Here is a 144,179-nt window from a genome sequence, read left to right on the forward strand (position 1 = left end):
GCTCCCTAAGCAGCACCAGAGGCCTCAATTTTCCTGACCAGCTCAAAGATAAACGGAGAGAATAACTCCCACTGCTCAAGCATGGGCTGCTCACACTATCGTAGAGAAACCGGGTAAATAGTGCAGAGGCCGGGTGGTCGAGGCCAAGTTCAGCAGCCATAAATCACACAGACAGGAGGTATCCTTGATATGAGGACAACAGCATTTTACCTTGGGGATATTGCTCCAAAAACCCATTTGCCAGTCTGATAATAAGAAAAAACAGCAAATTCCAATAGAGAGCAACTTGCAATATACCTGACCAGCATCAGCATTCTCAGAACGCTCATGAGCAAGGAGTCTGAGAAAATGGCACAGCCAAGAGGAGAAGAAGAAGACACGATGACTAAACGTACTGTAGACTCCCGGAACAGAAAAAGAAATTAAGCCTTGATTCTAACTTGGCAGTATCTTGAGCTCTTCAGAAGCGACAGAATCTCTGACATTTATTGTCTAGTTTTAAAACACTGTCACAGATGGGGTAATCAAGCATCTACTTGGCAAGTTTTCTTCTTCCTAGCATATAGCCATGACCATAAATGTGTAACTTAATGAAATCTTTAAAAGGAGCCAGAAAAAGCTTGGCCAGAGACATTGGTAAAGATTTCTTAAAAGAGGGGTGTCACTTGAGCCAAGTCAGCCCCTGCAGATGCAGAGGGCAGGGGATGTATGTGGGCTGGGGTGGTTTATATAGGAAGAAAGGGTGGAAATAAGGCCACAGGGGAAAGCGGGGTGCCAAACCACGGAAAGCCTTTTGTGCTGTACCAAGTCTTTTGATTTATCCTGCAGACAACATGGAATAAATGAAGATTTTTTTTTTTTTTTTTGAGACAGAGTCTTGCTCTGTCACCCAGGCTGGAGCGCAGTGGTGCCATCTCAGCTCACTGCAAGCTCCACCTTCTGGGTTCACACCATTCTCCTGCCTCCTCCTGAGTAGCTGGGACTACAGGCACCTGCCACCACGCCCGGCTAATTGCTTGTATTTTTAGTAGAGACAGGGTTTCACCGTGTTAGCCAGGATGGTCTTTATCTCCCGACCTCATGATCCACCCACCTCGGCCTCCCAAAGTGCTGGGATCACAGGTGTGAGCCACTGTGCCCGGCCAAATGAAGATTTTTAAACAGGGCAAGGATATGATTAGAGTTGGGGTTTAGAAAAGTTACTCTGAAGGCTTAAGAGTTTGGATTGAAAGATGAAGAGACAGGACGTAGGCAAATGCTTGCGAAAGCACAGATTTCAGTTTTGGAGGTGCTGAGATCTAGGTGTCTGTCTCAGGCTATGGACTGTGGGAGCTGTAGACTTAGGTGTCAGTGGTACTCAAAGTTGCAAGGTTAAAGATGGTACTTAAAACTCTAATTAGGTAGCAAGAGATCAAGGCCAGAAGAAATGCATACACAAAGGCCTACAGAAATTCACCATTAAGAGGGAAAGTGGGGAGTGGAGTTAAGAGTGAGACAGATGGAGTGTCACTTAAGCCCTCACTCCAGATATGGGAACAATGTGAACCAGCAGAGAAGAAAAAGCTTTACAGTTGGAGGAAACACCGTAAGTGTGTGCTGGAGGCAGGAACTGGGGCGGGGCGGTGGCGTGATGTGTGTGTGTGTTCTGAGGAGGCTGCTGGAGCAAGGACCACGGAGCCATCTGGAAAATCCAATTAGGAGTCTGACCACAGAGGCCTCAGTTTGAACTTAACTTGCTAGAAAACTAGGAGACAACTTTGTTTCTTTCAGTCAAAAAAAATTTTTTCCCTCGTAACCATATTAGAAAAGAAAAAGGCCAGGCATGGTGGTTCACCTCTGTAATCCCAGTGCCTTGGGAGGCTGAGGCGGGTGGATCACCTGAGGCCAGCAGTTCGAGACCAGCCTGGCCCACATGGCGAAACTATCTCTACTAAAAATACAAAAATTAGCCAGACCTAGTGGTGGGCACCTGTAGTTTCAGCTACTCGGGAGGCTGAGGTAGGAGAATTGCTCGAACCAGGGAGGCAGAGGTTGCAGTGAGCCAAGATTGTGCCACTGCACTCCAGCCTGGGCGACAGACTGAGACTCTGTCAAAAAAAAAAAAAAAAAAAAAAAAAAGGAAAAAGGAAAAAGGAAAAGAAACTGTGGGGTGAGAATAAGGTGGGTTTGTGATTCTGACTCGGTATATTATAAGGACAGCGGAGCCAGCAACAAAAATACAGATCACAGACTAAGTTAACAGCTGCTGTTCAAGAAAAGAGACAACGTCATTATTACAGAAAGGATGAATTTTATTTCCATCCTGAATGATTCACAACATTATTTAAACATCTGAAAAATCCTGAAATAATTTAAACTGAAGGCACAGAACAAACCAAAGTATTTAACTGTCAGAACTAAAAATGAGAAAATCCAAATAGTTCTGTAGTAACAATAAATTATGAACAAGTTTCCATCACCAAATATCACTCTGACCAAAAATGACTGTCTTTTGTCATAAAAGCTACAGCTTAAGCTGATTCCAAGATTTCTATGATAAAAATGAGAGTGAAAAAATTTCTTCTTTCAAAAGATGCATTATGCCACCAGGTTCAATGTAAGTATTTTGTATATAACAAAGTAGCAGTCAAGATATTTGTTGATGGATGGCTACTCCCCAAGGAATGACACATTCTTACAAACTTTAAAAAAATAGCAAAGTTGGTTACAAAATTCTATTTGGGGAGCAGGGAAAAAACTTGTTCCATGTCAATTAGAATATCAAAGCATTTCAATATCAAATTGCTTCCAAAGCCAATCATCACACAACAGTAATATACTGTACGGGCCATTCCACCGCATCTTGTTGTATGTTGATCGTACAGTGTAGTTAAGGGGTCGAACAAGTCAGTAGCAATGACTGCTGCTGTATCTCCTTTATTCCAAATAGATATGTTTTTTAAAAATCATTATAAAACGAACTGAAATAATCTGTGACATGCTACAGATACAATAAACCCCAGCAATGCAATTGCTAAGTTTGAAAATAAAGTGGTCATGCTTCATAATATATTGTACTGTAGTATTCTGAAATACATTCTCTGATTATCAATACCATTTATTACAGAGGTCACTTGTAAATTAGCTCAGATTCTGAACTAGGTTTCTAAATGAAACTTTTTTCAAGTATGTATAATATTAATAAGGTAAAGATATTTTTATCTTATTCACTTATTTATGTGTTCTTCAGAGGATAAGTGTGTTGAATAAAGGACAAAAAATGGGCTAGTCATAATTTTCAAAAACATTTCAAAAAATATGAAATAGTCTAGTGACCGAGAGCAGACTGAAAGATACATCTAAAACCTACATTTCCAATAAAACAGAACTTTGCTGTCTCCTACTTGAAACAACTAAGCTCGTAAGAAATAATGGGAAAAATAATTGTTTCTAAAATACACAAGAAATACTCCTACCCGAATAAAACAAAAAGGTCTCCCTTTCTCTTACTTAGCTGTGATATATATGTATTTAATAATATGGTTTTATCTTTATCGTTTTGTTTAATTGCATAAATCACAAAAACATTTCTAGCCAAGATTACTGCTAAGAATAACACAACTCTAGAAATAATTTTTTTTAGCAAAAACTACTTCAAAATTTCCCTACATAGCAAAAGATTCCTTTGGAAATAGATTTTTAATGCTTTTGGGCTGTTCAAGTAAGTGCAGCTTTACCATCTCTAACATTAAGTTATAATTATCATCCAAATTCCTTTGTAACTGGATAACATTATCTTTTATTCTCTACTATTCTAATAATAGTGTATTATTTAAGAAATCTCTTTAGTGTTGTCAGACTTATTTCTTCATCTTCTATAAGTATTGAGAGATAACAGTAGAAATAAACAAGAAAATCACTTTATAAACAGTATGAAGTTTTGAAATGTTGGCACCAATAAAAAATGGGGAACGGCCGGGTGCGGTGGCTCATGCCTGTAATCCCAGCACTTTGGGAGGCTGAGGCGGGCAGATCACAAGGTCAGGAGATCAAGACCATCCTGGCTAACACGGTGAAACCCCGTCTCTACTAAAAGTACAAAAAATTAGCTGGGCGTAGTGACGCATGCCTGTAGTACCAGCGACTCAGGAGGCTGAGGCGGGAGAATGGCATGAACCCAGGAGGTGGAGGTTTCAGTGAGCTGAGATCACACCACTGTACTCCAGCCTGGGCGACAGAGCGAGACTCCGTCTCAAAAAAAAAAAAAAAGGGGAACAGTTATCATCAAAATTTAAAGTATACTCATTCATGGTATTGGTTATGACACTGGCAGTACATGCTGTTGTTACTGGCTTCGCTGACGTCAGGTCTGAGGGATATGGGACTCATTCTATGATTCAGTTGCTGAAAACACAGACCCACCAGAAGGTCTCTACTCCAGCCGGGGCACAGTTTGGGTAAGCTTTGCTCATTACCTTAGGTAACATTTTAACAACTAAGTTTGAATTCTGAAAATATAAACTCACAAAGGTTAGTGGAAGACTGTTTCCAAGCTAAAAGAAATGTAACTAACTTAGGAAACCATTTAAATAAACATAAATGGACAATCTTGGTGGGTTTTGGCCCTGTGTATGCCAGCGGTGTCAGCAGCTCCTAAACCACAAACACAATGAAACCAAAGGGTTTTCTTTCAAAAACCTAAAAAAGGAAGATGCGAGATTTGAAACCAATTTCCAAAATCTATACAAGGCTGCCAGGCCAACAAATAACGGTCAGAGTGACTTTGTTCCTCTGCTCCTTCAGCATGGGAACTAGTGCAGAGTGGCTCATGCCCACGGTCGACAGCCCGTTTACAGCCACGATCATGTCGCCACACCTGGACAAAGAGAGACAGATACAGAATGTTACTATTTTCATGGTATTAAAAATATCCCAATTGAGATTTATTTAGCATGAAAAATGCGGCTTCACTTACCACTTAACTGTCAATGATTAGGGTGTATAATCTACTTTGTCTGGGACAGCTGTTAAGCCTGTGCTGGCTTTCCCTTGCCAATCAAGGAAACCCCAGGGCCAACGACTCCATAACCAGTCGGTGAATGTCAAGGACAAGCAGAGTAATTTTCACACTAATTTAAGCAAAATATAGAGTAAATATGCTCTCTTTAAAAAAATACCAAGTCATGCATTTGAAGGGGGTTGCTTATTATTTTGACTGCTATGTCTCTATTCATTCTTAGAGCTCATACATCTGACGGTTGAAGTTGGAAATAAGACCCATACTTCCTCTTCTTTCAGCTGTTGACACTCACTGTACTCTAAGCAGAATTATCATGGATGATGAATTGGAGGACCTTTCTAGCCTTATAATTACCATAATTATCCTTATGGTTTTTGGTCTTCTATTTATACCATAAATATGCTATTTTACTGTTGACTACTTCAATTTCTTTTTGGAAGTAGGAAGAATACAAATTATAATTAACAGAGGCCCAGACTGGTTAATCACTTAGCTAAGTGATTAATTCATTTTTCCCTACGCTTTCCTCCTAAAATTATTTTCTTTTCATCTTTATCAATATAGGCTGACCTGGAGCATACCACTCCCAATCACCTTTCCACACATTATTTAGATGTCACTTACTCCTTGCAAACAGTGTACATTTTCCATCTGTATAGCATTCTATATAGAATGTCAACATTTACTTTTTAAGAAATGGCTCTTCCTTCATAAACCAGCTATTAAGAATTTACAATCAACCACCTCCTCTCTGCTGGTGATGATCTCTTGCCATGACACCTTCTCTTTTCTTCTCCCAGTGCCCAAGCTTTGATAAGACGCTGTACACTGAGCGAGGACTTTTGCTCAGTGGTAGAGGCTGGCAGAGGGGTTAAAGTCCAGGGATCTATAGCCAGATAGTCCTGGGTCTGAATGCCAGCCAACCACTTTCAGCTACTTCATTGTGGGCAAGTTTCTTAACCTTTCCAAGCCTCAGTTATCTTGTTTGTTTTAAAACAGGAATAAAGAAACTTACCTCATAGGATTGTTAAGATTACATAATGCATGCACAGCACTTAGCACTGCGCCAGGCATCCTGTAAGCTATTGTACATCCATTCATCAAATATTTATGGAGATCTTACTTTATGCAAGGTATTGTTATGACTGCTAGGGATATAACAATAAATGCAACAAGATCCCTCCCTTATGGAGCTTGCATAAACGATCTCAGGTAGAGAGGAGTGCTGTGGAGAAAAATAAAGCAGAGTCATCTAATGACAGGACTGGACCTGAGTAGGCTGTGTGGGAAACTTACTCAGTGCTCAGTGTCACATCACAACATGATGAATGAAATATGTCCGATGAAATAACTCAGGTTCAGTTTCTGTCATCAGATTAATGAAACATAGCTATAAGTGACAAGATAGTAAAGGTAACACTTCAGTCTCGATCGGGATTGGCAAATTTTTTTTCTGTAAGGGGTCAGATGGTAAATATTTTAGGCTTCAAGACCCACACAGTCTCGGTCACGACGACATCAACTCTGCTGGTGTAGTGTGGGAGCCAGAGAGTACATAAACCAGCAAGTGTAGCTGCACTGCAATGAAACTTTATTTTCAAAAACAGGCTGGATTTGGTGCTGACCCCTGACCCCGGTCTAGATCATGTCCGGTGTCATCAACATGAATCACATCATTAATTAGAACAAGACTCACTTTAATCTTCCATCATAATAAGCAGGAGTTCCCAAGACAATAGTTTTAATGAAAAAAGGCTGATTGGTGTGGTTCTCTTCGTATCCACCAACGATACTAAAGCCCCAACTTCCCAAGTAGCTTCTTCGTAAAACTATATCGTGGCAGCTATGAAGTGTACTATAAACAAACACAAAAATAAAGAAAACATTAACATGGAGGCTTTTATAGCCGCTTATTTTTGTTATAACCCCACACCATGCTATATTTACCACTCTTGGAAAAAAGAAAAAGGGCTATTAATAGATTATTTTGACAATCCATTTTCTAGCATAGACACAGTCCTAGGTAGACTTGAATTTCTCCAACTTTTTTCAGTCTTCCCAAGTGAAGACATACACACACACACACACACACACACACACACACACACACACAAGTAGAGAACTTGGTTACAAATTACACCTCAGTAACCTGTACAAAAAGGTTAGGTACCTATATCTGCTCACTGCATTGTCAACAAAGTCCCCAATTCTACTAATCACTTTCATCTACAAGAGGACTTACAACGTGGGACAAAAGAGGTCTGGTACTGCCAAGCCCAGCACGCGAATGAAAGAAGAAAAAGACTAGGAGCGCAGCTTCCAAAAAGAAGGCAGAAAATTCCTTCTCTTTTCTGAAGGTCCTGCAGCTTTTAGTCTACATGAGGAGTTGTTATTTTCTCCTTTACTTAGGATGTTTTCATTTTAAGGGAGACTCTTACTTGCCAAAATAGAGAAATCAATCTGGAAAACACTAACAAAAAATCTTTTTCTTTTTTTTTTCTGTCATAGACAAGCTGGGTTCAGTGTCATGTGCCTGTAGTCCCAGCTACTGGGAGGCTGAGACAGGAAGATGGCTTGAGCCCAGGATGGCTCCAAGATGGAGCCATCAAACCAAGATGGTTGAGGCTGCAGTGAGCTATGATCATGCCAGCTTGGGTGACAGAGCAAGACCTCATCTTTTAAAAAAGAAGAAAATATACACACAGCTATACACACACATGCATATATAAATGTATCACAGACACTGAGAAACTATAGTTAGAATGCTACTGCCAGATTGGAGGATGTGTCCAGAGAGGGAGGAAAAAAAATATACTTATGTTTCCATAGCTCTATGGATTTGGGAAGAAACAGTGAGTAAAATCTTAAAAACAAAACAAACAAACAAAAAAAACCACACCTAAAGGCTACAGAAAAAAAAAAAATCTCTTTATAATAAATAAGTATCTTTCATCTTTAGGTGGAACCGGATCTAAATGCATGAAAGGCAAGGTTTCCTGTTTTTAATCCGTAATAAAATAATAAATATATACAATACAAATAAAATAGTTTTAAAGATCCTGTTTTATTATTTCTTAATAAAGCCAATTCTATAAAGCAATGTTTACCATGCCAGACCTTCTCATCTTATCTAGTTTCTTAGCTCACTGATAAGAAAGGCTTCTGGGATGGAACAAGGTCCCATGCACTGGCCTGGATTTAAAGGGACAGTGTTGGTTATTTTCCTAATGCTGCCATCTTCTGACACAAATAGCTTTCTTGTATACACCAAGAAATTGCAGTGGAAGAAACCTCCCTTTTCAAGAAAAGCAGAGTAGAGCTGCTACACTATCTGGTGTGAAACTTGCATATAGGGGCCACCTGTACCCACCGAGGAGGACACATGGCTGTTGAATATAGCTTTGCATTCAACAGAAACCTCCACACATACATTGAATAGTAGCCTTTTATCGACAGGTATTCTTTCAACACCGGTGGGCTCAAAAATAGATTTTACTATACTGTTATTTCTCATCTAAAATCTTAGCTATTATGCCTGGCACACCAGAAAATGCTCTGAACAAAGAGGTCAATGTGCCAATCCCCAAACTAGACTGGGGTAACAGATAAGGAAAATTAAAAGAAGCACTAGGGACCAAGTTTCTCCAGGACGCTGCTGCTCTCTGCCTGCTCCATCATTAGAGGTGCACACGAGTTCTGAGGTCTGCAACGTGCTGCCCGGCCACTGCATGAGTGGACCACTTCTCACCCACTATGCACAAAGAGCCTTGAAGCGCTATCTAAATGCTAGTTGTTATGAACGTATCCGAGTCAGGTGGCTCAGAAAATAGCAAATTCTTATTGTTTAATTTTATTTTAAAGAATCAATAATTTTCATACTTCGTCAAGAGTCGAAATGCTTCATAGCTTTAGTATTCTTACGTGCAGTAAGAATCTAAATGGATTAGGCAACAACAACAAATAATGATAGGAACACACATTCTTCCTATCTCAAATGTCAAACAACAAAAACTGCGGAAAGGAATGCACCCTGGGATGCCACTGGAGGTTCTACGTGCTTCTGTGACCCCAGCACTGACCAACCACAGCATATCTTGGCTGGTCACACTGATAAAAAAACAAAAGTGAAACAGCCATTCTTGAACACTAATGGTTTGGCTTAATAGACTCTTGCATCCAATAAAAATTGAGTTTAAATACTGCCTTTTTTAGGGAGAGTTAAAAAAAATTAAAAAGGTATTAAGAAAGGCTTCTGGGATGGGGGAAGGCCCCAAGATTGGCCTGGTTTTTCTGATGAAAAATGCATGAAGTCTCAGCACATAGCAGAATGAGTGCTGGTAAATGACAGCTTTTCTAAGCAAGAGGCTGGGTTATCCAATCTCATGGCTAGCCCACTGAGGAGCCTTAACAGGAATAGACACAACTGCTTTCTTTGTGTACCTTTTAAAATGTAATACCCTAAGAAAAATTATCCTTTTCTTTTGTAGTTTGATTTGATGTTGCTACTTTTATTGAATTAAAGCTTTTTTTAATTCCAACGGGTAAATTTATCATGCTACACACTGATAAGGGTTGCAAGTATGATTATGATTTCCATAAAACAAGAAAGTGCTCAGTACCTTGGAAGCCCAAGCCACATGACCCATGATGGGGACCAACTGGCATCATACTCATTTTCGCTGAAAGTACTTGGCTGCTCCTCCGTGTTCTGAGTCGCCTCCTCAACAATCTGGACCTCAAGTGCTTTAAGGGCAACAGCAGGGGATGCGGCACTGGCTTTCAGCATTGCAACTGCCTCACTGTGACTTAAATTGGTCAAATCAATGCCGTTGATATTCAGCAACACATCACCTATTCAGATGAAGAAACAAGAAAAATGGGCTGAGCCACTGAGTATTCACCTACAGTTCTTTTTGTTTATAAACTAAGCAACAAAAGTTTGTTCCCACAACTCTGATGAGATAAGGTATAATAATAAATGGCATTTATTATTTCTTTGTAATTTTTATAATGAGAAGAAACCCAATACACAGAAAAACATTTCATAATTTTAAAATAATGTCATAATACATGGGAAAAAGTGTGGCCTGAGGCACCTTGACATGACTGGAAGTTCGAATCATCAGTTTGAGTTTAGTTGTGTACAGGCCCTGGGCAGGTTCATTTCTCTTAGAGTTTCAGAGATTTCTACAATTCTGTTCAATCAAAAATCATTTGATCCTTTGCCCTTAGAAATAAATGTTTAATGTATTCCGCTTTATATTTACACAGTTCTATACATAAGGACAGCCCTGTATAGTTCATTCAGGGCAAATATCAGAATATGTACAGAGAAGCTATCCCTGGGCCCACACAAAGAAATGAAACTTGTGGTTTGAATGTCTTCCCTGTTTGAGGAAGAAAAGAACTGTTGCTCTGCTAAGTAATATAATAAAAAACGGCAATGAGGATTATATCAAAGGTTAGGAAAGATTAGTTTTGTAGGAAGCAGACATTTGTGCTACAAAGTCTACAGAAATTTCTCTCTTCCAATTTATCATCAGCTTTTCAGATTATTAAAGCAAATCATTAAAAGAACAAAAAGGAAATAAAATTACCCAATACTACAACTGGACAAATAACCTTTATTTAATAGCAGCTTGAGAAAATAATTCACATACTATTCAATTCGCCCATTTAAATAATATAATTTTAAGGTCTTAGTATATTCACAGTTGTGCAAGCATCACTACAGTAATTTTGAGAACATTTTAATCACTCCCTCTATACCCATCATTCCCCTTCCCCAACCCTAAGCAACTACTAATTTACTTTCTGTCTCTATAGATTTGCCTCTTCTGAACATTTCATGTAAAGGGACTCATATATGGTCTTTTATATCTAGCTTCTTTTACTTGAATAATATTTTCAGGGTTCACCCATGTAATTTGTGCCAGTACTTCAGTCCTTTTCATGGCCAAATCATATTTTGTTGTATGGGCAGACCACATTCCATTGATCCATTCATCAGCTGATGGACATTCGAGTTTCCACTTTTTGGCTACTGTGAATAATGCTGCTATGAACACTGGTATACAGGTTTTCATATGAACAGCTGTTTTCATGTCTCTAGAAGTAGAATTGTTGGTCATATGGTTAACTATATGAGGAATCAGTTTAACTCTTTGAGGAGCTACCAAACTGTTTTCCAAAAACAGTTGTACCACTTTATATTCCCACCAGCAATTAATGAGGGTTTCCATTGCTCCACATCCTTGCCAGTGTTTATTATTCGTTGTCTTTTTTATTATTGTCATCCTACTGGTTGTAAAGTAGTATCTCACTGTGGTTTTGATTTGCGTTTGAGACAGGGTCTCACTCTGATGCCAGGCTGGAGTACAGTGGCATGATCTCATCCCACTGTAGCCTTGACCTCTGGAGCTCAGGTGATCTTCCCACCTCAACTCCTGAGTAAACTGGGATTACTACAGGTTCACACCACCACAGCTGGCTAATTTTTGTATTTTTTGTAGAGACAAGGCTGTGCCATATTGCCCAGACTGTTCTCAAACTCTTGGGCTCAAGCGATCCACCTGCCTTGGCCTCCCAAAGTCGTGGGATTACAGGTGTGAGCCACCACACCCAGCCTGAGCATCTTTTCATGGGAATACTGGCCATTTATTTATCTTCTTGGAGAAATGTCTATTCAGATTCTTTCCTCATTTTTATGTTGTGTTTTCTGTCTTTTTAAGTAGAGTTGTAAGAATATATATTCTAGACACAAGCCATTTGTCATATATATAATTTGCAAATGTTTTTCCCATTCTGTGGGTTATTTTTTCATTTGCTTGGTTGTAGTGTTTGCAGCACTAAAGTTTGCAGTTTTAAAGTCCAGTCTGTCAAACTACTGCCTAATCCAAGGTCATGAGGATTTACATTTGTGTTTTCTTCTAAGAGTTTCAGCTCTTATATTTAGATCTTGAATCCATTATGATTTAATTTGTGTTTATGGTGTGAGGTAAGGGTTCAACTTCATTCCTGGAAAAATAAGTTTTCAGAGTCACTTTTCTTACCTTATATACAAACTAAGTCAATGGAGACTGCTATTTTTACCATGGTAATAGAGGCTAGCTGCAACCCCTATCTATACAAATTATATAGCATTGATAGGGAATATGAAATGGCAAATGCATTTATCCCCAAAATTAATTTTGTCTTCTGCTTCACCTCCTCTCTGAGTCCTCTTCTACAGACACTTTATTAAAAGAAACATTTATTTTTCAGTGAGATGGCCCTTTGGAGTATCTAAGTCTGTTTTAATGTTAGAGGATCTTTTCCTAAGATAAAATAATCTAACAGTCTGAGTAACTGTTAGCAAATTCTGGTACTGTCGTCAAGGTTCAGCAACTTTCCTTTATATAAGGCATTTTTCTAATCTCATAGAATGACTTTATGCTTCCATATGCAAGGGACAGTTTAAAGGATTTTAAAAAGTCATGTTTAATAGATACTTTGTAGATGCTCTTTATTTTTTTAAATGTGCATTTAATTCAGAAATAAGATGTGGTAACATTTTTAAAGATCCCATCTTACCTCTCTTTATTCTGCCATCTCGTGCAAGGCAGCCATGGGGCGGCACACTGGTCACAAAGATGGGCAGCTCACCACTCTTACTTCCCCTGCCCCCAGCAACGGTCATGCCAAGGGACTCATGTGGTTCCTTCTTTACAGTAATGTGTTTTTCTTGGCATGTAACACACTGAGTAAGATCCTAAAACACACAAGAAAAAAATCATTGGATAATGAATAAAATATAGTTGAAGTGAAGTTATTACTTCAAACTAAGGTAATAACATACATGGCATTTATACAGTAATTATTTTTTATTCCTTAATTGCAAATGAAAGTAATATACAGTTCTTAATAAGTCTACTGTGGATCAATGTCAAATTTTGGACTATGTTATTTTCATATGACTGTTTATGTACCTGAAAAAACTCAGGACTGCTGAAATCTGGCAGTCAAAGTAAAATAAGCACATCATTTGTATAATTTGTTTGAGCTTCATCTTTGATCAGCTGCACTAAAGTAAATGATGCTTTTGAGTTTTAAGATTCTGAAGACAAATCAATTAATTTTACTTCCATCTTTCTCCCATTTCTTTGAAAGACAAGTTGACAGAGTAGCACGAAAGTACAGATTTTGGCAACTGCCAGAAAAAGGCCATCGACCTATCTCCTGATTCTCACTGACTAGGACTATGAGTGCTCAAATCATGAAGAAGTTGCAAATCTACCTCCAAAATCTTCATGAAAAGCTAAAGGGATACAAAATGACTGAATTTTTGAAAAAGTTAATGACAGGGAAATAAATTCCCAACAAATTAATATTCTTCCATTTTTACTGACATTTGTTACTACTGTTTATTATTGAGATGCTCCTGGAAGAAAAAGAATTTAAAACATCACTTTTCTTTTGAATTAGAACTCAGTAAAAAATAAGATGTACATACGCAATATTAAAATAATAATTAACATTTGGGCTTAGCCTGTGAAAAGCTAATGCCTTTACATGCATTATTTCCTTTAAACTTCACAAAAGTCCTGAAATTATATATTATTATTGACCCCATTTGACAAAAGATGAAACAAACTTAGGGAGGTCATGTAACTTGTCCTGAATCATGTTAATATAGGCAACCGTCCTGGGATTCAAAACTTACGTGTGTTAAAAGTATGTACGATATATATTAATATAAATAGTATTTTGTATATGTCTATATAGTGTGATAGACTACATGTACATATTGTATATATGCACCCACACAAGAACTATCCCATTAAGTGTACAGTGCAAGATAATGTCTCAGAAGGTTTTAACACTTATTAACTGTTAAGAGAATGTTGTAATTAACACCGTTAATATAAAAAATAAAAAATACAAATTATATTTACAGAATTATAACATTTCCTTAAGTCACATTAGTTTAGAGAATTGACATGTATTTAACTGTTAATAACGGCGTTTATCAAATCTCTAAATCAGGGCCTGGAATTCTAGGCCTATCTACCCTTCTCCAGATGTGAAATTATACTCTTGAAATTTTACCAAAGGAGCTATCTGTAATAGCAGCACAGTATTCCCAGAAAATGTTATGACCAAGGAGAAAATTTGTAAACATTTTAAGGCAGTCTCCTATCCAAAGGTATGACATTTTTGTCAGCAGCCTTCAAAATTAGACAAACACAACTTTATTCTGAAGACAACTCAGGTAAACTCAACCTTGAGTATATTTATTTAAGCAGGTTCAGTTCTTACATATTTAAGCAGTTAAGTGTGGGTGTTTTATTACTCTAAGTGTCTGAAATGTATGCAATTTTTACCCAGGAACCAAACCAAACTTCAAAGATTATACTCAGTATGCTTCAAGGAACTTCCTAAAACTACATGAATGTTTATCAAAACAGCTACTGGGAAGCTTTGTAGTAGACTAACATATATACTATATTTTTTTCAGAATGCTTATAATTGTCTGAAAAGATTGTTCTGGTGAATTTGCATGTTTTCTCCCTAGGAGACTTTTACTATGCTGTATCAGGATTTGACATAACAAGCAGAGCATGTTAGTAGTAAATAGCTAAATAAACACATTCCATTTCAAGTGGTTTTTCTAACCAGCCAGGTTTGCAGAGTGCCTAGAACAGATTAAGTTCAGCATCACTATTTAGAACATCGTCATATAAAATTAAAGAGAATCAGAATTAGCCTAGTTATAACAGAAAAATACATGTGCCCAAAACAAACTGAATTAAGGACAGTTTGCTATATGAATACTGGAATTATTAATTACAGTTTTTCAAACTCTCTTAAAACTGTAATATTGTTATATATACCCATATCTCAAATTATAAAATTCAATAACATAAAAGATTCAATTACCAACTTGTACCTCATATTATAGTTTTATATGTACACAAAACTTATAAAACAAGGACTAGGTATATGAAACAATGCCTATTCAAAAATTCCTATTTAAAACAATTACTCCATTTCCACAGTCATTATTTAAAGGCAAATTACAGGTTTCCTTCATACATTTTGAGTTTTGCTCAGAAATGAGAATGAAGTCTGTGATTATAATTTCTTTTAAGTATTAACTAAACCAAAGACCAGTGACAAGTCTGTATAGAACTTAAGCTCAGAAAACCATATAAACCTGGCCGGATGCGGTGGCTCAAGCCTGTAATCCCAGCACTTTGGGAGGCTGAGACGGGTAGATCACAAGGTCAGGAGATCGAGACCATCCTGGCTAACATGGTGAAACCCGTCTCTACTAAAAAATACAAAAAACTAGCCGGGCGTGGTGGCGGGCGCCTGTAGTCCCAGCTACTTGGAGGCTGAGCCAGGAGAATGGCGTAAACCCGGGAGGCAGACCTTGCAGTGAGGTGAGATCCGGCCACTGCACTCCAGCCTGGGTGACAGAGCGAGACTCCGTCTCAAAAAAAAAAAAAAAAAAAAAAAGAAAACCATATAAACCTGATGGGCCAAAAATACTGTCTTTAAGCTATGCTTTCTTAGGGTACCAGAGACGGACTCCAAAGCTAATTACTCACTCAAATGTTGTACTTTCAGGTGACAATAAAAAAGTTTTTGCTTAGTAAAGCAATTTAATTTTACTTAAGGAGAATTACTCTGGTAGCTCACATTTAGCTTTTATTTTCACATAATTGGGTAAGCATCATTCGCATCATTGTTTTAAAACTCCTGGCCCACTGGAAGTTAAGAGTTCAAATGAAGGATCAAATGAAGTAAATTATACCAAGAATGCTAAAGTACCATCCTTTTAGATTTCTGGATTGAAAGTGAGGTAGCATCAAAATTCTCAGCTGACGTAGAATACATTATAAAACCAGGGAAATACTGATTCTGAAGAAACAGTAACAAAGCTTAACATATGGGAATTTTAAAAGATTTAGGGTAATATTCCTCTAAGCTTTAACATAAAAAGAAATATGCTATATATGTACCTATCAAATATGTAAATATGCTATATATGTACCTATCAAAATTCATGATTCATATGTTTAATCTTCACGTATCTAATTCTGGTTCTGTAGGCAACAGGCTCAATTACCAAGTATACATTTATCAATCTTGTCTTCATTATGTTTTTTCAATAACTAACTCTTACATTTAAATAAGCAACCCAAGATAAATTCCACTTTCAAGTAGGATTAAACAAGTAGAAGATTTCATGCTTCTCGTTTATCACCTGGCAAAGGAAACTTCCCCTCCAAGCAACTATCTCTAGTTCTAAGGAACAACGCAGTCACTCTCCAAGGTAGCAAAACATATACATTTCACATTCCAAACAACTATATTTTTCAACAGAATAACAACCCTCATTTGAATCTTTTTTTAAAAAACTACTTTATTGAGGTATGACTGACACACAAAAAACCTTCATTGAAATCTTGCCAGCTTGTAACGATGATCCTTTGATGGTGGCATAAAAAAAAAATCCTCACCTTATGTGAGCTTGGTCTGCTGTAATACGGTGGTGGTGTGTGGTGCTGGCTGCTGCTGCTATGATTTCCTGCTTCTCTAATGGTGTTACCAGCCTGGGGCTTCCCTGGTCTAGCAATTGTTAAATTCACTCTCTCCCCACTGGCCTGGAGAAAACACAAATACATTACCACAAGTGACTAATGATGTTTGTAATTTTAAAGATTACACACAGTATAACTTTCAATGCACTTCTCAATCACGGTACCAGGGGATCATCTGGGCAGTGACTGCAAGCACCTGGTGGCAAGAGGAATGAGTTCGTTTCATTAGCTAATATCTTAAAACTGCTGCAGTTGAAGCGCATACACACAAAATTCTTGGGCATGCCCTCTGCAACCCCACCTCCAAAATGACCAAGGCAAAGTGGTCACACTGCCTGGGTTCTTATCTCCCCATGACTGGTAACTTTTCTTGTAATACTTCTTTGCATCTTCAAGGTTGGCCTTGATATTGCAAGACAGAGCAAAGGAAAGAAAATAAAAGGAAGAACTGCTTCGAAACTTGATTAAAGTCCATTGTGACTTCTGAAATAAATTTCTATGGTGGCTACTTCCGAAATAATAATGAAATTCTGCACAGCTTTGTTTCTGCCTCTATAGGTCTGAGTCAAAAATAGGACATCAGCATCAACATTCTTGAAAAGAATGACTACAGAAATCCTGCATAACAAGACTTTGTATGTATGTGTGTGTATATATATAGCATATGTGTGTGAATGTGACACACACATCTCAAGTGTTAAATTATTTTAGAGGTTCATGACTATCGTTTTAAATTTAGAGGCTTGTTAGCTATCATATTTTGAACATACGTTTACATTGGTTACATTTTTACAAGTTATTTAATGCTTCCTTTTAAAGTAAAAGTCTAATTTATTTGATGCTGACTCTTCGTCATGACCACAATGCCATTTTACTGTAATTCCTACAGGAAAATATGATAGCCTGCTTTAAAGAAATTGTGGTACAAAGTGGAGACCTCTCCCGTGATTCTAGTCAATAATGTTAAAAAATCACTTTATTTTCAATTCTTACATTAGAAAATAAGTGAGAAACAAGTTTAATGCCTTACTAAAATCATTTACTATTGGTCTCCTTTTAAGACATGGAGTATATGTTATTTTTTAAAATCCAAAAACAATAAGGCTTTTACTTATTTTCAAAAGGAAACAAATTGAGCAACTTCAGTTTTCCATTATTTGGAGAAAATTATAGCACAAAATACGATGAAACTATAACATCCAAATATAAAATATGATCATAGACAATTTAAAATATATTTTCTACCTGTGTATCTGTATTTTTTTCACATTTTGGTTAGAAATTTAGTTAGAATCATCCAAATGAATGAACTAGATTAGATAATTTAAACGTTGCCTGAAATACATATAGTCTATCTATTATTTTCTGTCTTATTGATCCGGCCTCTCACTTGACTCTTTCACTCAAACAAATGCTACAACTCTATTAGCTTTCTTCTTCCTCCTCGTCCTTTCTCCCCTCCCTCCCACCAATCTCCGCTCTTTCAAGATGAGCTGGGTTTTAGTGGTGCAGCTGCTGGCTGATATCCACAGACATAGGTCCTAATGTTGCCTTTAATCTGAGGAAATTTTAAGGCATCCAATTTCTTTAAGCCTCAAGTCTATGAAATTACACCAATATCAGAATCTCCTCTCAATACAATAAAGAGGGTTGAGACCAGGGTTTTCTTTTTTTTTTTTTTTTTTTGAGACGGAGTCTCGCTCTGTCACCCAGGCTGGAGTGCAGTGGCCCGATCTCGGCTCACTGCAAGCTCCGCCTCCCGGGTTTACGCCATTCTCCTGCCTCAGCCTCCTGAGTAGCTGGGACTACAGGCGCCGCCACCGCGCCCGGCTAATTTTTTGTATTTTTAGTAGAGATGGGGTTTCACCGTGGTCTCGATCTCCTGACCTTGTGATCCGCCCGCCTCGGCCTCCCAAAGTGCTGGGATTACAGGCGTGAGCCACCGCGCCCGGCCGAGACCAGGGTTTTCTTATAGTCTTAAATTTTCATTGTTATTTCCGTGTTGTAAACACATTTTTCAATGACTATCGGCCTAGCCTACTTCCTGATGCTCAAGGACATAATTCCTGGTTTCCTTTACAGTGTTTTGTTTTGCTGACTTTAAGGAAAACTTCTCTTTGTTGCATCCTTATCACTGGAGAAGTTGCTCATACCATTAAATGCTATGGCATGTTGCAGAACGTGTAGATCTTGCCTGGAGGACTTTCCAACTTACCTGTCTTCATGCTTTTGTGAAAAACATGTTCCTCCTCTAATCATGACTATCCTTACTTACGTCCCAAAGATGCTATGAGGACAAATTTTATCATGTATTTTAAACACCGTGAATTCCTTAAAAACAACAACAAAGCACTACCGAGATAAGAGTTATTCTTCCCCTATTTATGTAGATCCTGACAGGGAGTTAAGAGACCAGGTAAGTCAGATCCTTGGTAATCACAGCTCTTTTAAGCCTCCCTTTCCTCACTTCTAAAAGGTGGACACTACCATCTGCTACATCTGGCTTAATAATAGAACCCAGGACCCAAATGAGAAATGAGTATGAAACAGTAGAGCCTACGCTCTGTAAATAATCATCCCCAAAGTTCACAGGGATACAGTTTTTAGAAAAGACTATCTCCAATGAAGCTATACTAGTGTGGATTTTAAAGAATTCAGGTAGCCATACCTGATTTTCTAACGAAATATAAAATGTCCCCTGAATTCTGATGTTATTGGCCAATGAAAACAAATACTGCTATACGATCATTTCGGCCAAGCCTTTGGAATGAAGGCCCAGAGGGTTTACCTGAATAATCTGGGCAGCAAGCTCCGGAGTTCCATGCTTCAGGTCGTGCCCATTGATGGCCAGCACTCGGTCATTGCTGCAGAGCCTGCCGTCCTGCGCAGCCAACCCCCCTTCCAGCAGGTCAAGAATAAAAACCCCTGGCTCATCTGTCCTTCGCACCAATTTAATGCCAAGCTGTTCACCAGAGTCCCGTTTGTGAAGAACCACTTGGAAAATCTCTTCTCGCGGAGAGTTACTATCAGAATGGTTGTGTGCTCGGTTGCCAAAGCGCCTCTCTCGAAGCACAGTAAGATGCAGTGTGTTGCACGGCTGGGAAAGGACAGCTCTGGCATAGTTATGGGACACGTTGCTGATATTGTAGTTGTTGACCTAGAAAAAAAGAATTGTGACAAAACTGTGACAACCTTTCATTTTTCCAATTTGTAGGAACGTTTATGTAACATTTCCAAGGGACACTAAGTATTGTGAGAGTGCTAAGTATGGTGAGAATGCTATACAATCATTATTTACAAAGAAAACCACATTAAAGACATTTAAAAATAGAGTTTCTAATATTAACTTACATTGATTAGCATCAAGGAGACAAGAGTAGCTAGGATCACGGGCTTTAATGACAGTCTTGAATTAGAGTCCTAGGTACTATCATTTAGTAACTGATAACCTTAGGCAAATTATAGAACTTGTCTAGATGAGTCTTCTCATCTGTAAAATATGTTTTACTTCATGGGATCAGTATGAGAATGAACAGATCAACATGCAGCAAGTGCTAATGAAATAAATACTAATTCTAGTGGAACACAAATTTAAGTTTTACTAGATTACAAATTTGCTTTTACCAAATTAAATACACTTAAGCTAGAGAAAATAAATTGTTATTTTAAGGAAAGTAGCACATTCCAGGTATACAACCTTATTTTAGATAAGTGACTTTTACTTGAAAGAAAACCAGGTTAATTGTAATTTCACTCTAATTCCTCAGCACACAAGTATTAGGCTGGTGCAAAAGTCATTACAGCTTTTACCATTAAAAGTAAAATAGAATGTATATCTAATGCATTATTCAATACTCATATAACATTTATGTATCCACCTTTATAACCTTGAAAAAAGTATAGTGACTGATCCTTGGATATGTAACAGCACTTAGAAAATACACCTAACTTCAATTATTTCTTTAGTTACAAGAGATGAGCATGATTCTTAGCATTTATCACAATTAGAGTTCTTCTCTGAATAGATCTGAGATGAAACCAACATCCTCTGACCATCTGTTATATGACAGGCTCTGAGTTAGGTGCTTATGATCACCTAAAATTCTTAAATCTTTTTCACACAAATCCACATTAGGCAAGACTCCCCTCTTCCTATTTACTTAGGATTGATAGTTGTAAATACTACTATTTTGAATTTTGTTGATTTTGACCTATTAACATCTTTCAGAATTCAATCACCAAATGCACAGATGTCACACACAAACTTGCTTTCTCCCAAGTCTGCAACATCTATGAATTTGGTAGTCATCCAAGTCCTTGGTAAAAGTATTGAATAATACAAGGTCAAATGGAACTTCTGAAGTTCTATTATATTTAGAAAGCAGCTTCTAAAAATCCAGGCAGACATAGATACATTAGCTAAACCACCATTTCCAGCTATTTAGCTAAAAAGCTACCCTACCTGTAGGTTCACATTTTTCTATCTTACATTCAGACATATCACACATATCACAAATGACTTTACAAAATGTCTGACTAAAATCCAGCCATGTGTAAACCATGCAGCCTCATCACATCTTTGTGAAGCAGGCTGGGGAATATTCTACAACTGGAAAAATATTTTTCCTCCAGGAATGCATGGTTGCCGGTGAAATTCAGATAAAGCAAATAAAATATTGTTTCTAGATTTCGTAAAAATAACATCAACCCAGCAAACTATCTCATTTTTGAGCTAAATGTGTTTTTTTAATCGATACAATCAACAGCTGTAATTATTTTCCTTCAGAACTGAAAATGCCTACATTACTGATGACTTCATTAAACTGAAAATACTTATTCTTAATAATGTTCTAAGTTATATTACTTTTATTAATAATAATGATATTGAGGTAATTTATAATAGCAGTATTTTTTTTCTTCAAAACTGCTCAAAGAGGCTGCATATGAAACTCTAAGAGTAGCAAAAGGCTCTGAGGGCATATGGTTCTTCTTTTCAAAGAGGCTATTTAATAATGTTTGTGTATATAAATAAATATATATAAATATGGGAAAACCACCAAAGCCATACACACTGCTTATGTATATGGTCTGCAAAAATGAAAATGCAAGCTAGCTCTCTAGTCTGCAAATGAACCATCTTACTGCCTCTTCAAAATTTTCAAACTGGCTCACTGTGTTATATTTATTCAGCTTATACAAAGTTGGAGGTAACCAAAGAGGCCTCCTTCCAAGTGTTTACTTTTGAATAACCATAACTAGTCCACATGTGGGAAAGGGGAGTGGCTTTATGTATTGGCTCCAACACACCAGTTAAAAGCCAATCAGAAGTCAGGGCCTATAACAGGAGAGACCCTTTGTGAATGCATTAATCAGGTTATGTGCTCAGACCTTTCTTATCAATTTGAATCATTGAACTAGATGTAAGATTGCCATTAGTGGAGTTATTAGTATACAGGTTACCGTAAACAGTAATAATGCAGTGGAATTTCTACAATGTAGACTTTATAACTCTGAATTAATTCCCAAAAACATGGTTGATAATTTCAGATAATTATAATCTTTTGAGGTCTAAAGATTCAGTTGTGTTAATGAACCATTCTCTAAAATAGAAACGAGCCCACTGATGAAATGTATTAGTAAAAAAACTTAAACGAATCTCAGTTATATTCAAAGAAATATAAATAAAAACATTTGTTTTTACTTTGAAAATTAAAAAAGAGAATGAAAAATGTATAAATATGGTAACAATACTGGGCTAGTAGCAAAACACAAAAATAAGTGTACATTTACATTTCAGCTAAAAAGGCCAGAAGAGGGAGAGTCAAAGAGCACTCAGTGGGCTGCAGAAAAGGACTATCTGCCTTTCCTGGTCCTGACCGCCAAAGTGTCAAGACGTCTGGGAGGACGAATCTGGGAAATGAGTTATAAGAGTCCCTCTCTGCAAAATCAAGTCAGGAGCTAGGACGTAAATAATACAAGGGGTCCTACAAGTTGTGCCAGCCTGTGCAGCTAGAGTACTAATATCACAAAATGCAGCTAGGATAACTAAATAGCTAGCTATGACTGGATCAGGAATCTGATTTTATATAAGCTGGATTAGTTATATTCCTGTATTCCTCTATTATGTCTAAGTATTTGGTAAAAAAAAAAAAAAACAAAAAAAAACACTGTTTGAAAGTTCAGTCTGTCTCAGCCACGCTAGGGGTAACGAAGGAAGGGTTTTGGGCTTGATATTAATTATTTTCAGGAATAATACACCATGAAAAGCAGCATACAAGTGGGAGTGGAAACCAAACCCAAGAATCCCTAGTAGGGTCAGTCCTGGCTGCCTTTGTAGCCTCCCCCAGACCCAAGTCTAGAGATTTCTTTTCAAGAACTAAAAATCCTAACCAAGTTTTCATTCTAATAAAGGAGATGGCTATTCCCAACAGCATGTTCTATTCAAATTCACTCTTTTATTGACTCAGCAAGTATTTTCTGAGCACTTATTACAAGCTATGAGAAATCTGTATCATAATCTGTACCATTAGGGTGGTTGCAATTACCTTAGATCATGCCTACATACATAAAATGTTCAAACAATTCACTGTAACTGAGCACGTGCCAAGTGATGAAGAGTAAAGTGATGAATGTCAATAATAACTAAGGTAGGAGGAATCAGTATGGGGGAGAATGACTGAACAAAAAGCTTTAAGGATGAAGGTGAACAAACTGGCGCATGAGATGAAGACAGGCTGCGATGTGGGAATAAGGTGTTTGCAGGAAAGGAAGAAGACTGCTATGTCTGGCTCTTCCACTGGATTGTATGTTCCATGAGGACAGGTCAGTATTTTGCTCTGAAATGTACCACCAGCAACTAGTACAGTGCCTAGAACGCTGTGAGAAATGAATGAGCTGGTGTGCCTGAAATGAAGAGTTGAGATTAAGAAGACGGGTTGTAGAAGAGACCACGGAGGACCCTGACTATTAATCAGTCTGGACTTGACCTTCTAGTTGAATCTTTGCAAGGCAAGCAGGGTTACTGATGTATTCACTTGGCAGTGATTGTTTCAAATTTAAGGGAGAAGAGTTGGGAGGCAGAAGTATATGATAGGGTATTCTACTAAATTAGATATGAAGTAGAGAAGTCCTAGACTCAAGAAGTGGCAGCAAAATGGAAGTAGCGGGTAGATATCAACAGGTCATGGTGAAGGACTGAACCACAAACCCAAGGAGAGAGAGGAATCCCTGTGCTTAGGTTGACAGGAGACATTTTTTCTTGTTCATGAATATTTCTTCTCTCTCCTAGAAGTTATCCATTTTTAAGCTTCAATTATTATCACCTTTGTATGATGAAAATAGTCCAGGCCAGTATTAACATCAACTCTGGTGTCGTAGAACTCTTACCATCCTCCTCCCCTCATCTCAACTTGCCCTCTAATAAAATATCTTGTCCCACGCTAGTTATTTTTGGAGAATACCTGTTTCTTCTTAAAGATCATCTTCTGAAAGGGCAACCAGTAAGGGGGGCGAAGGAGATTACTGAAAATGCAGAGTTATAATGTTTGCTGAGGAGAGTGCATTAGGGAGTTGATAGGAGATGACTGTAAGATTTCTGAATTCTATCTTATAATCTGTAGTATAAATTATGAGTGCTGCACGGTTCCTTCTTTTCTAGATTTTAGTAACCTGTAGAGAAAAGGATAAATCCAACAATGAAGGTAATGAGTGGGAAAACTGGGTGTAAAATAAAACCAATGAGATGATAATTTCAACACGGATGAAGGTGACCCTTGAACAGCCGTTCAAGAAGTCCAAGCAGGGAGAGGCTAGCCAGCCCAAGGAACAGTCCAGCTAGTTCAGCGAGCCTGAGATCATGTGCCAAGCCACATCGCATGCAGGACTGAAAATTAAGATAGGAAGAAAAAAATGCTGTGTATATGGGAAAACAACACAAATTACAGATAAATTCTGATGTTTTGCATATAGAAACAGTAAAACTAACCTATATATAATTTAGGTTCCAAAACACCACAATTTTCTAAGGTTTAAGTGTTAAGAATAGAACAAAAAGGCACAAGTTAACAGAATAATTAAAACTGATACCTGAAGAATCTGGTCTCCAGCAAGAAGTCTCCCGTCTCTGGCAATGACCCCATCCCGATAGACCTCCTGGATGACAATGTTAATCAGTGGTGTTTCGTTGCCACCCACAATGCTGATTCCTAACTGAATGTAAGGATTGGACCGATGAATTTCAATCGTAGTGATTTCTCCTTCTGGTAAACTAAGTGGCTGTTGTGTGGCTGCCAAGTTAAAAATGAGACAGACAAAAACAGATGTTTAAAAAAAAAAAAACCCAACAATTTATATTCTGATTATCTTCAGGTAAATATGTCATATTAATACATGATTAACAGCTAAGCAGTATCATGGGATAAGAAACAAAATGACAAAATATCTGTTGTTAAGATTATCTAAAAATTTTCTCTACTAAAAGTGATCGGTAAATAATAAATAGCTACTATATATCAGATCACTAGGGACAACACAGTGATTTGATTAAGAAATATGAAAAGAAAGTCATCCAGTCCTCACTGATGAGTGAAAGTTTGGACCACGAAACAACTGTACATAATGCAAGGCAGTACAAAGGAAACACTAGCTCTGTGGCGTAGAAACAGCACAGGTGTTGAGAGAGTAGCCACATCAAGCGCCTAAGAAGCGGTGGGTCTTGAACGGATACGTAGGAAATGAAGAAGGCGCATAGTTGCAGCAGGAAAAATTCAAATTTTTAGTAGAGCTTGGAAAAAGAAAATCATTGTTAAAAGGAAATATCAAGGGCCCACTACCATGATATGCCCAAGACCCATGACTACAGGCCTTCTGTTAATTTCCTAGTGGGTTATAGAGCAGTGGCTGGTACCAGAGGTGTATAATGGTGAGAAGCATGGTCTTGGAGTCAAATACAAACCCAGTCATTTACTGGTTGTATAAACTTGACCAATTCATCTCTCAAGCCTCAGTTTTCTTGTTAAAAAAAAAAAAAAAACAAAACCCAAACTTAAAATGTTACAAGCATCTAAATAGCTAATACATATAAAATGTTTAGCACAGCACCTGACACAGAAAAGCATCTGTGTTGTTCTTGATGTTGACTTATGACAAGCAGCAAACAAGTTTCTGAACACAGACACACAGACGGTAATAACCATGTGAATGACTAGGGAGTTCACAGACTGCAACAGAAAAGGGATGGGTTAGAATCATCTGCCTCTGGGGTAAGATTTGTGATTTGTTTCTAAAATGCAAACTGTTAGAATCGTACAATGAAAAGGGTGAATGACGTATATAAATTATATCTCAATAAAGTTTCTTTTTTTTTCTTCCTGTTTGTTTTATTTTTATTTTTAAAATTTTTCTTTAAAGAAGAAAAAAGTACACGTTGGGCAAGCAGTGGGAAGAGAGGAAACAGAGATGAAATACACAAGGAGTTGCCGCACACGTACTGTCAGCTCCGGCGCTCTCCTCAAAGGCAGGGTTGTCGAGGCCAGGCTCCTCACTCCACGCGGGAAGAGACGCTGACGTCAAGTGCCGCTCCACAGGCCCTGCGCCTGTCCCCACACAGTCTGTTTCTGGAGATGAGGTACCTGCAGGATCTAGTAGAGTGGGCCCATTTTCATTCTCAATCTCTGCCTGAGTTCTACTAGTTTTCCTTTTCTCCAGGGCAACTCTCCGATGAGAAGCTCCAGGACATCTAGAAAAAGAATATCAGATGGTTTCCAGATGATTTTGAAAACAAACAAACAAACAAACAAAATAGGGAGGGAGACTAATAGCTCGTACCACAACAAAACAGTGGCCACAGCTTCTACACAAACAGAACCAGAGGCTCGAAGTACCTACAGGCAGTACATAGTTCTGATCCTAAACTCCACTCACACTAAGTTCTTACTGCTCCATAGAGCAGATAATCAAGAACAGAAGGTATTAGCATGAACAATGGTTTGGTATGTATCTCAAAGAATACGTCAGTAAAAAATTGTATGCAGGTATATACTTGTCACCAGAAAACACCCTCATAGTCATCTCGGTACTGCAAGAATTATTCTGCAATTCTGATTATATAAGCCCTTTACAGGTTAAATGGTTTAACCACAGCAGTGAAATCAGCAGTCTTCTCCCACAAGTGGTTGCATCCTGACTTAGACCTTGATTGTGCCACCGTGCTTCTACACTCTTCACAGACACAAGACACGCTCATTAATTAGTGGGTAGTGAGACATGTGAAGCTTTACAACTTACAGGAAGGCACAGGAAAGACCCATATAATTTATTTTATGATAGACATGGAAAGAAAAATATGTCTCCTAGTTTGTGAAATTAGAATTTCAATAGAATTATTGATATGCTACATAAACTGAAGAATATATTCCAAGTACTTGGGAAACTTACATAAACACCCAGAAATCACAACTGTTAACCTCTTTGTTTCTGCTTATTTAAGCAAACAAAAGGAGCAGATGGACGCTTAATTTTTAAACTTACAATCAAGGAAATATTTAAATAAAGGCTCTATATAACAAATATTAAAAATGATGTCAAGGGGCCAGTGTCTTTCCATTGGACACCTTGACTGGACAGTGCCTAATACCGCCTAGTTTGAAGGAGGGGAGGAGGACAACAAGATTAGTGAAGGAAAGTTGGACACATGTAGAGTCGAGGCCTACCACGACTACAGATGCCACCTGCTTTGGCTGTAAATAGCTGCAGTAACGCTTGGTAGGATGGGTGATCACAGACCTTACGCAGAGGGTTGCAGACCTTCACTCAACAACATTTTTAAAAATCCAAAATTTCTAACACAATAAAGTACAGAATTAAATTCAGTTAAAACTAAAAGCTATTGCTTAACTATAAAAGTAATACATTTTCACTTCTGAACTAAAGATTTCTTTTAAATCCCAGATTTCAAGTTATTGAAAGGGATTCACTATGAAATGTCTTTATTCACCTTTCTCTCATTTCTTGTTTGTTCTATGCCTTGTTAAGAAGGGGGACAAATGGTTTGCTCCTTGTGTTGCCGTATAGCACTCCAGGGAATGCTCTTGCAAGGGCCTGACAAGTATTTTTGAAAATTAGATTATGAAAAAAATTACTTTTGTCAAGTAAGCAAGCAGGTTTAATTCGAAATATATATATATATATATATATATATATATATATATATATATATATTTTTTTTTTTTTTTGAGACGGAGTCTCGCTCTGTCGCCCAGGCTGGAGTGCAGTGGCCTGATCTCAGCTCACTGCAAGCTCCGCCTCCCGGGTTCACGCCATTCTCTTGCCTCAGCCTCCCGAGTAGCTGGGACTACAGGCGCCCGCCACCTCGCCCGGCTAGTTTTTTGTAGTTTTAGTAGAGACGGGGTTTCACTGTGTTCACCAGGATGGTCTCGATCTCCTGACCTCGTGATCCACCCGTCTCGGCCTCCCAAAGTGCTGGGATTACAGGCTTGAGCCACCGCGCCCGGCCCTCGAAATATATTTTTAAAATATTTTATTCAAAGAAAAGTTGAGGCAAAAGTTGGACCATAAAAATAATATGGCTGAAAAGACAGATAAAGATTTAATTGACAAAATCACATCATCCACAGATATCTACACAAGACTAGCTTGTCTTCAATGGAAAAAATGAACCAGGAACAGGAACTGAAGAGGAAATACAAACAGATTATGTAGACCTGGGAATCAGTCTAGGTAACAACTCTACACCTTCGCGAACGAAATAATTATAAGGCCTATCTTATAGTTATTAAACACAAAAATAACTTTTAAAAGGAAAAGCTAAAGTTGTTAGAGAAAGTAACAGGTATACTTACATTCCCAGTGAGACAGCAAACTGCTAACAGGAACTAAAGAAAAATATTTAAAATGATATCATGTAAAAATACGGAAAAATTGTGTCACTCAGCATTAGAAGAGGAAGGCTATAGATAGCACCTTTGGGAAAACCCATATTTAAATGAGATGGACCGGCTGAGTAGATAAGATTGAACAACTAGAGAGAAGGAGATTATGAGACAAAGAGTGGAAACTTAACCAGGGAGATAAGTGTGTCAACAATAACAAAAAGTGACCAATAGTGCAAATGGCCACAGAAATGGCAAATAAAATAAGGACCAAAAAGTGTTGGTTGACTTGGCAATTAGAAGATAACCTTGGAAAGAACACTTTCACTGATAAGGGCAAAAGCCCAGATTATACGACATACATTTCTTTTAACATAATTTATGCATTCTACAAAAAACTGCAACAGGGCTTAAAGGAAAAAAAGAGTTGGGATAGACACTCCAAACCTATGTATCGGGGAATGGGAAATGGCTGCTAATGGGTATTGGGTTTCTTTTAGGCATGCTGAAAATGTTCTAAAAATTGGATTGTGATGATGGTCACATAATTCTGTGAATACACTAAATAGCACTGAATTGCACACTTTAGATAAAATGAATTTATTTAAAGTGGGCAATTTATAATGAATTTATAAAATAGGTGAATTTTATGATATGTGAAATACATCTCAACACAGCTACATTAAAAAAAAAAAACTATTAGGGAATGAGTAGATCAGAGCAGGCTTGGACAGAAAAAAGCTCATGGCTACAGACAACTCAGAGCCATCATCCCTCAAGCTGCAAGTACTTGGAACTAAAAGAGAAACGAAAACCTCAACATTTGTGGCGTGCCTAATTTGTGCCAATCACTTATGTAACAACCTTTATATACATTATTTCATTAAATCCTCACAATTACTCTGTTATCCTCATTTAACAAATGGGAAACTTGAGACTTAACCAACTAAGCCAACCTCACACAGCTATTAAACTGCAGAGCCATAATCCAAACTCAGATCTGATTTCAAAGGCTTCTAGCTTCTGTTCTTTCCAGTGTATCATACTAAATTCATTCATATGGTATTCTTTTTCTAGGCCTTGGGAAAATATAAATTGAATTTCTTCCAAAAACTTGTACCTAGAAACACAATCACAGAACGTTGGGGCTAGAAGGGTCTTAGTGATCACCAAAAAACAGAAATCACAAAAACAAAAACCTATCCATCTTTGGAAATGGAGCATTTAAGAACACAAACTGAAATTGCATTGGGGGAGGTGACTTGGTTTATTCAGGCAGGTGACTCAGTGTAGCAGGAGACTAGTACAGAGGATATCAAAAATAAATAAAAACAACAGAACAGCATGCGACATCTAATTAGACTGAGGTGGGCACATGCTGAGAGCATACAGAGGGAAGCGGGGCTCTGAGACACTGGGCTGCTGAGGCAGTGCGACCTGCCATGGGCTGAGGGCTGCACCTCCTGAGGGAGGGATCTGGACATGTAGGTGTGGTTTTTAATTTTCTTAAAATAAAATCAAAATGCTCTTGCAGCAGCCAAGGCCCAAATAGGGATTTTTCCTTTCCTGCTGAAGGTTATTCTTCTATTCCCACTATTCTGGCTCTCCTCATAAAGGAAAAATTACATATGGACTAATTTGATGGATGCTACAGTGACATCATTCCCTGATAACAACTGCATATGAGCTAGTTCACACTAGGAAACACATGGTGTAACAACACACTCCATTATTGTCAGTAGTATTAGCATTCGTAGTGGCGGGGGTGGTAGTGCAGCAGGAACAAAATAAAACAATGCATACTAACCACTGTACAATGCCAGGTATTTAATGACACTGGAAGAATGTGAGCACCTCAGAATCAAGAAAAAATGATAAAAATAGCTAGGGAATAAACAAAAACTCAAGTCATGTCAGTGAAAATGGTGAATTAAGAATAAGAATATCTGAAGTCTCTCCTCCATAAAAGCAGTAAGAACACTGGAAGAAATGGTCAGAAGCAACCATTTCTGAACTCTGGAAATTAGCCAAAGAATTATAGCAGTCAGGAGAACATTTGTTCAAGAAAAATGGCTGACTCTCAGTACAAAGAGAGAGCTTTGTGGCATTTGAGTTTACCCTATTCCCATCCTCACCTCCCCAGAATATTGGAAAAGCAACAGCCCACATCACAGTGGAAATCAGGAGGCTGGCTGACACTGGAAGAGCCTTCAAAGACTGCAGAGCCTTCAAAGCCCCATTCCCAGATATCTGTTATTAACTGACCTGTCTATGCTTCCCCTATTGTGTACTTGTCTTTTTTCTTCTATTTTTTTTTTTTCCCCTATACTTGCTTCCTGCATGACTGTGTGTCTGTCTTGACTTGACTTGACTCAGAGCTCACCCAGGGCAAACTTCCTTTTCACTGGGGGCATTTGTTTAGCATTTGTTTAAAAAAAAAAAAAAATCAGAGGTAACTGCTGAAGATTGTGCTTGCCTGAAGACAAATAAAAGGCTAACCAGAATGTTTAAAAGGAAGAGTCAGGGAATGAAACATCCAGAGGTTCAGCTATGTTCAGGACTGTGTGTGTAGGCTAAGGTGGAGCTGTCAGTGGCCTGAGTGTTGAGGGTGTTGCGTGTCCCACCATGCACACAGAACCCCTATGAAAGATGGGGAGATTTTTTTTTTTTTTTAATCTCAGGCATTTAAAGAATTATTGGTCCAGTCATTAGCCGTCCAGTACACAAAATGGGCAGCGATTTTACAGAATTAGTTCATAAGAGTCACGTAGCAAACAAACAAACAACAACAACAACAAGTTCTTAGGAAGAAGAAGAATCTAGTAATCTGAGTTGCCACATTATATTATTTTAAATGTTCACTGTTCAATACAAAATTAAGAAACACGCAAAAAAACAAGTACAGCCCATTCACAGGGAAAAAAAAAAAAAAAAAAAAAAAGCAGCCAACAGAAACTGTCCCTAAGGAAGCCCAGGCATTAGCTTTATCAGACTGTAACTTACATCAGCTGTTTTAGATATGTTCAAAGAAGTAAAGGAAACCATACCTAAAGAACTAAAGAAAAATATGAGAATGATGCCTTATCAAAAAGAAAATATCAATAAAGAAACATTAAGTCATAATAAAGAACCAAATAGAAATTCTGGAGTTAAAAAGATTAATGAAAAAGAATGCATGGCCGGGTGCTTTAATCCCAGCACTTTGGGAGGCCAAGGCGGGTGGATCACTTGGGGTCAGGAGTTCAAGACCAGTCTGACTAATGTGATGAAACCCTATCTCTACTAAAAATACAAAATTAGCCAGGTGTGGTGGCACACGCCTGTAATCTCAGCTACTTGGGAGGCTGAGGTAGGATAATCGCTTGAACACGGGAGGCAGAAGTGGCAGTGAGCTGAGATTGCACCATTGCACTCCGGCCTGTGTGACAAGAGCAAAATTCTGTCCAAAAAAACAAAAAACAAAAACAAAACAAAACAAAAAAAAGGCCGGGCGCGGTGGCTCAAGCCTGTAATCCCAGCACTTTGGGAGGCCGAGACTGGTGGATCATGAGGTCAGGAGATCGAGACCATCCTGGCTAACACAGTGAAACCCCGTCTCTACTAAAAAATACAAAAAACTAGCTGGGCGAGGTGGCGGGCGCCTGTAGTCCCAGCTACACGGGAGGCTGAGGCAGGAGAATGGTGTAAACCCGGGAGGCGGAGCTTGCAGTGAGCTGAGATCCGGCCACTGCACTCCGGCCCAGGCGACAGAGCGAGACTCCATCTCAAAAAAAAAAAAAAAAAAAAAACAACCAACCAAACCTCCCCCACCCCCCCCAAAAAAAGAAAAAAGAATTCACTAGAAGTTCAACAGCAGAAATGAATCAGAAGAAAGAACTGGCAAACTTGCAGATAGGTTAATTGAGATTATCCAGTTTGAGGAACAGGAAAGAAGAAAAAAAAAAAACAAAACAGAACCTCATGGTCTTGTGGGACACTATTAAGAGAATAAACATATACATAATGAGAGTTCCAAAAGGAGAGAGAGCGAAAGGAGCAGAAAGAATATTTGAAGAAATAACGGCCAAAATCTTCCCAAATTTGATGAAAAACATTTATCTACACATCCAAGAAGCTTAATAAACTCCAAGTAGGAAAACTAGAAGATATACACACTTTGACACCTCCTAATAAAACTGTTGAAAGTCAAAGATTAGGAATCTCGAGAACAGTAAGAGAGGAACAGCTCATCACAAGGAAAAGATCCTCAATAGTATCTGCTGATTTCTCTTCAGAAACCATGGAGACTAGAAGGCAGTGGGATGACAGACTCAAAGTTCTGAGGGAAGGGGAGACAGAGAGGGAGAGGAGACTCTCAACCAAGAAGTCTCTATCCGGCAGACTTCAAAAATAAAAGAGAAATTAAGACATTCCTAGGTAAAAACAAAATGTTTGTTGGGAGCATGCTTAACCTGCAAGAAACACTAAAAGAAGTCCATCAGCTGAGGTGAAAGGACACTAAACAGTAACTCGAGTTCATGTGAAAAATGAAGAGCGTCAGTACGGTATTATTTTATTTGGTTTATAATTCTTTTACTCCTATCTGATTTAAAAGAAAAACATATAAAGCAATAATTCTGTGTTGATGGGCATGTAATGTGTTAAGATATAACTTGTGTAACAATAATAGCACACAGGAGGGGAGGGAGTATGAAAGTTTTTGTATACTACTTGTGATGGTTAATTTTATGTGTCAACTGAGTGGGCCATGGGGTATCCAGATTAAACATTGTTTCTGGGTGTGTCTGTGAGGCTGCTTCTAGCTGAGAATAGCATGTGAATCGGTGGACTCGGAAAAGTGTAAGGTAGATTGCCCTCCCCAGTGTGGTTGCGTCATTCAATCCTTTGAGTGCCCGAAGAAAACAGAAGGTGGAGGAAGGAGAAATTCCTTCCTTATTTTCCTGCCTTCCTGCTTGAGTTGTGACATCTCATCTCCTGCCCTCAGACTGGGATCACTGGCTCTCCTGGTTCTAGACCTTCTGACTGAGAAGGTCTGAATCATGCTACTGACTTCCCTGGGTTGCCAGCTTGCAGACAGCAGAATGTGTAATTTTTCAGACTCCATAATCACGTCAGCCAATTTCTCATATATTGGTTCTGTTTCCTTAGAGATCCCTAATTCGTTAGTGAAAATGAAGCTGGTATTCATTTGAACTAGACTGTTAACTGTAAGCCCCAGCATAACCACTAAGAAAATAATTTTAATTAAAAGAAATGATAGGGGAATTAAAATAGCATATTAAAAATATTTAACACAAATGGAAGAAATGGAGGAAAAAAGAAATAAGACATATAGAAACAAACAGCAAAATGGCAAGTGTAAAGTCTACCTTATCAGTAATTACATTAAATTACATGAATTAAGCATCCCAATAAAAAGTCAGTGACTAGCAGAATGGGCTATAAGAAACATAATCCAACTGTCTACAATAGACACACTTCAGATTCCAAGACATAAATAAACCAAAAGACAGAAAAACGTAACAAGATACGACAATTATAAACAGAAACGTACCAAACAACGGCCCCAAAATACATAAGTAAAAAATGACAAAACAGAGAAACAGACAAATCAACAATAAAGCTTTTGATACTTGACTTTCAATACTAGTAGAACAACTAGACATGGAACCAGAAAATAGACACTTTAACACTATAAACCAGTTAGACCCAATAGAGATATGAAGCACTCCATCCATTAACAGCAGAATACACATTATTCCCAAGTACACACAGGACATTTTCCAAGACAGACCATGTGCTAGGCCATTTTTAAAAAGGCATCAAGGCTGGGCATGGTGGCTCACACCTGTAATCCTAGCTCTTTGGGAGGCCTAGGTGGAGGATCATGTGAGCTCAGGAGTTTGAGACAAGACTGGTGTAATATGGCAGGACCCCATCTCTACTAAAAATACAAAAAAAAAAAAAAATTAGTTGGGTGTGGTGGAGTGTGCCTGTAGTCCCAGCTACTCAGGAGGCTGAGGCGCAAGAGTCACTTGAACCCAGGAAGTGTAGGTTGCAGTGAGCCAAGATTGCACGGCTTCACTCTAGCCTGGGTGACAGAGTGAGATGATGTCTCAAAACAAAACAAAAAAAGGGCCTCAATAAAATTTAAAGGATTGAACAATACACATTATGATTTCCCATTGCAATTAATTCAAAATGGATCAAAAACTGAATTATAAGAGAGAAAACTAGAAAACTCTTAGAAGAAAACATACAGGTAAATTTTTGTGACCTTGAATTGGGCAATGTTTTCTTAGCTATGACACCAAAAGCATAAGCAAACAACAATGAACTTCATAAAAATTAGTTATTTGTTCTTTAAAGGATGTAGGAAAGTGCAAAGACAACTGACAGAATGGGAGAAAATATATGTAAATCATATATCTGATAAAGGCCTAGTATCCAGAACACACAGAAAATTCTTACAACTTAGCAAAAAAGACAAATAATCCAATGTAAAAATGAACGAATGATGTTGAGCATGTCATGTGCTTATTGGCCATTTGAATATCTTTGCAGAAACATCTATTCAAATCCTTTGCCCATTTAAAATTGGATTTATCTTTTCATTTCTAAGAGTTCTTTATATATTCTGGATACCAGACCCTTACCATATACATGACTTGTAAATACATATTATCTGCTTTTTCACACTATACATGAAAAAACAATACCGATAAGAATGTGCTAAACACAAACTTCCCTCCAAGTTAAACTGTGAATTTAAAAGGGCAATCATGCCTCAGCCTACCCTGATCCCTTTTTTTTCTATTTTCCTAGACCACCATCTAAAGCGGGAGTGTCCAATCTTTTGGCTTCCCTGGAAGAATTGTCTTGGTCCACACATAAAATACATTAACACTAAAGATAGCTGATGAGCTTAAAAAAGAAAAAAATAAAAAATCCCAAAAGCCTTCCTGGGCTGCATGTGGCATGGGTTGAACAAACTTGAACTTAAGGTTTCATAATCATCTCATGAACAAGAAAAGGTCTCAGCAAGGAAAGAAGGTTCTTTAAAGGTTTTCTATTGTAAACTTTTTATAATGGCATTAAATTGTAATTTTTAAGAGGAAAAGAAAAGTAATTCTGAACCTTGCCATAAACTAGGGCACAAACACACAATTTAGAAACAACAACAACAATTAGCACTTACAATTACCAGAGCCTTAAATGTTAAATTGTTAAGGGTGGGTTGGAGATGAGTGGTAGAGGGTAGGAGGAATGCTATATAGCTGATGTTGCTTGGCAGAATTTCAAAGAAACGATTAAAATGTTACATATTTAGTACAACATGTGGAATATTTTTCAAAGGCTTTATTTCTGTTCAGATTTCACTCATATGTAATCAGTTAAAAATAGTAATTTTATTTAAAAATATTCATCTTTCATAAATATTTTATCCGTAGGAGAAAAATGTTTGCTCTTCTTAAATCAAAACACATTTGTTAAGAGCAGAATTTCATTCAAATAGGAAGGTGAACTTAAATGTGAAATTATCAAATTTATGCAAACTACTGCTAATGTTCTATTTCTACCAATAATTAAGAGATTCCTGTAAACCCTAAAAGCTCAAGAGCAAAGGCACATGACAGCCATGCAACTTTTATACAATGACTCATTGTTGCTGATGCTAAAATTCTACGAATTTCAATGAAACTTACAGACTTATGAATTTCTAACAAGTGAGATTTGTATACCGAGAAGCCACAAATAGTCATAGTAATCATATTCTGCGCCTCATAACATCATTCTTTTTGCCAGTTTATGTTGGTTTTAGAGTATGGCTGCAAATTTTTTTGACTTCCCATCACAAGGTGAAACCTACGTCCTCTTTCCTTAGATATGGGTGGGTTCACGACTGCTTCCAACAGAGAAGGCATGCCAGGCAACTTCAAGGCTAGATCATATGAGGCCATGCAGCCTACTAGACACTGAACCACTATGTAAGAATTTTAAATACCCTGAGGCTGCCATGCTGGAAGGGCTACCTGTAGCCTCTCCAGCTGACAAGTCTCACACACCGAGTCGTTCCCATCAAGGTGCCAGAAATGTGAATGAAGAAACCATCTTGGAAGTAGACTCTCCAGTTACAACTGTGGCAGTCCCTGGCTTTTGGCTCTTTCCCAGCTGTGGCACACACAGAGAGAGCAGAGACAAGCCATCCCTGTTGCATCCTGTCTGCATCGTGACTCACATAATCAACAAATGCTTGTTGTTTTATGTTAGTACGTCTGGGGTGGTTAGTTTCTCAGCAATGAATAACTGCAACATAGATCAACAATTTAATTGGACTAACATGAGATGACTGTCAACTTTGGGCAAATAAACTGAAAGACTAAAGACATGGTTCTGTTTCTAAAGAAATCTACAACCCAGCATTAGATTCTAAATTGCAGAGACTACCCAACACCTAGAAAAGCATCTGGCACACGGCAGATTATCAATATTTGCTGAATAAACAAATGAACTACATTATTTAGGGTTGCATGTTGTATAATATACATTTCTACCTTAATTTCAATATTCTTATTCAAGAGAATAGAGAAAGGTCAGGCTGTTCATCACTATCTGTTCAAATGGCATATAAAAATCATATTACATTTTATAATTTTTTTACATTTATATACTCAATAATCACTCTTAGCTGTCTGTATCAGGCAAACCACCACCTTTTCCAATCATCCATCTTTTCATTGTATCTTTCATATTACAGGCCTAAGATACTTTGGAAATGATAAAATTGGTAACTTCGATATTAAAAGCACACCTGGAAAATGAAACCTTCAACTGGAATAACTGCTTAGCCTTTACCAACATGTAAATGAAAGGGCAGTCGGCAATTCCCAAGGTTTTTAACATTCGCGTTACAAATGGTTTGATAAGAAACACTAGCAATACTTCCATTGCAAATGAAATTCTTGAATGCATGTTAATTAAAGGAATATTCCTAAAAATCTGTGAAACTGTTATCTTTCAGCTCTCAAAGTCGTAAGTAACTGAACTGACACTTCATTCAGTTCCTCTAACGTCTCATAACTGATGTTTATAAAAGTTAGAAAAGAAGCCTATACCCTGAAAAGAACAGTTCTACTGAAAGAAGCAGCCTGAAATATTCTTCAGCCGTAACTAGTCCTGACTCAGACTAGTATATTCAAAAGACCAGTATCAGTTTCCAGGAGGCCTCTGCCATCATGTTCAGATTCTATGCTTGCTGGTTACAGAAGATATAAAAAAATGTAACGCTACATTATTACACGCATTTTCTTTTTTTCTTTTTTTTGAGACGGAGTCTCGCTCTGTCTCCCGAGCTGGAGTGAGTGGCTGGATCTCAGCTCACTGCAAGCTCCGCCTCCCGGGTTCACGCCATTCTCCTGCCTCAGCCTCCCGAGTAGCTGGGACTACAGGCGCCGCCACCTCGCCCGGCTAGTTTTTTGTATTTTTTAGTAGAGACGGGTTTCACCATGTTCGCCAGGATGGTCTCGATCTGACCTCGTGATCCGCCCGTCTCGGCCTCCCAAAGTGCTGGGATTACAGGCTTGAGCCACCGCGCCCGGCCATTACACGCATTTTCAAAAGTCTGTCTATCCTACTCTATGTTACCTCCTAGTTCTAGACAGCAAATTTAGATTTAAGCACTCTATAAATCTAAATGTTTCTAACATTTTAATAACATCTCGGTTTTTTCCATTGTTTCTCATGTCTTAATTAAATATGATGTTTAGAAATAAATAACAATTTGTTGATACAGAATGAATGTATTTCATGTGCACATGAATGAAACCTTTTATTAGAATAGTAAACAAGAACGGTAAAGCTTGAGTCTAACTACAGCATTAGCTAACTCTAAATTTTTATGACTCAGTCTCCTTATTCATAAAATGAGGGGGATTAGATAATCTCCTTCAAGTCTATGATTTTATGTGTGAGTGTAATAGCAAGACATTCTATATCAGACTTACACTCTTACATCTAAGTCTAGTATGATGTAGTATGCATTGTTTTTCACAGTACTCGAGATTACTGCAGATTTATACTGTACACCTGGCTTAACTTGAAATTTAGAAATCAGTATTTATTTCTGCCATTTTATGTGATTCTACACAAATGACTTATACTGTAACTCTTCCTAAGTTAAAGATCAAATCATAATCACCAAAATCAAACCATAAAACTCACCAAACAGCTAAATAAATTACTTAACCTTTTAAAAAGCTTTTATTAGAACAGAAATCCCCACTAAATATTTAGTTTTCCAACTCCTAGTTCTTGTTCAGTCTAGTCCCTGAACCCAGAATCTTCACAAGATCTTAGCAAATAAAATCATGTATTTATTTCCATATTGCAACAAAATTATTTTTATTGCTTGCATAATATCCCACTGAGTTATATGCATAGTATTTCTTAACCCTTCCCCACTTTTAAATAATAGATTCCAATTTACCAAACTATGCACAATGTTGCACTGAACATATTTACATACAATTTTTCCTTCTTTTAGATTATTTCCTTAGGATAATATGCTAGATAAAAGATATACAGTTATACAGTTTTTAAAAACGAACTGCCAAATTGCCTTATAAAAAGAATCTATCGGCCGGGCACGGTGGCTCAAGCCTGTAATCCCAGCACTTTGGGAGGCCGAGACGGGCGGATCACGAGGTCAGGAGATCGAGAGACGATCCCGGCTAACATGGTGAAACCCCGTCTCTACTAAAAAACACAAAAAAATAGCCAGGCGAGGTGGCGGGCGCCTGTAGTCCCAGCTACTCGGGAGGCTGAGGCAGGAGAATGGCGTAAACCCGGGAGGCGGAGCTTGCAGTGAGCTGAGATCCGGCCACTGCACTCCAGCCTGGGTGACAGAGCAAGACTCCGTCTCAAAAAAAAAAAAACAAAACAAAAAGAATCTATCATAATATCCTGTCATCCATTTGAATATATTGGTTTCATATTACAGCAGCAAAAATATTAACAGGTATAAAATAGCACTTCCTCACTGTAGTTTTTGTATTCATGTTTTTGATAAATAATGTTAAATACTGTTCCATACAACTTATTTATTGTATCTCTTCTGTACTTGATTTGCCCATTTACTTACTAGTGCTTTGGTTTGTTTCATTTTAAACAAGTTTTTATGTTCATTTCAACCATCTTTTTATACAATCTGGAGTTACTTCTTTCATATTTTTTGCTTACCTGTTTTTGAGATGTGCCTCCAGATCACAGCGTTGCATTACATCTTTGCACACTGAAGAAAATGGACATAAAACTAACAATTTGTCTAGGAGTTTATGAACTAGAATACTAGACTTCTTGCACAACTTAAAATGAAGTCTTTTCCGGTCCAATGGACAGAAATCTTTCTCTTGTAAAAAGTTTCTGAGGCACTTGTAGCAGAATGTATGTCCACAGGGTGTGTCTAGTGGCTGCAGCAGAGGCTGAAGGCAAATATGGCAGACTAGGTCATCATCCACTTCATTCTGGTAGTTGTATAAGTGGTTTTCTCTTGTCCAGTGTTGCTGGCCACATTCAAAACACAGGGGGTTTAGAGAAGAGGAGGAGGTCTGTTCCACAGACGACATCTCATCACTTGTTGTTTCCATTTTGAATCAATTCTGCATCCTCATGTGTTAGACTTCCACTTCAAGCTTGGTTTCCTTTAACAGACAGTGATGTATCTGACTAACGTCAAGGTGTGTTTTTCTAGATAAGCAAAACAAACACATTAAAAAAGGTAATTTATATCAATCAAGGTAGGTTAAAAGTATCAACATAATATTACTGGTTAGCTTTTTCTAGTAAAAAATTAAGGTTCAATCAGGTAATAAATGAGTCATAAGGTGGTCTTGAACTCCTGGACTCAAGCAATCAGCCCTCCCAAAGTGCTAGGATTACTGGTGTGAGCCACTGTGCCTGGACCCCACTGTCAAGTTCTTGATAAAAAAAAAACAACTTTTGATGAAAGGTAAAGACACCATATATTATATAGTGTGATATAAGAAACAATCGATTCATTTTACTGACTGAAATCCCCAAATATGTCACTGTTCAATGGTAGTTTTAAAGCCAATTAATAGTGCTAATAGTAATGCTGTTTGAGGTATATAATACATTTGCATGTCATCCTAGACATGCTTCTTTGCTTCTGATTGAGTTTATGCATTTACAGTACAATATCAAAGATTGTGTCTTTGAAATGTAGTTTCAAGGATAACGCAGAATCAACGAACACAGGAACAGAAAACCAAACACCACATTTTCTCACTCGTAAGTGGGAGCTGAACAACGAGAACACATGGACACAGGGAGGGGAACATCACACACTGGGGCCTGTCAGGGGATGGAGGGCTAGGGGAGGGATAGCATTAGAAGTAATACCTAATGTAGATGACGGGTTGATGGGTGCAGCAAACCACCATGGCATGTGTCACACCTATGTAACAAACCTGCACGTTCTGCACATGTATCCTAGAACTTAAGAGTATAATAATAATAAATGACCTTTGCTCAGCACTATGGGAAAAAATGAATTTCAAAATATGTATGATTTGAATACTCTCTCCCTATGTAACAGATTATAGAAAGATACATCTGCATAGCATATATAAATAACAGTGCAAATGTTGAAAAGTACAATACTATTTTATTCCACTAAAAGAAAAAAACCTGCCAAAATTCAATTAAAGAAAAAAGATATGTTATACATTTCAATTTCACCTCATAGTATTCTGTACTTCGATCTGGACTCGCTTACTCAAGCAGCTGTGTGTGTGTGTGTGTGTGTGTGTGTGTGTTGCGCGCGCACACCCTCTCCACTATAACTCTTTTTTTTTAAGTTTGATCTGTTGCCCAGGCTGGAGTGCAGTGGCACCATCTTGGCTCACTGCGACCTCTGTCTCCCAGGTTCAAGCTATTCTCCTGCCTCAGCCTCCTGAGCAGCTGGGATTACAGGTGCCTGCCACCACACCTGGCTAATTTTTGTATTATTAGTAAAGATGGGGTTTCACCATATTGGCCAGGCAGGTCTCAAACTCCTTACCTCAGGGGATCCACCCGAGTTGGCCTCCCAAAGTGCTGGGATGACAGGTGTAAGCCACCGCACCCGGCCCTCCAATATAACTCTTACAACAGCCTCCTCCAGGGCAGTGCGAGCCTAGCCAGGAATGCTCCCCTCATCTAATGGTTTCCATCTTCCTGCTGCTGAAGGATCAGGGATTAAATATTCAACTCCAAAGGCAGCAGCTCTGTATTTCTTCTTCTGTAAATATTTACATAAGAAGAGCCTCTAGAATGTACCAAACATTGAACATCGAGAGAGAAGAGGTAGGGAGAGGACACTTAAAACCCATTATTAAAATTCAATTTAGTAAGTACTCTAAGAAAGTTATGTACAGGGTGTTATGTGAATATGGAGAGACATGAAAAGAATTGGCATCTAACTCTGGCTTCGTGGCCGGAAATAATTTCAAAAGGGAAAAAAACCATGGGACTGCTGAGTTGTGACAGGAAGTGTCAGCCAGAGAGAAAAAATGGACAAGGGCATCTTGGGTGAAAAAAAGCATCAGCTAAGTTGCAGGGGCTTGAGGGTACACAGCACATTCAGGGAATATGAAGCAGGTAAAACTGTGTGGCAAAGAAAGCATACTTAGGGGAGGGGAATTCTAGAACTTAGCGTGCCTGCCACAAGAACCTTAAGAGTAGGATACCATGTCGAGGCCACTAGCATTTCTATTTCAATAACAAAATTCTCCAATCACATATATGTATTTCCTTATTTATTTAAAGTATTCATTGGAAAAACAACGTTAAAGTAGGCCAGGTGCAGAGGCTCACAGCTGTAATGCTAGCACTTTGGGAGGTTTAGGTGGGAGGACTGCCTGAGTCAGGAGTTCGAGACTAGCCTGGGCAATATGTAGGACCCTGTCTCTACAGAAAAAAAAAAAAAAAAAATAGTTAGGCATGGTGGCATGTGCCTGCAGTCCCAGCTACTTAGGAGGCTGAGGTGGGAAGATCCCTTGAGCCCAGGAGTTTGAGACCAGCCTGGCAACATGGTGAGACCCTGTCTCTACAAAAAGTAAGAAAATTAGCCAGGCATGGTGGCGCATGCCTGTAGTCTCAGTTACTCGGGAGGCTGAGGCAGGAGGATTGCTTGAGCCCAGGACTTTGAGGCTGCAGTGAGCCAAGACTGCACCACTGCACTCCAGCCTGGGCAACATAGTGAGATCCTGTCTCTAAATAAACAAAAATTTTAAAAGAAAAACAACATTAATGTTTTAACAGATTTAACAACTGCCATAAATTAGGAGGTGGTGGCATACGATTCAGGCGGGACAGGTGGCCTCAGATAAATTGTGTTTTTAAGAACAAATAAAATAATACTAGCAAGGGTGGGCACAGTGGCTCACGCCTGTAATCTCAGCACTTTAGGAGGCTGAGGCGGGTAGATCACTTGAGGTCAGGAGTTCCGGACCAGCCTGGCCAACATGGTGAAACCCCATTGCTACTAAAAATATAAAAATCAGCTGGCCGTGGTGGTGGGTGGCTGTAGTCCCAACTACGTAGGAGGCTGACGCAGGAGAATTGCTTGAGCCTAGGAGGTGGCGGAGGTTGTAGTGAACAGAGATCATGCCACTGCACTCCAGTCTTGTAACAGAGCGAGACTTGGTCTCAGGAAAAAAAAAAAGAAAAGGGCCGGGCGTGGTGGCTCACGCCTGTAATCCCAGCACTTTGGGAGGCCAAGGCGGGTGGATCATGAGGTCAAGAGATCGAGACCATTCTGGCTAACACAGTGAAACCCTGTCTCTACTAAAAATACAAAAAATATCAGCCGGGCATGGTGGCAGGCGCCTGTAGTCCCAGCTACTTGGGAGGCTGAGCAGGAGAATGGCGTGAACCCGGGAGGCGGAGCTTGCAGTGAGCCGAGATTGCACCACTGGACTCCAGCCTGGGCGACAGAACGAGACTCCGTCAAAAAAATAAAATAAAATAAAATTAAAAAAATAAATAAATAAAAGTAATACTAGCAGCCTGTAAACTCCTATCAATACCAACATCAATAAACCAAGTATTTCTCGCATTTTTATAATTCATGCTCTTCTCCCTTTGAGCATCATACCTTTTAATATGCCAGTGCTAAGTGCATGAGATTAAGGAGAGAAACATCACGTATCTCAGCCAGACAGTCGGGTTCAAGCTAGGTATTTTAATACGGAATTTCTGCAGATTCTTGTTTCCTACCCAATTAACAGGAACTACCAATTAGCAAGAATATTCACTTATTTTTTACTCCTCTTTGTGATAGTGTTTATTCTAATTTTTCTTTTCCTCAAGAAAAATACAATTCTAGCCTCCCACATGATGACTAAGAAAGTATTTAAGACGATTATATTTTAGCTACTTTCTAAATCTCTTCAGTCCTTTATTTTCATTTTATCAAAACACTTTTCATGAGGAAAATTAACATGCTCCCATTTAGTAACAGTGGTCTATCTCAAAGAGTCATATATACAACTTATTCTTTATGTTGACTTACATATGTATATAAGTATATATAAGTACATATGTGTATATATAAGTATACATGCATACATGTATATAAGCACATATATGTATATACGTATATATAAGCACATATGTATATATAAGCACATATATGTATATACATGTATATACAAGCATATATATGTATATACGTGTAAGTATATATACACATATATGTATATGTAAGCACATATGTATATATGCATATGTAAGTATACACACATATGTAAGTATATACACACATATATATACATACACATATATGTAAACACATATGTATTTATGTGTATGTAAGTATATACATACATGTATGTATATAAACACATGTATCTATATATAAGTATATAAACTTACATATATTATGTAAGTATATATATTATGTAAGTATATACTTATATGTAATTTATATATAAGGCAATACATATATAAAACATCTATAAGTTCAGATATATATACACGTGTATATATATACACATATATACTGCTGTATCTGGCAAATCATAGGTGCAATGTGTTATCTATTATTAAAAATAGAGAATCAAATGTTCAGACAGATTTTATTATTTGTGCAAAGTCATATAGCATATAGTTACTTAGCAAGAAAGAAGGAAGATAAACCCAGTTCCTTCTGGCTTAAAAAAAACACAATAGGAAAGATATTCCATGAAAGCTTTAGAGTATGAGTTTTGTAAGGAGAAAGGCATCCTGACCTCACTTCTCTAAGTTCCAGTTCCACCCCTCTTCTCCCAGCTCAGGCAGATCTTTCTCTTTCTGCTCTGTGTGCAAGTTGGCTGTACTGCCTTACACTACTCTCACACTGGGGTCCCTCACTGAACTATCAGCTCTAAGAGTGAGCCTCCCACAGGGGAGGAGCTCAATAAATGTTGAACGACCAACTGGGTGACAATAATGCTTTCTCTTAGCAAGTTTAGGTAACAAAACTACATCTATGTATACAGGAGGATATGCCCATGTTCATATATGCTTGAGTTCAGATATTATATATCTGTGAACAGTGTGAAATACTAAAGTACAAGTTAAATGTCTCAAACATTTCCTAAAATATAAAGTGTAGCATAATGTGCATCTTTTCTAACTGTATAATCTGTTTAACAGTATTGCTGGAATAGTAAAGAGAAGGAAGCTGTTAGCTTGGGTGGGATTATTACAACACATTTAAAATAATATCTTGAAAAATAGCCAGTGCAATAGGAAGAGAGTTTACTACCTAATTCCAGTTAAGATTGACATGCTTGATCTTCCTGGTTTAAGGGATAAGAATATCCACAAAGACTCGCAGAAAGAACTATGGTTTTCCACCATCAGTTTGCATACTCCAAAACTATGTATTATTCAGTTCATTTCTCTTGATGTTACTCCTGACTCAGATTTAAAGGGTCTTCACTGGCCCTAACCTAAGAGATCCAGCCCAGGGAAAAACATGATGCGCTAAGAGTTACCACCAAAGGTTAGACAGGAAACAGATGTGGTTCCCTTAACTCATCGGTACCAGGGGTCTAAGAATACCCTCCCTCTCAAGCCCTCCTGGCCCATTTTCCTCATTCCTCAGCTTCAGCTCAAATTCTGCCTCCTGCTGCTCTTGAGTGCTCCCCCTTCCCTTCTGTTCCTGTTGCCCTTTACACATATTTTCCCTTCAGCAATTCCTACAGTGCATGTTTGCTCATCTGCCTCCCCTCCTCTTTGAGGGTAAAAATAGTCTTTTTAATCTTTTGTATTCCCAATTCTTAGGACATACTAGGCATTTAAAAAAGATTGTTCTCAGGATCATACATGATCTTGAAATGCAAAAGAGTCCTGATATGTATAACTATATTGATATATGAGGAAATAATGTGCATTTGTGGCACTTCAAAGGAATCAACATATGAACCCAGCCCATTAATTTACAAATGCACAAAGAATAAGGTAATACTCCCTTTAATCTTCAAAGGGGTAAGGGAAAAAAGTTTCCTTACTTGGTATCGACACAAGAAAATTCTCTCATTGTATATGTCACATATCAGCTTTGATAGCTGCTTTTGTATAAAGCAGTGCTGTCAAACTTGTTTGACTTCAGAATCCTTTTATCCACTCTGGACAAGTTTGGCAGTTTCCTTAAAAAACTACACAACTACCATATAATCCAGCAACTGTACCTTTAAACATTTATCCCAGAGAGGTGAAAACTTACATTCACACAAAAACTTGTGAACGAATGTTTCTAGCAATTTTTATTTGTAATAGCCAGAAACTACAAAACGACTCAGATGTACCTCCACTGATGAATGGGTAAACAAACTGTGGCACATCTATACCATAGAATTTTACTCAGCAAGAAAAAGGAATGAACTATTAATACAAACAACAACCTCTGTGAATCTCCAGAAAATTATGAGCGAGAAAAGCCAGTGCTAAAAAGCTGCATACTGTATTGTTCCATGTACACAACATTCTTGAAATGACAAAATTATAGAAATGGATGAGTGGTTGCCAAAGATCAAGAAGGGTTGGGGCAAATAATAGGGCAACACAAGGAGCTATGTGACAATGGAAATTGTATCAATGCCAATATCCTGGTTGTGATACTGTACTATAGTTCTGCAAAATGCTACTATTGGGGGAAACTGGATAAAGGGTACATGGGATCTCTCTGTATTATTTCTTCTTACAACTGTAAGTGAATCTACAATTATCTCAAAATAAAAAGTTTAATTAAAAAATTACTGAAGTTCCCAAATAGCTTTTATCAGTCTGTATTTATTACATTAGTAATAAAAATTCAAATATCCATGTTAATAAAAAAACCCAGTAGGTTAACATTTTTATGGAAAACAACTTTTTTCAAAATAAAAAACATAGTGAGAAGAAATATATTATTTTACATTTTTGTAAATCTGGAGTCTCATATATGTTTCTGTTTTTAATCTGTCATGAACTCACATGTGAGGTCTGGAAAATTCTACTAGACATTTGTGCAAAAAAGAGTGAGAAAGGCATTGTGAAAATAGTTTTGACCTTGTGGATTCAATGAATGAAACGGAGGTAAATGACTGATACAGAGCATCGAAGAGTTCTAAAACCCTTCTTTCACAAGAAGTACCGGTCAATAACCAAGAATCTTTTTGGAAAAGCAAAAACTGAAAATGCAAAAATGCTTGATTGAGCCTTGCTATAGGAGTCTGTCTTTCCTGGAATAAAGTTATTTCCCCAGAGCCTTTTCCTACTGGAAGAAGTGTATCTGGATATTTAGCTGCATAGAAATATTTACCATATCATATGGGAGCTTCACATAAATTTTATTCTATAAACTACTGGCTATAACTATAATCTATTGGCTTTGCTTAAACAGTAATTAATCACATACACACACAGAGGGAGTTTGAATTTAGCTCTAAAACATGATTCTGTATCTGTTTATATATAACAAAACACTTACTGGTATATTTACCTTTTAGTCTCAGTATTTGCTCATTTTTTTTTTTGATAAGTTTAATCTTTTAAATACTCTATATAAGGGAGGTCAAATTGTGGCTAATAGAAAATTTAAAATTTTAAATGCCCTTCACCTTTTGTTCTCCTAATTTTGAAATTCTCCTAAGCCATGATGAAAAAGGTTTTTTTAGTGCAAAAGGATGAAGGCAAAAACCAAACTGGGTTACCTGCCTAATTCCTACACTGAGACAGTTATACTAAAGTTATACTTTCAAAGTTACACTAAATCGTGTTACCTTAATTTGGAAACAGAATTACAGAAAATTATTTCAAAAAGGACATATATTAAATATCACACTAAACCTTTCCAATAACATCTAGATGAACCTCTGCTAATGAAAAAAGACCGCTGTGGAAAGAACTTTACTCCAAAAAGAAAGACTTCTCCAGCACCTCCAACACGTGGGCTTTCTTCAACAGCAACACTCTTTACCAGCCAGCTGAGCTGGGGCAATTTCTATCTTTTTTTTTTTTTTTTTTTTTTTAAATGTGAGATGGAGTCTTACTCTGTGGCCCAGGCTGGAGTCCAGTGGTGCGATCTTGGCTCACTGCAAGCTCTGCCTCCCGGGTTCACGCCATTCTCCTGCCTCAGCTTCCTGAGTAGCTGGGACTACAGGCGCCCGCCACAACGCCCGGCTAATTTTTTCTGTATTTTTAGTAGAGACAAGGTTTCACCGTGTTAGCCAGGATGGTTTCCATCTCCTGACCTCGTGACCCGCCCTCCTCGGCCTCCCAAAGTGCTGAGATTATAGGTGTGAGCCACCGCGCCTGGCCGAGTTGAGATAATTTGTAATTATTCGATAATGCCCCAAATTCACAAGTGTCACATAATACATAAAAGTCGAAGGATGACAGGTATGAGAGGAGCCACAGTGTTCACTGGACAGACAAAAATCCCTGCCCTTGTGAAGTTAACATGTGGGTGGGATGGGGGAGAGGGTGAAGTGTGGAGGATAGACAATATACAAGAAGAAATGAAATGCAGTATTTTAGATGCTGAAAAGTTTTACAGAGCAAAAGAAAGCAAGGTAGGGAAGTCAAGGGACAGCTATTTTCAACAGCATGATCAAGGAAGAACTCACTCAGAAGGTGGCATTTGAATTTAAAACCAAAAAGAAGTGTAACTAGGAAGCCATGCAGGTATCTGGTGTAAAAATGTTTGTTACAGGCAAATGAAACGATAGGTACAATGGCCTTGAGGCGAGAATGTCCCTGGTGTGTTCAATGAACAGTAAGGCGGCGAGCACAGATAAAATGAAGAAAGCTCAGAGAAGACAAGACATCAGAATGGTAACTGGGCTTACTAAATCTTGTAGGGCCTTAAAAACTTTGGTTTTTACTCTGAGTCAGATTTTAACAGATCATTGGCTGCTATGCTGAAAATAATCTGAAGGGGTCAAAGGCAGGAGCAATTAAAAGCCTACTGAAATATTCTGAGCCACAGATGGTGGTAGATGATGAACATAGTCGAGATAGTGAGAAATTACTCAATTTTGGATATATTCTGAAGGTAGAACCAATACGGTTTGCTGATTAATAAAATGTGTTCATGGGCTGATGGAAGGGGGAGAAGTCAAGGGTGACACCAAGATTATTATTATTATTATTATTATACTTTAAGTTCCAGGGTACATGTGTACAACGTGCAGGTTTGTTATATATGTATACTTGTGCCATGTTGGTGTGCTGCACCCATTAACTCATCATTTACATTATGTGTATCTCCTAATGCTACCCCTCCCCTGTCCCCCAACCCCACAACAGGCCCTGGTGTGTGATGTTCCCCTTCCTGTGTCTAAGTGTTCTCATTTTTCAATTCCCACTTATGAGTGAAAACATGAGGTGTTTGGTTTTCTGTTCTTGTGATAGTTTGCTGAGAATGCTGACACCAAGATTTTTGATCTGAACAACTGAAAAGATGGGGTTAGCATAACTGAAATGCACAAGTTTGTAAGAGAGCAGGTTCAACGGGTATGCTTAAGTCGGAATATGTAAAATTTGGACTGCCTGTTAGATTTCTAAGAGACACTGAATAGACAGTTGCACACACAAGTCCAGTACAAAGACGAGGACTGGGAAGATGATATAAATTAGGAGACGCTGGTGTAAAGAGGGTATGAAAAGTCATCAGATTGAAGAAGATCCCTAAAAGAGTGTGGATGAGTGTAAGCAGCAAAGAGAAGGGCTGATTCAGGACTCTGCCTTGGCACCTTTCTGGGGGATGAAGAGGACCAGGCAGAGAGGAGTGGTCACTGTGACTGGAAGAAAATTAGGAGAGTATTGTACGGAGAAAGAGATACAGTGTTCCAAGGAGGAAGAAATAATCAACTGTGTCAAATCCCGTAAGCAAGTAAAATAAGATTAGGACTCAGAATTAAGCACTGGATTTAGAAGCATGAATTCACTGGTGACCTTAATAGTTCTGGTGGAGACACTGGAATGAGTTCAAGTAAGAATTGGAAGGGAGGAGTTAAGAGTATAGACAATTCTTTTGAGAAAATATGCTATATGAAAAGGGGAAATCTTGTATTTTGGTAGGAAGTGAGACAATCAGAGGTGACAGCATTCCACCCCATTAACAAAACATTTTTCACCCCCATGTTTACAGGTTTATGATTTGCATCTATCTACATCCTTAATTCCTTTCTTCTTTTGTCATATCTCTCCCTCTCCTTTCCAAAAGCTAGTTTCTCCTCCACCTGGGCTCATCCCTTTGGAAGCCTTTGTCATTTATCTCATCTTCCTTCAATCTCTAACTTTCTCCCCATCGTGTACAAAAACATTCATGTCTTATCAACTTTAAAAATAAAAACACACCATTCTTCTACAATGGTTACCCTTTCCCTGACCTCCATTTCACTTCCAATAGTTTTGAAAAATATCATGCTGCAGTTGTCAACTCCTTACCTAAAAGGGCTTCTACCTCCATCAGCCACTGAGACTGGTTTCACTGTGGTTATGAATGTCTAACTGCTAAACCTAATGGCTCATCTCAGACCCGCACACTACTTTATCTCTCTTCAGTATCACTGACATCTCTCTACTTGAAACTCTCTGCTGTCTGAAACTTTTTTTTTTTTGAGATGACGTTTCACTCTTGTTGCCCAGGCTGGAATGCAATGGTGCAATCTTGGCTCACCGTAACCTCCGCCTCCTGGGTTCAAACGATTCTCTTGTCTCAGCCTCCTGAGTAGCTGGGATTACAGGCGCCTGCCACCACGCCTGTTTTTTTTTTTTTTTTTTTTTTTTTAAGTAGGAACAAGGTTTTGCCTTGTTGGTCAGGCTGGTTTCAAACTCCTGACCTCAAGTGATCTGCCCACCTCCACCTCCCAAAGTGCTGGGATTACACGCCCAGCCTGCTGGCTGAAATTATACCATTCTTGTTCTGGTTCTCATCCTGTCTATCACTCTTTTGTAACAGCTGTCCAATTATTTCCTTTAGACAAACCCCAAAAAAGTCAAATTGTTGGGCCAAAGTGAAAAGAAGTCTTCTGATTTACATTACAAAACTGCCCTCCAAAATGGTGAACAAAATTTGAATTCCCACTAGCAATGTATAAATATGCTAACTTTTTCAAAATTGTTCGAAGCCTAATTTTCTTTTAACATTTATAAATTTTATAGTTGAAAATATTTCATTGTTATTTTAATTTGTATCTTTTTTAGTCCAGCTAAATTAAACATATGATTATTATCCTTAGTTATCTTGTGAAGTGTCTGTTTATAACCTTAGCCCCAGTTTTTTCTTATTGAATTGTACTGTTTTTATCAATTGATTTGAACTCAATATATTAAGACAGCAACCCTTTATCACAATCACCTCTCCCAAGCCTCCTGTTTGCCTTTTAGTTGTCTACCAGCATAAAGACGCTGTCAGTTTTCATGTAATTGAATCTACCCATTTTCCCCTTTGAGAGTTCTTCCACCACTCTTATCCTCTTCTTCATAATGATGAGATAAAGATTTGCCGCTATTTTCTTCATTTGTATAGTTCATTCGTATAATAAAAAAAATTTTATTATCACTTTATTCTGGTTAGTATGCAGTATGAGAATAGATCTAACTTTATTTTTCTCCCAGTTGTTAAAGTATATCTGCCTCACACTTGTGTTCAAAAACTGGGTCTTTATTTCCCTCTAAATGATCTGCTTCCTCACGGCACGTCTATATTCCCAGTGTCCCACAACTAGAACCAAAGTATCCCCCGTTTCTCTTTCTCACTCCCTGCCTCATTTTCCATACCTAGGCACCAAGTTCCCCTTGATTCCACCTCCAGAACGTGGCCTCCCCTTTCTTCCATTCCCACCACCACTCTCAGTTATTTATTGCATCTACTCTTTTAGCAAACTCAAAAGGTTTTCCAGTCTTTTTTCTGCCCTACCTTCCGTCACACTAGTATCCAAAAAGCAATGATACTATTTTCCCTGCCTAAATACTCTTCTGGAGTCCCCAACTGCTTCTACAAAATTAAAGCCAAATTCTTCAACCTTGCAATCAACCTTCCCAGATCCAACTCTAGTTTCACTTTCTGACACAATTCTACACGTTTGTGCTTTGGCCACACCAAATTATTTACAACTTCCTGACCACAGCATCCTCTTCCCTGCCTGGAATGTCCTTTCCCACCTTGGAACCCAGGGCGTTTCCTGCAGAACCCCCACTCATTTACTGGCCAGCTCAGGCGAACACTCTGCTGTGAAGCTCTTCCCAATCCACCCAACACAAGCTCTCACTATGTCCCTTCCACCGACACTTATCACAGTTACCATGCACCTCACTGCAGTGGTTTGCAATCACTTGTTTGCATGTGTCTTCCCTACAGACTGAACGGCTGTTAAAAGACAGAAACCAAGTCTTAGTTATTCATCTCTATACCCCCATGCCTGACATGAGTATGTGGTTAATAATAAACCTGAGGAAAGGGAATATGAATGAACAAATGAGTCCTCAACTTTTACCTGCCTTACCAATCCTACCAATTTTGTCTTTAGAATTCTTATTCCCACTACCTCTGCTCTAATTCAGGTTCCTGTTGCTTCCCAATTATCTTCTAATTGCCTCTAGTTTCACTTCCTCATCACAAAAGGTGATCTCTTAACAAATAACTAAGATTCTATCATATCTGTCTCTATGTCCACCCGTAAACCCGGAAACCCTGTGTTCTAGCCAGCTGTCACTTCAAACCATTCATTTAAACCATTCAAGTCTCTCTGTTTCCAATGTTTGTTAGTCTGTCTCTCATACCTGGATAGTATCTTCCACTTTTTAGTTTCTCTGCCACCTCCCCTAATGGTATCTGCCACTTGCTACTTCATCCTCTTTTCTCCCTGCCCCCCAACAACATACTTAGAGTTGTTGCTGCTAATCTGCTGTAGGCTGAGTATTCAGATACTCAAACTTATTAGGAACCATATGCTAAGAGGAAGCCAACACTGAGGCTCAGAAAAGGAACAAGTAGGTGGCCTCAGTGCAGGGTATTAAACACAAGTATCTATGGTGCTCAACCATCTTTTGCATGTACAGCTGACCTTTGAATAACACAGGCTTGAACTGCATGGGTTCACACATATGTGGATTTTTTTCAATGAATTTATTAGAAAATTATTTGGAGATTCGTGACAATTTGAAAAAACTCACAGACGAACAATATAGCCTAGAGATATTGAAAAAATTAAGAAAAAGGTATGTCAAGAAATGCATAAAATATATGCACATTTTGTCATTTACTACCATAAGACATACACAAATTATAAAAAGTTAAAAATCCATCAAAATGTATACACACAAAACTGTACATGGCACCATTCACAGTTGAGTGAGATGTAAACAAATATACAGTATTAAATTATAATTGTTTACAGATTCGTTATTTATCATTATGAACTTTGTTTTTAACAAAGCCAAATCACCGTTATTTCTAAAACAAATTATAACAGAAAAGATGGTGAACAGGAAAGGATCCCATGGAGGTGTATGTTAAACATACACATATGGCCAACCCTAGACCAATTCCATTTCACAAATTTTATTTTCTTAACTTTTTATCTCTTTTTCTTCATTCTTCCCTTCGTCTGTTTCAATATTACGTTCTTTACTCTTACCCACGTTTTCCAAACAAAATCTTTCACAAAATCTGTAAGAAAATCTCAATCAAGTGATCTGCATATGATTTATGAAAATATACCTTTGTCTAAGGACATTTGTACACAACAAGACAAAGTTAAACACAAAAGGAATGACTCTTTAAGACACTGCCAAGGAAATATAATTGAATAGAGCTAACTTACCAAAGAGGCTTTCTCAGTTTACCCCCAATGTCACAAAATACAGTTAGGTGTCTCTACGTAAACTTTAACCCACCTGCATAAGTGTCTAACAGAAAGTGCTTCTCTGAAGGTTGCCTTTCACTAAGCAGGCATTTTCCCCTCAAAAAAACAAAAACAAAAACAAACAAAAAAAAAAAACAAGGCTTATGTTAGCCTCCCTGTTTTCTCTAGTCTCAATCATAAACTTCTTTATCATTAGATTACTACTAGAGAGAAAAACCTCTAACGCCTATGCTTATCAGAAATCAATCTGTCCTTTTGTGGATGGCCAACTTCATTGAAATCTATCTTCCTAATTTCACAATAAAAATGGCACTCAAACAGGCCAATACTTTGAGAAACACAGTAGTTTATAAGTCCCGCTATGACATATAGGAGAGGCAGACATCCAATATAAGAATATCTGGGTCAAGTGGAATAAAAGAAGCAAAGTGTTATGCAAGTATGGGGAAAAGAGTAATTTCTATTGCAATAATTTGGAAAAGTTTCTTGGGAGAAGTACACTGGCTCAGAAACAACAGGAGGACTCTCAATGGGCAGTTATGGGGAACAAGGAACAACAGCTTTAAAAATTGGTATTTCAGGAATAGCTGATGCACTCTATGTGGGTATATGCGTGCAAGGCGGTGGATGGACAGAAAAGAGGGTCTGAGGACTGGACTAGGTACAGAGAGAATGCGAGGGTTCCTGAGTTAAGAAATGATGTGACGGCCGGGTGCGGTGACTCAAGCCTGTAATCCCAGCACTTTGGGAGGCCGAGACGGGCAGATCACGAGGTCAGGAGATCGAGACCATCCTGGCTAACACGGTGAAACCCCGTCTCTACTAAAAATACAAAAAATTAGCCGGGCGAGGTGGCGGGCGCCTGTAGTCCCAACTACTCGGGAGGCTGAGGCAGGAGAATGGCGTGAACCCGGGAGGCGGAGCTTGCAGTGAGCTGAGATCCGGCCATTGCACTCCAGCCTGGGCAGCAGAGCGACTCCGTCTCAAAAAAAAAAAAAAAAAGAAATGATGTGACTAGATCCATGTGTCTGGGTAGGCAACTCTGGCAGCAGAGTTATGGCAATAATGAAGGGGGGTAAAACAGAAAGTTACTGCAATGATCAAGATGACTGGTAATGAGAGCCTGAACTAAGGTAATCACTATGAACAGTCAAGGAGGAATGGTTTTGAGCAACATTTTAGTATATAAGTTTTAAAAGAGAGAAAGAAGCAAGAGGGTAAGAAAAGGTGTTAGCATACCATAACCAGCATAGGCATATCAAAGAAAAGAGAATTATAAGGGAACTTTCTTCATATTTCCCATCAAAATATACCTATATTCCCTACAATTCAAAAGTAGTTTCTCATAAATATAAGAATTTCCCGGTATCTCCAAAAGCCAAAATTTAATAATCCATTTACTATTTTACTCTATAAACTGTACTGTTGAGAAATAAAATGTCTTTCAATTTATAACAAATGTCCATCATCAGCAGGAGCTGCAGCCTCAGGCCCTAACCTTCTGCTTTGAAAAACTGGGGCACTGTGCTAAACAATCTACAAAGCTTCTTCCAGCTCATTCCAGCACATCACTTAGGGGCAGGAGCGGGTAAGGGTCTCAGCACTGTTTAAAAAAAAAAAAAGACATGATCAACACCTACAGCCCACATCTGGCTGAAACATCAAAGTCCAATTACCTAAAGAAAAACAGTGCAGCTAGAAAAAGGTTGAGACCTAGGCCACTAAAATTAGAAGTGAAAAAACAAGAACACAGGACAAGGACAGAATATTAGGATTTTTATTAAACAAAAGGGGATGAGACCGAAGTCACAAAATCATACACAGTCTAAATTAAACAGGGATTAACTCACGGGGTCAATTTTGACATATAAAGGGAATAGATTTGGAGATGGAATTATAATAGCTAACATTTATTTAGAACTTACTTGATACCAGGCACAGTATCAACTGAGATGGAGAATTAACAGATTTAATCCTCAAGATAACCCTGAGTTGGATACTATTCTCACATTCCTCCCCACTTTTCAGATGAGGAAACTGAGAGTAAGGCCCAAGACCTAAAGCTAGTAAGGGATGGAAACATATTCAAATCAGGCAGTCTGATTCCAGAGCTATAATTTTAAAGCATATACTGTACCTAGTACTTAAAGTATAGTAAATATGAGCAGGCCACACAGACCGAAATATATACATACCTATACATACACAGTACATACATACACATACATGTACATATACACATACATATGTTTACATAAACAAGTGTATGACAGATCCAAGGGAAAGTTACGCTCTATTGTTAACTTTCCAGAAGAAAACATATATTGCTATCTACATGGGGGCCAAAATGCTAGATGGACCTCATTTCTTAGTTGCACAAAAAATTTGCCACAATTTTGTATTTTCATTTTTAATTTTTACTGTTATAAAATGGAGGCTTCAAAATTGACACTACTTTTTATATCCATAAAATTCAAATAATTATATGCTTCTGTGTTCAGATATCAAAATCAATTTGAATGAACATAAAACTGAATAGCATCTCAAATTCTGAGTTGCCCATCAGTCTCTCTCAAAGCTGCTTGGAAAACATTCACTTATATTTGTCATGGGACACAAAATTTGTACAGTGCTTTGAATGCAACCTTTGTATATAAAAGGGTCTATACAGAAATGTTTTAACCAAGCTTGAAGCTTTTCTCCTAGGGCTTTAAGATACAGAAATCAAAAGGTGCCTTTGTTTACTCATTGGGACAACACTGTCTTCTAAGGCGACTGACCACCACTTTGTAAATTAGTGCCTCAAGATCTGGAATCCCACTTGGTTTTTCTTGCCAACGGCTCTAGGTGATCTGAATAATTTGGGATATAACTGCCTTTATCTTTATCTACTAGCATCCTCATTGCAATCTGAACTTATGATTCTAGCAAAAGAAATTCACTTATGTTACAGAAAATATACGTATGTTCTAACCAGGTAAAGGTCAATTAGCGATCCATATTTACAAAGCTGTAATTAGGAAGTAAGTTAGGGATAGACAATGTAAAGTAAAAAACAAGCAACAACAAAGGTATTTTGTAAGAACAGAAGAGCACCTGTACTTTGGCAACTCTTTTACTTTCCTCCAGATTATTTTAATGGAAGGGAAGAATTTCAAAGGCACCCCAAAAAGGCAAATATTCAGGAACTTTCTCTCACATCAAACTTTTACACTTTGGATCTCAAACTTAAGAAACATACATCTAAATATTTAAACTTGTGGGTCTTGGCTAACAATGGCAGCAAATATCACGCAGAGAGTATTACGCCAATCCTGAAAATCTTTTGGTTGCTGTTTCCATGGAAACAGCCTAGATGAAGAAAACCTAAGAGTAAAGAATAATACATTTTTAAAAACCACTTTATCTTGTTTTCCCCTCTCAGTTAACCAGCATGGCACATAACAGGCACATCAGCTATGTACCAGAAAATTCATGACTCATTCAACAAATATGCGTTGGTTATCTGCTGCATGCCAGGCACTGCATCGGAGGATAGGGTTACTTTGGAGAGCTCACAGAGCTTAGTCTACTACAAAGACATTTCCCAGCCAATGACACAAAATGATCCCATTCTTTGGTCATATTAGGTTTCTGAAATCCAGTGTACATTTTACACTCACATCACATTTCAGTTGGGACTAGCCACATTTCAAACCCAATGTCAACAAAAGGCTAGTGTCTTGTTTTGGACAACATGGGTACAGATATTCCAATGGGGATGAAAAGCATGCATATCAGGAGTTAAGTTGTTTCCTCAAAGAATATAAAATCTAACCACTATACAAGCAAAACATATATGGTACAGAAACATAACTGTAGAATTAGTAAGTAAAGACATCAGTAGGAAGCATTAATATATAAGATACTGGGTGAGCAACTGTGTGTAGAATTCTTTCAGCTGCAAATGATGGAAAACCCGACTGAAAGTGGCTTAAGTAAAAAATAAGATAGGTGTGACTGACTCGGGGCTCTCTGCCAACCCTGCTTCCTCTAGATTGGGTTCATTCTCAGGCTTCATGTGGCAGCTAGTTCCCAGCAGTTTTAGGGGCACAGTGCTAGACCCCATGTTCTGCTTCCACAATATTGCCAACAAATGCCCCAGAATTACATCTTCCTATTTCTAATGGCTGGCTTGGTCATCGGCTATGCTGAACCAATCACGGTAGCCAGGGACATGTGACGCTTTAATGGGCCAGACCTGGGTCACTTCTGCAACAAGGCCTCAAGTCACCTCCCCAGAATCACACAGACTAAATAAAGTGGCTTAACACTGATAAGCCTGATGTATGGCTTATCTTCCTTTAAGCATATTACTTGACTGCTTCAGTTGATACTCAAACAATCTGGAAGAGTCTTATAAAGTCCATTTCCAGTGATTGATTCCTTCACAGCTCAATTTATTCACTATTACTACATGCTGGACACTATACTAATTGCTTTACAAGCAGTATTTCATTTAATCTTTCCAACAAACCCTATGAAGTAGTTAACATCACCATTACCAGTTTATAGATGAGAAAAATGGGGATCCAACGGATTAAAAACAACTAGGCTATCAGTGATTGGAATGGGATTCAAACTCTGGTTCATCTAATTCCAAAGTCCACATTCAGCAGTACCTGAAATTAAGAAAGTCTTACTGTTCCCTCCCTCTTCCCCGTCATTAAAGAAAAAACAAGAAAGGCATTATATAAGCAACATGTGATGCAATTCCACAGAAGCCACATGATTTATATCACTCTGTCTGCAGACATTGCTGAGTAAACTGACGACAGCCCCAAAGAAAGACAACCGCGTTAATAAACTAGAATGATACTTCTCTACATTCTAACTCCTCAAATAAGGCTATGATTTGGTGTAATTGACAGTATAGTTAAGTTCTCAAAAATTCTCAGCCACAAGCTCATAAATATCATTGAAGCAAAGAGGAACAAAATAAAGTCTGTAAAATAATATATCATGCAAGGACAATGAAAAGTTCTATTATTAACATTTTCCCAAAATATTTAAAGAATTTTTATTTTTAGAGACAGGGTCTCAGTTCTGTAATGTAGGGTGGAGTGTAGTGCTATAATCACAGCTCACTGTAGTCTTGAACTCCTGGGCTCAAGCGATCCTCCCACCTCAGCTTCCCGAGTAGCTAGGATTATAGGCGTGTTGAACCATTGCACCTGACCTTCCCAACAATTTACTATGAACATTTTCAAACACACTGAAAAGTTCAACATTTTCAGGGTAAACACTTATATTTTACAAGTCTACCATTAAGATTTAACTATATGTGCTTTGTCACATATCTCCTCATCTTTCCCTATTTTGTCACTTCATGATCTTCAAAGTAAATGCAGAAGTCAGCACACTTCTAAATATGACAGAATGCATATCAACTGAAGTTCCCTATTTGTTTACATTTGGCTTTTGAGGTAGAATTTAAACATACAAAAAAAGTGTGCAAAACTTTTTTTTTTAAAGACTGCATTTCGCCATGTTGCCCAGGACTCAAGCAATCATCCTACCTCAGCCTCCCAAGTAGCTGGGACTATAGGCATGTACCACCACACCAAGTAAAATGTGCAAATCTTAAGTCTATATTAATTAAGCTTTTGATAAATACATACAACTATGGAACCCAAATCCCTATTAAGAGAATAGAATAATCACTCCAGGTTTTTTTATGCCCTTCCCAGCCAATCTCAACCCCCATTATCTCTAGAGCCAACCCCTGGTCTGATGTTCTTTCCATCATAGATTAGTTTTGACTATTCTAGAGTATCACCTAAATGGGAACATAGAGTATGTACTCTTTTGCATACAGCTTCTCTTACTCAGCATGTTTTTGAGATTTACCTACGCTGTGGTATATATCAGTAGTCTGCTTCTTTCCACTGCTTGGCAGTATCTCACTGTACCGTGTCCCTTATTGAAGGACAACTGTGCTGTTTCCAGTTCCTGGGGATTATCAACAAGAACTTCTATGAACATACGTTTTCATTTCTCTTGGGTAAATACCTAAGAGTAGAAGGGTTGAGTCCCAGGGAAAGTAGATGCTTTGTTTTGTAAGTAACCACCATACCTTTTCCAAAGTGGTTGTACCATTTGACTTCCCTAACAAGAATGTATAAGCTTTGGTTGCTCCATATCCTTTGTCAACATTTGATGCTGTCTTTTTAATTTCAGCCATTGTGTTATGTGTGATCAATTAATATTTTAATTACTTTTGAGTTGAATCTATTTGTAAGATACAGCACAAAAATAATTGAGGTACATAAGATATAAGGCAATATTAACAGAAATTATAATATAAATTTTATATATAACTTTAAACTTTTTTCTACTTTCAAGAAGTCACATGATTTAAACTACACTTTCATTCAGTGTCTCATGAAATCATTACGCTGTCAAATGTTAGCACTGTTGCTTAGAAACTGGTATCAAAACACTAACTTTTCTTTCTGTTTATCTTTTACTGCTTAATAACACCAACAATTTATGGCTCACTTAACCTACAATTTAGATCAATAATATAAATTGAAAGATATTTGTTAAAAAAGAACGCTGTCAATGTCTTCCTTTAAAATCTAATTCCCATTTGCTAGACTAAAAGATTTAGTCACCTTTTCTAACATAATTCCATCTTGGAACTATGCCCTTTAATTAAGTTCTGGGGGACCAAGAATATCATCTGATGCCACTCCTTAAAATAAAAACAAAAACACACCTTGGTACAATTGCACATTCTGAATTAGCTTGTAAAAGCAGCACAACTGTCCTAGAAACAGGCAAATCACTCTTGGATATGTTATATTTTTCAATACAGTATGCTTATGTAATCGATGCCATTATAGAACTCAGTAGGTGACAGTCCAAATCAGTAAACAGATATCTACTGATGACAAAGAAATAGTAACAACAGCCACCTAGGGAAGTCACTAGCGGTGCCTGAAAAGATAAACAGTTTCATGGTCAGATCCCATTTTTTATGCAGTCTCTTACCTGTCAAGGGGCAGACAATCCGTACACAGTTATTGTTGACTTTTCTTCTACACAAATGTCAACAACGGGGCACAAAATTTTAAGAAACGCTTTCTGACTACCTTAATGTCATTGCACCTTACAATGACAAACTTCAAATTGGTGGAAAAAAAATGACTATTATGTATTCTACCAAAAAGGAGACGTCCAACTGCCATTTTAACACATACCTATCTTATTCATACCACTCTGCAATGCACCAATTTGTTTTGCTGTTTTTCTGAAACGTTTTCCTTCCTTAAAAAAGGCCGGGCGCGGTGGCTCACACCTGTAATTCCAGCACTTTGGGAGGCCGAGGCCGGCGGATTACGAGGTCAGGAGATCGAGACCATCCTGCCTAACACTGTGAAACCCCGTCTCTACTAAAAATACAAAAAATTAACTGGGCATGGTGGCGGGCGCCTGTAGTCCCAGCTACTCGGGAGGCTAAGGCAGGAGAATGGCGTGAACCCCAAAGGCAGAGCTTGCAGTGAGCCGAGATCGCGCCACTGCAGTCCAGCCTCGGTGACAAAGCGAGACTCCGTCTCAAAAAAAAAAAAAAAAAGAAAATATGTTAAAAAAAAAAAAATTCACAGTATAAAATGAACCATACTTTTTCCATGCTATACTATGGCACCCTCTCAGATGAGGAGAGCAAGCATGGCCAACAGATCCACACACTGGGCAGAGTCAGCAGTGCACTCCGTGCAAATGGCTCCTCAGCTATCGAGCACCCTATGGGTGATCAAAGAAACAGAGGGCAAAGAATAAGAATAAGGAGGGATTTAGTGGAAGTCCTTTGACACTCCAAAGAGCATCACGAATTTCATCCACCGTAAGTTTCACTGTAGATCAGACGCATGCCCAACAAGTAGAAATAGGAGCAAGAGCAAACTATGGAGATAATGGTAGAAGAGATTACACACTTTTTTCTTCCTCTTATCTGTTTTTCCAGATTTTCTATGAATATCTATTACCAAATGTTCTACCATTTAATTATTTTATAATATAAAAAGTAAAAAATTCTACTATTCCACAAATTAAACTTAAAAAAGAAAGAAATCAATCTACGGCTCAAAGAGTTGAAACAAAGATGTTAGTCTTTTTTTGTTGCAACCCCTTTTCTTATGCTTGCTCCTAAACTGCCATGTCCTATGGAATTGCATTATTATTAAGTTATTTCTACTTAATTTTTTTTCTTGCCCTGTCTTTTGGTGCTCACCTACTGATTTAATGGGGGAAAAACAGACCTTTTCTGAAGAAAACGACAAACAAAATGAATACACAGAACCACGTAGGTAAATATCTCACTAGATAAGGATTACAAGAAGGGTTTGATAAAATCAGAGTTCTTGCTGATAGCCCATTACAGAAGTCAGGGTAATTATATGCTTTTTCCGGGTCCAGTCTCTACAACAAAGAACCAGTTACTCTTTAACCCCCTTACCCTTCCAAACATTTCACCAGATAAGCTTGAAGACCACTAACCAAAATTAAACACTGAAGAAGTTGAAGCAGTATATAAAGAATGTAACTACTCCTTTCTCTAGGTTTAATAGAGAGATGAATGGCAGACAGGCTAACAGACGGACGGGTGGACACAGATAGATAATGCAAGCAACAAACAGGCTTTTCCCTTTCAGCCTTTAAAACTGAAACCAGGGTTTCTATAAAATCATTCAACTGCATTAAAACAAAACAATTCCACTGAGTTTCCATCGAAAAATCATCTCATTATGAGTCCAAGAACATGACTGTGGCCATTTACTCTTGGAACCTATCTCTTCATTGGCCAGTTATGTGGCATAAACTAAAACGATCTTTAAAGTCCTCAGCATGAAGAGAGAAAACAATTATGATTCCATCAAAACTTTAACTTTTCATATAACCCTAGTACAGTAAAGAGTAAGACAGCTTTTAGATCAAAGAAGTCTGGTTTCCAATCACAGGTAACCATATTATCTTGTCCAAATTGTATATTACCTCTGAAACTTTCTGAGCTCCAGTCCTTAAATGCAAAATATCGACCTTACAGGGTTACTATGACAATTAACTGCTGAATGAAACTTAAAGTTCCTAGCTCAGAGATAAGCCACAGAGCAGTGACGCAAATGGCAGTTACTACAATGATTAATATTGGCAGTTGCACAATTCTGTCCACTTGTATTTCACATAAAGAAAAGCAATGTAACACTGAAAATATTAAAACTTTCTAGGGCGATACTCATAAATTACTGAAAACAATTTACCTTTTTTCCCCTCTAGATCTAACATCATATTCTAATTGAACTCAAGGAAAAGACCACCTTTCCCACACCCCCTTTTAAGAAGAACAAAATGGATGCACCTGACAATCCTCAAAACGAAAGCTATTCTAAGAGTGTCCACTACAAATATTAAAATTGTAAAGGGACGATCTGCAGACTTGATGAAAAAATGCACAAAGACATTTCCAATTAGCAAACAGATATGTTAAACAAATAATTTTAAATTAAGCACAACTTGTACTACAAAATTCCCCAATAATCAAGCTTTTTAGCAGAATTAGTGTACCAATTATGTTTTATTCCATGGTTGTGCTCTATTTGCTAGATCAAAGCCACCTAGTAAATATCCTATTTTAAGTTATCATGAAGATGCCCAGAATAATTTTTATTGTGTTCAGCATTGCCCTGAAAAAGGATTAAGCAACAGAGTCATGATTTATAGCGGGGGGGGGGGAAGGAAAGCTCAAAACAAAGGCTCAAATAATCATTTTGTCCATAATCATATCCAACAAAGAAAACCTCTGTTTTCCTTAAGGTTACGTTAATTAAGGTGGGATCAGCAAACAAAAGGTGATCAAGTTAAATTTCAAAAAAAAATTAGCAAAGTAAAACAAATTTTGCACTATTTTAAATCAAGGTACAGAACAGTATGAGTTTTTAAATAGCTATGTATTAATATATACATACACACATGAGTTTATATACATAAAACATGCCTGGAAGGATATACAAAAAAACTAATAGCAGTCAACTCTAGGTGAACCAGGTAGTTGGGGTGAAGAGCTCAGCTCAGGCTTGTTTTTCATGAAGTATCTATCTGAACACATACACTTTCATGTGTATGGAAGTATATTTATGGCAGGAGCAAGGGAGCATGCACAAAAAGAAATAAAGTAGCAATTAGAAAGCAGTCAAGACTGGTTCTTATATACATGATTAAAAAGCAAAGTACAGAAACAAGATCTTTACATCAAAAATAAGAACAATTTTATGGAGCACTAAAAATGAAGTTGCATGCCCAAGACAATGCTTTTTCTTTACTGCTTCATTTCTGTTTCAAAAGTAAATAAGTAAAACATAAACCTAAATATTAAGTATACTTATCTGCAAAGTTATTTCCTATCATAAAAATGGGAGAAATGTAAGTTATTGCTACATTTAAGAATCTTTTTGCAAGACACATTGTTTACACATATTCAATTCAAGCTTACTGAAATGTCCAGTGTTGTAACACATTTCTAAGAATCAGTTTAACATTCAGCTGTAATCACACCAGCACAGAAACAGACAAATTTGTGTTTTCTTGTATTTACTTCCTCTACTGCTAAAGGAAATCTACTATGGCATTCCTAGTTTCTAAAAACGCACCCCAACGTCAACTGATGAGTCATGGGTCACACTTCAAGTTCTTATGTACCAAAGAAAGCAGGGCACTAAAGTCTTACACATAAATTTTAAAGACTGTCTAATAAGCTCGGTTACAAACCAAGAGTTCTTTATAAGGTAACATAGATGACAGTTTTTAAAGCAGGCGTGAAAAACTTCAAAATAAAACTGCAAATTCCACAAAGATTGACAGAATGATTTACTCTTTGTCAGATTCCTAATAACTGGTAGTGTTTTGTTTTTCTTAATTCAGAACATACAAACAAAGTACTGTTGAAATACTGACAGGTACAAACTCAAGTTTGTAAAAACTCAACAAACTCCCAGCTTTCTGAAAGTCCAAATTATCTGAGAAATAATTTTCTATATGCCTTGTTTTGACTCTTAGTTATTTCCAGTTTTCGCTATTTAACCATTTCACTGACTGGGAAACCTCCAGGAGAGGGTACAAAAGGGCAGGAAGCAAAGATGACACTGTTTGATTCCTTTGGGCATTATTAGTTCAATTTCCCTGGTGAAGAGACAAATAGCTAAAAGGAAACCTGGAGACCAGCTGTAGATTCTAGTAACCAGCATAACAGACCATTGAGATCTAATCACATCATCTGATTTTCCTCCTAGCATTCGTCATTATCCTTTCTATTAATTGCTTAACTATTTACTGTTGTTTCTCTTCCTGCCCCACAGCACGTAAACTCCATGAGAATAGAGATCCCACCTGTCTTGCTCATTGCTATAGTCTCACCATGTAGAACAGTGCCAGGCACCTAACAGGCATTCGATAAACACCCAGTGGGAAAGGAAGACATATATGTATTCAGTTATCTTAGGACCTGCAGTCATGAAAAGGCTAAAATTTGTGTTTACTTGAAATTACTCTTTACTCATAACTTCTAATAAATTTTTATTCTGCCTTGTCACAAGACTCTAAGCTTTTATCATCTAAATACATTATCAAAATAGAGTAATTGTACTGAAATTATAATCTAACTAGACTAGATTTCTGAGAACAAGAACTTCTATAATTCACTTTTCTATCCCAAACATCTAGAATGGTAGACAACACAGAATAGGCATTCAAATATTTGTTGAAAAAAGTATTTTAAAAGAATTATAACTGGTGGAATTCGTAATGTTTATTCTCTATGCATAGTTTATGATTTCCTGCATTTTCTACATTAAGCATGTATTAATTTAAAAAATATACAGTGTGATTTTAAAAAACAAAATCACATGTATCCCTTATATCTTCATGTAGTTCATAATGTATGCAATAAGGTAAATCAAACAGATGTGCTGCTTAATCCCCAAGAGTAACCAAACAGAAAAACATTCTTTAAAATTGAGATATTGCTAATTTTTAAATTAAATTTAAAATATTACTTTTAAGAATATTAAGCTTTACTGTCCAGAAAGATATCCTTCCATAAATCCTAGTGTAATAAGATTGAGTACTCTTATTAAACATCAGTCAACTGATGTTTGAGTTTTTTTTTTTTTGGTTGGGGGACAAAGTCTTGCTCTGTCACCCAGGCTGGAGTGCAGTGGTAAAATCTTGGCTTACTGCAACCTCTGCCTCCCAGGTTCAAGCGATTCTCCTGCCTCAGCCTCCAGACTTGCTGGCACTACAGATGTGTACCACCACGCCCAGCTAATTTTTGTACCGGAGTTTTGCCATTTTGATCAGGCTGGTCTTGAACTCCTGGCCTCATGTAATCCACCTGCCTCAGCCTCCCAAAGTTCTGGGATTACAGGCATGAGCCACTGCGGCTGGCCTGTTTTTTATTAACAGAACCATTTTCTTTTCAAAGGTTCAAATAACCAACAGAGTGATTTTTATTTTTTACTTTTTTTAAGAGACAGAGTCTCACTCTGTCGCCCAGGCTGGAGTAGAATGGCACGATCTTGGCTCACTGCAATCTCTGCCTCCTGGATTTAAGCAGTTCTCCTGCCTCAGCTTCCCAAGTAGCTGGAACTACAGGCATGCATCACCATGCCCAACTAATTTTTGTATTTTCTAGTAGAGACAGAGTTTCATTATATGTTGGCCAGGCTGGTCTCAAGCTCCTGACCTCAGGTGATCTGCCCGCCTTGGCCTCCCAAAGTGCAGGAATTACAGGCATGAGCCACCACGCCTGGCCCAGAGTGATTCTTTTTGAAGACAAAGAATGTTATATTATAAACAAACAACTTAAGAACTACATAATGGTTTGCTTTCCTCCAGCACCAACTTTCAGGTGAACCCAAACTGTAGAAAAAGAAAATATAGTCACTATCACATTTAGAAAGACTAAAATCATGCAGAGCAACTGTGTTACAGGTAATATTTTTATAGGAAAAAAAAGTTAATACAACATAAATTAGTTGAAAGTTGACTGATGTTTAATAAGAGTACTCAAGATTTTACCATCCTTCTACATTCTGCAAAATGGATTCATTAAGTTTTTGATCCTTTCAAAAAATAGGTACTATACCATTGAAAAAAATCCAGACTCTCAAAATAAATCCTGAATGGTTCCTTAATGTTATTATACTCCATTAAACATAGAAGAGAAATTCAAATGTGCTAACAAATGTACTACATATACTTGGAAAAAGAATAGGTCAGTGTCCCAAAATAGAATTATGTCTATTTTTAGCAAAATCTGAAACTAGTCTATTGAAGTATCAATTAATACATCTCATCTACAATAAAAGCACAAAGCCTAAAATTGAGAAATTCATGAGATTAATAAATATTTCAGGTGGGAACTAATTGCTAGAGACACTTTTGAAATCTATTAAATAGCCTTCACAGAGCGGTCTTAAAAGGTCATGCACAGCTACTACTGATCAAATGCATGACATATTTAGTAGCAGAGGCACAGGACACAACAACATGCACCGCGATACCTGGCCTCTCCCCACCAATTTTTTGTTTTGTTTTGTTTTGTTTTTTTTGAGACAGAGTCTTGCTCTGTCTCCCCGGTTGGAGTGCAGTGGCGCGATCTCCACTCACTGCAAGCTCCGCCTCCCGGGTTCACGCCATTCTCCTGCCTCAGCCTCCCTAGAAGCTGGGACTACAGGCGCCCGCCACCACGCCCGGCTAATTTTTTTTGTATTTTCAGTAGAGACGGGGTTTCACCGTGTTCGCCTGGATGGTCTGGATCTCCTGACCTCGTGATCCGCCCGCCTCGGCCTCCCAAAGTGCTGGGATTACAGGCGTGAGCCACCGCGCCCGGCCCTCCCCACCAATTTTATATTTCAGCTTCAGCTAAACCCAGACTACCGACTGTTTCCAAATTGGTATCTTGCAACTATAAGAAATAAAAACAACAGAGAAATTCACACTAGAATATACGATGAAGCTGAGAACTGTATTCTAGCCCAATAACTGACATAAATCCCCCAATTTAAAATTATTCCATATATTTCAGACCTTTCCCTCTCTTTGCTATAAGCAGGGTCTCAGCAATACATACAGAATATTTTGTTTGGAACCTTATCTCACACCATATACAAAATTACCTCCAAATGGACTAAAAACCTAAATATAAAACTTGAAACTATAAAACTCCTAGAAGAAAACATATGGGAAAAGCTTCATGACACTGGATTTGGCAAGGATTTCTTGGATACGACACTAAAAGCACAGGCAAAAATAGACAAATGGGACTACATTAAAATTAAAAACTTTTGCACATCAAAGGACACATCAACAGAATGAAAAGGAGAAAATATTTGCAAATCATATCCGATAAGGGGTTAATATCCAGAATATGTGAGGAACTCCTACATCTCAACAACAGTAAGAATAAAAAAATGGGTCAAGAACGTGAACTGACATTTCTCCAAAAATGATACAGAAATGGCCAACGAGCACATAAGAAGTTCAACATCACTAATCCCAGAAAAACGCAAATCGAAACCACGAGATATCACCTCATACCCATTAATATGGCTACTATTAGAAAAGCGCAAGTGTTGGTGAGAACATCGAGCATGTACAGAAACTGGAATCCTTTTGCACTGATGGTGAGATTGTAAAACAGTGCAACCGCAATGAAATGAAAAACAGTAGGAGGTTCCTCAAAAAGTTCGACTACCATATAATCTAATAATCCCACTTCTGGGTATACATCCAAAAGATTTCAAAGCAGGGTCTCAAAGAGACATCTGTACACTCATGCTTATGGCAGCACTATGCCCAAGGAAATTCTGTCACATGCTACAACATGGATGAACCCTGAGATCATCATCCTGCATGAAATAAGCAAGTCACACAAAAAAAGACATATACTGTATGATTTCATTTACATGTGGTATCTAAAGTACTCAAATTCTAGAAAGTGGAAGAGTGGTTACCAGGGGCTGGGGAGAGGAGGAAATGGGAACTTGTTTAATGGGTACAGAGCTTCAGTTTCATAAGATGAAAAAGTTTTGGAGATCTGTTGCACTGTAATGTGAATATATTTAACAGTGTACACTTAAAAATAGTTAAGATAGTAAATTTTATGTGTTTGCCACAATAAAGAGAAAAAGCTGAAGCAACGTAAAATATTATTCTGTTAAATATTCATTATTTTGGTAGAATTTCTTTTACTTCAACCACTGAAAATTCAGCATCCAAACTGAGATATACTGTTAAGTGCAAACCATTTCACCAGATTTCAGTACTTAATATGGGAAAACAGAATGTCAAATCACATTAATAATTTTATATTGATGACATAATATATTTTGAACATACTGCTTTAAAATATTGAATTTAAAAAATGTTACGCTTTAAGAACAATAATTAGAGGGGAATGTGGGGTCAATGGGACTGTGTTTGTTTTATAAGGTTAAAGATTGGGGCATATTTGTAGGTTGGTGTAAAAAAGAAAGCAGGGAGAAAGAGATTAAACATAGAAAAGAAGGGAGCTAACTGATGAAGCCACACCTGAAGGAGACTTGAAGAGATAACAAGCACATGTGGAAAAACAGATCTGAGACTTAAGTAGGTAACATTTGGAAAGGGAGAGACAGAAAAATTCTAGAGAAATCACAGATCATCTCATTTCCTCCATGAAATAAAACAGATTATCTGCAGACTATATAGAAGAGGTGGAGTTGGATAAAAGCGTTTGTAATGATGAGATTTCGGGATAAATCATGAGCGATGAAGAACAAAACCCTCATTGGGGTTAACAAGACCCATATGATCAGGCCATGGCCTACCTCCCTGGCCTCAGCCGCTGCCACGGTCCCAGCTCGCTCTCATCCACCTCCTCCCCCTCCCTCAAAGTGCCATCCATCGCTGACTGCCTCCTCTGAGGGTTTACCTGTGTAATACCCACTCAGCCAGATATCTGTTTAAGGACAACTTCCTCGGGAAGTCTTCAGTGATACCCCACTCGGCAGAGACTACGGCAGTTCCCCTTCTCATAACCCAGACAACACCCTGTGCCAGCACCATCCAACAGAAAGATCACGTGAGCCACATGTGTCATTTCAGATGTGCCAGTAGCTACGTTTAAAAAATAAAAAGAAACAAGTGAATGAATTACTATTTTGAGACAGGGCCTCTCTCTTGTTGCCCAGGCTGGAGTACAGTGGCACAATCACAGCTCACTGCAGCCACAACCTCCTGGGCTCAGGTGATCCTCCCACCTTAGCCTCCCCAGTAGCTGGGGTCACAGGCACATGCTACCACACCTGGTTAATTTTTTGTAGAGACAGGTTTCGCCATGTTGCCCAGGCTAGGCTCAAAATCCTAGGCTTGAGTGATTCTGTTGCCTTGGCCTCCCAAAGTGAGTCACCATGCCTGGTCGAATTATTTTTAGTATTTTATTTAACCCAATATATCCAGAATATTATCTTGAATTGCCTCTAGATTGTAAACTCCATGAGGATACCACAGCTTTCTTAGCTCAGTGTCAGAGCACTCAGTAGGGACTAAACATTTACAAATTGACTGAGGGGTATGGGGGCAGGGGGTTGAGGGGCATTTCCCTGCATTGAGGACCAGCCATTTAATGGGTGATACCAAAGCAATGTGGAGACAGAAGCAGAGTTAATCTGAACAGGGGCGTTATCTGGCAGGTACAGCACAAAAGACAAGTTCAAGAGAGGCAAAGGTGCCAGTGGGAAGTATATTCCAGGTGTTTAACCATGGGCTTCCTAACTGGATAGAGACGCTCTGCAAGGCCAAAAGGTGTCCCTGCAGCAGGGAGGGGAGGGTAAGGTGGAACAGAAGGACTGGCACACTGTTGCTGTGAGGGGGAGGGGGCACTCTAATAGAAAGTGTGGGTATTGAGAGAGCTGGAAAGACAGGAGAAGAGACTGAGGTCCAACTACAGGATATGTAAGTTTAAGCTTTCTAACATGGAAAGTTTAGGGAAATGACAAGGTGCCAAATGAATGTTAAGATACATTGGAAGCAGGCTGGGCGTGGTGGCTCATGCCTGTAATCCCAGCACTCTGGGAGGCTGAGATGGGCAAATCACCTGAGGTAAAGAGTTCGACACCAGGCCAACATGATGAAACACCATCTCTACTAAAAATACAAAAATTATCCGGGTGTGGTGGCAGGTTCTTGTAATCCCAGCTACTCAGGAGGCTGAGGCAGGAGAATCGCTTGAACCTGGGAGGTGGAGGTTGCCGTGAGCTGAGATTGCGCCACTGCACTCCAGCCTGGGTGATAGAGCGAGACTCTGTCTCAAAAACAAAAAACAAAAAACAAAAAACAAAAAACAAAAAAACAGTGGAAGCAAAGGTCACTCGGCTACAAATGATTAACTCCTCGAATGAAAATGTCTTTTAAGAATTTAAATTCTACAAGGGCAGAGACAATCTTTTATGTGCCATCCAAGCTCAGCACTTCTTAGGTACTTGTTAAATACAACTAAACTGAAAGTCAAAGTTCAAATGTTAAAAATCACATAGAAGTAAAACTGCCTTTGCAAAAATTATATCAGTGAAAAAACTATAGCAGTGGGGAGATCTTAGCCAATTCTCCTCTTGCCTTTAGCTTTCAAGCTGCCCTTAATTATTCCTGGGCTAAAACCAAGCTAATTTTGGGAGACATTTCGTTTATAGTTTAAATGGTAACAGCCCGTCCCCAAAATTCAACCGCCTTTGTAAAGCTAATGAGGGACCACCAAACTAGGCAACTGAGGAACCTGAATTCAGCTAAGGTGTAGACATAAACAACTGCCAGCCACTATTCCAGAGGTCACAGGATATGCAACATTCCCAATTACTCCTGCAGATAACGTCACTACTGGAGAACCTAAGATTGGCCTTTTGAGATATCTGTTCAGGTTTTTTGGTTGGACCCACTGACCACTCCGGTGGCCTCACCCAGAAGCCACTCAGAGCATAAGAGGACCATTTCCCACACCGCTATGATTGTGCCCCCAACCAATCAGCAGCAAGCACCCACTGACTAGCCACCCCCACCCCTTCCCCTAGACTACCTTTGAAAATAGCCCCCAAATGCTCAGGTAGGCTGATTTGGGTAATAATAAAATTCCAGTCTTCTGTTTAGCAAGATCTATGTGTGCAAAAACTCTTTATTGCAATGCCTCCACCTTGATAAATTGGCTCTATCCAGGCAGTAGGCAGGAAGAACCCACTGGGCAGCTACAGAAGAAAAAGCCACAATACTGAAATAAGATTTAAGTAAAGGTCTCCAATTTATGTGTTCAGTAATTATTTATTGGTCTAAATGATAAGGGTTCTCACAAACAATTAAGTCTTTAAGATTAACAGCCGAAATCCCAATAGGGAAGGGGGTGGCAGGTATAAATATTTTCCAGACTTACCTTACTTTTTATCTCTAAAACAAACTAATAGCCAAACAGAGCCTTGGAAACTGAGAGGAAATAAAAACACACTCAAAAGTGTTTTTTATGTTCTCTTATTCAACACAATAGTCATCAATACAAAATACTTCTATGTCCAAATGTGGGTTTTCCCCCACACCTGATACACAAAGCAGTGGACACCAGTGGGGTGTCCTCTAATTCAATTCAGTTCTGACACTATCTACCTGGAGATAGCCTCAGATCTCAAAGCTGAGGGCTCCGTCTCCAAGACTGCTCCCCTCTCCACCAGACACGTCGCAAGTGCAGGCCTCAGGAAATTCTGACTGGCCTCAATTTGGGGTTCCCATAACCCCTCTTTGGGTTTAATTGACTTGCTAGAGCAGTTCACAGAACTCAAGGATACACTTACTTAGGTTACCAGTTTATTACAAAAGATATTACGAAGGATACAGATGAGATACCCAGGGCGAGGTATGGGAAGGGGTGCGGAGCATCCATGCCCTCCCGGGGCGTGTTACCCTCCGGGAACCTCCGCGTGATCAGCTATCCAGAAGCTCTCTGAACCCTGTCCTCTTGGGCCTTTTATGAAGACTTCATAACATAGGTATGAAAATCATTGGCCATTGGTGATCAGCTTCCCCTTCAGCTCCTCTGCCCTCCCTGGAGGTTGGTGGTGGGGCTGACAGTCCTAACCCTCTACTCCAGTCTTTCCAGTGACCAGGGCCCATCTTGAAGCTACCTAGGGGCTGCCAGCCATTTAGTCAACACATCAGCATACAAAGACACTTAGCACTTTGCAGATTCCAAGGAATTTGAGAGTTGTATGCCAGAAAACAGGGATAAAGACCAAACATATATTTCACAACATCACAGAAGCTTTACTATAGCCAAACACATCTTATTTTACATAAGATATAGGCCCTCGAAACTTGGCTATCAACACTTTTTACACTGGCCCCTATTACATACTTTAGAGCAATCTGTTATTTAAAATAATTCTAAGATTACTTTTCAAGAAAAAAAAAAGTAAACCCTCATTTGTTTTACATATGAAGGTGGTATGCTTTTAAAGTGGACACACAATAATTGTTTTATAGAATGTTACTTGTCTATTGCCTATTTTCTATTCCTCATTTCTCCTGCTCAGCCTATTTTTTAAGAAAAAATAATTTTTCCCTGCATAATTTCTCCACTGAGGGAAAGTGACTGTCAAATTTATCATTCCTCAATCTCCAGGCTGGAAAGATTAAATATATAAGCTATGCTTGCATCCTATCCTTCACAACACTTCTGTTCCTATCTTTCCAGCTATCTTCATCAAGACTTCAGAGGCTCTGCCCTGGTGTTTTACAAATAACCAAGAGAGGACAAATTTATGACGTGGCTATTGTCAGTTTACTTCTGAACACAGCTGTATCTCTATAAAATAGTTTAATCATAAGCCATCAATGTTACAGTTCCTGTATCTTCCCATAAGAACATGAAACACTTCAAGCTTCCTCACTGGATCAATTCTCTTTCGCTTTTCCTCTGACCAATGACTGTTTCAAAGATTTGGAGAAGTCTGTGAGCCAAGCCAGATCAAAGCCAATCTGTATCCAATTTGTTCATTAACACATGCTGTCAACAAAAAGAGTCACACTCTGTAACATATTTGAAGAGATTTATTCTGAGCCAAATATGAGTGACCATGGCCCGTGACACAGATCTCAGGAGGTCCTAAGAACACGTGCCCCAGGTGGTGGGGGTGCAGCTTGGTTTTACACATTTTAGGGAGGCAGGAGATGTCAATCAAAAAATTTTAAGAAATACATTGGTTTGGTCCAGAAAGGTGGGACAATTGCAGGGCGTGGGGATGGGGTGGGGGGAGTTGGGGGGAGTGGCATTCCAAGCTATAGGTAAATTTAAATTATTTTCTGGTTGACAATTGGTTGAGTTTGTTTAAAGCCCTGAGATCAACAGAAAGGAATGTCTGGGTTAAGACAAAGGATTGTGGAGACCCAAGTTCTTACTTTCAGAGGAAGCCTTCAGGTAGTAGGCTTCAATAGGCTGTAGTAAAATATTTCTTACCGGACTTAAAGTCTATGTTAATGTTAACGTCAGAAAGGCATAACAAGTCATGTCCGAACCCCACTTCCCAATCATGGCCTGAAACTGTCTCTCAGGTTAAATTTTAAAAGACCCCTGGCTGAGGAGGAAGTCCATTCAGATGGCTGGGGAGAAGGGGGAGCTTAGAATTTTATTTTTGGTTTACAATACATTAATATTTGCTTAAGTACTTAGGGATTCTGCAGTTAGCAAAATAGATAGGATCCTAGCTCTAGGAAGCATACATTCTAAAGGATAGAACCTATAACACCTGCTTTTTTAAAAGCATACCAACTAGAGGACAATTTATTATTGTAACGTCATGAGCACTTGCTTGTTAAAAAATTCCTTTTTTTTTTTTTTTTGAGACAGAGTCTAGCTCTGTCACCCAGGCTGGAACATAGTGGCACGATCTCGGCTTACTGCAACCTCCAGCTCCTGGGTTCAAGCGATTTCTCCCGCCTCAGCCTCCTGACTAGCTGGAATTACAGGCACCTGCCACCACGCCCAGCTAATTTTTGTATTTTTAGTAGAGACGGGGTTTCACTGTATTGGCCAGGCTGGTCTCGAACTCCTGACCTCGTGATCCGCCCGTGATCCGCCCACCTCGGCCTCCCAAAGTGCTAGAATTACAAGCGTGAGCCACTGCAGCTGGTCAAAAAATTCTTCTTAATAACTTCTCAGAAGGCTAATACACAAAATAGCCACCTTTACTGAATCCAACCAAACAAAATAACTTATTAACCACAGATTTTCCTACTGCTTTGTATTTTCTGAGGAAAAGAAACACATGCCAGGAAAGCTAAAAGGGATGTGTTTTGTAAAACTCTCAGGCCCTCCAACAGGCTCAATTTAGGTAGGCCTGCCCCAGTCTTCAAATTCTACATGCACAATACATATATATAACTTTTTCAACCAACACTGCTTCCTAAACAGAGGAGAACCTATGAAATGAGACCTGTGATTCTTTTTTAAAAACCTAGAAGCATTTGGATAGAGGAAGGTGGGCCTGTGAACTATGGCCCTGTAAGCAGGAGGGGAAGTTAAATAGTTCTTCATAATACAATTTAAAGATATTTGAATTTTGGGGTGGCAGTCAGAAAGGAAAGAAAGAAGAGGGGGAGAAGGCCGAAGAGCCAACCAGATTACAAGAGCCTGGAGTCCTTCTTTCTTTGATGGTGGCCAAAATGTATTTTAAGGACAGAAATGCCTAATATTCAATGTCAACACTTCTGACATTGCTCCACTGTGAACCCCTTCACCCTCCCCTTCCTCTAAATCGCCTATAAAGCTTACCACACCCATAAAGGCTTTCTGTGAACTCTTTTTTTTTCTTTTCTATTCTTTTCTAGCTCCTGTGAGACACAACTATCCAACAACTGCATCATGGATCTCTCAACCATCCATTTAGCACCTCCTTAGATTGGTCCAAAACTGAACTTATCTCCCCTTCCACACCTCTACCATCAATTGTTTTTAACTGCTTCTTCTCATATCCTCCAACATTCCACTAGCTCATTAACGTCATCATCTATGCACTTGGAATGTGCTAGGTACCCTGCCAAAGGCATTACATGTGTAATTTCTCAAACCCTATTGAACAGGTATGACAATCATTTCCCAAATATTAGGAAATCAAAGTTCTGTCAGGATAGTAATTCTAAGGGTAAGTAATAGAATTAGAATTTGACCCGTTTTAATTCCACAGCCAGCTTACCCAGTACATGTCAATCAATGCCTGAAATCAAACAACCCAGGATTCATCCTTCCCCTCCCTTAAGCCTATCTAGTCACTTACCTGGTCCAGCCTCCTAGTCATACGCGTTAAATGCCATGTCGTTTCTCCTTCCACTGCCAGCACACTAGCATTTACTAAGTCCTTACTATGTGGCAATCACTATTCTAAGTAATATACATGTTTTTTCAAGTTCTATCCCCCAAACTCTGAGATGAAAAACCTAAGGAACAAAGAGGTTTCAGTGTATGACAGAGCTTGATTCCACCCCAGGTAATCTGAATAGAGAATCCCTGAGCACTTAACCCCTCCATTATAACAGCCTCCAACTTAGTCTCAATACCGCCCATCTGGAAGCCCACCATCCTCCAGATGCTGCAGATATCTTTCTGGAACGCGAATGTTATCATGACATTCTCCTGCTTAAAATTAGCAGCTCAGTATCACTGACTGGATAAAGTCCAAATTTCTTAATCTGGTATACAAAATCCTTCATTTTTCTGTTCAAGTCAATTCAGTAAATATTTTAGTGACCAATGTAAGCAAGAAAAGGTGCCAAGTGCTCTGAAATGAATACCATACATGTCCCTGACTACTACTTCCACCTTGGACACTGGGTCCTTCGGCCAGACAAGCCCATATGCAAAGCTCATAATACAACAGCCCAAAGATACATGCATTTATTTTTAAGTGGCCTGCGTGCTCCGTGCCTACAATGTACGATATCCCAAATCAATCTGAAGGCTAGGTGCCTACGTAACACCTATTCTTACAGGTCTCCAGGCAGAAATGCTCCCTAAGTTCAAATTACTTCACGGTAACTAGCGGGATAAAAGCATGGATCAATTTCCAAATGAGAAAACTTCTGGGCAAGAACTAACCCCTGCCATCAATGGCTGGCATGCAGTAGGTACTTTATCAGTGGCTAAATGAATAAATAATGAAAAAATGTCAAAGCTGATGAGAAGACGAGAGAAACAAGATATATGGAGAATGTAACACACAAGTGGGCCGAATTAAAAGTAATGTTATTCTACTTTGGTTCTCATTTGGCCTACTTTTACCCCATGGGAAAACTCACATGTGGGACTTGGACAAGCTTAAAAAGCCAAAACTTTGTTATTCATGGCTCAACAAAGCTTTGACAAGCCAAAAAGGATACCAGATTCCCGCTTCCTTCTTTACCTGCCAAAGTCCATTTTCTAAAGAGGTGTGGGGGTGGGAATCAAATCTAGCAAAGTAAATAAAATTGATCTACTGAGATCCAACTTCATCAGTGCTGCATCGAAGTACATGCAAAAGAAATATCAAAATCTGTCCTGGGAAGAAGGCCAATTTACAAGTAAGTACTATTGCCGCAAGAATGTGAAATTCTTAAAGGCAGTTCCAATAAGCTGGAGCTCACAAGTGTTCCTCCTCCTGCACCGCCACCGCTCTTCACTCAACTTTGTTTCTGATTTCTGTGATTTTAAAAAGGATAATAAATACAGCAAAGTCCATGCATAAGTGTACTTTAGCTCCTGGCACAAACGAACGTCTGGATTCATAAACTCAACGTAAACTGAAATACTAGAAGAAACACTACATGAGTCAAAAGTCCTTGTTTAAAACGTGGCATAAAGCTTTGAAAAGCGAGTGATGTATTTCCTGAACGATGCTTTGTGTGCAACTGGTTCCAAATCAAGATTCGCATTTTTAAATTACCCACTGGAATATGTCAAATCTATCTCCCACCCTCTCCAGCCTAAAGAGAAAGGTGAGAATTCACAGGCAACAGGCTAGGGCGGAGGGAACGATCTCTCCCTATCCCTTTGCAGAGGAACAAAATCCGACAAAGGCAGCTAGTGCCACTCGCATTGCCGACACCACACACACACACACAGGAAATTTAAACACTCACCCCACCTCTCCCTTCCCTTAAGAAGCAAACGACGCCAAGATCTGCACCGCGGTGGCCGGAACCAGCAAATGCTAACAGCCGGAGGCCGCCCGCCTCCAGGGCTCCTACAGGCGGCGGGCACCGGGCGCCGACTCTCCCTCCCCGACCAGCCCCACACCGGAGTCCACGCCAGCCCCGCAGCCCGGGCGAGCAAAGACAGCCGCGGACGACCAAAGCTCCGGGGCGAGCAGCGGCGCCGCTCCGGCCGCCTCCCGGGGCGCGGCGCTCCTCCACACCCAGCCGACGCCCGCACCTGAGGCGGCTGCCCGCAGCCGGGGAGAGGGCGCGCAGCGAGGCGGGCAGGGCAAAGTTACTCACTGGGAAAGCGCGGCTGCCCGGGCCGCGCACGGCCACCAGCTCCCGCTCTCCGCGGCCCGCTGAGGGAGCGGAGAGCCTGCCCGGCTCCGCTCCGCCGAGAATTGCCGCCGCCGCCACCGCGGATTTCCTGGCAAGAAGCAAACTCCGGCCAAGACTTCACTTCTCAACCGCCCCTGCTGCCTTCCCGGGGGCCAGCGCTAAGGCCGAGCGGCCCAACCCGCAGCCGGGCCAATCGGAGGTAGCACAGGGCGGGAGGTGGGCGGACCAGAGGGCGGCTCCACCTATCCGAGAGCTCGGGAGGCGGGCCAGAATTGGCCCGTCACTCCTGGGTTAGAGTGAGACCACTCCGCCCTCGCCGCCCGCCTCCCCCACCCGCCCCGGGCTGTCCCCGCCGCCCGCCTGATTCCCCTGCGGAAGCCCCGGGGGCTAGGTGCCTGTGCGCACCCCGGGCCGCTGCCAGGAGTGGCACTGCTCGGGAAGGAGTGAACATCCAGAGGAATCGCGGGGCGGGGTGGGGGGAGGCTAGGAGAACAGGTGGCGCAGGGAAGCAGAAACGTAGTTGCGCAGGACAGCTGGACAGCTGGAGTGGGGCAGGGTCGGGGCCGGCGGCTAGGGGAGAAGGGCCTATTCGAGAGGAAGCGCACCTGAGGGAGCGCGGCCGGGGCCGGGACGTGGGAGCTGGGCGGAGAGCGAGTCTGGGTGGCGAAGGTTGCCGAGGCGGGGGCTGGGCACCTGGGAACAAAGGTGAGGGCGGGTTCCGCAGGTGAAGAGGTTTGAAGAGCCACAGCGGGTAAAGGGAAAGGAAGTCCACAGCCGGAGAGGACGCGCTCTGGGGGATAGAAGGAATCCTAGGACGGAAAGGATGAGGTGGGAAACAGTTTTTTCGCAAACTCTCACTCCCCCAAAAGAGAAAGACATTTCTTTCTTGCCCTTTATTTGACCCAGTTGAGAATGCAACTGCAAGGTCCCCGGTGAGACAAATACCGCCTTCAACCCTCGTATTCTGTCGTGACTCATCTTGCACGTGACCTCCTCCCTCTTCAAGGTGTGTTGACCGACTAGAGCCTAAGCCTGTCGTCCCACAGAAGGCCCAGGAGGCCGGGGTCCCAGGAAGGGCCATCCTGGGTCAACACCGCCCCAGTGGGGGAGTCGGGCCTCTTTCGCCCTTGCCACTGGGAAGGGAAGTGATTTGGGGGCGGCAGGTAAAGCCCCGCTCCTTCACCATCACCTGGGGAAAGGTACCAAGGTTGAGCTGGCGCGCCCGCAGGCCTGTCTGGGCCTCGGGGTAAAGCGGCGCTGGCCCCACCCCCTGCCCCCACCCCCTGCCCCTCCCGCCGTGAGTGGCCTCGCCTGGTCGCCCAGGTGAGCCGCCGGGCCGCGAGCCACCGCCCACCCCGCGTCGGGGCGGGGCCTGGGGGCGGAGCCTGATGCCCCGCCCCGCGGCTGGGCCCTGCCGCGCCGCTGCGGCTCCTCCTCCCTCCTTCCGTCCTCCGCGCCTTCCGTCGGTCTGTCCTTCCTTCCTGCTTCGTCTCCACGCCTCGCGCTATGGGACAGAACCCCCGATCCGCCAGCACCACCTGAGGATCCGGAAACCGCCCCAGCGATGGAAGAGGACCAGGAGCTGGAGAGGTAACGGCCGAGGAGGAGGCGGGCGGAGCGGGCCGCGCCCAAGGGGAGCGGGTGGCCTAGGGGCACGCTGCCCGGCCTGGCAGTCGGGGCCTGACTCGGGGCGCAGAGAAGAATCATGGAGAGAGAGGTGGGGAGGAGACATGAATGTTTCAATTGAGAGACTGAGAGGTGCGCTAGCTATTAAGGAGGGAAGACAAGTTGGGAGACCAGAGTTAAGTATCCGAACTGCCCATCCCCGTTGGAACAGCAGCGTGTAAAATCACGCCCCGGGCCTCTGCTCCCTGAGGACGGTACTGGTGCCTCTGTCCCTGTAACTACGGCTCACGTTCCTTCTATGTACAGTCTGCTCCTAAAGCCACTCATCTGTGCACTGAGCTCTTTTTCTTCCTCCCGCTTGACTCCTGGACCTTCCATTCTCCTAGTTTCCTTCTCTTGCAAAATGGAAGCCGTAGTTGGGCCTGCATATTGATCATCTGTATCCTCTATTTTTATACTAGAGCAATCGGGATTTTTATGCCTTTCAACCCCCTTTTCATCCTCTAGCAGGACCAATCCTATTCTAATCCTATCCCTTGCTTGTGACTCTACCAAAGAATATTTTTGCAAACACTTAAGTTTGTGTTTTTCTAAGAAAACTCCCCTTGTGGCCAGTGTGGATGGTCAAATGGAGCAGGGAAAAACTAGAGGCAATAAATTATTTATTGATAGAGTTTGTGGAGGCAGGAAAATGAGAGGCGAATAATTCTATGTAGCTGGAGTAGATTAATAATAATGCGTTGCAATGTGATATAGTAAATGAAAAAAGGCTAGTTACAAAACAATATTCAGTATGATCTCATTTTTATAAAAAATATGTGTGTAGAAAAATATCTGGATTGAAGACCTCAATGGCTGAAGGCGAGAGGAAGACAGCCCTGGAAATGGTCCAGGCAGCTGGAACAGATAGACACTGTGTGACATTTGTATTGCACGAGGAAGACCATACCCTAGGAAATTCTCTACGTTACATGATCATGAAGAACCCGGAAGTGGAATTTTGTGGTTACACTACGACCCATCCTTCAGAGAGCAAAATTAATTTACGCATTCAGACTCGAGGTACCCTTCCAGCTGTTGAGCCATTTCAGAGAGGCCTGAATGAGCTCATGAGTGTCTGCCAACATGTGCTTGACAAGTTTGAGGCCAGCATAAAGGACTATAAGGATCAAAAAGCAAGCAGAAATGAATCCACATTCTAGTCCCTTATGCAGTATACAAGGAGAACTGTCCTCTAGGATATTCTCTTCCTGATGGTGCAGAACGCAGAATTAGAAGTTTGTGGTTACAGCATACTCTGTCCTTCAGAAAGGCGTGATTCTCGCTGTTGACCCCTGGCAGCTGTTGGAACCTCTGCAAAAACCTCTGTATTCTTCTAATAAATTCCCTCTTTTATTTAAACTAGTTTGACTGGTTTCTGTTCCATGCAACCAAATGGTCCTTGAGGATGACTTTTTTTTTTCTTTTAATTAAGCCAGCATTGAAAATGAGGAAACTGAGCATATCAGAGACCTAGATAAGAACTGTGATCATGGGAATTAAAAGGAGTGTGTATCCATGTCTGTAGTTGGGGTGGTGGGAGTAAGGGAAGAGACAAAAACCATTACCCCAGTTAGACTGTTGTTAGTTTAAAAAAAGAAGGAAAGAAAATTGGGGTGGGGAATTGACTTCTTGCTAAACTTTTTGGCCTTTAAAGAATTGCATCATTTGCTGTGGTTGGTAGACTGGGCAAGGGTGGGAATAATTTGAAAGAAGTGTGAGAATTCTGGTTTTACATGAGAGTTTTAAGGAGTAAGGCTCCATCTTTGAGGCATTTACAGGAAATATGCCAGTTTACTGCTTGAATTTCGGGATATTGATACTTAGTCATGATCTAAGTAAGGTAAGATGTTTTGATTATGTTACAGAAGGAGAAAATTGGGATGACTAGATAACATTTTCAGTCCTTAGATAGGTATAGCCTAGGGTAACGTAGAAGAAGCCCTATTTGAGAGAAGGTAAAGCCAAGGAGAAGGAAAATTCCAAGGAAATGACTGTTTTGGAAAACACATATCCCATCCACCAGTGCTCTGTGCTTTGGGGCCTGGTTTATGCTATCCCCTCTTCCTGGGCCAGTCTTACTCCTGCCATACTAAGTGAAAGCTTATGTGTCAGGCCCCCCAGCCTAGTTTGGGTACTTCTTTGTGCTTTCATTACGCCCTGTGTTTCCTGGCCTTGGTATTTACTATGCTGTTGGTAGTGCTTATTTACCCATTATACCAACTTGCAGGTCAACATGATTCTGGTACCTGGAACACCTGACAAGTAGTAGACACTTAGTAAATATGAATTCATGTAAGTAGTTATGGCCTGCAGCTTTTCAGTCACTCAAACTTGACCTCTTATACTAGCCTGCTGTAGAGCCTACATTTCCTATACTCAGTCAACTTCTTTAAAGATATTTCCATATTTTTGAGCACTAGTATGTTCCAGGCCTTGGGGATAGATATATAGGGATAGTGGATGAGACAGAGTAAGTCCTGTTCTCATATAATAAGAGCCCCTTTAAAAAAAAAAAAAAACATTGTAAGGCTCGCCATAGGACTCACACCTGGGAAGCCAAGGTGGGAGGATCACTTGAGCCCAGGAGACAAGCCTGGGCAACATAGGGAGTCCCTGTCTCTACAAAAAAATTAAAAAGCTATCCCGGCATGGTGACACATGCCTGTAGTCCCAGCTACTTGGGAGGCTGAGGCAAGAGGGTATCTTGAACCCAGGAGGTTGAGGCTGCAATGTGCCATGACCACACCACTGCATTCCATCCTGGGTGACAGAGTGAGACCCTGTCTCAAAAAATATATATAAAATTAAAAACTTGTAATTCTGTGAAAGCAGCAAATGTAGGGTCAAGATAGAAAACATGAGAAAGGAATCTGCTTTAGGCATGGAAGTTAGGAAAGGTGTTCTAGAGATTACAGGAAGGGAGAGAGCTGGCTGTGCAAAGAGAGAAAATGCATTCTGGGGGTATAGCATGTGCAAAGGTCCTGAAGCAGAAAACTGGTGGCGTGAGGAACTGAAGATACTGAAAGAAGATTTGTATGTTATTGTAGCACAGTAGACAAGGAGAAGGGCCGGTCCCTCTGGAGTCCATGGGAGGAAGAGACGGGGTAGTAGAGATTTTGGATTTTAAGCACAGTGGGAATGGCATCTTCATTACTTTGATTACAGTGTTGGGGGAGATGAATTATAGGGAGGCTGGAGTAGTAGCAGAGAGAGACACTATAAAGAGTTGAAGTGGCCTAGAAGGGTAGAAGCTAATGATGGAGAAGAGAAGGTAGGTTTGAGGTATATTTTAGAATTGAATTGGCACAGAATTGGTACACCTCAGGAATTGAATGTGGAAGATGACGAATCAAAGATGACTACTGCCTAGCTTTAGGGCCAATTACTGAAATTGAAAAGCTTAAAATGGAAAATAGATTGGGAGGTGGAAAAGATAATAGGAATCAAAAGTTTCATCTTTGAACATTGTAAGCAGTGGCTATGTGAGTTGGAGATCGTGGAAGAGATCTAAGCTGGAGACAAATTTTGTGAGTCCTTGCCATTAAGATGACATAAATTGATTTAAAAAAAAAAAAATAGAGGGTGACAAAGAAGTGGGCCCAGAACCAAGCCCTAGGCAACTTCAGTATTTAAAGTTTGGGTCAAAGAAGAGTTTTAAAGATAAGAGTATTTATAAGTTTGTGTCAGTGTGATGGTAGGAAAGTGCAAAAGTAGGGTGTGGAAGCCAAGGGTTTCAAATAGGGAATAGAAAAATGTCACCTGCAGTTAACATGGAGGTCACTAGGCAGTAGCAGCATTAATTTACTGCCTAAGAGGAGTAAACATTACCACTCATACAGAGGAATGGCTTAGTTTGGTTTTCCAATAAAAGAAGCACATGAAGACATTGGAAGAGGTGAGTTTAGGTGGGAGCAGGGATGTTACAGGGCAAGGATACAGAATATTCTCTTATGGTGATAGTAAGAAATTCTGGAAAGTCAATGTTTAAGGGCATTAGCCTTTGAAGATAAAAGGAAGCTTAAAAAGGATGTGGAAAAGGATTAAAAACTTTTTTCCTCTCCCAAAACTTTGCCTGTGGGAATAGTAAACAGAATTACTTACATGGAGTTTAATTCCTCTGAACCAAGGCCTGTCAGGAGATGAAAACAAAGTTTAATTAGTGGACAGCAAGGTACAGACTGATGATAGCAGATGAAGTACAGTGGGAAGCACACCCAGAGGCGACCGCTCACCACATCACGACTTCATTGCACCTAAAAGGATTTAGACTGATCATGTAGCATTCTGTCTTGAATCTCTTTAGGGTGGCCATAAACTCAAAGGTTCATAAAAAACACCTGCAGAAGGCAGTTGGGTGAAGGGAAGAAACTGAGAACAGGGTAGGCAGGTTAACCAAGAGTCTTGTATATGTGAAAGGAATCTGCATAAAGTCTGTAGGGACCTGAGGGAAAGCTGAGTTGGTCCAAAAAGGACCAGGGAGACGAATGTGAATCATACTCATACGTACTGTGAAAAGTTAATCCGCATCTGATTTGCACTCCAATAACATTTTATTCTAAATAAACTCATGCCAGTGATTCAAGATCAGAAGTTCTCTTCAGCTGTAAAGTACTATGACTTTTAAAAAGCTGATTATTAAATAATATTATATACCAAAAGCTTTTAATATATAGTAATTCTGAGTACTTGCTGGCACTTTCTATTTTCAAAGTACTTTACAAGCTAATTATTTATAAATTGCATATAGCTGTAACATCTAAGTACTCTAATTAGTTGGCATAATGCACAGGTTCACACAGAATCTCTAGAGATGGAAAGGTGTCTACATACGAAGTGGTCTTGCATCTCAAGAGACAGGAAAGCATATCAAGTTCCATGGCCTACCGCCCACCAGCCGCCTTTTAGTTGCCCTTCAACATATTATTCAGATTTTAGATGGTCTCCAGATCACTAGACAAAAGTCATCTTTTTGGTTAGCGTTATTTAGAGTCATTCTTTGTAACAACCTTTAAACTGGGATCTTGGAAGTTTACGCATCTGCTTTCAAGTACTTACTAAGACCCCCAAACCCAGCCTTTTTTTGCTCGAATTCTTAATGTTGCTATTTTATTTTGCTGCTTTATAAACTATCCTGGTACAGTTACTGTGTGTCTGTTTTTTTTTGTTTATTTTTCCCCATGATGAAATTCTTCTCAAACTTGGATTATTAGATCTCTAATTATTTAACTATACAGTAAGTATGTACCTAATAGTAGCACAGTCCTGAGAAATGGTGGAAATAAGAGACTATGAATCTGTCCTGAAAATCCTTCTGTGGTTTTGGAGAAGGCAGACAAGAGCTGTACACATGAAAAAGAAAACCAGTTGTACTGACAATGAAGTTCCCGAATGTGCAGTGTAGAGTATTACGTGATGAATTCAGAATGGGATGGGTGAAAGGCACTACTGAAACTTCAATTCTTTCGTGAGCACCCATTCTGTCAGCCAGTGAAGATGGCAAAAGAATTGGCGGCTTATAAAATACTAATAACAGGAAAAAATGGTTTCCTTTTTCTCAGTGTAAGAGAGCTGTTAAAGATTCTTGAGCGAGAACTGCCATAAAGTTTTAGTTTTTTGTTTTTTGTCCCATGCCCGTGTGCAGAATGGGTAAGTGGAAGGAAACTGGAAGAAGCAGTGAGCTGGGGACATTTGTAATAGTTCAGGTATCATGTAAGGAAGGCATACTTGTAGGACAGGAGATAAAAGGATGGATACAAAAAAAAATGCTTAAAAAAAGTAACTTAGAGACAGATTCTATAGAGGAGTAATAGAAGAGTTGTAGATGACCCCAAAGGCCCCATATCCATGTTCATTTACCCCTTTGTTTATCCTACCATTCCCTCACAACCAAAAACCGGTAAGGCAGGATTTATCATTTCTTCTCTCTAACTTGTCCTTACTAATAGGAGTTAGTGGGTGCAACCACCCTTACCTCCTTCCCAAACCCATATCAGAAGAATTCATGTCTTTTACAAGGATATGAATCCAGGGCTACCAATATGAAAATTGAGAGTTGAGGGGAGGAGATCAGGGCAGTGAACAGCTTGGCTCTTGCAGTCTGTACTCACCAAGTTGCTTGCTTTACAGGGAATGTTTTCATTAATTCGTTCCATAAATATTGAGCACATACTACATGGAGGCACAGTTTAGGGGCCAAGGATACGGCAGTGAACAAGTTGACCCACATGCGGTTTTTTTTTTTCTAATGGCAGAGTTGGACAATAAAGAAACATGCAAACAAATTTAATTTCAGGTAGTAAAATAATGATGACAAGGAGAAGACACTGAGATTAAGTAGTTAAGGAAGGCCTTTCTGGGGAGGTGACATTTGAGCAGAGAAATACAGGAAGAGAGAGACCAAGGATAAAAGAGAATGAGCCCAGAATTTTTTTTAAAACCTGAGCTTAGATTATTTAGCAATGAAAGCAAAATTATGAACCTTTCTAGAGGAATAAATTGTGTATTTCAGCCTTGTATGTGTTTATAACTTTTATTAGTGCCTAAATTTATATCATCTGTCTTTAATCTGTATATGTATTTACCTAACAATTACAGTAAAGAGTATGGAACTACTCTGTGGGAAGGAGGATATGTAGGACATTGGAGGTGTTTTTGGTTGGCTGATATATGTATGTATATTGCAGGGCTTATTTTAATTGAAATTTTTTTTTTTTTAAGAAAAGTACACTTTTTTTTTCTTTTTTTGAGACAATTGCACTGTTAACCAGACTGGAATGCAGTGGTGCAATCTCAACTTGCTGCAGCCTTGACCTCCCACGCTCAAGCAGTCCTCCTACCTCAGCCTCCTGAGTAGCTGAGACTACAGGCATGTGCCACCATGCCTCACTAATTTTATTTTATTTTTTTGTGGAGATAGTCTCACTGTGTTGCCCAGGCTGGTCTCAAACTCCTAGACTCAAGTGATCCTCCCACCTCAGCCTCCCAAAGTGCTAGGATTATAGGCGTGAGCCACTGTGCCCAGCCAAAATAGACCTTCTTTAGGAATAGAAGTTAATGTGTGTGGAATCCTGAATATCTTTTCAGTAAGCATAGGCATAGCAAACTGAGGCAGTATAACATTGGAATTAAGAGCTGTTGGACTCACAATGCCTGGGTTTTGATCCTGGCTCTAGACGTTAGCCATGAGACCTTGGACATACTGTTTAATATCTTTGTGCCTGAGTTTCTTCTTCTGTAAATCGGGATAAGAAGAATACCATATAGGGATGTTACAACTGTTACTTTAGATAATATTCAAAGTGCTCGGGAATGTTAGCTATTAGTGTTATTATTGTAATATCATTGATGTTGAGCAAGCTGGGTTGGTTTATCCTTCAAAGTGAAAACTTGGAAACAAAAAACCGTAGTAGCCTGTGTTATTTTTTTCTTTTCTTCCATCTATAATACGATTTGAGGACCCTTGTATGGAAGGTTATCAGTCTGTTAAAGCCATAGCTTTTAAGAGAAATACTTTAAAATAGCATTCTCATTAATAGGATATTTTAAAAAATCACAGACGAATTGTGTTTCTCCTCTTTGAAAAAAAGAAATTAAGATTCTGATGGAACATTCATAATCTTCCTTAAGCCTTAAGATAAAGGTTAAGCAGAAAGAAAAGCAAGTTCTATAGCAGATGGATACCTGGCTTGGTGCCAGGTATCTGGACTATTGGTAGGAAGCCAGGGCTCAATCTAGGTCAGTTGGTTGTAAAAACTGCATTACAAAGACTATATTTATTTATTTTTTGAGACGGAGTCTCACTCTGTTGGCCAGGCTGGAGTGCAGTGGTGCGATCTCAGCTCACTGCAACCTCCGCCTCCCGGGTTCAAGAGATTCTCCTGCCTCAGCCTCCCGAGTAGCTGGGACTACAGGCACCCGCCACCACGCCCAGCCAATTTTTATATTTTTAAGTAGAGACGGGGTTTCACCATATTGGACAGGCTGGTCTCAAACTCCTGACCTCGTGATCTGCCTGCCTCGGCCTCCCAAAGTGCTGGGATAGCCACCGCTCCCAGCCTGATTTTTTTAATCTAGTACTGTTTCTCTGTGTATTCCCTGTTCATTACGCAAGGCACTTAGCATATCGCAAAAAGAAAAGCTACCTTGGTGCTTTTCTGAGTTTTACCTTCCTGACTTAAGTCAAACCTCAAAAAAATTATGAATAATGCCCCCACCAATTCTGTTAAAAAGGACTCCAAGAGAAAATCCAACAGCCTGGAGCATCTAATCACGCAGAGACTGAACTAGTTGGCTTAAACAACAACTTGGGGTTACAATTTTTGTTGTTTTTTTTTTCATGGGTGGGAGAGACTTTCTTTTTCTCTGCCGACCTCTTTCAAGGCAGTGTTGTCTAGAGGCGAAGGGCAGGGACTCTGAAGTCAGAGGGCCTGTTGGCTCCACACTTCCTATCTTATGAATGTGGGCAAGTGACTTAACCTTTCTGAGCCTCAGTTTCCTTACCTATAAAATTAGGCTAATAATGACACCTACTTCATAGGGCTATTGTGACAAATAAATGAAGTAAAGCACTTAGCACAATTTCTAGACACTTAAATACTCAAACATTAGCTATTGCTATTGATATATATGGTTGTTGTTTAAGCCAGTTAGTGGGAGTTAAACTAATGATCTTCACAGTACAGACTGTGTCGTGTTATCCATAGGAGCCCTCCTGGCTGGCTTGCATGAGCTGCCTGCCTCCCCCACCTGCCCCACCCTGCTCTCTTCCCAAAGCATCACCTGTGACTCTGCCACACTGGCCTTCTCACTTCTTTTATCCATATAAGCCTAACATTGCCATCTCAGGGCCTTGGCACTTGCCCTTTACTTCCCGAACCTCTCTTCCCCTAAATCTTCACATGGCCTGTCTGTTTCCAAAGTCGTTTGCTCAGAGAGACCATCCTTGACTGGGCATTAGTCCATTGCTGCATAACAGATTATCCCAAAACTTAGTGGCTGAAAGCAACAAATACGTCTCAGTTTCTGTGGGTCAAGAATCTGGGTGGAGCTTAGCTGGGTGATTTTGACTCAGGGTCTCTGACAAGGCTGTAGTCAAGATGTCATCCAGGCTGCAGTCTTGAGGATTGCGTGGGAGAGGATTTACCCACAAGCTCACTCATGCTTCATGCCATGGCAGCTGGCTTCCTGCCAGAGCCAGGAAGACAGAGTTAGAGAGAACCCAAGACAGAAGCCAGTCTTTTTATGCCCTACTCTCAGAAGTGGCATCCCATTGCCTCTGCTCTATTCTGTTGGTTAGACAGGAGTCGGTAAGTCCAGCCCACACTTAAGAGGAGGGGAGTACATGAGGGTCTGAATACTAGGAGGTGGGGATCCTTGGCACCATCTTAGCGGCTGCTTACCCATCCACCTTCTCTAAAGTGGCAGGCACATCCACATACAAACCTCCATCACTCTCTATTCCCATACCTTGCTATATTCCTTCATAGTACTCATTGTCAACTGACGTTATATTATATATTTATATATTTATTGTCTAATTCCACTTGAAAAATGTCTCCTTGGTGACAAGGGCTTTGTCCTTGTTTGCTTCTGAACCCCGAGCACTTAAAACTGGGCACACAGTAGGCTTTCATTGGTGTTTATTCAGAAAGTGAGTGAATATATGCATGATTACATAGCAGTGTCAGAGTATGAGTGCCACAACAGGAAGAAGGACTGATGATTTATAATGACATTTTTTTGTACACTTATTAGCTGACACTTGCAACTCAGAAAGCCACCACAGTAACAAGCTTCAAGAAGACAAAAAATTCTTGAGTGAGACAAGGAACCATGCCTATCCTATGGCTTCAGTGGGAGGAGGAGCTGGAGGGAGGCATGGGTAAGCATCATAGAGAGCCTTGATAAAGATGGTTATGCTTTATATTCTGTTTCATTTTTGTCTTCTCTGTGTCCTCAAGAGCCTCTAACATTACTGTCTTCACCACCTTGATCCCATGCTTCATCCGTTATCTTGCCTCTCTATTGGTCTAAAAAGGTAGAGTATCTCCCACTTGAAGTTGATTGATGGACATTTTTACTTTGCAACAGCAGTATGGGAGAGTGATATGGATTTTCCTTGGGATCTTGTCCCCACAGAACTCTAGTAGAGAAAAAGTTTTAGGATTGTTGTTTTGAGTACCGTGAAGTGGAATTTAAAGGATTTGATTCCAAGGTATGCTGTCTTTTCAATTCCAAATAGTACACTCATTTCCTAACCAGCTGTCTCGTAAATCTATGCCATTTACTACAAATAGCATTGCTTTGGAAAAATAACAGAAGGCGTGCGTTTGTTTTTCCAGCAGCTATTTAAGGTCCATTTGTCTTCCAGGTACCAGGAGTGCAAAGACGAATCTCATTTCATGCCTGCCTTCACAGAGTTTGCAATCTGACTAGACCAAAGAGCTGTGTAGTATTGAATTCCTGAAGGATAGGTGTCATTTCTTCTAACTCTTTTACCTCATTAGAATTGCAGCACCCCTCCCGCCCCCCAGCACTCCTACCTTGTAGTATTTTTTCTATAGCACTTACCTTCCAATATATGAGATACATAATTTACCTATTTATTGTATTCTTTACATATTGCCTTTCCCTCTACTCCTCAAACACACACACTGTAACATAAGCTGCGTGAGAGCAGAGATTTTTGTTTGAATGTTCACTGATGTATCCACAACCCCTGGAACCATGCCTGGCTCACAGCAGGTGTTCAAAAAATGTTTATGAAATGATTGACTCTGTATTGTTTTTTCATTAAATACCCCAAGAGCTGAACTTGAATTTGAAAAGGGAAATAACTATTCTATAAGCTTCGAATTGAGAACGACAAATTTGTGGTTGTGTGTCTTCAACTCCATAGTCCGTCACACGTAGATGACAAAAGACTGGGCCTGTCCAGGAGGAGTCAGATCTAGAGGTTCATTTAGGCAAAGGGTGACCAGAGCAGGGAAAGATTGAGTGCCAGAGGAGTAGCCTATGCAGTAGGAACCAAGCAGATCTGATAGATATTGCCAGGTAGATGACTCCAGAGGGGTCACCTGAGCTAAGAATTGGGCATGTTATTATACACTCGTAAGAAGGCAGAGCTTTGTATCTGCAAGGCCAAATTTGGCTGCAATGCATCTCACATTAAGTGAGAACTGACCCCTCCAAGGCTGACAATATTGGTTTTGTGAGCACATGTTCTACCCATATACCTACTGCGTGGTTTCAGATTTGGGGAATTCCCAGACCGATAATATTTCAAAAAAATCTAATGGGGTGAAAGGATGTGGGACTGCTTAAGTTTTATTTTGCCCTTACTTTGTGAAATGGACTTTCCCTCACTTCGGTGAAAAATTACCGGAAATCCCAGTCTTTATTTAGGTGACCTGAAGCACTTGGAGGCCAAAACAAAGACTTAAAGCATTCAATAATTTGATGTCTGTTGTGCCATTTTTATCTTGTTAGCTCCACAATAAATTGAACAGAGTCTTGGCCTTTTCCCTTGGGTCCCCGTGAGCATTTGTGTACAACTGTTAATAAGTTACATGGGATCTAAGAATAAATTTTCATTGGAATTCCGATTTCAAGTGAAGGATCACCCAACATTGCGATCCCTCATCTAACATTATTTCAGATCCTGAGTTGCTTCTTTGCTCTGCATACTTAAACATAAGTCCTGGTGCTTAGAATACTTAACAAGGGGTTTTTGTTGCTGTTGTTTCCAAAAGTGATTAATATAAAATTGGTAATGTAAAATTAATATAAGCTTCATTTATCACTTCATTCCCTGAAGATGAGGCGTAAAAGAGTACCATTATCATGTTCTTGTCAAAGTAAATGAGTTGGATTTATATTATTTATCAGACCTTGTAATTGAAGCCTTCTAGATTTGATACTACAGTTTTATTTCTGCTTTTTGTTTATTGGATTGTTTACATGGGGAAGATTGCAGTTTGTCCTTAAATGGATGGAAAATATTAGGGATTCTAGGGGCTTATGATTAGAAACTTACGATTCGTGTGTTTATATGGCAGAGATTGCACTTTGTCCTTAAATGGTTGAAAAACATAAAGGATTCTAGGAGTTTATGATTAGGAACTGTTGTGCTGAAAATGTCTGTCTTTAGAAGTGTTAGCTTACAGGTGTGTCACTGTCTTCTGCCCAGACTTGTAGCAAGCAAGCAGAGGATTCCCTTCCTATTTGCTTGTTCTAATAAGTTGGTCCCCATTGGAGAGCAATGAAAGATCAGAACAAGCCAGAACATGAGGAGGCCAACTAGGCTTATTCCTGGCCAAAAGCAGACAGTCTAACAGACACGTAACTGTGACTGTAAAGTAAGAAGACTGATTTGCCTCACCAGGTAGGAAAACCAGTTTAATCCTCCTTCAAGGCAGATAGTGTCTTTTCCCCTTTATAGAAAACAACCGAGACCTGGGGAAGTTAGGTAACCAGCCTAAGGTTATATGACTAGTAATTAGATAGGAACCCAGGATGGCCTGACTCCACAGACTCTGCTTTATTTTGACACATAGTCTCACTCTGTCACCCAGGCTGGAGTGCAGTGGGGTGACCTTGGCTCACTGCAGCCTTGACCTCCTGGGCTCAAGCAATCCTCCTACCTCAGCCTCCTGAGTAGCTAGGACCATAGGTTCAAGCCACCAAGCCTGGCTAATTTTTGTATTTTTTGTAGAGATGGGGTTTTGCCATGTTGCCAAGCCTGGTCTTGAACTCCTGAGCTCAAGCTATCCACCCGCCTTGGCCTCTCAAAGTGCTGGGATTAGTCATGAGCCACCACTCCTGACCAACTCAGCTTTTAATGGGCATGACGTCATCAATGTTACCTGCCTTGGACTCACATGAAGCTAACAGCTTTGCCAGAGCATATGCTCCAAGCAGTTCAGTTTAAGAGACAAAATTGTTGGCCTAGCTGAAACATGTTGGAAATGGAACTGTTCTCTGTAAATTTTAAACGTGAAAAGAATCAAATGAATGAGAGAGTAACTTGTTAAGAACCCAAATAAAGGTTTACTGATAATACTTGGTTTGTGAAAATACCATTTTTCATATTATTAAACCTTATTAGCATTATCTTTAAATATGTTCATTTTAACTTTTTCATCTAAATTGTGCCAAAGCAGCACTTGATCATCCTCAAAATATAGAAACTGTTATTCACGGATTGAATGAAATAAGGGTATGTGTTTTTTGACAGAACTCTGGATATGAAGTTAGAAAGCTCTGGGGTGGAGTCAGCTGTGTCCCTTACTGGTTGACCTCAGACAAGGCAGTCTCCCTGAGCGTTAGTTGCTTAACCAATAAAAGGGAAACAGAAACTTTAAGGGTTCGTCTCAGCCTCGGTGAGGTAATATATATGATTCTGTAAATTGCTGTGCACATGATATTTTAGTTAACATACATAACTATGAATAGTATATCTATGATTACTATTGAAATTATAACTGTAAAGTGATAATTTTAAAAAATTCTTAAAATAACAGATTTGTTCAGTGCTTTATAGTTACAAAGTAACTATAAATTATATTAAATATATATTTTATATATATTTTATATATATATAAATTATATTTAATCCCCTTAAGAATATTGAAAGGTTAGTAGAAATATCTTCATTTTAATCACATAGCTCTGTGACCTTGAATATCACAGGATCACAGAGCTAGTAGGTGCAGAACTGGGACTCATTTTCTCACTGCTGTATTGTGGCTGCTTTCTTATTCTCTTAAGGTTACTTGATGGTGTCCTAGATTTAAAATTATAAAGGAAGAACTGCATAATCAGTCTTCTAAAAGCATTGAGAGGTGTTTTAGGGATTATATAAAGATAGAACAGTTACTGAGTAAGTCTATTCAGTCTGGATTTTTCAGGTAAGAAATTCTGCTCTGAAGCTTGTGTGTTGCAGATCACAATAATCATAGACACATCACATAGCTTGGGATAGTGTTAGTGTTGGTACTTACAGTGTTGTCCTCTAAAGGTAATGATCCTGGGCTAAAATATTATAATTATAATCTGTCTCATCATTTCTCCCCAGGGTGGCCATACATGCCATCTAGGCTTTGAGAGGAAAAAAATAAATATAGGTAATTTTGAGTTAAATTTTCAAAAACCAGGTATTATTTAGTGTTAGGCAAGTTGTTAACTTCTCTAAACCATAATTTCCTTGGCTTTATATGACAAAGTTAAACCAGATGGCCTCTAACATTTGAGAAACTTTTCCCTTATATTTTTTAATAATATAGATTGTATTTAATGGATCTTTACCTGAACATTTTGGTTCAGGCGATTAAAATGAAAATTATAGCAAAAAGATCCTTGAAACTTTTCTAAAAACACTGGGCATATAGGAATTAATATAGTATATGTCCCAGTTTCTATCAAGCAAACAGTAAGAGAGAACTGTAAATTTAGGGGTCTAATATTTCAAATGAGATGTGAAAGTATGGTCCCAAGCATTTGTACTGAAAATGCAGTGCCCCTTTTTTGGTAAGCGTAAGAGTGTATTAGACTTTGGGAGGAAGCCAAATTATGCTGTTTGGATATCAGCATGATCTGTCTCTCAGAATTTTCCCCTGCAGTCTCAATTGGGTACCTATTCTATTTTTAACTTAGTTCTAAACTCTTTGTTAGCATTGCTCCATCCAATTAAACTGCAGCTGCTGTTCCATTCCCTAAGGATTGTTTATGTTTCAGTGGATGAGATGGTCCTAATATATATGGCTACTTAAAGTACAGTTTTAATTCAGGGACAAGAAAATATTGTGTTTTAAGTTTTTGATATTTTGTAAAACAATGCATAAACAAACATTGGCTCTAGAATATGCTTTCACATTTCCCTTGTTGGTTATATCATCACATATGATTTATAAGTCTCTGAATGATAAAGTGTGGTTTGCTGGGTTTTGGTTGTCTTGCAGCTGGTTTCTGATGCCAAAATCATCGATTATATTACTCTCTGTGGTTCTTTTGGCAGCTGATGTGTTGTTGGTATGATAAGTGGTATGATATAAAGGTAAAGTTTGGATTAATCGTAATGGAATTTTCCATGCCTTGGGTTTTTCTCCTATAGAGATTAGTCTCCGTGAGCTGCTTCCTTCCTTTCAGTTAATCTCTGCAGCCTTTCTAGTGGTTCCTCCTGTGCTGTTGAATTCAGCATCTGTAAGAATGTGTTTGCATTGTACCAGAGCTCTACAACTTTGGCCAGCTAAGAAGGAAGCATCTCTGGGATCTTTGAATGTCACTATAAAACCTTATTTGCACAGTTGTGCAGTTTTGGCCGACTTGTTCAGTGGACCATCTAAGTTCATCACTTTGAACTTTTGTAAACATTTTCCTTAAAGGGATGCTGCTCTCAAAGTTAGGTTTATGTATATGTTTAACCGCTTAACTCTATTAATTGCTCCTTTATATAAATATATAGTTTTCCCCAAAAACACATGTATATATGTTAACTAAGTTTTTTAAATTGTGAAATGGGATTTAAAATTACCTTGTCCTACTTAATTTCATTGCTGTATAAATTGGCACCAGAAAAACAACTTGAAACTTGACAGTGCAGGGTTTAAAGAGTTAAGAATTTACCGGTGGATTTTAATACATTAAAAACTTTTTTTTTTTTTTTTTTGAGATAGGATCTTGCTATGTTGCCCAGGCTGGCCTCAAACTTTTGAGATCAAGTGATCCTCCCACATCAGCCTCCTGAGTAGCTGGGACTACAAGCATGTGCCACCACACTGGCATACATTTTTTTGTGTGTAGTATATTTTTGTAGTTAATTATTGATGTAGAAAATACTGTCTATGTATATATGTACTATTTTTTCAAAATCTCTCCCTGCCAGTGTGTGGAGGAAACTACCATATCCCTCAAAGCCATGTTTGATGCCTAGAGTGTGAAAGACAGAAAATGCCTGGTGATCAAGATGAGGCCTGGTCTGGCAGGCAGTCCCCCACGGCAGGCGGGAGGCACGATCGCTCTAGAGTGGGCTACACCCTCTATTTCACTGGCTCTTCATCACCTCTTGCCTCTAAGGCAGGACTCTGCCTTGCACTTAGCGGCCGCAGGGCTGTCACTGAACCTGTGATGTTGTCTGTGGAGAGCAGGCTTTCTCTTCTTCCCATCTCATTGTGTATTGCTGGATTTCTAAGAATTAGAAGTATACATATGTTTTCTTCCTGGGGTTAAAAATGACTTTATTCAGATGACGACAGGTAAATTATTTTATCTTGAAGTAGCATTTTCAAGAAACGAATTTCTAAGTGTTTTTAAATGAAAACACTTTAAAGAGCATGAAGTGATGAGATGCCAAAATCCTACACATTCTAGAACTTTCTTTTATTTTTTTCTATTCCTTGCTCTTAGCTCTGAGTATAATTTATAATCATTTGATGAATCAGAGACTGAAATCTACAAGGGGTAGACAGCTTGTTTTCTAGCAGATTACTACAGCCTTGACACGCTGAAGAAAATAGCTTCAGCAGGCTGACCAGACTTTCTGCTGAATAGGCCATCCTCAGGGCTGAGATCCAAGAACTCTGAGGTATTGTTTAGGACAGTCTACAGAGAACTGCAGATGATTTGTATCAAATAAAGCTCTTTTAGGATTAAGAGAGTGATTTACAGACCACGCTTTTGGTGACGTGGTTTTTCTGGTATGTGGTGTGTTTATCAAAGAACAGTACACCTACCAAACTTCTCCCTCATTTAAAAAAAAAAACTGTAGAGGCAAACTTTAGAGGCTTGTATTGTAATGTTTTTTGTACAACTTCTGTGATATTTTTCCTGTCTACGTTTTGAACAGCTGTTTGGTGAGAGTCTGAATTTTATTTTTTATTTCTGCTTTTTGGTCTTCTGCCATTTTTCCTATCCTTTACTAAATTCAAGCAGCTGCCATATTAGCTTTTCTTTGCTGGATATTGGCTCCCTTCCACACCCATCTTTCTAGACTTTAAATCCCTTTTTCTTTTGCAGTTTTGTTTTCATCAGTTTTGCTCTCGAGAGCATCTGTTATCTTAAAGAGATAACAAAATACATTTTACTGAGTAAAAGAACTCAAGAATTATTTGACCTTATATTCTCTGTGTGGATTTTTCCCCCAACTAATATTTCAGAAGAGCGTAGACTGTAATATTTTAAAACCTAACATTTGACCTATCAACAGATCTGCTCTTCCTGTTATTGTATTGTCCATGGGCTTTTCTATTCAGAGTTTACTATTTCCTAATTAACCCTATCACCACCACCCCACAAAGTTATTTTCAGTAAGAGATGCTTTTCTTCATAGCGCATATAAAAATTTACCATGGCACATTTACTCAGGTTTTATAATATGAATTGAAAAAGAATCACTGTATTTTCTGTATCAGGATTTAAGAATAAATATTTGTAAAAATACTTGCTGCTTTGAAAATGAAGTCAGTAGACCCTATAGTGAAGTAGGTGTCTTATGAACTGAGAAATAAGTTTTCCCTAGGAACTAAATGTTAAGAATTAACCCACATTTTAACCAAAGAAGTGATCTCTCTGTAATCGTAATCCACTCTCAGTGGCCATTTATAAATGGGTAGTTGCAGATTTGAGAATGTTGATGTCCAGGTGAGGGGACTTGAGTTTTGTCTTTGCCAGAGCCGTTCTTGTCATGATAAGCACCATTAAATATTGCTGCTCTACTTGCCCCTCTCACTAGACTGAGCTTCTTGAGGACTAGGATCATGCTTTGTAATAGAGCTGTGGTGTAAGGGTTAAGATCCTGGAACCTAGAGTCAGATTGCCTGGGTTCACATCCCAGGCCCTATCATTTATTGGCTATTGCGGCCTTCGGTAAGTTTCTTGACTTTTCCTTATTTTCTTCTTATTTCCTTACCTGTGAAATGGGAGCTACATAAGTTGTGAGGATTAGCGGTAAGGTAAATGGTACATAAGTACTGTTACCATTATAATTTTTCATCATGTCCCAGTGGTGCATGTTAAATGCATATTAGAACTGTATTCAAAGGAGAATTGCGTGGACCCTGGATGAGGAGAGCAGCCCTGTGTATCACAAATGCATAGATGCCTCTGTCAGTGGAGATCCAGTGCTCAGTGCAATTCATAACCCAGGAAACACCCTCCTCATGTTTTGACCTGCATCCTTGAATGAAAGGAAACTGTGTTTAAATATGTGAAGATTGTACCAATGTTGACTTTCCAGTGGACACTACTTTAGAGTATGGAAAGGTTTTGAGCTGCAGAAAAGTTAAAAAGAGAAAACACATTAACTTGTCAAATCCTTCATCTTGGCATGAATGCAGTAGATCCTTCACTAAGAAAATATTGTTTCCCACTAGTGCTAAGCTTCCATTTTCTTGCTTGTCATAGTATTTCATTTCATGGTTCTGAAGATACTCATGATTTAATACAGTACTTGAAACAGTTGCACTTGGAAACTGAGTAACATTTTGCAATCTTAGATCATATTACTCTTATGTTTGTATATGTGTAGGTCTATGTGGAACATACAAGAAATTTGACACTGATTCATAGATCATTTGATTATTTTACATTTTGTTTTTTAATACTTTTAGACTATTATGGTTTATAGAACATATAACCTTCCCTCAGTATCCCTGGGGGATTGCTTCCAGGACCCCCATGGATACCAAAACCCACAGATGCTCAAGTCTCTGATATAAAATGGCACAATATTTGCATATAACCTACATGCCTCTTCCTCTGTACTTTAAATCATCTCTAGATTGCCGGTAACCTAAGTAATCTATTATTACTAATATTACATTGTACTAGGTATAATCTTGTATTACCTAGTACAATGTAAATTCTACGTAAATAGCTCTTATTCCGTATTGTTTTTTATTCGTGTTATTTTCATTATATATATATATATATATTTTTTTTTTTGCTTCTTTAAAAAAAACTTTCAATCCATGTTTGGTTGAATCCACAGATACAGAGGGCCGACTGTATACTCTTATGCTTACAAAAAATGGGGCACTGCATTTTCAATACAAATGCCTGGGACCATACTTTCATATCTCATGTGAAACACCGAATTCCTAAATTCACAATTCTATCTTAGCGTTTGCGTGACAGCAATTGGGCCATATGCTAAACTTTCTGTATTAATTCCTATACATCCAGTGTTTCTATATAAGCCCCAAGTCAAAGTATTTACAAGGCTCTTTTTCCTATAATTTGCAAGGAATGAAACCGCTTTTAATTTATGTGAAAATCTTGATTATAACAATATAATTAGGGACTTTATTAAGATCAGTGCAAGAAAATAAGCTTCATGGAATATATACGGAATATTTCTGCCTTTCCACATTAATCCAAATATTACCGACTCATTAACAGAATAATCAGTGTATGCAATAAGTTAATTCTGTTGTTTGATACTTAGCTGACTTTCAGCCATTTCAAAAAATGGGCCTATAAGAAAGGAGCAGTTGCATCTGTTGACGTGGAGCAAACAGGGAGATTGGGAAAGGCTTGGTGGAGAGGGTAATGTCAGACCTGAGTGTCTGGTGTAAAGGTTGTGAGTGGAGAGTGATTTGGACAGAGGGCATAACCCGGGCATAACCCCATGCATGTAACAGCAAATGTAGTGTTGCAGTTGGTGGGAGTGTCTAAGCCATGTTAGGCCTCTGGACTGTCAGAGCCAAGGCCCTAGATGTGGTGATCCCACAGGGCATCTGTGTGGCAAAGCCTTGCAGAGACAGGCTAGTAGCCCTCCTGTGACGTCTCACCCTCTTTGTGTTGGCACCCTCCACTCCAACATTAGGCACTGTCATCTCAAAACACAATTAGGATCTCCACTAAGAAATGGAGTTCGGAAGATGTTAACATGTGTGAGTGAAGTGGGATTTTGCCCACTTATAATATAATGAAGCAAAAGAATAATATTGGAAGCTAAACAAAGCCATTTATCACTGATCAATAACTCCCTAAAGGGAAGAGTGTTTTCTAGATCTGAAACTTCGCTGAGATTTTCAGGCAGCCCTAAAGGATCAAAGTCCTCAATCCTGACAGGAAAGATTCTAGCTGTGCCTCATTCTGTGTCCTTCGTCAGTGTCTGTGGTTTCCCAGTCTGCCCTAATGTTTGATGACACTAAGGATACGTGTTGCTGTTGTGCCCCTGTTCGTTTGGCCACTATAGGGGATTGCTCCCTCAAGAGCCTGTAGCTATTCATTTTTTTCATTACATTTATTTGCCCAGTGACATACTATCTTTTTCTCTTTTATCTTCTTTTCACCTCCTTTGTCTTTCCTCTTCCATCTCACCCATCATCATCTATTCTGTCTACAGATGGAGTATTTTTATTTTTAAATCCTTGCATTTGTATCATGTCCCACACATACCCAGAACCCATTTATTCCCCAGATCTTAACTTAGTACCTACCATGTGCCAGGTATTGAGAAAACTAGGTTGAAAAAGACAAGTTCTGAGACCTTTAGGAGTGTAGTCAAGTAAAACATAGCTATCATAGTTCTTCTGCTTATAAAATACAGAACACTTGGATCCAAATCAAATATTTCATTTTATCCTCATAACAACCCTGTGAGGTAATTATTATCATCGTTGCAAAAAGCAATCTGCAGTATTTTTGTCTTATTTTTCCACCATTGCTTAAAATACCACTTTCTTCTATCTTTAGTTCATGTGGGCGTGAAATCAACAAAGGATCTCATTAATCTTCCTTTCAAACTCACGTTCCTCCATCACTTTCCAGTCCTTTGCCAGCATAAGTTCTTCTTAAAAATTCAGCACCTTTTCTCATGACTCTGTTTGTTATTTTAGAAATGAATATTGGAACTCCCTCCTCACATTCTCCTAGATAATCCAGTATTTGTTTTTAAAGTACATATATGGCTCTTTATTTTACATGTAGTCCCTAATAGCCTCTTCAGAGAAGAGCCTTGCTCACCGTATAAATTACAGTACCTTGTATTTAGCAAGTGTGTAATGTAGATTAGCCAGATTTAACAAAATGTACAGATTAATTTATTGTGCCTCTAGTTTGTCTGAAAAATTCTTTTCCTTTCCCAAATGACCTCAGTGTTCCTATTGAGTTTTACCTTGTGTTTAAAAACGCTTTTCACAATTTGAATTTTTTTCACCTTTCTTTAGAGCTGATACATGACCCCAGACAATTTAATGTTTTACTGAAATTAAATAAGGATATTTCTAAATTTTTGCCTGTGTCTGTAGTCAAAATACTAAGTCATAAAGAACCAAACTTTGTCCTGTGGTTGCTACAGATCCCTATGACTACTAAACCACTAGTTACTACTGGCAGGGTGAACCCATAAGCAGTTGTTTGCAGATGTTCAGAGTGATCTGATCATCTGTCCATATTTTTTTTTATCAATGATCTGACATCAAAGCTTTACCAAAGATGAAGTAGATAGTTCCATTTTTCTCTCTAAGCTTTATTACTCCATTATGGGAAGAAATTTAGATTGCCATCGTAAGGTTTCTTTTACATGTATGTGGATGACTCCACAAGTATAAACATGTTTGCCTTCAGCACTGATAACGTGTTGGGCCTTTTAGATGACATCCCAGTCAACAGCAGCAAATGATGCTGTGCTCATTTCTGCCAATTTTCTAAGAAGTCTGTATTCTTGTCACCAAGTCGTGCTTGTTTGAACACACTCAGGAAGAGAGAAGTCCTGTTAAACAATGTATTGCCTTTTTTGAACCTGTTTTTCTGTCCATCATGTGACAGATACTGTACTGTATAGTTAGCTGATCGAAGGTGACTTTTTAAAGACTGAGAGAGACACAAATGAGGAAAGCTTCTAACGTTCAGCCCTGTGTTCCTAGCTTTCCTTCACCATCGCAGGAAGAGGCCTGTAGCTCCCTCTGACTGACTCCATCATTTTTGAGCAGTTATTTGAGATTTAGCTTCTCTGATTTTATTCCTTTAAAATTCCCGTTTTCCTACTTTATTGTTTAATTTTCCTCTCAATTTCTGGTGCTTTATTTCAGTTGCCTTCAATTTCTTGCTACCCCTTCTGTATACTGGAACAGTTAACCCTCAGTTGATTAAAGTGATTAAAAAGAAACAGACCCAGATAACTCAAAACTAATTTGTTTGACTTTGGATTTTAAGATGATTTTGTACCAGATTTGCATTCCCACTTGGGTTTTATTTAAGCTGCTATTATGATCAGTTGACATTCCTTAAGCATGTACCAGCTGGCTAATGGAGTGAACAGGCAGGCCTGAGGAAGCTGTGCTAGGATAGAAAATTGGCTGGAGATAATACACACATGGATCATTGAAAATTGATTGTGGTTTGTTCCTGTGCCCAGAAAACCGTCTGCTTAATGACTCAGCTCTCTTGGGTCTCCATGGAACTTAGTATTCTAATATAATTAATTGGTTTTACAAAGAAACCTTCAAGATATTGAAAAGAACCAAGTATAAAAACTAGCATACCAAGAACTAAGTTTATGTCTGAATAATTTTTTAATGGTTCAAGTTCTGTATATACTTAGTACTTATATGTTCTCCTATTTGCTTTTCCTGAATTTTAATTACAGTTTACACTTCTTTCATCATCTCATTAAAAACTGTCTTGTTTCATGCACGTTGATGTTTCATAATCTTTGATAATTTAAGTATTTTGCCTTTGTGATAATGTAGAATAGAAACTGGATTTATAATTTCCTTACCCAGTAATTCATTAATGGGGTTTCTCGAGGAAACAACAGAGGCTATAGTAATGGGGTAATTGCTGACTTTTTCCCCTTAATTTTGAAGGTAATGATACTGTTTTAAGGTTGGGATAGTTGATTGCTAGAAATTGTTGTTTTTTTCTTTGAAAGTAAAGCTCTGTAGAGGGAGCTTATGCAGGAGAATTTTGGGTGGGAAGTAGCGAATGCTCAACATTCTTAGGGCAAAATAGTGATCAGTCCTCCTTCATTCCTTCTGCCTCTCCAGTATCAGCCTATTCCCCAGTTCTCTTTGAATAAATGCAGTAGTGGCACTCTGATAGAACTTTTTTTCCCCATTTATTTTAATTTTTGCCTTTTAATGATAAACGATTTCTCCAGGATTTGCTGTGCAGATATTTGTGGAGGAGATAGTCTAATAGAAGGATCAGATGATACCTAGCCTTAAAAACAGAGGTTGGGTTTTGTTTGCTTTGTTCCTCTTCCCCATTGCCCTTCTCCCTGATCGTTAGCAGTGTTACTTTGGGCAAGTTAGTCGATGTCTCTGAATATCACTTTCCACATCTGCAAACTGGTGGTAATAACTATGTTGTCATGGTTATATAGTATAGTACTTGGTATACTTAAAGCTCTATATCAACATGAGTTGTTGTTAAACCAATTGCAGATACCTAACTTGGGTAGATCCAAACCATGGGAATGGGTCACTCTGCACCACTTTGGCTGTGGACAGCAGCTAAGCCCCCTTTACCAATGGGAACAAGGTAGACCAGCTGACTGAGTGCCCTTCCCCCCAGTCACTACTCCTCTTTTATGGTCTTTCATCCTTGGTGAATTTGTTTTACCGCAGGCAGTCTTTCTCATACACATACCTTCTTTTCTCTTTGATTGTACTCGTAAACCAGAAGGCATCCTTAAGCATGCCAGGTAAAATTAATAACAGTGCTACAGACAATTTTAAGTAGAATTGAAACTAAAGAAGAGTCACTGTCAAACTTCAAGCTCTTGAAAGCACCTAGAATATGCCTTCAGGGTCTCTGCAAGAATCTTTACTGAGTACCTTCTGCAGATGTATAGCATTTCAGCTGGATTCTGACTCAAATAAGCTTCTGTAGTCTGGTCCAGAAAGCTAGGCAAACATTTTAACATAGTTTTTATGGGAAAACACATTCTAGTTTATTTGTAACTGATACATATTTTGTTCATAGTTGGGGAACTGCCCCAAAAAGTTTTTTTCCCAATTATTATTATTATTATTATTTTTTTTTTTTTTTTTTTTTGAGACGGAGTCTCGCTCTGTCGCCCAGGCTGGAGTGCAGTGGCCGGATCTCAGCTCACTGCAAGCTCCGCCTCCCGGGTTCACGCCATTCTCCGGCCTCAGCCTCCCGAGTAGCTGGGACTACAGGCGCCGGCCACCTCGCCCGGCTAGTTTTTTGTATTCTTAATAGAGACGGGGTTTCACCGTGTTAGCCAGGATGGTTTCGATCTCCTGACCTCGTGATCCGCCCGTCTCGGCCTCCCAAAGTGCTGGGATTACAGGCTTGAGCCACCGCGCCCGGCCCCCAATTATTTTTAACCATTTCTTTTGACAGAAGGAGAGCACATAGGTGGATCTAGGTATGATTTATCTGTTTTTATTTTAAAACTACCACACTAATTTATGGGAAAGGAAGAGGCATATTTGGAATATTTATACCCTTTAAGTTTTTTACTTAAATCTATAAGGGTGAAAAAGGATCTCGGTTTGGAATTAGGATAAATTTTGATTGAACTACTGTAAGAGACAAAGTCCCCAGATCATTTCAGCAGGCCATATCATTATTCTAAAGAGCTGGAAGAAGCAGCATATGTGGTCATCAAATGAACTTACCTGTTCGTGATTCCATAAGACTGGGCTGCGAAACTTGTGATTGAGGGAGTCAGCATGTTGGTAGATAGGCAAGCGCTTCAGTTCTTCATTGATCCATAGCAGTGGGCCTTCCCAAGAAGGATCAGAAAATGTCAGGCTGCTGAGTTAACTGAAAAGACATTAAAGATCTCAATCAGAGTTTATTTAAAAATGAGTTATACAAAAATAAGCAGATGTATTTTTGAAGATGAAGAGGTGGTGAAATAGTTTGAAAGCATAGTGTTAAGAATATGGAAGTAAATAAAGAGAAACAGATGAAAAAAAGTTGAAATTGCTTTCTTTGGTGGGTAGGGCAGGATAATGTAGAAGACTATTGTATTTTAAATCTTTTAAATAATATTTGTCTTTTTAAACGATGTGCATGCTTTACTTTGATAAAAATCAACATGAAATAAAACATTCTTGTAAACAGAATGTTAATATTTGAAGATTATATAAATAGTGTATGGTAGTATTATAATAGTGTCATTATAACATTTTAATATAGACTCTATATAATTATCCAGCTTCAAAAATTCATGATTAGATTTATAGTTCTGTTTTTGGACTATATTTGTTTTGGACTATATTTGTTTACACCTCTCTTTTTCTTAACTTTGTTTTTGATACATCATATTCAAGTCAGGGATGATCATCTTCCTATGTTGCTACCCGTAGCACCTTGCACAGTATTTTACACATAGTAAAGTCTCAGAATATAGTTGATAAATATGTTTTCTGTTTTTTTAACCTCTTCAAAAATTACACAAATAATACATGTTCATTGTAGAAAAAATAGAAAATGCAGCAATGCAAACAGAAAAAAAAAATCACCTTACAACTCATCTTACTGTTTTGATAACATCCCTCCAGATTTTTTTATTATTATTATTTTTATTTTTTTTAGAGACCAGGTCTTGCCGTGTTGCCCAGGCTGGTCTCAAACTCCTGGCCTCAGGTGATCCTCTCACCTCAGTCTCCCAAAGTACTGGGATTACAGGCATGAGCCACCATACCCAGCCCTCTCCAAATGTTTTTCTATGTAATATATATGTAAACAATTTTGAAATTAAGATTATTCTACACATATTCTTTTGTACCAGCTTTATATACTGAATGTCTGTCCTGTGCCAGAAATTCATTTGTCTTCATTTTTAATGACTGCCTAATCTTCCGCGTATGTGGATATGTCATGATTTATTTAACCAATCCTTTATCAGTAAATATTTAAGTTTTCTGTTTTTTTTCTTTGTTAGCAAATAGTTTGAATATGCTTGTACATATAGTTTTACATACTTATTTGAATATTTTCATAGGACAAAGTAAAATTTTTAGGTCAACTGGTATATACTATTCTTAAGGTTCTTTATTATGTTGCTGGATTGTCCTCCAGAAATGTAATATCAGCTTCAGTCCCCATTAGTAGAGAAGAAGTTATCCATTTTTCTACCCCCCTCACTAATGGGCAGAAACATTTATCCTTGTTGAGTTCACTGGTATTTTTTTTGAATAACAGTGAATTTGAAAAAATATAGATACATACATATTTGGATGTTCATGTCTTTTGGTTATTCAAATTAATAAGAAAAGAGAATTCTTGTATTAAGGGTATGTGATTTAACTGTCTCATACCAAAAAATATTTTTCCCAGTTTGTAATTTTTTCTCTTCATTGTTGCTTCTCTTTATATTAATAGTTTCTTTTTAATTTATGTGTTCAAAATTGTCAACTGTTTAAAAAAAAATTTGCCCCAACAATCATGCTTCAAAGGTTAGTTCCTTTCCCAAGATCATGGACCTAGAATGAATTGATTTTCAGAACTTAGTGGGGTGACTACCTCTCAAATCTTTTCCTTTTTCTTATCAGGAAAGCAATAGAAGAACTGCTTAAGGAGGCAAAACGTGGGAAAACTAGAGCTGAAACAATGGGACCCATGGGTTGGTAAGTTCTTTGAGTAATCTGCCTTAAAACGTAAGAAAAAATTCTTAACTGGAGATATAAATATGTAAATCTTTAGCATATAGAGGAAATGGGAAACCTTGGAAGCAGAAGTTGCTCAGAGACAAGTGTAGAGTAAGGCACTGCTGAGAACCAAATGTTGAGAAACTCTAACAACATGAAGAAATGGGCAGCTGGCGCATATGGAGGATATACAGTATAGGTTCATTGTCCCTTTACTTCACAAGTCCCCAAGAGGTATTTAGATACTACTGTGCCCAAAGTCATCATCTGTGCAAGAGTAATATTATGTTGGTGTTTATTGTTTAAGAATTTCTAGTTTACTTATAGTCCTTAGTAAATTAAAATTTATTTTAGGAAATTAATTTTAACTGTAAACATTTTGCTTATGTGACAATTCAGCCATGCAGAATTAAAGATTATCTTTGCAGATTATGTACAAAATAGAGCTGTTAAAACTTAATATGGACTGGGCACAATGGCTCATGCCTGTCATCCCAGCACTTTGAGAGGCCCAGGTGGGAGGATTGTTTGAGCCCAAGAGTTCGAGACTAGCCTGGGCAACATAGTGAGACTTCATCTCTACCAAAAAAAAAAAAAATCCTTCTAGGCACTACTTTAGGATGCCATTTGCATTTGATGAATATGCTGATTGTGGAATTTTTATCTACAGTTAAAAATGTACTGCAGTGGAATGAGGTGGGTCATTAAAAAGAGTAAAATGTAAAAATGTGATAAGAGTAGAAGCTAAACTTCTGAACTTAGCTTGTTATGTAAATTTGACGTTTAGAACCGTGCACATGGTTTACCTAAAATCCAAGACGAAAATTAAAATAGAAAAGATAATACCTAAAAATCAAGCAAAATAAAACATGGACCTGATAAACCATTGAGTGGATGACTTAGCTTCATGGAAAGAAACTATTTCAGGTGATCTGAAATTTGACTATATTTCTAAAAGATAAAAAATAACTACAAAGAAATTGTTTACAGTCACCCATATTGTTAGTATTGGTATTGCTATTCTGAAAATTTTATGTATTAGGATAAAACAAGCAATACTTGCTGTATATAAATACCAAGATTTAACATGAAAATGTTAAACAGCTACAAATATAAAATCAAAGAAGTAAATACCTACCTATAATCCTAAATTCGAATTGGAAACATCAGTATGAGGTTGTGCTAGATTTTCTCTTAAAAAAGAGAGGGAAAGAGAAAAGCTTTTTCTAGCTCTCTTCACAGAAAAGGCCTAGAAACAATGACCACCCACCCAGTAGCAGTGGGCACCCCTAGTGTCAAAATTGTTTTATGTAAATACCATTTCTCACTGAAAGGAGAGAGGAATCCTTAGAGTAAGAACTGATTACAGACCTGAAGTAGTGCCCAGAGTTAGCCAAACTGCAAAGTTAGAGGTCACAGTCCGCAAGACTATCCTTACTTTTTATACTAACTGCAAGTTCAGAGGGTTCCCCCGAACTACCACCCTTAGCTTCAATAATTCACTGGAAGAACTCACACAATTCACTGAAATCTGTTATACTCGTTCGTGGTTACAGTTTATTACAGGGAAAAGATACAAATTAAAATCAGCCAAAATAAGACACAAAGATCCGAGTCTGGGAGGAGTCCAAATGTTAAGCCACTGTTACCCTCTGCTCTGTGAAGAGGACATGCTACCCTCCCAACATCAGTGTGTGATAATAGGCATGGAATATTGCCAAGCAAGGAAGCTCACCTGAGCCTCAGCATTCAAAGTTTTTATTGAGGTTTCATTACATAGGTTTGAAGTCACAACATGCTACCCTCCCAGCATCAGTGTGTGATAATAAGCATGGAATATTGCCAAGCAAGGAAGCTCACTTGAGCCTCAGCATTCAAAGTTTTTATTGAGGTTTCATTACATAGTTTGATTGATGGATGGATGGATGGATTACATGACTGATCTCAGTTTCCAGGTTGACTGATGCCACATAAACCAAAGCTCTCACCCTAAGTCACATGTTAGTCTTTCTGGCATGGCCAGCTCCCACTCTAAGACTCTTAGGTGTGGCCAACCCTACCCTAAACAAAGACATTTCTATCAGGTATGACATAGATTACTTTCTGGAAGCTAAGGCAAAGGCCAGTCCTCTCTTTGGGCCAGATCAAACTCTTCACTACATGGGCAGGAAATGTATAAGAGAAGCTGGAAAATCTTGTCATACCAGAAAGCAAAGAAACTGTCAAAGACCAATGTACTCATGGCAGAAAGACTCAGGACCCACTTGAAAGGTCTCCCACTAGTCAAAGATGAGATAATTTGATTTAAAAAAACAAATAAATGATTAAAACACCTAAAATATGTTAAAATCTATAAGGTCATAATGATAATCATAATGACAAACCTGGTAGTCCCTTTTATAGGATGCTAGGGAACCAAATCACTATTCACAAAACTGATAAATAGAAAGAAGTAAGCATTTACCCTGTTCCCTGTACAAATTATACTTCAAAGTCACCAATTGATGAAAGAAAACTTTACAGAACAATTATAACTAATGCATTAGAAGGATTATAGAATAATATTATCATCATTTGAATTTCAACACATTCATCAACCCTTATACCACAGAAAGACGCAAGAAGAGCAAACCACCACCTCTGGGGCATCCTTGTCAAAAAATTGAACCTGAATCTGATCAAGTCTCTAGTTAGAACTACTAGTTTACAAGAAATACAGAGGGCAGAGGAACATGTTAAATGACACCATAAGGCTGCAATCACAAAAATTCAGAATGTGAGAAATGCTACAGGACAAATAACCCAGTTTCTTTAACAAATGAATTGCAAGGAGAAAAGAAAGAGGAGCATCCTATCAATTAATAGATTTGAGGAACATCAAATAAAATGGGTACCTTGTTTGTATCTTTATCCAAACTAACTGTAAAAAGTTATGAAACAATTGAGAGTATTTGATATTAAGGAACTGATGTTGATTTTTTAGGTGTGATAGTATTGCTGTTATTTTAATTTTTAATTAAATTAAAATTTAATTTAATCTTTAAAATTAAAGGCTGAATTTTTATTCAGCTGAATAAAAATTTTATGACAGGCTGAATCTTTATCAGGCTGTCAGTGATCATTGGTCCAATCTAATACCTATTGGAAAGACTCAGCATAGAGCTAAAATCATGCAGTTTACAAGTAATTAAGAAAATATCAGTCATAGTTCTTGCTCTGTAAGGAGGGTTCAAGGGGATTGGTTGTTTCTAGCCAGCTCTCCAGATAGACGTCATTTATCCTGACAACTTTAATGCCACTTACTGGGTTAGTAAAACTTTCTGATAGTAAAAGAACTAGTGTATCAATGCTAGTTCTGCTCTCCCTGGGGAAAGTTACCATGTACACCAGCCTGTCTTGAGATTTGTGTGGGCATTGAGGTACTCTGGAAATAACACCAGTTACATTCGCTGTTCCACAGAGTTACTGGGAACCCAGGCTCCTCCCAGTTTTCCAAATCTCCCAGTCATAGGGTGTGACTCTTTTCTATGTAGTCTAATATAGAAACAGACATTGAGTCCACATTTCAATTAGCAGAAAGGAAGAAGAGAAAGAAGGCACACCCGTTTCCTTTAAGAAAACTTGCCATGACCGGGCACTGTGGCTCACGCCTATATCCCAGCACTCTGGGAGGCCGAGGTGAGCAGATTACTTGAGGTCAGGAGTTTGAGACCAGCCTGGCCAACATGGTGAAATCACATGTCTACTAAAAATACAAAAATTAGCGGGATGTGCTGGCGCACATCTGTAATCCCAGCTACTCGGGAGGCTGAGGCAGGAGAATCACTTGAACCTGTGAGAGGGAGGTTGCAGTAAGCCGAGATCACGCCATTGCACTCCAGCCTGGGGGACACAGTGAGACTCCATCTCAAAAAAAGAAAGAAAAGAAAACTTGCCAGAAGTTGCATTTACCATTTCTTTCTTTTCTTTTTTTTTTTTTTTTTTTTTTTTTTTTTTGCCTTGAGACAGTGTCTTCATCTGTCGCCGGATCTCAGCTCACTGCAACCGTCTGCCTCCCGGGTTCAAGCAATTCTCTGCCTCAGCCTCCTGAGTAGCTGGGATTACAGGCGCCCACCATCACGCCCAGCTAATGTTTATATATTTTTTAGTAGAGACGGGGTTTCACCATCTTGGCCAGACTGGTCTTGAACTCCTGACCTAGTGATCGCCCACCTTGGCCTCCCAAAGTCCTGGTATTACAGGCATAAGCCACCACACCCGGCCTGTATGTACCATTTCTCCATGTACCCCATTGGCCAGAATTTATTCTGATGTCTACATCTAGCTGCAAGGACAGAAATTTCATCTTTTTTTCATAGGCAGTTGTGTGGCAGATAAGTATCTGGGGTTCTTTGACTACAGAAAAAAAGGAAGAGCAGATATTGAGGGACAACTAGCAGCTTCTTCCCAGGTATAGGGAAAAGCATGTTGAAAAGGGAGTAAATAAAGGATGCCAGGCAAAGTAAGATACTCCAGATTGTAAGAGGTGGATCCCGGGGAAAACTAGGATGTGAAACTTACACTTTCCCATGAGTCTGCATGACAAGAATTCCTGCTGGCATTGTTATTTCGTTATCTCAATTGTCTTGGAACGGTGGTTCTCAAACGTCTTAGAATACTTGAACTCTTACGTTATTGAGAACCCCAAAGAGCTTTTGTTTATGTGAGTTATATATATCAATACCAATGTTTAAAATTAAAGCTGAGCAATTTTTAAGTATTTATTCATTGTTAAATAACAAATCTAATACATGTTAAGATAAATAGCATATGAAAAATAACTATTTGCAAAACAAAATATATTGAGTACAATAATTTTGGAAACCTCCTTGATGTCTGGCTTATAGAAGACATCTGGGTTCTTATATCTGCTTCTGAATTCAATCTGTTGTAATATGTTATTTTGGCTGAATTATATGTAGAAAATACTACCTTACAAAGATACGTATTTTCAAAAGGAAGAAGTATTTCAATAACTTTTTCAGAAAATTGTAGCTATTCTTCTTTGGTACTACATCAGAACTTTGCAAGTAATTTCAACAAGTAGTAGTTTCTTAATATTCTTTTTAATAATATGTACTTTTCTTATTCTTTTACAGTAAAAGCCCTTTATATAATATCTTTGTACCTTGGCTGGATCTTCTGCTTATTCTTGATTTTGTAACATCATCATTGGTCATCTGGAAAATACTGGTTCACTGAGTTATGAAGCTTCCAGATGTTGACACATGTCATTATAGAATATTTTTTAAATCACATTTGTAAATATCATCACTAATCTCATCAGATAAGTCTTTTTTAAGTGTCAAGGGAACCTGTCAAGTTCACAGTTTACCAAAATTCTAATTTTCTTTCATCTGGAAGCTCCAATTGCATATTGGCAATGAATACTGTGAATTGTTTTCCTTGAAGTAACAGGCTCACTCACGTCTGAATAGCCAGCTAGTTCACTTTGCCACTCAGTCACACAAGTACTTTTCCTGGAGGCATCCATCATAATCTCAAGTAGCAGAAGTGCTTTGTATTTATGTCCCGTTTATACACATACATTATTAAAAAGACCCATGCTTAAGGGTCAACATTTAACAAAATTAATAATTTATGCTGCTTAATCAAGGACAGTCTCAAAACTGGCCATTTTTAATGCATGGTGGTGAAGAGTACAGTAACCACTGGTACAGTTTTTCATCACTGCCTTGATTCTTGCCACTGTTTTACTTGTTGCTTTTGCACCATCAGTGCAAATGTCAACCTTCTGGAGAAAAGCAAATTATATCAAAACTATGGAAATAGCTTTGACTTTGTAGATTGCCTCATGAGTCTGGAAGACTCTCAGGTTCACGCATCACACGTTGAGAACTGCTGCTTTAGATAGGTGCCAGCAAGCAAATACAGCTACACAAGGAAAATAAATAGGAGGAGAAAAAAGGAGACAAAGGGTCATTTGTTGCAGATAGGATGTCTACCCATAGTGGTTCAGCACAAGATAAACATTCAAAATCAATTCCTTGCTTATACAGTCAATAGCCCACTAGAAAACATACTGAGAAAAAAGGAAATTGTGTGATTATCTATGATTGTGTGATATATTTACATGTAATACACAAACATATAATTTTCAGCTGAACCATGTGAAAATTAATTGTAGGCATGTTGATTCTTCAGCCCTAAATTCTTCAGCATGCAGATCTCAAAGACATTCTCATACATAATCACATTGTAATTACCATATCAATGAAATTAATGTATAATTTCATATCATCATCTAACATCCCAAAAACGTCTTTTATAGTGGTTGCTTTTTGTTTGGGATGCAGATTCAGGATCCAGGCAAAAATGTTCCACATTCTGGATTTGCCTGATTATGTTTTCTTGATTAGATTCAGGTTAAACTTGTTTCACAGGAAGGACTATTACATAGGTGATGTTTTTATATGTCTTCATTACAACAGGTCAGGAGGACTTAATGTCAGGTTGCCCTTGATAAAGCTGGTGACTACCAGATCTCTCCATTATAAAGGTGCAGTTTTTCAGCTAAGATATTTTTGGGAGGAATGAGATGACAGTATTGCATGCCCAGATATAATAGTCTGTAAATGTATAGTAATTAGTATGAGATTAGTTTAAGACTAAAGACATTAGAGAGAGAATAGGGAATCAGAATAGAGACCGGGGAAGAGAGTAGGGAGGAAGGAAGAGAGCGGAGAAGTAAAGAAAACAAAAAAAGAACGGAGACCCACATATGTATATGAACTAACTGTGTGGAAAAAGGTCATTGTTCATACTGGTGGAGAAAGAGTGGATTATTTAGTAAGTGGTGCTAATACAATTGACTATTCATCTGTAATACTGAAAATTAAAAACTAAACATATAAAATATGAATCTTATAGAAGAAAATACAGGATAATATTTTTATAATATTGGCAAGGATAAGGTAGAAACCTCCCTTAGCCAGGCACAAAACCTAGAAGCTATGAATGAGACAACGGCAGGTTCAACAGTCTCATAATAATAGTGAACTTCTACATAGAAAAAGGTACCATATGAAAAGTTAACTTGTAAAAAAACAAGTGGTAGACTGGTTGAAATTATTTGCCATGTATAACAAAGGACTAATAATATTGAAAAAGCTTCTACAAATCAGTTTATAAAAAGAAAACCATATCTGTGTGTGTGTGTGTGTGTCTGTGTGTGTGTGTGTGTGTGTGTGTGTGTGTGTGTGTGTGTGTGTGTCTGTGTATGTGTATATATCAAAACTACAAATGGCCATAAGTAAACATATTAACAGACATTTATTGAGTACTTAGCAGAGCTAGGCACTATTTTGACACTCATGTATCTGTAAACAGAATGACAAAGATTCCTGCAGTCTTGGAATTTATAATCTAATGGGGGTGGGAGCGCGTGCATAGGTATTTATATTCCTCTTAAATAGCACTTAAATTTCACCCATTAGATTGGCAGAAATGAAAAAGGCAAGTAATCCAGTGGAGACAAAGGGATGTGGAAAGGGGCGCAGTGTTGTGCTTCAGGCAGTGGTGTGGTTTTCTCTGTGCAGGGCCCTGGGCAAAATGTTGAGTCACAGTTCTCTGTGCCCCTTTACCCAGGATCTCTGCTCCCGGTGATCCCTCTTTCATAGAACTTCATAAATGTGCACAGACCTAAGTACAGAATTATTGTAGCACATTTTGATAGTAAAAAAAATGGAAGCAGTCCAAATGTCCAAAGACAGGAAAATGCTTCAATAAACTATGGTACATCCTACTGTTGAATATTTTATAGTCACTAAAAAGAATTGGTCAGCACTATATGAATCCTTGTGAGAAAATATCTACTATGTATGTGAAAAACCGAGTTTGGATCACTGTGTGTAATCCTTTATTGGCCAGGTCAGGGAAGGCCATGGGAACCCGTAACGCATAAAGGTCTGTGAGAAGTTAGGCCTGCTAACAGCGAGCACTAAGGGGAGCACGAGAAGCGAGGAATGCTATCCATTGTGATCCTCTACCAGGGACTCTGTTACAGTAATGTATAACAAATATGTGTTCTATTGATCACTTTTTAATAGTTTTTTTAATGAGAAAATAATCTGGAGAGGTTTTTTAAAATACAGATCTCCAGCCGGGCGTGGTGGCTCAGGCCAGTAATCCTAGCACTTTGGGAAGCCGAGGCAGGTGGATTGCCCGAGCTCAGGAGTTCAAGACCAGCCTGGGCAACACAGTGAAACCCCATCTCTACTAAAATACAAAAAATCAGCTGAGCGTGGTGGCATGTACCTGTGGTCCCAGCTACTCAGGAGGCTGAGGCAGAAGAATCGCTTGAACCCAGGAGGCAGAGGTTGCAGTGAGCCAAGATTGCACCACTGGACTCTAGCCTGGGCAACAGAGCAAGACTCCGTCTCAAAAAAATAAAAATTAAAAATACAGATCTCCTTCCCTGCTTCACTCCAGAGCATTCTGATAGAGAAGTCTAAGATTGGTCCTACAGGTTTTTTGTTTGTTTTTGTTTTTGTGTTTTAAGCTTACCAGAAGATCTTACCGAGTTTGGGAAGCACTGCTCTGAACAGTTGAGCAAGTCAATCCCATAGAAGACTTCACTTCATTAAAAATAAAAAGTTTGCTTTTTTTTTTTCTCTCTCTCTCTCTCTCTCGTAATGTTTACATTTTGACTCTTGATTTGTGTTGCTCTGGAAGCAGGAATCTCTGGGTACATGCTTATTCCAGGGGCAAATATTTTTTCCTAGCCAGAGTTCAGTCTAGCAGTTGAGCACACCCAAACAGATATGGGCTATGAAAGGAGGTCTGGACCCATGACAACCATGGCTTGCTTCTACTCACTGGTGCTGGGACAAAGGGGACCTGCCCTCCATCTGCTCTTTCATTTATTTAAATAAGTGTATGTGAGAAACTTTTAACCACCAGTCATTAGTTCTCAAATTTATCTGCACATTTGAAATCACCTGGAAACCTTCAAACAATACTGATGCCTCTGCCCTACTATCAGTGATTATGAGCTTAGGGTGTGGCCTGGGCTTTGGAGTTTTAAAGAGATACCCAGCTGATTCTAAAGCTCACACAAATTTGAAAAACAGTTTACTAATCCCTTTTTTTAATTAAAAATAATGATACCAGCCTGCTCTGCAGAATCCAGAGCAATCCTACACCTCGGCCAGGGGCAGACAGCTCCTCTGTGCTGAAATAGCACTTAGGTAGCCTGGCCAGGTGTTTAGCCACAAGAGTCCCAAGACCCATCGCTGTGGAGTGGACCTTCTTGGACAGTTCTTAAAAGAGTAGCTATCTGTTGTTCACTAGTGGCCATGGCCTGTTTTTTTCTATCTAGAAGACCTTTTATTTGCTTTAAAATTTAAAATAGAACTAGAGTGAGTGGTATTATTTTTTCATTTCGGATATTCCTTAAGAAATAGATGGTTGAGCAGGTGCCAGAAAGAGATTGCTGAGCTAAAGAAAATGCAAGTGAGATGCCATTTTTATTTTATAAAGCAAGAGACCATTTGGTGCTATATTCTTCCTTGGATGTATTTCAGCAAAAGAATCTCTTTAGAAGCTGTTATTGACAGATGCTTTAGGAGAAGCTGAAATATTGGCTCATATGACTTCCTTTTAGTCAACATAAAGGAATTTATAAGCATAAATTTCAGAAATTTGTCCAGCTTCATTGTCTACAAAGCTGTTTTTATTCTGGTCACATTCACTTTAGCTTATCTACTGCCCAGTATAATTTCTGAGTCTAGTACCTGTGGAACTTCAGCCTTATACTTGGAAAAACTTATATTTTGGCAAAATAAGTCCTAAAGATTGAATTGAGAGAAAATGATTCTTGAGTTCTCTTAACCCAATTGTTTTAAGGGGAATGACTTTTTTTTTTAATGCTTTTCTGTTTGGATTGAGAGTCAATCTAGAGATATAGAAGGAAGTCACCCATCTTGTTCTTCCAGTTTATGTCATCAACTGTTGATTATTGGAAAGCAAATAATTTCTCCAGCCTTTATCCAGACATGTGTTTACTTATTTATATAAGTATTCACAGGGCACCAGTAGGTATGTTAAGAGGCCAATCATGGACAGCAGTAAAGAAGACTCACTCTCCTGGCCTTAAAGTTTTTAATCCACCGGTGGATACAGAAACAAGCAGGCGATCAGTGTGGCAGCCACGCTGACTGTGCTAGAACCAATGACGAGGGGAGCAAGGGCTCGCATCTCAGACAATTCATGGAGGAGGCTCTTGGCAATATTTTCAGGCCACAGAGACCCAAAGCCTTTATACATATGGAATATGAGACCCAAAGAGCTTTCCTAAAGCCCTGGCTAGCGAATCGCTGATGGGACTATAACTTGGCTTTCCTGTCTGTCACTTAACACTTCTTGCATGGCATCACTTCTCTCTGTGGATTATTGTCTGATATCATGCTGAAGTGCCAATGCTTACTGCCCCTGCTTCCCACATTCCTTTCATATCCAGTTATGAAAGTGAATGAGAGAGCCCTGAATGTGTTACTGTTAGAGCACATATCTATGTAAATGATTTGCGTTGCTGAAGGAGTTGGAGGCTGAGGATTATAGCCTTGCAAACTGTCTCAGTGTGCTACTATTCACATATCTGCTTCTGAACTTCGACTTCCCCTACCTTCTGCTCCTCTTGGTAGTCTCCAAAGACAGAGACACATAAACAGATAGCTTGGTATATATCTTTGCTACAGGGCTTAGCATAATGCTTTGCATATCTCATATATATATATATATATATATATACACACACACACATATACAGACAAACACATATGTCAATGATTTTTGATTACTTTTAGGTACAGTGTTGGAGACAGTCATTGAGCACCCACTGTGGCCTCAGGACTGTTGTACACAGAGTAATTAAGGGTTAACAGTTGGCCGGGCGTGGTGGCTCAAGCCTGTAATCCCAGCACTTTGGGAGGCCGAGACAGGCGGATCATGAGGTCAGGAGATCGAGACCATCCTGGCTAATACGGTGAAACCCCGTCTCTACTAAAAAATACAAAAAACTAGCCGGGCGAAGTGGCGGGTGCCTGTAGTCCCAGCTACTCAGGAGGCTGAGGCAGGAGAATGGCGTGAACCCGAGAGGAGGAGCTTGCAGTGAGCTGAGATCCGGCCACTGCACTCCAGCCTGGGTGACAGAGCGAGACTCCGTCTCAAAAAAAAAAAAAAAAAAAAAAAAAAAAAAAAAAAAAAGGGTTAACAGTTTACTAATAGGGATTATAACGCCATAAAAAGCGTTTTTCAGGTGGCCGCATGCTGAGGCATTTGATTGCCAAATTATAAACTGTAGCACCAGGGGTGGTTATGGTAGTTGTGGCAGCATTAAACAACAAAACGAGTTGTAATCAACCACAGCATCAAGATAAAAAAATATTCCCCTTGTTTCATGGAGAGTTGGGAATGGAGTTAGGCCCCTGCTTCAGTCTTTCTAGAGGCATTATTCCAGACCTGCATCCATGAGAGTGCAAAGACATGTACAGAATGGAAGATATGCTATTTGCTAGTATGAGAATGGATTTGTCCATAGAATAAAAGAACAAATTGAAGTGCACTGCATGGAACCTTGCTTCCATGACTCCAAGGTGTCTATTCCCTAACCATAAAAATAATTCTTATTTCCCACTACCTGTTCGACTTCACACATCTCAAAGTCAGGTGTGTTAAAGGGACTCTCCACCTTTGTCCTTGGCCGTGTTGGTGACTCTCCTGGGCTCCTGAGTGGCCAGCTGTTCTTAGCAGACCTGTCACTGTGTGTGCATCTGCTGCTTCATGCCTGTCCTGGATGAGGAGCCTCAGCCACAGTGTGCTGACAAGCTTTTCACCTGTGGTTTCTTTCTTGACTGCTCTGTTAATTGGCCATCTGGTTAGACTGCAGAGAGTCTTTCTCTGCTCCACTCCTTCTGCCCTATTCCAGACTCCCTGGTTCCAGTCTGGCTCCACATCTTACTAGCTTGGGATAGGCGCTTTACCTTTTTTCTTTTCTTTCCTTTTGGATGATAGCTGTGGAGATGAAATGAGGCAACATTGGTAATGGAATAGCACAAGGTAATTGTGTCTTCAGTGTACCCTGTCGGCTGGTGATCCTGTGTCACTCTCAGATAGGTCCTATTCAGGAAATATTTTAGAAGCAAAAGGTAGCAGGGTCTAAATCTGTGGAAAGTTAGATACTACTACCTCTATCCTTCAGCAAGAGAGACAAAAAAGATGAAAAGCTTGTAATCCTAGCCCCAGTCAGTCTTCGTCTCTCCAGTGGCAGATTCTTGAAGCATGTGGAACCCTTCATCATAGCTTCTGAGCCCACAGGTTTCAAAGTGAAGGAAATTGCTTTCCTTTTAAAATTTAACCCAGATAGAATGCCAGATCTCAAATCTGACAGTGTGTCATGGGTACTTTCCAAAGCAGATTTAACTGGTCTCATGATATTTAGGGTTTATATCCATTTGTGTTGTTAGCACCTTAAATCTGGCTCTTATCATGTGAGCTAGCATAACTTTCTGGAAACAAAAATAAACTAAATATAAAAATAACACCCAGGGTGAGAAAGTCACCCTCCAGGTCGGAGCTAAGACAGGAAAGCAGCTGCCCTGTCCTGTGGCCTCCTCCAGTGCTTCCCCCAGCACACCTTTGGGGCATAGACAGTAACAGACGGTGCAGACACAGCAGGCAGCCGTGGCCTGTGATCTTATGCTCAATTTCAGGGCTCAGATGGTTACCCTAAAGCTGATACAAGAAAAGCCGGGAATAGTGGAGTGTCTAATGCCAGTTTATCATGTCATCTCAAATACTGCGGGGGATCGGGGCAAGTGGGAAATGGCAGTAAGAAATAATTTCCTAATGTGATGAATGAGAAGAGAGAACTTTTCTAAAGAGTTAACGTACAGAGCATGAGCAGAGGATCCTAAAACTGGAAGCAACTCTAGAGATCACCTACCCACTTCAACCTTTAGTTTTGCATCTGAGGACAGAGGCCTAGAGGGTTTGTGGAACAGTTGGAAATACAAATGATAAGCTCAAAGGTAGTGTGTAGTAGCCTCTTGATCCATGTAGCAATGGAGAATTGAGATAGCCTGGAATCTGAAACTTCTACAAATACAAATCTAACCATTTTAGGTACCAAAACTTAAATTTTAACCCTTTTTTTGGATACTTATGTAAAATGTCTCATTAACTTTAATGATGGCTTACTTTTTTCTTAATCTTTTCTTTCATAGAGATTCTACTCTGTTCTTGATTAACTTATTATCACAGGTGATTTGATGCTTTGGGATACCTTGAGTTGCCATCTTGGAAAAATTCTGGATGTATTAACCTATTTGAGAGCTGTGTGTACTCTTTCTCATGAAGAGAGGGTAAAATAATATAGGTCAACCATCCTTTTTCTAAAACCTTTGTATCCAAATAAGCCTCTACTTTCAGATATTTTTACATTTTAGAAAGGTATTACAGCACAGATAGCATGTACTAGATCCCCCCCACCACTACCCTGTACTTGTTCAACATGGTATCATTTCTTCAGCAAAACATATGAATGTTTATATTAAACGGGATAAAGACTATATCAATAGCCCAAAGTCTGGTCTGATCAAGTTTGCTGCCAAACAAATTTTGGTGTCATAAAAATAACTTGGTTTTAATAGGTTTTTAAATTTTGGAATTAGGGATAAGAAATTGTGGACCTGTAGGTAACATTTGTTGCAGTTTGCTGTATGCCAGATACCATGCTAAATGCCATATGCATTATCTCATTAAATCCTCACAATAACTTTATAAGATAGATATGTCTGTTATTCCCATTTTGCAGGTAGGGGAAATGAATGCAAAGAGTAGTTAAGTAACTTGCTTGTGATCACACAGCTAATTAAATAGTAGGCTGTGAACCAAAGCTGAAATTAACCAAGTGCTTTTATGTGTCATGCATTGTTCTGAGTACTTTACATGTTCTCATTCATTTGATCTGCATGCAACCCTTTAAGATAGTTGCCATTATTATTCCCACTTAACAGCTAAGAGGCAGCAGGGAGATTACATAGTATGCCCAAAGTCCAGTCTGTTAAGACAGTGTGATTTCAGAGCATGTGTGCCCAGCCACTGTCTCATATAGTGTGATTTCTTAGCAATGAAAACCGACTGTGAGATTCAGCAAAATTAATTTCTACCCTAAAGGCCAGAGAAGCTCCCCCCACTGATTCCCTCAGACCTTGGTTTTGATGTTGCTGTCCTTACACTTGGATCTATTCTATGCAGATTTTGGAATTTCTTTACACAAAATTATTTACTATATGTACCTTCACATCTGCTTGCAACTACTGTATTTCATTGCCCTGCCGTATTTATTAGTAGAATGTGAATGAGCACTTGTCATCACTTCGAAAATATGTACTGGCATGCCTGGGAGATGTCTGACTTTCAAACCCCACCTCCACCCCACCCCAGTAAACCAGGATCTCCTCAAGCCACCTTGACTTTTCACCTAGAATAGAATCCCACACATAACATTAAAAAACTGCATCTCTGATGTTAAAAGAGATGTAAATGCCAGTTTTCTTGTGGAATTAGTCTATAAAACCATCTCATTCTCTCGCTAACTCTTTGGGTCACTATGTTGAGCCGGTGGGTCATGCTAGCAGTTGGAAGATAGGTGCAGTCCCCTCTGCCTCTTGGCATCAACACTGCAGTTAGTAGCAGGGCTTTGCTCACCTCGAGGAAGCATTTGGTTTTAAAGATGATCTGACATTGAAAACAGCAAAATAGAGTGGAGTTCACCAGTAGTTACCAAAGGTTTTGTTCCGAGATCCTGGATTACCATCACATCTGGGAAAAGTACCTTTCCTTGTTTAATGCAGAGAAGAACTGGCCAGTTTACCACCACCGAGATGGCCCACTTCAGTGAAAAGACCCCAGAATTCTTCTGTTGCTGGACATGTTTCACCAGCTACTCCTAGCCCTATATATCCAAGAGATATATGTAGTTCATTTGCCTATAAAAAAGGTTTTGCTCCTATACTAAGCACCAGACCACCATTGCCAAAGACGAGCCCTCTAAGCTTTTTACTTTCTGTGATGAAGGGTAGTGTTTCCTGTAGGCTGTCTGTGTTACGCTGTTTTGGAACATGCCAGTATTTAATACTGTTCTGAATCGTTGCTGAGTTTGCAACTGCAGTGGCTCAAGTGTCTTCACCAGAGCATCACCTGCATTCGGTAGGACCCTGTCAGACCCTGCAGGAGAACTTGGTTTGCCTCTCATCACATGCTGCCTTCCTGCACAGGAGTGTCCTAATGCCAGCGTGCCCTCAGGAGGTAGAAATGTCTTTACCTTGAGACTGCTAAGGCAGCATAATGCTAGTGTACCTTTTCTGGAAGCTCCGTGAAGCTCTATAGTTTATACCCCACAGTACTTGCAGAACGTTTTTCTTTATTATTGCCTTTCTTCTTTGCCCCTCATCTCATTCATTGTGGCTTCTGAACTCCAGAGCTGTCACCACCTCTGAATGTTCCCACTGTTTCTATTGCACTCCACTGTCCTTTTCTAAGTTTGGTTTTCTGTTTGTTCTAGTTCATTCCTTTGTTACTTTTCTGGCCTGACCATTAACCAGGCACAGCACGCTGGGAGTAACCATTGGTTTTTCTCAGATATTTTCTCTGTCCTTCTAGGCTCAAGAGCTACCTATTTGCAGCAGGAGGTATTTTCTTGTTTTTCTTCCTTCTACTTCCAGATTCAGTGCCATTGTGGTTTTCTGAGGTAGTCTGACCTCTGTGAGTGAGGCTATGCTGATGCCTGACTGCCTATACTTCACCTATACAGTACTAGTCCACACCCTTCCTATGGTGGAGTGTTGTTGGCTTGATTTTGAAGTATTGTTTGGGGTTCTCTGTAAATCAAAAGGTGGCTATTCTACATTCATTTTTGTTTAATACCAGCCACCCCGAATAACGTTTTGGGAATCAGCATACTCCTAAATTAGCCCATCATATGGCAGACATCTCAGGGCTAAGAGAAATATGCAAGTTCTCATTTGTATAGGGTCATCTTTTTGAAAATGGAAGATTTATTAACACCTGAAAAAGAAATAGTTTATAAGTAAATCTAAGCACATTAATTAGCAATTTGATTGGTTGCAGCCTCACCTAGGTGAACTTGAATCGTGAAGGTACTTAAATATATCCTGCACAGAAATTCACCAGGGCGGGAGAGTAAAGTGCCCCTCCACAGAGCATAGCCTGGCATCCTGAAATAGAGGTGTAAGAACTTCTTTAAGTAAAGGATTATTGCATATTTATGGATTCTTTACACAATTTTTTTATTCTGTAGTAGATCATTTAGCTTCTGTATTTAAGATACAGCAGAATATACTTTTTAGTTTCCTTGGAAAAGGAACAGTTTTCACTGTCTGGTAATACAACACAAGACGCAATAAATTTAATCCAAAAGAGGTTATAGTCAAATAGGGCACTTACTAGTTCAAAAGAAAATGTTAAATGATTCTGTTAGTTCACAGTGCGGTCAATACCTGCACATACGAACTTCAGTAGGAAATTTAGTTCCAGGAGGGAAGAAAGGTTTAGTGTTCCGGGCAGTCGGTCTCAAGATTTCCAATCGTCTTGATATTTTTCCCCCCGGTACTCAGAGTTTACACTAGGTGGCATGCAAGGAAAGCTCACAAATTCAGAAACTCGATTCTGTGGGAGCAGGATTCTTTGGTACTAATCACGATGCTGGATCCAGCTGTGGAGTTAACCATTTGATTTGTGATGCTTTTTCTTTTCTCCTCCCCACCCCAGGATGAAGTGTCCTCTTGCCAGTACCAATAAAAGATTTCTGATTAACACAATTAAAAACACATTGCCCTCTCATAAAGAGCAAGACCATGAACAAAAAGAGGGCGATAAAGAACCAGCGAAGAGCCAGGCCCAGAAAGAAGAAAACCCGAAGAAACACAGAAGCCATCCTTACAAGCACAGCTTCCGTGCTCGAGGTTCTGCCAGTTACTCCCCGCCGCGAAAGCGGAGCAGCCAGGACAAGTACGAAAAGCGGTCCAACCGGCGGTGAGGCTGGAACCAGGGCCAGCCAGCCCTGCGGGCCTCCATGCTCCTTCGAGGGTGCGGTGTGCGGAGAAGGCATGAGCTGGCAGGGCAAACACCTGAGAGTGACTTTGACAGTAGGTCCTTTGTTGTTTCTCAAGAGGCTGCTGGCCAAGGGCAAAAAATGACCTAGCAACTCTTGAGGAAAAAAGTACAAAGGAGGATGTCTTGGCAAGTTTAAGCTACTTCTGCAGTGTAGTAGACATGTGTATTGTTGTTTATCTTGTTTGGAAGTGTGTTTCAAAAAAACATGTCTAGAATTTAAAATTTTCAGAGATTGTTAAAACTAGTTCCAATTTTTTGTTATTTCTCAAAAAAATAAAATACTTATAAATCCTATATGTTACTTTTTGGGGGTATCAAATTTAAAATTTAGAAATCTTCAGTCCAGTGACCATATTTATGAAAAGCTGTAGCCCTCCAAGGTGTGGGAATTTATTGAGAAACTCTTCGATAGCTCTGCATTTGTTTTCCGTTAGGTGAACAATGTAGGAATCCTCAAAGTGGTTTTGAATTTAATGCTCCACTTCAGTTACCAAAAGTTTTAAAATGGGTTGTGTTGTTTCCTGTGCATTCTCAAACGCATTTATTAGATAGAAGAATTTTTCTATATTTAATTTTTTTAATATATAGGTCTTAAGTGGTGCTTTAAAAAGAACCCTCACAAGTTAAAAATTAACAGTTGTTTCAGTGCTAGATTTTACCAGCTAAAGACTTGTGATACCACTATATAGTATAATTGTTCCAGAAATCTTCATTTTAAATAGAAGTGTTTACAATGCCTTTTTTCCCCCAGTATTGGTTTTCAGTACCTGTTTTCACACAGTTACCAACCTTTCAAACCTGTGTTCCTTCTTTATACTCAGGAAAATGTCACCAAGCACCCTCCTCCCCAGTCAACAAAAGGAAGAAGATGGAGATTCTGTCTCCCTGTTCACCCTCCCCAGTTTTCCGAAGTGTCTGAGCGGACACCTGGCTGTCCCCAGACCATCGCCATGCCACATCCCTGCTCCCCACTTCCTGGCAGCCAAGAAAGCCCTTTCTACATGCTGGAAGGAAATACATCCAAAAAGTTAGCATTGGGGTGTTAGAAGCTAGAATAGAGCTCTCTGCCACCGAGCTGCTGTGTCACACCCTCAGCCTGCTAGGAAGTGACAAACCGAAAGCGTTCTTGATCCACCCCTTCTCCTACCCCGGATCCCAGGGACTCATCCTGTGACTTTGTAACCACACTCATTCTTTTCAAACACAGAGGAGGAATTACTGCTTCATCTGACTTTATTCAAATCTAGTTATGTATTAGCCTAAATTATTTGTGCAAAATTTGAAATGTTTTTTTATTTAAATATTAGAAATAGCACAAAGTCATGGAGTTTTTAAAAATTGTTATAATTAAGTAAAAATAAAGCTGAATTGTGTCATTTCTGTATGTATTCTGTATTTATTCTTTTTTTTTTTTTTTTTGAGACGGAGTCTCGCTGCTCTTACCCCCAGGCTGTAGTGCAATGGCAGTATCTCGGCCCACTGCAACCTCCGCCTCCTGGGTTCAAGCGATTCTCCTGCCTCAGCCTCCTGAGTAGCTGGGATTGCAGGTGTGCGCCAACATGTGCAGCTCATTTTTGTATTTTTAGTAGAGAGAGGGTTTTGCCATGTTGCCCAGGCTGGTCTCCAACTCCTGAGCTCAGGTGACCCACCTGGCCTGCCAAAGTACTGGGATTACAGGCGTGGGCCACTGCACCCAGCCTTGCATTCTGTATTTATAACACACTGACAAGTTCATTATCCTTTAAAAGGGAATGACTGAAGTGAACACATTAAGGAAAGCTTTTTAGCCTAACTATACTTACCTTTCTTAAGTTGTGTTAAAGGACAAGTGGCCTACAAAACCATTTTCCCTTTTAAAAGCACTGTTCTATTTCAGAAAAGTTTATTGGAATCTTTAGGCTTCTATCAAGAGCAGCCATGATTTCCTGTCTAAAAATGTCAAGAGAAAATTATCCATTTTTATTCCCTATGTATACAGTAGATGTTAGGGGAGGGATTGGTCACGAGATACATGCACTAGCCACCTCCTGTTTCTGTGGTTAACATACTGGTGCTGCCAAGAGCTCCCATCCGCCTGTGTTACTATCTGATCTCCATTGTAACTATATTTAGAGATCACAAAGCCTGGCATAGAAGTTAGAGAAATTGAATCTTAGTCCTGCCTCTGCTTCTGGCTAGCTTCAGGCCTTATCTGGGTCACTTTTCTGGACTGCATTTTTTCATCTGCAAACTAAGATGTTTGGAATGATTCTTTAACTTTGAATAGGTAGAGAAAGAAGTGCAAATAGCCCTAAATTTTAGGAACTGCATTCCATGCTTCCACTAGAAACCGTTAAGACTTAAACACAAATGCAACTTGACAGAATTTTTTGTTTTACCTCATATTAGAAAACATAGTCTCTAAGAAATATAAGCAAAAAGCTATGGTTCCCAGCCATATCTGGTCACCTATTGGTAGCTAGTCTTTCTGAATCGCCCATGTATGAAGGGGGAGGGACTTAGAGTAGGTCTCTGAGTAGGCAGTTTATAGATTTTTGTTTGGAAACACATGTTATAAATCTCAGTGGGTTTTACTTTAGGGCTTAGCAGGCTAAGCACTAAAGGACATTTCCTCAGAGCTGATTCTGGAAGATGGCTGTGGAGTTTTGAATTTCCCTGTGGATTTTTTTTTTTTGCTGGGAGGTTGGCGGTGGGGGTGGGGGGCACATTGCTTCAGATCTATGCGGTAGCATTTATTCTTTCACTAATTATTCAAGTGACTTAGCATGGCACTTATTTTATGTATTTATTTATTTTTTGGGATGGAGTCTCACTCTACTGCCCAGGCTGGAGTACAATGGCATGATCTCAGCTCACTGCAACCTCTGCCTCCCAGGATCAAGCAACTCTCCTGCCTCAGCCTCCCGAGTAGCTGGGATTACAGGCACGTGCCACCACACCTGGCTAATTTTGTATTTTTAGTAGAGACAGGGTTTCACTATGTTGGCCAGGCTGGTCTTGAACTCCTGACCTCAGGTGATCTGCCTGCCTCGGCCTCCCAAAGTGCTGGGATTACAGGCATGAACCACAACACCCAGCCCATATTTTTACAATTAGTTACATATTCATCATTCCTAGAGGTCATGCCATCACCTTAGAGTCATAAAGAGTATCTGATGGATAAGCAGTGCCTATTTAATAGTCATTATGTGAGGTGGGTTCCTGATGCAATGAAACCTCATCACTTCCCTAAGGAGTGTTCTGTGTCCTGGGATCCAGTACAAGGGACTCCTCTCTCCAGAGGAGGTGACTCTTGGAAACCCATAAATATTCTTCCTATGAGGTGTTGGTAGGGTGTATTGGACCTGTGTGGACAGTAACAGTGATTGTCTGTCACCTGTGGCCAAGCACTGTTACATCTTTTACCTGTGTCCATGTAGTTATCCCACAACCCTGTGAAGAAGATGCTACTCACCTTCATTTTATCAATAAGGGAAACTGAGTTAAGGTTAAAAAATTTGCCCAAAATCACAGAACTAGGACGTGGCAGAAATGCTAGCTGAAGCCAAAACTGAATCAAAAACCCATACTCTTTCCTCTACTTTATGCCAAACTTAATCCAAACTCAGCTTGCTCAAAACACATGACTGGAGGGTCGTCTCAAGGTATATGTGCTCCATGTCTTCCCAATATAAGAGCCTAGAGAACTTTTATAATCACTGCATTTTGCAGGCCAAAATCTACTCCCATAGATCGGAACATGGAAGCCCCAGCAAAGAACATTTGTACGGGGAACTGTTTCCCAAGGGCCAGTGTGGACAGCGATCTGAATCCAAGAGAAAAACTCTCACAACTCTTGTGAAATGGTTAAACGGTAGCTAATGGAATATAGCTATGGAAAACTAAAACCGCAGGTGAAGCCAGTATTTTAGGATCTTCCATGTTTGAATTTTTTTTTTTCCTATCCATAAGAATAGTGAGATTTGGGAGTGAAGAAATCCTTGGAACAGGGCCTCTTTGATACGATAGAAAACATTCTATAATCCAAGGAATTTGAGAAACTATCTCTTGGAAAGGCATGTCAGCAGATCATAATTTGAGCCTCACCCGTGGCTCTTCTGAGTCTGATACTGAGAAGGCTAGTTTGCCAAGTGGAAGCTCTTGTTCTCAACATGGAAAAGACTACTAGCAAGCATGCCCTTTTACACACAGGAACACATAAAGAGGAAAGTGGATTAAACTGAAGGTAGAATTCAAAGGCAACTTATAAATAAATTTTTATTGGGTAACCCAGGTTATAAATCTCAATGAGCATTACCGTGAAAAGGCCCATAATAAACATGGATTTGGGAGCATTGTTAATAGTTGATGAGATGAAAGACGAACTCTTATCTCCCATCCATATAGTCCTGTAATATTCACCTTTGGTATCAATAACTGATAAATACTCCCTATGTGAAACAAATACCAGATATAACACATCGTATGAAATGCCTGAGGGAGATGTTTCTCCTCCACATAAATGTATAGCCTGTCCTCAGTGGTGGTCCCCTGTCCTTCCTAGATTTTTTTTTTCTTATTAATTCCTCAGTGGTAGCTCCCTCAAGTTGAACTAGTATATACTGTCCAATTACAAACCCCTATCTACTCCAAATTACACTCATCAGTCTGCTAAATACTCCTTTCAAAGCTCAGTACCAATTTACAAAGAAAGCCCCACAAGACTTATTTTTAATCCCATATCCTGCATGAAGAACAGACCATTGGTGTACCCATTCATTCTCTCACTCAGTGAACACTTAGAGAGTCAGGGGATTATGACAAGCACATGCTGGGCCCAGACCTGGACAATTTAACCCTGTTCCCAAAATCTAGGCCATGCTTGTGTCTTCCATATTTAAAGCTACAGAGTATTTTGTTCAGTACAATATTTGCTTCCTGAAATTTTTTCGCCCTGCCTGCAGTTATTCTGATCTTCCATACTGGTGAAGCAGTTGGTAGTTGTTCATCAGCACAAAAACAGTGCAGATTCCTTCATTTTCATTTTGTTAAAGAGTCAAAATTTTCATTTTGATGAATTCTAAAAACATGCATCTGATGAATCTTAAGAATATGTATGTGAATCTCTAAAATATTAACAGCAGACACAGCAGGCAATGTATAATATATAACCAGCTCGTGTAAAACTAGTAGAAATACACTAAGAGCACAATAAAAAATTGGTGAAGATGAAATGTTCATGGAAGAGAAAATACAACTGTCCAATAAGCATATGAAAAAATGTTCAAATCAACAGTAAACAAAAAAAGATGCAAATTAAAACAATTTTTTTACCTTTCAATTTAGCAAAGACTTTGAGGTTGTTTTTGTTTTTGCTGTTGTCATTTTAAGTAATTCTGCTGACAAAGGTGTGGTAATGCAGATACTCAAAAAATTTGTAAGAGGGTACAATGGCTCAGCACTTCCAGAAATATTTTAAATGTTCTCTTTTGTTGACAAAGTACTCCTTCTTCTAAGAGTTTCACAGTTTGGTTTTATGTTTGGCTTCAGTATTTATCTGTTGCGGGTTGAATTGTGTCTTCCTCAAATTTATATGCCAAAGCCCTAACCTCCAGTACCTCAGAATGGGCCTGTATTTGAAGATTGGGACTGTAAAGAAGTAACTAAGGTAAAAGACTGTTAGCATGGCCTTGATCCAATCTGACTGGTGTCCTTATTCAAAAAAAAAAAAAGAAGAAGAAGGCCAGGCGAGGTGGCTCATACCACAGCACTTTGGGAGGCCGAGGTGGGCAGATCACCCTAGGTCAGGAGTTTGATACCAGCCTGACCAACATGGAGAAACCCCGTTTCTACTAAAAATACAAAATTAGCCAGGCGTGGTGGCGCGTGCCTGTAATCCCAGCTGCTCAGGAGGCTGAGGCAGGAGAATTGCTTGAACCCAGGAGGCAGAGGTTGCTGTGAGCCAAGATTGTGCCTTTGCACTCCAGCCTGGGCATCAAGAGCAAAACTCTGCCTCAAAAAGAGAGAAAAAGAAAAAGATTTGGATACACAAAGAGACACCAGGGGCTCATGCATGCAGACGAAAGGCCACGTGAGGATGTAGGGAGAAAGCTTCCATCTGCAAGTCTAGGAGAGAGGCCTCAGGAGAAACCAACCCTGCAGACACCTTGATCTTGGACTTCCAGCCTCCAGAACTGTGAGAAAATAAATCTCTGTTGTTGAAGCCACTCAGGTTGTGATACTTTGCAATGGCAGCCTAAGCAGACAATATAGTATCCTTATCTAGATGTTCCTAAAACTTTCTTCTGATTTAATCACTGGGCTTTTTGTTCTTGTTTTAATTATTCTGCTTTAGAACTATATGAACAAACATAGTAATAATTATATCAATGTAAAAATGAAAATAAATCACAAATATCTTTTCTTGCATGTTAACTATGTTCATTTCCCCATGTTCCCAACGCATTATGAGATTGGGATGCTCTTTTACAGGATGCAGTATGTGCTCTGAATTACTGACCAACAAACTGTTTTTTCTCCCAAAACCAGGACACGACTAGTCTGGAAACTAAGAGGAGGATGTGGCAAATCTCAAAATTAAAATTAATGATTTACTCTCAAAAGCATGTGCTCAGTCTCCCTAAATCTCTGAGCTCTGCAGGTCTGTTTTAGGATCCAGTGGAGAAAGGGTACTACCAGGGATCGTGAAAGCAATGACACTGAATTGGAAGTTAAGACTGCCACATGGCAATCAACCCAAATGCCCATCAATCAACAAGTGGATTAAGAAACTGTGATACACACACACACACACACACACACACACACACACACATATATGACGGACTACTACTCAGCCATAAAAAGGAGTGAATTAATGGCATTTGCAGTGACCTGGATGACATTGGAGACTATTATTTTAAGTGAAGTAATTCAGGAATGGAAAACCAAACATCGTATATTCTCACTCATAAGTGGGAGCTAAGTTATGAGGCTGCAAAGGCTTAAGAATGACACAACGGACTTTCGGAACTCAGGGGGAAAGGGTGGGAAAGGGGTGAGGGATAAAAGACTACAAACAGAGTACATTGTATAGTGCTCGGGTGATGGATGCACCAAAAGCTAATACATCACTACTATAGAACTTACTCATGTAACCAAACACTTGGATTAGACTGGGATATTTTTGGAACTCTGTATGTCTCTCTGTGTATGTACAGTGTAGGGGTGGACTGAAATGACCTTCTCTACCCAGTACCTCTTCCTAGCCTTCATTTTGTAATGGAGGCTGCCCCAGCCATAGAGGTGGGTATGTGAACAAGGCTGGGCCAATCAGACAGACTACTCCACACCTGAAGCCAAAAGAGTTTATCCAAGGATGGGGATATGACCAAAGGAGGCTCAGATTAGGCCTATGGATTCTCTCAGGAGTTTGGAACCTGAACAGAAACATACAGAGAGAGAAGGCAGTTGGAGCTGAAGTCACTGGATGTGAGTGTCTAAAAGAAATGGTCCTTGTGTTCCTGCTGCTAAGCAACACAGAGAATCCTGCTCTTGTCCTTTCCAAAGCTTGGTTGGGAAGCTTTTCACCAGCATCTTTCCAATAACTTCCCTTTGTGCTTAAATTTATTATGTAGATTTCTATTGCTTGTAGCCAAAGAACCTTCACTACTATAATCACTATGCAAGGATTAAAAGAAAAAAAAAGCTCCTAGATATTTTAAGAAAAATAGCAAGATACGGAATGGTATGTATAACATTACCATTTGTATAAGAAAATAAAATGGTACGTCTTTGTATAGATATGGTAATATGTCTGTATACAGACAGACACATACCATTCTTTGCATAGAATACCTCTGGACCAATACTTGAGACTGTAAACAGAGTGGGGAATGGAGAGTGGAAGGCAGACCTCCATTTTTGCTGTTTCCATTTGAATTTTGAACCATGGGCATTATTTTGAAAATAGTTATTTTAAATAAATGAATTAAGTATATTATGCTGCTCTCATTTGAATGTTTGACCCTCCAAGCCTCATGCTGAAGTTTGATCCCTAATGTTGGATATGGGGCCTACTGGTTGGGTGTTTGGGTCATGGGGGCAGATTCTTCACGAATCAATTCATGCCATCCCTAGGAGGTGGGGGTGGTGAGTGAGTTCTCATTCTGTTAGTGCCCATGAGAGCTGGTTGTTAGAGCCTGGCACCTCCCACTCCTTGCTCCCTCTCCTACGCTGTGATCGCTGCACATGTGGCTCCTCTTCACCTTCTGCCATGAGTGGAAGCAGCTTGAAGCCTTCACCGGAAGCAAATGCTGGCACCATGCTTCTTGTACAGCTTGTAGAACTGTGAGCCAAATAAACCTCTTTTTAATTTAATTTAATTTTTTTAATTATTATACTTTAAGTTCTAGGGTACATGTGCACAACGTGCAGGTTTGTTACATAGGTACACATGTGCCATGTTGGTGTGCTGCACCCATTAACTCGTCATTAACTCGTCATTTATATTAGGTATATCTCCTAATGCTATCCCTCCCCCCGCCACAATAGGACCTGGTGTGTGATGTTCCCCTTCCTGTGTCCAAGTGATCTCATTGTTCAATTCCCACCTATGAGTGAGAACATGTGGTGTCTGGTTTTCTGTTCTTGCCATAGTTTGCTGAGAATGATGGTTTCCAGCTGCATCCATGTCCCTACAAAGGACACTAACTCATCGTTTTTTATGACTGCATAGTATTCCATGGTGTATATGTGCCACATTTTCTCTTAATCCAGTCTGTCACTGATGGACATTTGGGTTGATTCTAAGTCTTTGCTATTGTGAATAATGCTGCAATAAACATACGTGTGCATGTGTCTTTATAGCAGCATGATTTATAATCCCTTGGGTATATACCCAGTAATGGGATGGCTGGGTCAAACGGTATTTCTAGTTCTAGATCCTTGAGGAATCGCCACACTGTTTTCCACAATGGTTGAACTAGTTTACAGTCCCACCAACAGTGTAAAAGTGTTCCTATTTCTCCACATCCTCTCCAGCACCTGTTGTTTCCTGACTTTTTAATGATTGCCATTCTAACTGGTGTGAGATGGTATCTCATTGTGGTTTTGATTTGCATTTCTCTGATGGCGAGTGATGATGAACGTTTTTTTCATGTGTCTGTTGGCTGCATAAATGTCTTCTTTTGAGAAGTAGCTGTTCATATCCTTTGCCCACTTTTTGATGGGGTTGTTTGCTAAACCTCTTTTTTAAATAAATTACTCAGGCATTCCTTTATAGCAACACACAATGGACTAAGATATATGCATTTTGATGGAAATGATGTATTGTTATGTGAAAAAGCAAGCTGCAGAATTTTAAGCAAAATATGACCCAATTTGTGTGTGATTTCTTAAATGTTTGTGTGTGCACTCACATGTGTGGGAGGCCATGGCCTAGTTGTATGTACATGGAATACCTCCTACTAGGCCTCACCTCCAACGTTGGGGATCACATTTCAACATGAGGTTTGGAGGGTCAAATATCCAAATGATAGCAGCATATACATCTACTTAATTCATTTATTTAAAATGAAACAACTTTATTTTTAAAATAATGTGCCCATGGTTCAAAACTATATGGATCAAACTGATGTCTTATGTACATACAACTATGTATATATAATACCTCGAACTATATGTATCAAACCGATAGCAGTGGCTGGTTCTGGGGTGAGAGGGGTGAGTATTATTATTATCATTATTATTATTCTTTTGAGACTGAATCTAGCTCTGTTGCCCAGGCTGGAGTGCAATGGTGTGATCTCAGTTCACTGCAACCTCTGCCTCCCAGGTTCAAGTGATTCTCCTCCTCCTTCAGCCTCCCAAGTAGCTGGGATTACAGGCGCGAGCTGCCATGCCCGGCTGAGTTTTTTGTTTTAGTAGATACGGGGTTTCTCCACGTTGGCCAAGCTGGTCTTGAACTCTGACCTCAAGTGATCCACCCGCCTCGGCCTCCCAAAGTGCTGGGATTACAGGCATGAGCCACTGTGCCCAGCTGAGAGTATTATTAATACATTTCTTTTCTTTTTATGCATAATCTTAAAATATAGACGTATATAACTTTTGTAACAACAACAACAAAAATCTGTAAAGAAAAAAAAAAGAAAAAGAAATGTGTAGGGAGCAAACCCAGTGACTTATCCCCACCCTGTTCAGTTATTTTCCCTCACACATGCTCACAAGGGCTCAAAGTGGTGACATCACTCACATGTTTGTGGTGGTGCTTGGGCTAACAAACCTGTTGCACTGCCAGTCATATCAGAGTACAGCACATGCAATTATGTACAGTGAATAATACTCAATAATGATAACTAATAACTACGTTAGTGGTGCGTGTATTTACTATACTTTTTATTGTTATTTTAGAGTGTACTCTCTACTTATTTAAAGAAAAAAAAAGAATTACAGAACAGCCAGGCAGGTCCTTCAGGGAGTACTCCAGAACAAGGTGTTAGTATCATAGGAGATGACGGCTCCGTGCGTGTTATCACCCCTGCAGACTTTATAGTAGAACAAGATGTGGAGGTGAAAGACAGTGATGTGGATGACCTGCTCCCATATAGGCCTAGGCTTATATGTTGTGCTTGTGTCTTAGTTTTCAACAAGAAAGTTTAAAATATAAAATATATATATATATATATAGTTAAAAGCTTATAGAATATAGAATAAGGATATAAAGAGAATATTTTTGTACAACTGTACAATGTGTTTATGTTTTAAGCTGTGTTATTAAAAAGTCAGAAAGTTTTTAAAAATTAAAAGTTTATAACACAAAAAGGTTACAGTAAGCTAAGATTATTATTGAAGAAAGAAAAATCTTATTTAATAAATTTACTGTGGCCTGAGTGTAAAGTGTTTCTAAAGTCTACAGTGGTGTACAGTCGTGTGCTAAGCCCTCACATTCACTCACCACTCACTCACTGACTCACTCAGAGGAACTTCCAGTCCTACAAGCGCCATTCATGGTAAGTGTCCTATACAGGTATATAGTTTTTTATCCTTTAGTTGTAGTTTTCCCACTTTTTCCTATATTTAGATACACAAATGCTTGCCATTGTGTTACAATTGCCTACAGTATTCAGTGCAGTAATATGCTGTACAGGTTTGTAGCCTAGGAACAATAGGCTACACCACATAGTCTAGGTGTGTAGTAAGCTACACCATCTAGGTGTATGTAAGGGTACACTCTACGATGTACACACAGTGGTGAAATCATCTGGCCCTGGCATGGTGGCTCATGCCTATAATCCCAGCACTTTGGGAGGCCGAGGCAGGCGGATCACCTGAAGTCAAGAGTTCAAGACCAGCCTGATCAACATGGTGAAACCCCATCGCTACTAAAAATACAAAATTATCTGGGCGTGGTGGCACATGCCTGTAATCTCAGCTACTTGGGAGGCTGAGGCAGGAGAATCACTTGAACTCTGGAGGTGGATTGCAGCATTGCACTCCAGCCTGGGCAACAAGAGTGAAACTCCATCTCAAAAAAAAAAAAAAAAAAAAAAAAAGATCTAACAATGCAGTTCTCAGGACATATTCACATCATTAAGTGACACATGACTGTATTTGATAAAGTGCTCAACATTGTCAGTAATCAAGAAATTGCAAATTAAAACCAAAATGGGATAGCACACACCCAACAGAAGAGCTGAAATTAAAGAGACTGACAACTCCAAATCTCAATGAGGAGGTAGGGCAACCAGAATTAATATATATTGTTGGTGGGAGTGTAAAATGGCAGAAACACTTTAGTAGTTTTTTTTTTTTTTTTTTCTTTTGAGACAGAATCTCACTCTGTCACCTAGGCTGGAGTTCAATGGCACAATCTCAATTCACTGCAACCTCCACCTCCTGGGTTCAAGCGATTCTCCTGCCTCAGCCTCCCAAGTAGCTGGGATTACAGGCATGCACCACCACACCCAGCTAATATTTGTATTTTTAGTAGAGACGGGATTTCACCATGTTGGCCAGGCTGGTCTTGAACTCCTGACCTCAAGTGATCGGCCCACCTCAGCCTCCCAAAGTGCTGGGATTATAGGCGTGAGCCATCTGGCCCAGGCTTATGTAGTTTCTTATAAAACTAAACATACATCTACCTTATGACCCAGCAATTCCATTCCTAGATATTTACCCAGGAGAAACAAAAGCATTTGGTCACAGTAAAACTTGTACAAAAGTGTTCCTAACATTCATAACTGATAATTGCTTCAAAGTGGAAAAAGCCCAGGAGTCCATCAATAGGAGGATGTGGCATGTACATAAAATTGTAGACCTGAAGAAGATGCCATTCAGATGCCCCTCGAGAAGAATGGGCTGCTCAGCTGCAGGGTGTGCAGTCAGCAGGTGGCTTCCAGCTCCCAGCTCCTCAATGTCAGTCTGAGCTGCAGAGAAAAACATGCCCTTCTGGGCGTGGCCTGCATCTGGTGACTGAGCAAGGTGGAGAGAGAAAAGCATGACTGTTTCGTCTCCACGTGGGAAACTGGCAGGCAGGACTTCCTCCAAGTTCCCCACTGGGTTGGCAAGGCTCTGTCTGGCCTGCATGGCAGTTCAACTTCTTTCTCTTTCTCAACTTCAATCGTGCTTCTGCCTGCTTCCTTTCACAGGTGTTGATCCCTAGGTAGCTTCTTGCACCCTAAACTCTGTCTCATCATCTCTGTCTAGACAATCCAGTTTGCTGCTGCAGTTGTGTCTGGAAAGAGCAAGCAATCAAACGGGATTTTGCAGCTGAATCATTCACCGCCCAGCTAGCAATGTGGACACCTTGCACAGGTGGTGTTTCCATTGTTAAAACTTCCACTGGTGGTGAATCAGGAGAGTGGATTTCTGGAAAGGGATGCGCTGCAGAGGTGATGCATCAGGTACTTGAGAATTCTGGAAGAAATAGTATATACAAGGATAAGGGGATTCTATGGCTATTGCCTGGTGCTAAAATGACTTGCGAAGCATGGAAAAAGCAGTGGAACCTGCTGAGTGAAACTGAAATGTCATTATCAAGCTGGTCTTTCATGAACTTTTACCTCTAGTCATAGCTGTATTAGGAAAGAACTCAAGTTCCAGGTATTCGGGGGTAGAGCCCCTCTTTGTCCATAAAGTGCAGTGATAACCCTATTTCAACTTGTTAATTAGAAGCAATCACCCCACCAAACACAGCACCTCCACTTTATGCCAGTTGATTCACTAGCATCAAAAGCCACAATGGCCGTATGGTTGTCTCACTGGACCCATTGTTGAGTCCCCTCTAGAAGCCTGCCTTCTTTGTCAGGCCTCTAAAGAAGCAGGACCTACAACCCAGAATAGGTAGCAACATTTTACAAGTGAATTCTTATGTGTCATAGTGGTAGGTACCACTCTTATTTTCACCCCTTGATTCTTGGACCCATTTTTTCTGCTTGTGCACCATAAGAAGAGAAACTGCACCATATATTGACTATTCTATAGAACAAAACCCTAATTTCACTTGTAACTCTCTGAGCTGTTATTATGAATGAGTCATCAAAAGGCCATTCTACCATTCTATAGACCAGTGACTTCTAGCTGATGGTGTTTATTGTAAGAATAGTGAATCCTTTGAGCATATTGAGTCACTTTTTTGTTGTAAAACAAATTTCTGCCAGATGCGACATTGTAAGGAATGACGTGATGATGAATAAGACACACAATATCCACGGATGGAGACACTAGATGCATGGTGGACAGGAAAGATAAATCTATATTCAGGATGTCTACTTCAATGAAGATAAATTACTGCCCTCTCCATGATGTAAGGAGTCGAGTGCAATCAATCAGCCACTAGGAGATTGGCTGGTCCCTTCAGGACATGGTACTCAATGGGGGTTAGCAGGTTGGATACTCTGCAGTGGTAGTGGTAGTTAGATCAGCACAGTGGCAATATCCATGGATGCCTAAACTCCAGCCCTGCCACCATGGCCATATTGTACACAAACTCCTCAGATGTAGTTTACTGAGATCTACACAGTGAGTCAGGTTGTCCATTTGGTTAGTGAGATCCTCTTCTCCCATGGGTTCCCTCTGGTGAACATTCATGTAAGACATCAATTTATCTCACTCTGTGCATTCTAAGAGGTTTAGCCATATATCTGTTGCACAAACTTCCTTATCTCTAATTCTCTGATCTTGTTTCTACCATGTCTCTGACCATCTGGCCAAATCATTGTCCAGTGACTATGAATCAGTATAGATATGCACCTCTGACTTCTTCTTCCATTTAAGTTAGACAACCAATGTCCTGCTAGATGTTCTACCCTCTGGGAAGATTCCTTTCCCCAGTGTCCTTCAGGGCTACCCATGAGTGGGGCTGTAATGCTATAGCCATCCCTATAACCAGCAGAAGGAAGTTGTAAATGAGAACAGAGGGATGAAGGAGATGAACAGGACATCAGGAAGTCTGAGCCACTTCTGAATCCTACCTGTCAGGTGGTGCCTGATCTTCTGGATCCTGCCTTCAGGGCCTGCTTGTGCCTGATCTCATATGAACACTCTGTTTGAAGGTGAAGTGCTGCTCCATATGCCCAAATGTATGATGTTTGGATGACATCATCATGGGCAGTTCATAATGAGCAGTTTGAGTCATATGGTCAGTTAATGTCCTATAATCAAGGGTTTAGTCCCCACTCAGACCCAATAGACATCTAGGAACTGTTTCTCAAGAGTAGATTAGCTATTTGCTCAGGAGAGTATAGCTTCTTTCAAACACTGTAACTGGAACTACAATTCTCCCATGAGTTTGCCCAGGGCTCAATAGATTATCTTCCACTTCAGACATATTGAGTATCACTAGATTTGCTAGATCATAAAGCCTGAGGATGATAGCCACATTGTGCACAACCCGGCTAAGAAGCATTCTCTTGCTCTTGATGCCACTCAGACCTGCTAGCTCTACATATTTCTTGGTAAATAGATAGAGAATCACACTCATATATGGCAGAGTAAGGCACTATGTAATTTGTTGTCCCAGTCCAAGCACTTTAAAACAAAAGAATTATTTAAAATATATCAAGACAACAGGCATAAACTTGAACTGTTCCAGGCAAATAAGTCTCTCTAGACATATATTGCCTTCAAGACTCAAAGAAACCCAGCAAGGATTTTGATTTTCTTTTAGTGGAAGAGGATGAAAACTGTTCTGTTACTCAGTCAATGAGCTATGTTCAGATTTTATTTTTTGAGACGGAATCTGGCTCTGTCGCCCAGGCTGGAGTGCAGTGGCCGGATCTCAGCTCACTGCAAGCTCCACCTCCCAGGTTCACGCCATTCTCCTGCCTCAGCCTCCCGAGTAGCTGGGACTACAGGTGCCCGCCACCTCGCCCAGCTAGTTTTTTGTATTTTTTAGTAGAGACGGGGTTTCACCGTGTTAGCCAAGATGGTCTTGATCTCCTGACCTCGTGATCCACCCATCTCGGCCTCCCAAAGTGCTGGGATTACAGGCTTGAGCCACCACGCCCGGCCTATGTTCAGGTTTTAATTATAGTCTTTCTGTTCTCTCTGTGGTTCAAGGGTTTCTCCTATAGGAAGACAAATGCAGTCTCAGTGTGAGAAGGGTAAAGGGATTACCCAGTGGCATCTATGACTGAGTAAAGACTACCTTGAAGTCTTGAAAAACTTCGTGAAGATACAGGAAAAATAACCTCAGGACTACTTGTATGAGCTGGAAAACCAGTCAGCTAATGTAAACTGTATGATACCTAAGTTCTTCTCTTGATTACAATTTAAGTTTATTTTTGCTTTAAGTCTTGCTTTCCTTCTACTCACCTTGTCCACCTCCCAGAGGTTTCCCTTACACTGAGGATGAACAACTACAGCCTTTGGAAAGGTATAATTATAGATAAATGAATATATACATATAACGAATGGATTTATATACCCATAGAGAGAGGAGAATGATGAGGGAAAACAACTTTTATGGCAGATATTCTGAAAACTCTAAAAGAATATTGTCATTACCTTTCTTTGCAAGTGTAAATTTTTTCTGGTTTACTACTACTCCATCTGTTTTCAAAAATATACACCTGAATCACTTTTCAAATTTATACTATATGTTCATTTACATATTAGCTAGTTTATATGTAGAAAGGTAGGGTGAAGATCTTGGGTTGTACTTGCGTAAAAAAGAACCTGTGAAATTAATGTACTAAGAACTGAAGTGAACTTCTGCTTCTGGCTAAAGTGGTACACTCTGAGAAGACAGGACTTATCCTCCCACATGAAACAATGAAACAAACAAAAAGATGAAACATATGAAAAATAGATCTCAAGATATGGGCAGCAGGCAACAAAGAATAATGATCCTTGAGTAGAAGAAAACAAATGAGGTGGACCCTATGATTGCCCTTGTGTGGACAAAGTTCCTAGGCTATGGTACTGGAAATGAATCCAGGTAGAGCCTCAGGGTTCTCCTGAGTTGAGAAGATAAAATTAGCTGGGTGTGGTGGCAGGTGCCTGTAGTCCTGGCTACTCAGGAGGCTGAGGCAGGAGAATGGCGTGAACTCGGGTGTGGAGCTTGCAGTGAGCCAAGATCGCGCAACTGCACTCCAGCGTGGCGGGTTTTTTTTCATATGCTTTCAAAAATCCAGATGAAAATGCAAAGGACCTAGAGCAGCAAAAAATCTTTGAAAAAAAAATGTTAGAGGACTTATTCTACCTGCCTGCAAGGCTTATGATAACTTATGTAATTAGGAGAGTGCGATATTGGCATTGAGAAATACAGTTAGATCACTGGAACAGAATAAAGATTCCAGAAGTAGACCACACATATGTGCTCAATTGACTTTTGGCAAAAATGCAAAACCAATTTAGTGGGATATGGGCTTCATGCGTAACAGTATGGGGAGCTCTGCAGGGATGTTCCCCAGTAAAATGGTATCCTCTGAGCTTCCTGGATCTGTGGTTCAGGACCTACCATTACTTTTGGATAATTCTGTCATTATTGCTTCAGAGTTTTTTTGTTCCTTTTTCTCTTTCTTTTCCTTTTTGAATTTTTATTAGGCATATGTGACACCTTTTATAATTGTCCCACAGTTTGTTAATATTCTGCTCCATTTTTACACTTTTTCTTCTTTGTCTTTCAGTTTTGGAAATTTCTGTTTACTTTTTCAGGTTCCCTGGTTCTTTCATTGGCTGTGTCCAGTCAATTAATGGGCCCATCAAAGACATTCTTTGATTCTGTTATGAATTTTTTTTTAATTGCTAGCATGTTTTTGATTCTTGCTTAAAGTTTTTATCTTTCTGTTTACATTATCCATCCACTTATGCATATTGCCTTCTTTTTCTATTAGCACCTAAGTGTATTAATCATAGTAGTTTTAAATTTCCAGCATTTCTGTCATACCTGAGTCTGGTTCTGATGCTTGCTCTGTCTCTTCAAACTGTGTTTTGTATATTTTAGTATGCCTTGTATTTTTGGTTAAAATCCAGACTTGATGTATTAGGTAAAAGGAACTGAGGCAAATAGGCCTTTAGAGTTATAACAATAGGTGTTATGTTTGTCTGGCTAGGAGTAAAATTGCGTTTGTGTTTGTTGTAGCTATAGGCATTGGATACTAAAATTTCCTTAGGTATCCCTATTTTTTGTCTCCTCTGTTTTCTTTGGTTTTCCCTAGAGATGTCTTCTTAAATAAGATCTGACATATGTATTCCTTTTAGTTGTGTTCTCATTATTATATAGGAGCTCTATTGATGTGGTAGTAAGAGGGGTGTGTGCATTGAGGGGAAGTATTCTATAGTCTTATGATTAGGTCTGTCTTTTAGTGAGCCTGGTCTCTGGGCTGTGACCTTCATAAGTCTATTGATGAGAGCAGTTCTATTTTGACTTGTTTTATCTTCCCACCCCCCTCAGACAGGAAAACTAGAGGGTCTGGAGTTGGGCATTTTCTTTCCCCCACACAGAAAGCTAGAGCAGGGTGGAGGTGGGTATTCCCTTTCACCCAGGTTGGTAAGGCTCTGGTAAAATTCCAGTTGGTTAGGCTCTGGTAAAGTCAATTTCCTTTAAGGCAGGTCTTGTTAAGAACAGAATGCCCAAGGTATATTTCAAAATAGCTACTTTTTCTCCTTCCCCTCTGGAAGCATAGATTTTTCTCAGATGTTCACTCTGAGAAACTGGGGAGGAATGTGGTGGTAAAACACTCAACAGTGTGTAGGTCCCCCTAAGACTGGGCCCACTGGTGTTTTTAAGTCTTAGACATATCTATAATGAAACTCCAGAGATACGTCAAATATAGTTTAAATGTAATTGTACTGTGATCCAGCAATCCCACTTCTGGGTGTATATCTAAAAGAATTCAAAGCAGAATCTCAAAGAGATATTTGCACATCCATGTTTTTTGCAGCATTATTCACAATAGCCAAGAGGTGGAAGTAACCCAAATGTCTGCTGACAGATGAATGGCTACAGAAGATGTGGTATATACATACGATGAAATATTATGAAGCCTTAAAAAAAGGAAATTTTGTCACATGGATAAACCTTGAGGACATTATGCTAAGTAAAATAAGCCAGTCACAAAAGGACAAATACTGTATGATTCCACTCATATGAAGTATCTAAAGTAGTCAAAACAGAAAGCAGAAGAAAGGTGCTTTCCAAGGGCTAGGGGAGGTGAGAGAGGGAATTACTGTTTAGTATGTATAGAGTTTTAGTGTTGCAAGATGGAAAAGTTCTAGCAATCTGTTGCACAACAATGTGCATATGCTTAACACTACTATACTGTACATTTAAAAATTGTTAAGATGGTAAATTTTATGTTATATATTTTTACCACAATAAAGAAGGAAAATATGCTAAGATTTTAATGGAGGCTGTTTGGAATATTTGTCTTTCATTGAGGAAGAACTGACATCTTCATTTTGAGTCTTGATCTCCATGAATAATTGTATATCTCTACCTATTTAGGGTTTCTTTATTCTCTTTATATGTTTTATACTTTTCAGTGAAAGGGAGTTTTACATTTTTTTGTCAGATTTTCTGTTACTAGTTCATATTGTTGTCATGTTGTAAATGATAGCTTTTTAGATTCTACTTTCTGAATATTCATTTCTAGAATATAGAAATACAATTGATTTTTGTGTATTGATCTTATATTCCTACTATTTTGAGAAACTTGCTTGTTAGTTTAATAGGTTTTTTCATCAATTCCATAGGATTTTCCACATAGATGATCATGTTATCTACAAATAAAGACAGTTTTAATTATTTCTTTTCAATCTAGATGCCTTTTCTTTTTCTTGCCCCATTGCACTGACTACAATTTCAAGTATAATGTTGAACAGAAGGAGTGAGAATAGACATCATTTTCTTGTTTCTGAACTTAGGAGGAAAGTATGCAGTATTTCACCAGGAATAAGTTTTTGTAGGTGCCTCTTATCAGTTTGAGGAAGGTCCCTTCTATCCACAGTTTGCTGAGAGTTTTTAAAAATCTGGAATGGATACTAAATTTTGGCAAATGCTTTTTCTGCATTATTGAGATGGTTATGTGGCTTCTTAACATGATGAATTAAATAGATTGTTACATGTTAAACAAACCATGCAGTCCTGGAACATGCCTCACTCAGTGTTGATATTTTATTCTTGTTATATATCAATCTTTTTTGGATTTGATTTACTAAAATTTTATTTAAAAATTTTGCATATATGTTCATGGAGGATATTAGTCTGTAGTTTTCTTGTAATATCTTTGTCTGTTTTTGGTAATTGGGTAATGCTGGCATAGAATGAGCAAAATAGTTCCTCTTTTTCAATTTTCTGGAAGAATTTGTATAGAATTTAGTATTATCTCTTCTTTAAATGCATCAGTGAAGCCACTTCACCTGGGAATTTTGCTTGTGGGAAGATTTTGAAGCATTCAATTTAAAAAATAAATATAGAGACATTTGGGTTATCTATTTCTTCATTAGTGAGGATTGCTCATTTTTTCAATTTATTGGCATAAAGTTGTTTATAATTTAATATGATTATACTTTTAATACTTGTATAATCTGTGGTAATGGCACTTCTCTTGTTCCTGGTCTTGACACTTTATATCTTCTATTTTCCTGATCAATCTGGGCTAGAATGTTACCCATTTTATTGACCTTCTTAACAAAAGCATATCACCCCAGTCCCTGCTTCTATCATCACATTGCCTTCTCCTTTTCTGTAGTCAGATTTTCTCCTGCCTCCCTCTTTTTTCATTTCTTTTGAGATGAGGTCTGACTATGTTTCCCAGACTGGTCTCAAA

At 39.2% G+C, this 144,179-nt stretch overlaps 3 protein-coding genes across 4 annotated transcripts; 2 read left to right on the forward strand and 1 right to left on the reverse strand.

Moving 5' to 3' along the window:
• Positions 1–2,273: 2,273 nt before the first annotated feature.
• LNX2 (ligand of numb-protein X 2) lies at positions 2,274–78,640 on the reverse strand. Of its 2 annotated transcripts, XM_045377409.3 has the most exons (10): positions 78,455–78,640; positions 39,714–40,220; positions 26,076–26,323; positions 24,673–24,872; positions 19,376–19,744; positions 16,507–16,650; positions 12,572–12,749; positions 9,619–9,850; positions 6,696–6,854; positions 2,274–4,855 (listed from the first exon to the last, which is right to left on the reverse strand). In XM_045377409.3, exons 2-10 carry the CDS (start codon positions 40,118–40,120, stop codon positions 4,720–4,722), a joined length of 2,073 nt encoding a protein of 690 aa, XP_045233344.2. In that variant the 5' UTR covers positions 40,121–40,220; positions 78,455–78,640; the 3' UTR covers positions 2,274–4,719. The 2 variants fall into 2 exon arrangements, with proteins under 2 accessions (XP_045233344.2, XP_065389184.1); XM_065533112.2 differs by lacking the exon at positions 39,714–40,220.
• Positions 78,641–79,965: 1,325 nt separating this feature from the next.
• LOC102146247 (RNA polymerase I and III subunit D) lies at positions 79,966–81,520 on the forward strand. Its single transcript, XM_045377497.2, has 2 exons — positions 79,966–80,083; positions 80,946–81,520. Exons 1-2 carry the CDS (start codon positions 80,058–80,060, stop codon positions 81,319–81,321), a joined length of 402 nt encoding a protein of 133 aa, XP_045233432.1. The 5' UTR covers positions 79,966–80,057; the 3' UTR covers positions 81,322–81,520.
• Positions 79,966–125,307, forward strand: LOC102139305 (protein POLR1D). Its single transcript, XM_045377498.3, has 3 exons — positions 79,966–80,083; positions 106,636–106,710; positions 123,583–125,307. The coding sequence occupies exons 1-3, from the start codon at positions 80,058–80,060 to the stop codon at positions 123,848–123,850; spliced, it is 369 nt and encodes a 122-aa protein (XP_045233433.1). The 5' UTR covers positions 79,966–80,057; the 3' UTR covers positions 123,851–125,307.
• The last annotated feature ends 18,872 nt before the right edge of the window (positions 125,308–144,179 follow it).

Source organism: Macaca fascicularis, chromosome 17, assembly GCF_037993035.2.
Source record: "Macaca fascicularis isolate 582-1 chromosome 17, T2T-MFA8v1.1".
Classification (NCBI taxonomy): domain Eukaryota; kingdom Metazoa; phylum Chordata; class Mammalia; order Primates; family Cercopithecidae; genus Macaca; species Macaca fascicularis.

Bases quoted from the DNA above. Each gene is read 5' to 3' on its own strand.
- LNX2 (XM_045377409.3), bottom strand. From the start codon at position 40,120: ATGGAAACAACAAGTGATGAGATGTCGTCTGTGGAACAGACCTCCTCC. The intron at 26,324-39,713 runs GTAAGCAAAAAA...TTCTTTTTCTAG, and splicing joins GAGGCACATCTCAAAAACAG to ATGTCCTGGAGCTTCTCATC. The intron at 16,651-19,375 runs GTAAACCCTCTG...TGTTTTCTCCAG, and splicing joins TTGCTGCCCAGATTATTCAG to GCCAGTGGGGAGAGAGTGAA.
- LOC102139305 (XM_045377498.3), top strand. From the start codon at position 80,058: ATGGAAGAGGACCAGGAGCTGGAGAG. The intron at 80,084-106,635 runs GTAACGGCCGAG...TTTTCTTATCAG, and splicing joins GAGGACCAGGAGCTGGAGAG to GAAAGCAATAGAAGAACTGC. The intron at 106,711-123,582 runs GTAAGTTCTTTG...TCCCCACCCCAG, and splicing joins ACAATGGGACCCATGGGTTG to GATGAAGTGTCCTCTTGCCA.
- LOC102146247 (XM_045377497.2), top strand. From the start codon at position 80,058: ATGGAAGAGGACCAGGAGCTGGAGAG. The intron at 80,084-80,945 runs GTAACGGCCGAG...ATATGTGTGTAG, and splicing joins GAGGACCAGGAGCTGGAGAG to AAAAATATCTGGATTGAAGA.